The sequence below is a fragment of the Meriones unguiculatus genome, chromosome 10, assembly GCF_030254825.1.
Source record: "Meriones unguiculatus strain TT.TT164.6M chromosome 10, Bangor_MerUng_6.1, whole genome shotgun sequence".
Classification (NCBI taxonomy): Eukaryota; Metazoa; Chordata; class Mammalia; order Rodentia; family Muridae; genus Meriones; species Meriones unguiculatus.
In genome coordinates, this window is record NC_083358.1 from 23,043,378 (window position 1) to 23,169,935 (window position 126,558).

Genomic DNA, 126,558 nt, shown 5'->3' on the forward strand with positions numbered 1-126,558 from the left:
GTTCCACCCACTTCCTCCCAAAATCAACATGGCTTCAGAAATCTCGTGGGAAATTTTAAAATCTCCGTGGCTATGTTGGGTTTTAGAAATTCCTTACCTAAAGCAGTGTGCCAAAGTTGATTTTTGTGTTGTGTGGGTCTCTGCAACTTGGAGAACTGGCCGGAGTAGAGTCTTTGCTGTTGGCCGTCTGTGCAGGGACTGCGGCGGGAGGGGGGGAAGGGGGAAGAGCAGGGGGAGAGGACACGGCGGGGAGGGGGGGGCGTGCGGCTAAAGCGGCAGGACAGGGATCCAAGCCTGGGGAGAGCAGAAGCAGCCCGGGAAACATGATGCCATGTCTGGGTTCCTGGTCCTATAGCAAACAAGGTCTCTCTCTATTGCTGATCCAGGCCAGTGACCTGAGGCACTGTACTGGTCCCCACCTCACCACCGGCAGCACTCAGAAGAGCAGCTCCTGCAGCTCACCTGGGCAGCACAGTAGAGCTGTCTTTGGTGGTAGGGATGCTGGTGTGCTTCACTGAGGGCATAGGAGCAGGAGAGCTGTCCCTGCCCCTCACTGGCTGCAGCATTGGGTGAGCCAGCCTGAGCAGTGCTGGAGAGATCATCCTGGTAGTGTGGCAGTTGAGAGATGGTGGACTAACCAACTCAGCTCTCACCCAGGCCCAGATCCGCGGCTTTGAGCTGGCCCACCCCAACATCTACTCCATCTATGAGCTACTGAAACACATGAAGGGGCCTATCTTGCAGATGCAAAGCCACATGACCTCCATGATGCAGGGCAACAACCAGATATCAGAGAGGAGTCCCAGTGAGGATCCAGTGTTGCTAGAGTAGCAGAAGGCCTCAAAACAGACCAATGGCATATTGCAATGAACATTTGCAAGTGAAGTTGTGTGGACAAGAGGGTATACTGTGGGATACACTGTGACACACTACAGCTCCCAGAATGAGATTTTTTAAAAATTCTATCTTAATTTGTTTTCACTGGGGGTTAGGTTGCAAGGGCAGAGGGTGGACATGAAGGGATGGGGAGGTGTATAGGACTGGGGTACGTGATGTGAAATTCACAATGATTCAATTAAAAGGAGGAAAATAAAAAATAAAACCCAAAAATCTCTAAGGTGTGCATGGTTGGGAACAAGCTGCTCTCTGGCCAGAGCCAGTTCCTCCATTCTGTGTAAAACAGTGCCTTTCCAGAAAGACTCTATTTAACAAGGAGCACTTAGCCATATTGTGAGAATGGAGGACGACCTGCACCTCACTAGACACATGACCACAAAGATTGCCAGTGATTGGTCTTGGATGCAGGGGATTAAAAGTGGAAACCTTGTCAACCTGAGAAAACTTCTTGAGATCAAGTTGGTCAGAAGTAGGAGTGTGGTGGAGTCTCAGGGTCTTGGATGAAGCATTCAACAGCTAAATAACTTGCAAAATGAAAAAATTCTTCCTGGAGGAGTTCAGACTGAACACAATTTGACAACTTCAGATAATTATATAGAGTAGAATTGAATATTTATTATCCAGGCCAAAAAATGTATAGAGACAACAATCAGGTAATAAATTTAAGTCATGTACATAGACAATCAATGGTAATATGGGTGTCATGGGGACCAGGAGATTGAAAACTCCAGAATAACCAATCCATGAACAAACATGGTCTCAAGGAAACAGGGAATACCTTCTGATATCTGCATCCTACTGGTATGACACACCCTGAAGTCAAATATCTTCACAGATACACTGTGATCATGCAGGGGTGGGCCTCAGAGGGTCGGCAGGATCTTTGGGGGTACAAATCAAACTCAGCAGACACAAAAGAAACTCTTTCTGACACACACACACACACACAGAGAGAGAGAGAGAGAGAGCACCTCAGGCTCAAAAAGCTAGTAGACACTCAGACTACTTCTCATAAAAATTATACCACTTGCTACCTTGGGACAGAAACAGACTACATTCATAGATTGTCTTAAATATCACTCATAGGTGATATTTGATTTATAAACAATTGGCAGAGACATTTTTCATTTCACAGCTTTGGTGGCTGATATGGGGACCTCTCTGTGCTGTACTCTGAAAGCTTATGCATCACATGCCTGCGGTGAAACCTTGGATCCAATGATGTTAGTAAGACTTGGGTCTTTAGGAGTTGTCACAAGAGACCAGGGGATCTAAAAAAGCCAGTACAGAGAATTGGATCTAGGATCTTGCACACACTAGGTAAGTCCTTTACCACTGAGCTACATTCCCATAACCTTGGGGTTTATTTATTCTTTGGAATTTCATATATGAACGCAGTGTGTCCAGATCTTGAACACCATTACTTATCCCATCTGCACAGTTGAAGACACAAGGTTCAGTCTTTGACACAGAGAGCTAGCTCTCACCACAAAGCACATGTGCGGTATCTTAGCCTTGTTCTCCAAACTTTAAACATATTTCTATTGCTTATAAGCCACACATTATGACACAGACATGTTCACACATATACATAGCACATATATCATGAAATACAGTGTGTTTGTATAGAATGGGTAGCCCTTTTGCCCCTGAGCTCATGAAATCCTCCTGCTTTGGTCTTTCAATAAGCTGAGGCACAGACATCCATCTCGGGGCTGACCTAGCTGGCAGCTTACGCTCATTTTCAAGGCAGCTTGAACTGATGGAGGGAGCAGGTCCGCTGCTCATCAGATGTGTTAGAAGCCATTTCTAGAAGTGAGAAAGCTTGGGGCTTGGTAAGAGGTGGACATGGAAATTTGACACCCAACCAGCTCTGAAGTAGACAATTATCCCAAAGCTTATAAAAAGGGCACAGAGAGTTGCAGCTAAGGTTTTTCATATGTCAGAAAGTCCTCCACCACTGAGCTGTATTTCCGGAACCTTGGGTTTTTTTTCCTCTTGGTATATTCTTAAATGTGCACAATGTGTCATATGCAAGCCTACCTCATGACTCCCAAGATCTCCCCTAAGCCCTGGAAGTACATTTTCCTTCTCCTCCTACTTTCCTCCTCCTCCTTCTTCCTTTTTCTCCTCCTCCTCCTCTTCTTCCCCACTTCTTCCCACTCCTCCTCTGTCTTCTTTCTTCTTTTCTCTACTCTACTTTTTCAATAGCCCACTAAGTCAAATTATATTTGTGTGTTGGGGTGGTTGTACTTTTTTTCAAGACAGGGTTTCTCTGTGTATCCCTGGCTGTCCAGAAACACTCTCTCTCTCTCTCTCTCTCTCTCTCTCTCTCTCTCTCTCTCTCTCTCTCTCTCCCTGGAACTCGAAGATCTACCTGCTTCTGCCTCCGTACTGCAGGATTAAAGGTGTGCTCTGTCGCCACCTACCGGCCATTTTTGTACTATTCGTGTGGGGACAAACCACAACTAAATTATCCAGTTTTACTTGGAGCTTGCTCTATAGCTCAGGCAGGTCTTAACTTATGGTCTCTGGCCCCAGCTCTCTGAGTAGCTGGGACTGCAAGGCTATTTCATCTGATCTGACTTTATTTTATTTTTATGGTGTCCAGGGCTTTGTACATACAGGGGGAGCTCTACTACTGCTATACCCCTAGCCATACAACTTCCTTAAATGTTTAACACATGTATCTCATGATTTACAAACTCTGCTCTAGCTTATAAATGCAAAATGTAAATACATGTGATCACATCAAACCATGTGTGAGGATATACATACAGCTTTTTAAAACCCAAACCTGGGAGGATGGCCCATACTTATAATCCTCAGGAAGCCAAGGCAGTGAGCTCATGAGTTCAGGACCTTCCTGGGCTATAGAGAAACCATGTCTCCAAAAAGAAGAGATAATAAGTAAGGGCAATAGTTGTGCACAGGTTAAGTGGAGAAAATGTGTTGTGTGAACACTTGGAAAAAAAACATTATGTGAAGTAACACAAAATGTTCTATTTATCTTGGATTTGAGACAAGTGCCAACCAATATAGCAAGATAAAGTGATGTCATGTTTACTTTGAAACAGGGTTAAAGGTAGTGAATGACAGCAAAAGGACCTGAGGAAAACCCTTCAGGAAGCAGGGGGAATGTTCTAAATCTGATATGGTGGCAGTTGCATGCTTGAGAGTTTTCTTGCTAAGCCAGACACCTAAAGGAGATTGATTGCATTTGAACAATCCACAGATTCTGAGAGTTTAGTTCACAAGTGGAACCCTTGCCTAACATGCACAAGCCCTAAGATCAGCCCCTAGAACCATATAGACCATCCACACTCAAGATATTACTAATGAGTTAATTATTAGAGGCCTAAAACTTCTTCTGATTCCCTCTTGGCAGTTTAGTGTGTGTCTACAAAACTGATAAGCAGAGGCAAGAATTTCAGTAAATATATAGAATCAACAGATAGAGTGGAAACAACCTACATGGTCAGTCTCACTGACAGGAAAGTCTTCCCTGCCCCCAGGTCAAGTCAGCAGGAACTTAATGGTAAACTTGTAATGCCTTTGTTTAGAATGTGTATCCTACCAGGATAGGACACAAGATGTAATCCTTGAGACCTCTGGTCAGAGGACTGTTTCTCACCACACACCAAATCTGAGTGAATTTCTCAGCCTATAAAACTGTACATTTGTTTGTTGGTCTGAGCTTGTATTTTGATGCTAATAACTGCTCCTCAAGATCTGGTTACTGCCTGGATACACCTGTCCTTGTGTAAACCTACCTGGTTGGCTGATTAAATGGCCTGTATCTGGGCAGGCCAAAATTGGGTAGGCTTGGTTCCAAGGCTTTGGGTTCAAGAGAATCATGGGAAACAGACTGACAGGAAGAGAGGAGAAAGGAAGATGCCAAAATGGGTTAGCATGGAAAAGAAGCCATGTGGGCTGGGAGGAAGGACTCCATGAATGGCATGAAAAGGCCCCAATGAAGAATACGAGCAAGAACCTTGTGACTATGGATGGAAGGTAGCCCAGATAAAAATGGTTAAAGAGGATGGCATTAGATGGGGGTTGGGAGATGGATGGTAAGGTTACTGAGACAGCTTAGGTAAAATATCTGCCCAGCCCAAGGCATTTTAAGGCAATTATAAAATCTAACAGGTGTCTATGTTTTATTATTTGTGATAGTGGGTTAAATAATAGCACTGGATAATCAGAGGGAAAATATAAGTATTATAGCCTAACATCATTTTTAATTCACAACAACATTTGTTACTATTTGTAAGTTACTGGTGTTATTGGAGTTTTTGTTTGTTTGTTTCAGAGATGTGCTCTTGTTATCTTCCCTGGCTTCTGTAATCCTCCTGTCTCAGTCTCCAAATAGCTGAGGCCACAGATGCTTATGAATCCAATTTGTAGTTTATGATCTTTTATGGACAGCATTCTGAGTGCAAAAGAGCTTAGGGAAAATGGTAATTAAGAATATGAGAAAACATGAAAAGACAGAATTTTGATGCAGCCAATCCCCTTTAGTTAACAGTCCCTCAAGCTTCTGCTTCATTTAAAAAGGGTCTGAGACTTGGAGAAGAGGAGAGTGACTATGGGGTGAAGATAATAGATGGAAGGAAGGAGGAAGGAAGGAAGAAAGAAAGATGGAAGGAGCCTAGCCTCAGTGAAGGCTTAAAGAAGATGGGGGTACTTTGGGGCTTACACAACCACACAGATATGAGAGCATTTATTGACTCTAATGAAAGTTTGCCCCAAAGGATAAAGAGCAACACACAGAGGTTTTGTCATATATGTGTGAAAGGGCAGATACTGAGATTAGAAATGCTTATGTGATTGCTGGAACAAATAAAATTAAATAAACTGATTTCGTAACCTCTGAATGACCACACCTGCCCTCAACCCCACAGGCCTTTTCTGACATGGAACACTACAGTTCTGTGTGCCTCTCCTGAGCCCTGTTTAGCTCCTGGATCTTCTGGGGCAGTCTTGGTCCAGAACCGCAGCCTTCTGGCCTTCAGGTCTCGGCCCACAATAAGCTGGGTGTCCATCTGTAGGTACTGCTCACCATGGTCCATCACAGGCCAATAAAGTAGCCTCACTGTTGGGGTCCCTGTGGACATGCCACCCAGCAAAGGAGAATGAGATCACTCTTGTCCAAAGCCTGATCCCTTCCTTTGGTAAGGGCAGTGGATGGGCAGGCCAAGGACCGGCGGGGACAGAAGGACTGCTGTATTGACACAGAATGCCAGTGTCACCCACCAGTGTCTGCCGTATGAAGCAAGGGGATCTGGTTAGTTTTTGGCAAAATCTAAAGAACAGTACCACAATACTGTGACTCACCCACCTGGTCTCTGTGCGATGAGCAGTGACTGAAAGCTAGAAGGTATCTGCCTAAGTTTGCCCTGGATGAAGTTTTGATCAAGGATACATCCATGCTAGTGAGGTATGCCCACTTGGGAGCCCTGCATGGAGAGCCAACCATAAGTAGATTGAGAGAGGGGCGTGTTCTCACCCATGTTGTGCAAAGTTGGCCTAATACTTCATCATCCTCTTCCTCAGCAGCTCCTCCTCCTCAGTGAAGTCAACTGCAGACAGAAGGAGGACAAGGGTCCAAGTCCTAGCCACCTCATGCCGGTGCCAACTCCTACTCCCATAGCCTGATGCTGAACGCTAGGCCTGGTTTATACCCTCTTCCTTCACCACTCAGAATCCAGGATCCATCCAAACCTCTGCTTCAATTGTCTCAGGTTCAGTCCTATCCCAGTGTGCTTTCATTGCTTTTAGAACAAGCTAGACTGGGAAATGTTCATATTCTAACCCTGGTATATTTTTGAAGGGGTGGGGAGAACACAACACCTTCAGAAATGGTGAACACTCGATCCTTTCTCAGTTTCCCTGGCTGGACTGAAAGCTCAGTAATCCCTCAGGAACTCATCTGGAGCTTCATTCAGCTCAAGGGAAACAAGAAAGACTCACAATTCATGCCCCAAAGGTTGGAGACAAAGACAAAGAGAATTTTGTCACCATGGTCAGCCTTCACATGGGCTGGCTTGACATACTTGATGAAGCTGGGTTGATGCTGGAACTCACAGAGGTAGACAAGGCGCCTGGGGCCCTGGGAGTGAGAATACATAACGACATAATGATTTCTCCCATGGAGCTTCTCTGCCTAGCCTCTGATGACAAGAAACCTTGCCCTAACGTTAGCTGGCATCACAGCTGAGTGGTGAGCGCCCAGCTGGAGCGTTGGGTATGACCCTGGCATTCCCAGCTGAGTAGTGTTGACAAGACACCGAGTGGAGCTAACAGGTTTTTGCCTCTGGACCTGGATAAAATGTCACTCTTTTACACTAGACATTAGGATGTGCTGAGGTAAATGTCTTCAGGTGCCTGGAATCAGAGAGTTGACGGAGACATGGATCAGGCCTGGATACTAAAGAGCCCACCCACAGATCTGAGCTCCCTTCACCCTTGCTCTTGCTAAAGATTTGCTCCTGGTGAAAATGTGATCCTTGGAGTGCAGGAATCACAAACATGAAGTTCCCCATCATCTCTCTGAACTGTGCTTGGGGTCCTCAATGTCTCCCATGTACTCTTCCATGAGCAGGTCGCTACACTCAGGAGACAGCGCCTACAGCAGGAGGAATCAGGAAGAATGATGGTACAGATGTTCTTGGATGTAGGCAGCAGCCTCTGAGTAAGGAATGTGGCCAGGGAAGAGACAGAATATAGGGAGAATGGTGAGAGCTTTGGGGTGAGCACACACAAAAGCACACACATATAGAGCCTTTATTTGTGGGCATGGCATCTGAGAAGAATGTAGGGGAACCTTTTCTATCAGAACAGGAGCTAAGCTCTAGGTCACCACCTGTACTGTCGTGCTCTTCAGAACATCAGCAGGGTCTCTCTGATTATGTTCTTTATGATATGACCAAGGCCCATGAACTGGGAGGCAGAGGATAGTCTTAAGGATAGGATGAGTGGGACATAGATCAAAATATCTCCAAGTTCCCACCACCCACCATTTGAGTGTATGCTCCCAGGGGCTTAGAACGAGGTCTCACCATGGGGACTCCCCAGCCACACTCATCAGAGTTGATACCTACGATGCTGGGGATGGGATGAAAATCCACAGAGGCCAACAGTTCCTGAGGGTACCTAGGTAGGAATTTCCCATCCACCATGCCAGGGGTCATCTTGAAGACCTGTGGAGCATTAAGGGTCAGTGCTGAAGATCAGTCACATAAATGTTCTGATGCCCACTGAATGTCCACAGTGATCTCCATTTTTTTTTTATCTCATCTCAGGATGCTATGCTCACTCCAGAAGAAACTGGACATCAAAATTAGCCTCTCTTGTTCTTTTTGCACACTGTAGTGAAAGGACACCAAACCATGGAGATGAGTTAATTCATTTGAGTCGGAATTACTGGCAGTCCCACATCCTGTTAACTTGGTCCTCCAAGACAACACAATTCTCCCAGCCTGGTTAATAGCCAGAATCTCTTCTTTACTCTTGTCTCATAGGCAGCGTATCAGGGTTTCTGAGTCCAGAGCCACACATCCAGAGAGGTTGGCTACTGTCTGTAAATGGAACAGGCAGTGGTTCGCTCCTCCACCCAGCAAAGAGCGGAGTTCCTCTGACTCCAAATTGATGTCATTGCCCCTAGATACCACATCTTACCGTTTGTTGTGTATGAAAGGCGTTAGTGGAATTGTTCACATTTCCTGTTGCTCAGGGGTGACAGCTGGAAACCTGCATGTCTGTTTTGTTTGCGCTTGTGTGTGTGGCATTCGCCTGTGACAATGGGTATGGTGTGTCCTATTTTGTCTGCGAATGTCAGAGAACCACCTCAGGTGTCACTTGTCCCCTTACCCCTTCTTTGCGTCTTTCCGCAGAAGCTTAGCCAGCCTGTGACATTCCAGGGATAATTCCGCCTTGGTTTCCCGTATCTCCATAGCAACACTGGGCCTACCGACACAGATCACCACCTCCAGTTTTACGTGGGCTTGAGGAATTTGGACTGGGGACCTCACTCTTGCACAGCAAGTATTTTTACCAGCTGACCCTTTTTCTCAATTCATGCGTCCTGGTAGATTTTGTTTTATCAACTTGACAAAAGCTGGGGCCATCTGGAAAGAGGAACTTCAGATGAGAGTATGCCTCTCTCAGATTGGCCCATAGGCAAGTCTGAGCATTTTCTGATAAATGACTGATGCAGGAGAGCCCATTCCACTGTGATCTGTGCCACCCGTGGGCAGGTATCCTGGGCTGTATAAGAAAGCAAACTGAAGAAGCCATATGGATCGAGCCAGTAAACAATATTCGTCCTTGTCCTCTGATTCAGTTCTGGCCTCCAGGTAGCAGCCAGAATAAGTACTCTGACTTCCCATCAAGATGGACTATAAACTGTGAGATGAAATAAAACTTTCCCTCCCCAAGTAGCTTTTGACAATGGTCCTTATCCCAGCAATGAGAAACAACCTAGAAAACCTCGCATGTGTGGTTTTGCCAGTGACGGAAGCCACTGCTGTCATATAATATACTCAGCATACATAAAGCAGAGAGAGAGAGATGGATTCTAAATTTTATGACTCTCAGAAATTACTGAAAAGAATTTATTTTCCACCATCCTTGCTTTTACCACTTCACAGAATAGCAGAGTGCCAGAAGCAAGGACTGAGGTAGCAAAGGGGCTGGTGGTGTTGAGGGCAATCACTGTGTAGACCATTTAAGATGTGGTCAGGCAGCAGGGTCACTCCACTCTCCATGATAGTACCATGGAAGAATCCTTTGGACATGGGGGAACAACATGTGAAGACACGCTTGTACCTCCTGCTGACCTACCAAAAATAGTGACCCTGTTAACGTTGCCTTCAAAATTGCCGATGTTCTGCTGGACCCAGTGTAAGGCAGCCACTTGATCCAGGTATCCCCAGTTCCTCTGGCTGTGAGGTAGCAGAGAGAAGAATTCTAGGGATACCCATGTTCTTCTCAGTCCCCATTAGCCAGCCCAGTCCCAGGCTTACCTGAAAAAGCCAGGTATGCCCAAGTGATCCTGGATAGTGACCCATTACTATTTCCTCAGTAGCTGCCAGTGTGGATCCATCAAGCAGGGAAGCCATTCCAACTACTGGTCCACCACCACAGAGCCATACCATCACCTGTAAACAGCAACTAGGATGCCAGGAGGCCCACACACAGCTCAAGCACAGCTGGACTACCAACTGCTTTGCTCTGTACAGGTCAACCTACACACACTTCACCTCATGAATGTCATTTTGCAAGGTCAGTAAGATTTCTAGGCACTCAGAAGAGGGACAGGTCCCTCCTGTTCTTCTGTCCCTGCTGGCTAATCAGTATGTACTAACCTGAGACATCTCTGATACTCTGTGCACCACAGGACCTACCCTGTGCTCTTTGGTGGGGCTTTAGAAAGCACACAATGCCCACACTTTCATCTGTCAGTTCCACCAGCTCTTCCTCCTTCCTGGTGTCTTCCATCCCACAAGCTCAGCCCCTGACTCTGCAGAACTGGGGCAGCTCTAACCCTGGTCCCCTTTGCTCACTTAGCAGTCTCGCCATGCACATGTACAGGTACCCATGGAGACAGAGACAGAGACAGGCAGATCTTCCCCTGGACATTTCTGGACTTCTACTGCTCCCATTCCACTTGCAGTACATACCTCACAGTTAACCCCATTCACTGATGTCCTGAACATGAGCCTCATAGTATCTCCAGGCCCTGGGTGGTGGGAAGAAACTTTAGAAGACTCCAACACACACACATACTCACATTCACACAGACAGAGAGAGACTGAAACAGAGAGATAGACAGGCACATACATACAGATACACATATACACACAGACTCACACACAGAAACAAACACATACACACAGGCACACACACACACACACACACACACACACACAGGCACACACATACATCATCTGTGAAGGACTGACGTGAGAGCTGCTGAGACAAGCACAGCTGTGACCTGCACACAAAACACCCAACCTGATGTGGTAGGGATCAGAAAATGGGGAAATGACAGACAGCCACTTGCCAACCTAAAAATCCTGTGTGCTCTAAGTCTTGATACAGGGTGAAGATGATCGGTAAGCAGTTGGACAGTGTGGCTTTATTAATGCTTCTTTCCCTCGGACAAGGGCCTGCTTTGCATGCTGTGCTGTCCTTAAGCAGTCCTGGTCCTCTGTGCCTGAGAGTGCTGGGAGGTAGGTGTCCAGTGTGGCCTCCTCCTGCTGTGTTTGTCATCTCTACCAGCTCCCACCTCCCTGGCACCCCCATACACACACACACACACACACACACACACACACACACACAAGGCACCACATTCTGACACTGCAGAAGTTGGCAAACCTGATGAGTTGCCACGAGAAAAGTTAAAAGCCTCAAATTGGCCGAGTGAACCTTCCGTTGCTGTCCCACCAGCCCCCTTACCCCCACCACCTGACCCACATGAGTCAGCATCTTTGGTGCCACTTTTGTGGATGAGGTCAGGGCAGCAGCAGCACACACAGCAACAAAAGAGCACCTTCCAACCTCTTTCTGAGTCCAAATGCTTGCCCTGTCCCCTGTGAGTTGATGTCTACAAACAATGGCTTACCACACAGCTCACTGAAGGCACCAGCTGCTGATGTCTGACAGTAATTGCAACAGACAACACCTACCGAAATGGCCCTGCTCAGAGCCTGGCTTATAACCGCAATGCTTTATCTTCAAAACAAAGAGATCTCTATGAAATCCTGTGTAATCAGGTGAAGTGTCCTTCTGGCTGTAAGCTGAAAAAGCCATACTCCAGAATAGGAGCCATTGGTGGAAATCAAATTAGGTGCTTTTTGTCTTTCGTTTTGTTTTTGAAGCGGAATATTGTATGTAGTCCAGACTGGCCTGCTTGCTCAGCTTCTCAGGTTCTGGTCTATAGGTGTGTCAAAACACTCAGCTAACCCATCCTTTCTAAGTACACCTGGGCATTGTCTACAGGGCTCTGCCGCTTTGATATTCCCGTGGACAATGCAGGCCGGGATGACACAGGGGAAGGTAGAATGCAACTCCATCCCTGTTACCATTGTCATATTCTAAGGCAGGAATCCAAACAAAGCATGTTCCAAACAGTAGCCAGGAGTGAGTCAGGCAGATCTTCCTGCATGGAGAACTGTGCTGACCTCCCAGAGTCTGGTGATCCACAGCAAGGGTCACGGGTGAGGCGAGTTCAGTGAATCTGACTGGGGAGGCTCAGGAAGAGGTCAGCAAAGTTGACACTGTCAAATTAGAGAGGCCGGAGAGGAGTTGTGGGGCGGGGACCATCAAGTGCTGGGCACACAGCCCGGGCATGAAGCCATGCTGGTTCGGCTTCTGATAAGGGCCTGAAAGCTGATGATAGGCTCAGAGCACACAAGCCATTTGCTCGAGAGTCCAACCTATCCTTGCCCCCCTGTTAGGTGCATGTTGAAGGGAACCCAGGGACCACTAAGGTCAGCTGAGGCATGTGGGGTACCAGAAACTTCTATATACCCTAAGAACTTTGTACAAGGCCCTGTTGAAGGATGCCAGGCTACTGTTCTATCCTAGAGGCTGACACACTCAGATATTTGGCAGCACAAATGTATTATATTATTGTTGTTGTTGTTGTTATCCAAACGTCCAGTAGCAGCTACAGCTACAAAAGCTCTGAGGGAAAACACCCATTTGCTCTTTTATCCCTTTACTTGCAGCTCCAGCACAACTCAGATCTCTTCATTCTGGGCTGGCTCCTCAAGATGGGTGACCTCCTCTGCTATCATTGATCCTTTGCTTGGTAGATAGCTGTTCTGTGGACTTTGGTAGGGGCATTTGGAGTCAGTTATCTCCTTCCACAGTGTGAGTTGAACTATGGCCACCAGCTTGCAGACAGACACTGTTACCTGCTGAGTCATTTCACAGGCTCTGGTAAGGTAATTTGGAGACACACATCTCCAGCAAGTTCTGACATCTCTGAGTCACTGCTTCTCTGGAGTCTCAGCCTCCCACTCTGCAGAAGTTATAAGTTTTGACTAAGGTTCCCTATGTCTCCCTTAAGAATCTCTCCCAGCATGAGGAGAAGGAGAGATGGGAGTCCATGGACCACATCATTTAATCAGTTAGGGGGGAGTTAGTCCAGTGGTGTGATAGATCCCCCCAGGCCCGAGTCTGTTTCCTGTGTCATTGACAGGAAAGAGAATATTGGGACCTTGCTCAGGCAAGAATTTGGATCCCACGTGGAGTAGGTGGGGCAGGACAAGGTTATTGAACTTGAACTGACTAGGCAGAGGTTACAAGAGCCTGAAGGCAGCAGATAGGGCCAAGCCCCCTCCATCATTCATGCTTTACCTTTAGCCTCTGTGGAAGGCACAGCAGGGTTCCTGGGGTCCTTCTAGGATACTCTTTAAACCTGGAGTTCACAGTCCTTTCAGTAACAAGCCCAGAGCAGGGTTTGGGGGTGGGGGAACAGGAAGCTGCAGAAAGTCGTGTCTGGAAATATCAGGAGGGCTTCTCTGAGTATATGGATGCTGAGGGTGTCACAGGAGGAGGATGGGTTGCAACTCTGAGAAACGTGACTTGGATAAGAGAGAGTGACATGAGCCTGCCCGGCACCCTGAAAACCACTCCCTGCTTTCAGGATTTACAGTTTCCTGAGTCTACATTCAGGGTCCCACATTCCTTACAGTCATGATTTTACATCCACACATCTGTCATAACATAGCTGTTTCGTTGAAACACACCGCAAACCTGGCATCTCTGAAGAACCTCTCCCCACTTCCATTCCATCTGCATACTGCCTTACTCTCATGGCCAGCTCCTACAGAGACCAGGTTCACAGCCCTTCACTTACTCAACAAAAGTTTTGTGAGGACACTCTGGCTCAAGCTCGGAATTTTGCATTGGAATTACATTGAATCCGTATATCGCTTTTGGTAAGACGGTCATTTTCACATTATTAATTTTCTTCTTGATTTCTTGAACGACACTTACCACTCAACAGCATGTTGTTTAATCCTATGAGATCGTGCATATCCTGTTGTTTCTTTTACTTTTTTGAAGTTTTATTCCACTACGATCAAATAAACATAATTATTTCGGTTTTCTGTATGTGTCAAATTTTGCTTTGGGTCCTAACATTACAAAAACTACTCTATAGAAAATCCCAGGTGCTGCTGAGGAAAATGTATATTCTGACGTATTTGAATGAAATGTTCTGTAGATGTATGATGAACCCACTATTTTATTATCTCATTTAATTTAAATGTTTCTCTGTTTGTTTTTGTGTGGTACTTCTTAAGTACCCACCCCCTAACCATCCCGCCTTTATCCGGTAGCTATATTGGTGGCACGTTCTTACTGAAAACAAGTCCACGGTCAGTTATATGCACTTCACAAACATTTAATGGGGCCCTGATGGTTTGAACACTGAGGACAATCCAGGCTCTCAAGCCTGTGATAAAGCTGAAGACTGAGGCATGTAAGTAGAAGTTTCAGAATCACAGAAAACCCTAAAGGGATACATCAAGATGTACAGGATTGAGCACTCCCCCTCGCCCAGCCAGACTTTTTAGAGAAAGCTTTGTGAAGCTCAACCTCAGACAGACTTTAGTGCCATCTGAGAACTGACCATGGTTCTTTACATCCGGCTCCTAATAACCTAACAGGCATCCGCAGCCTGGCACAGCAGGGGTTCCTCCTTAGCTTTTCTGAGTGTTTCCACTGGACTGGAACAGCCCACCTCCACCAATCAGCAAGAAGTGCTACCCCTTCAGTGTGTCCCCTCCAGAGTGCTTTGTGGTCCCAGACTGGGTCTGGGAAGGTGTTCTCTCTCAGCACCTCCCCCATCATTAGTGTGTAAGCCACTCTAATAAGTCCTTATATAGACATAGAAATAGATAGACATAAATAGAATATTGATAAATAGATAAATATATGATAGATATTAGAGGTAGAGATTGGATTCATTCTGTAAGTTCTGTTCCTCCAGAGAATCCAAACCAATACAGTAGGAGAGGTTAAATTCACAGAATCATCTTCAAGAAGACACCACTACCTCACACCCACTGCTGGCAAAGACACACAGACCCTGGCATGCTCGTGCCTGGCTGAAAGAGTGTGGTTCCATGCTCCTCTACCTCCCTCAGAGTGTCCAGGCACAGCTCCACACCTGGCTGGGAAGGATAGAGTAGAGCCTGAAACAGAAAGTTCCAGATGAGAACACAGTGCGATGCAGGAGCAAATAAAAACTGATGTTGGTTTTTATTTGTTATAGCTCATTTTGGCAAAAGCAGCTCAGGATCCAATTCTTCCCTTTGGGGTATCCAGGTACCAGAGTGCACACACACCAGACAAAGGAACAAAAGCCTAGTGTGTGGGGGTCCCAGTCTGTAAGTGAATGCCCAAAGAAAGAAAGCCTTCTCCAAAACAGCTCTTCAACTGTTACAGCCTTTTAGCCTAGAGCTCTCCTAGTGACACAGCAACTCTCTGACAACACTCAGTGGAACTGCTTGTGCATGTTATTCAGGGTGAACAGAGCTATATGAACTTTGGAGAGTGAAAGAGGGACTCTCAGGGTGGGCACATATTGGCTGGGGCTCACATGGTGGAAGTCCTTTATATGCACGGAAAGGAATTCCAGGTGCTAGGCTGTATGAGGACCTCGGGAATTGCAGAGGTGGGGGGGATCGAGAATACCTGTGCCCAGGCCTGCAGGCACAGAACAGGGAGAGAGTAGTCCTTACTCCTGCTGGTCTCAAGACTGAGATTTTCCAGGTTTGGATACATCTCAACCTCGCTCTAGCTCCATGATGCTTTCCCTGGTGGCACAGTCCACTTGCCCCACAGATCAGATGCAAGATGGTGTTGTCATTTTGAAAGACAGGTTGCCATTTTCTTCAAAAGTCAAACACACATTTGTCCTGTGGCTCAGCAAATCTACTCTCAGGTTTTCAGCCCAAGGAAATGAAAGTATGATATTACAGAGATCCATGCTATAAAAGTTCATAACAGTTTGATTTTGAGTAGCTTGTACTGTAGGGATCAAGCTACACTCTGCCCTAGGCCAGTTCCTCCACACTGTAGGGAACAGTGCTTTTCCAAACTGTGATCTCCACAGAGACTTTGTTATACAAGGATCACTTTCCTGGGTTTTAAGGATGGAGGGAGGATGACCTTCACCTTGCTAACCAGCACCCTCTGTCCAGAAAGCACAAAGCACAGACTGGTAAATTACTTACTCCTAAAGGTAGTAACGGTGCTAACATAAATGCTTGCCAAAGTAAATCAAGACTGTAGGAGCACATGGGCCTATTGCAACAGTGTCAGCAAAGCCAGGCCCAAGAAATTACCAGGCACATCAGACTGAAGAAAGAGGGTGTAAATCGTGCCTACACTCCGCAATGAAGAAGGCACTTAACACTGCGATTACAATGGCCTCTGCCAACCTCTGGTGTCTGACCACTATGTATGTTATCAAATGATCAAGAGTTATCAAGACACCAACACACGGAGAGCTCACTGAAATCCTAGTAGCTCCAGTTTGACTTATTCCCAACAAAGGACGTGGCTTACTTAAACTGTCCATATAGTCATTGGTCTGCCTGTGGAGACCAATGGAGCTGGTCTCATCCATCCGTCCTACGGCATCCACCAGGGGCCCAGCCCAACCCTTCACTCTACAGTCCACTCTCTTACAGACCTTTAGCTGGTTTTTTTATCTCATTCCTACATGTTGACATCCCTATCAACCTCCTGCTTCTGCCTCACAGTGAAACTTCTTTGAAATTTTTTGATTGTAGTGGGAGTTTTGGTTTCCTTAAAAACATAGAAATGTCATGTGAATATGTTCTTGCTTTAATCCCAGGTATGGGGTATAAGGCTGTTCCAGATTGTCCATAGTAGCTAACTATGATTTGTCTCATGCTCTGGCAGCGGTGTGATTTCACCAGCTGCATCTAGATAAGTTCTGTATTTGTGTCACATTTGGAATTCTGGGGACTCTTCAGGGAGTATATAAATGCCAGAGCCCCAAGAGGCACAGAGGCTGCTGCTGTTGCTGTTTGCTGGATTGCTGGTTACTGCTTAAAGATAACCTGATGACAAAGATCAAACTTGCCCCAAAGAACTTGACGCCCTTAATCAGCCAGAAGTAGTCTAATGAGATCTATACCCCCTTTCCTCTGTAGCCTTTTTCTCTCCTACTTAGTGTTGGGGGGGGTTGGAAGGGTGGAGAAGGGAAGTAGTAAAAAGAACCTAATAAAGTAGTTGTAAGTGTGGCTATGCTTGATTACTTTACTAAGGCTTCATTAATCCTTTCATTAGCCATTTCACTATAAATGTATATAGTAAAACTGTCATCAGGGTTTAATATATGAGAGAATAAATTTTAAAAAGGCAAATATATATAGTGACACAGACAGACAGAAATGTAGATGCATTTTGACATAATATGATCTAAGCAGTAATAGTGCCATAAAAGACCCTGTTTCCTAATGAGAAGGAAGACCACGTGATAAATTGGTGCCACCATACCTTGTGGATTTTTTTGTTAGTCAATCAATTCTGACATCATCGAAAGTCACAGACATGTTCATCCATGTTTCCAACATGGCAATGCTGATGTATCGAGTATTGAGTGCACAAAGTGTGTGCTCTTTGTCTATGCAGTGAAACTTGCAGTCAAGGGAAAGACCCACTTGAATCTCAAACACACTGTCTTAGTGGCAGTCACGGATGACTTCTGTGCTAACTGAGAGATGGGGCTCTAATATTGCCAAATTGCATGCAGCTTCCAAACCACAGCACCAGAAAGCTGTCAGGTGGATGCCAGGGAGCAGGATTTGGAATAACAGTTAAGGAACTTTCTTGAGTAAAGAAAGCACTCTCTGCTTAAAGTGTGGCTGGTTGCACATCTCACATTTTCTCAAATTCAGTAAGCTAGGTAGGTAAATGGGTGAGTTTGCTTGCACACAAATAATTATAAAACTTCCCAAAGATGGGAAAAAGGTGTCCTGTGAACCCCTTTGATGAAGTGTCCTTGCTGCTGGCACAAATGGAAACCACAGAGTTACACCGACATGAGGAGTTCAAATGAGTTATGGCCCCAGTGGAGGGGTCTGGGACCAGCCCTTCTGGAGGTTAACCTTCTAGGCCCCCATGGTGTCCAGGATGGACTTGGCCCAACAGTCATTGTTGTCCTGTGGTTGGTTTCAATGCAGTGCGTAAAAAGATTCTGCAAACCTAAGAAAACTTGTCCTCTGGGACAAGATGATCAGAGGCAAGGATATTTGGGAGTCTCAGGATCCCTCAGACAAAAAGCCTGTATCTTAATGATAGGGAGCAAATGTTTTGGTGGAACACAGGCAGTTTAGGCACAATTTGGCCCCTTTGAAATGGGCTAATAGACATACCCAGACCTGCTTCACATAAAAGATTATGCCACCTACCACTTTGAGACAGAAACAGATGAATGGATTTGCTAATCATAATACATAGTCTATAAATATAATGGGTAGAGACACTCAGTTGTTTTCAAATTCAGTGACTAACATGGGAACCTGTAGGTGCTATGTTTTGAAATTATGTATGAACCACATTTCTATATTGAAAATTCCAGTGGGATATTAAGAGTTCAGCTCAGTGAAAATACAAGCTACAATTTTTGGGTCAGAGAGCTAGCCTGCATCACACGGATTTGGTAGAATACAAAGGCAGACTGAGCATAATTTGGCATATTTATAAAGAACACAAAATACAAACAATGCTGTATTAGTGGGGCTTGAAAACCTTAAGAACAGTAGTATGGTGAGAATAAAAATTAATCAAGTAGAAGATCAAAGAGTAGGGGTTGCTCAAGGGGTCAGGAGTTTTCACAGGGAATGTATAAAAGTCAGGAATACAACTAGTCACAAATGCTTCTTTTTATATGATATGAAAGAGCTAGTCTTCCCAAACCAAACTACAGCAAAGTAAAACTGTGTGAGACATGATGGAATTTTGGGGTCAAAGAAGCACTGAGGGAGCCAGGGACAGAAATCTCTTCTGGTAGAGATGCCTGAACCTCTTATCTTTCTCATCTGATTCCAAGATATTTGTCACAGCCAAGCATCTTCACAGATGTGACATACTCATGCAAGTGTGGACTCAGGGTCTGCAGAAACCTAGGAACAAGAACAAACATCAGAAGATAGACCACTGAGAAACCCACCCAGACCTGTTGACCACTGCCCTAACTACTTGTTCAGCTTGATGAGCCTTGGAACATAACCAGTTCTGCTTCCCACAAAAATGGACCAATCACCATTTGGAAAGAAATAGATGAGATTTCATATTCAAGGCCAATACATACAGATATTCTTTGAGTAGTTGACATCTTCAGTTGTCGGTGCCAGAGAACTCTGATAGCTATTGTCTAAAAGCTTATACACCTCAAATTACTTTTCTGAAACCTAATCTTTAATGTGATGGTATTTAGAGTTGATATCCTTAGAAAATCCAGAGTGCCATTGTTTGTGCATTTATTTAGAGCTGTGGGACATGATGCCTTTGGTGGTGGAAGGACCCTTTCATGAGGATTGTGAAGACCATCTTGCAAATGATATACCTACATTATGATCCATAGAAGTAGCAAAATTACAGTTATTAAGTAACAACAAAAATAATTTTATGGTTTGGAGCCACCACAATATGATGAGCTGTATTATAGGATTGCAGGATTGGGATGATTGAGAACCACTGATCTAGAGAGTACATTAGGTGTGGTTATTAGGCAAATATTCAACTCTTGACTCACAGAAAATCTGATGGCATCTTGACCTTATATTTCTTGGCCTACAAAACATTATGTGTATATATAATAAGTTAGGTAACCTAGAAACAACATATATCTGTTACTTATAACTTTTTATTTTAGAGATGAAGATTATGCTATATTGTTCACCCTAGACTTCAGGCTGTGGGCCTTCATGGTTCATCCCACAGCAGGCTGGATGTCCAGCTGGACCTCTTGGGCTAATGCAATCCTCCTATCTCACCCTATAGATATCTAAGGCCAAAATATCTGTCAGAGAACCCAACTTGAAGTTTAGAATCTATTTGGAACAGCAGCCTAAATTTGGAACTCTAGATAACTAGCTTTTTTATTGGCCACTTGCAAATATTAGAAAACATGAACTTGCTAAGAGAGGACATGAAATTTTGCATGGCCCATTGAATGGAGTCAACAGTCCCTAAAATGGCTGATTCATTAGAAGAGGGTCTAAGCTTAAAGAAAAAGAGAGAAGGAAATAAGAACCCCTGGTCAGGTGAAGAGTGAAAGGACATGGGGCATTTTGAGGCTCACACCTCCATAATGTTATGAGAGCATTCATAACAATATGGCCTAGCAGTTTGAGTAAACTGTTGCATGCATGTTGGTTTCTGGGAAAGTGTAGAGGTTTGGAACTCAGGCTTCTTGGTGGTATTTAGGAACCTTAGACTGACCTTACCTTTACTCAAGTCCACACACCTTTACTAACAACTAGACATTACAGCTCTACGCGCTTTTCCTGAGCCCCTTTTAGCTCTTGGATCTTCTGGGGCAGAGTCTTGGTCCAGAACTTCAGCCTTCTGGCCTTCAGGGCTCGTCCCACCGCAGGCTGGATGTCCAGCTGCAGGTACTGTTCTTCATGGTCCATCGCGGGCCAATAAGTTAGATCCTCACTGTTGGGGTTCCTGTGAACATGCCACATAGCAGGGAAGGGTGAGGTCACTCAGGTACAAAGCCTGATCCTCTGATTTGGGTCAGGGCAGTGGCTGAAGCAGACTAGAGGGTTAAGAAGACTGATTTGGGTCAGAACAGATGTCCTGATATAAAGATGTAGATGTCACTCATTAGTGCCTGCTCCATGTAGGGAAAAGTTACCTGGCCTGTTTTGTGTCTCCCTGTCAGAAGCAAGCTCTAAAGATCTATAAACTATGGTCTAACCCTCAGGGCACTATGAGATGAACAGTAACCGACATATATAAAATGTTTATCTACGTTTGCCCCGTATGTAGGAAAGACTATCCTGTAATGAAGGACACATGCATGGTAACGAGGCCACCGCAAACAAAAGAAGACCTGGATGGGGACTCAGCCTTAAGGGTATTGAGGGAGGGGCATCCTCTCACCCGTTCCGTGCAAAGTTGGCCCAGTACTTCATCATCTTCCTGCTTAGCAGCTTCTCCTCCTCCGTTAGTTCAACTGTAGTCAGGAGGAAAGTAAGGTCTTAGTGACCTGCTTCAGCTTTCCATCCAAGTTGACACCCACCATCTCAACTGTAGCCTGACCCTGAGCTCTAAGTCTGAGTCCCTCTTCCCATCACCATCCAGGATCCACGATCCAGCCATGCCTCTAATTCAATTCTCCAAGGTTCATTTCTGCTGCAGTGTGCCCTCATTCCTTCTCGTATAGGTTAGACTGGGAGGGGTCCAGATTCTAACTCCAGGATAGCATTGTGATCTACGTGTGTACTTGATCCTGTCTTCTCCCAGAGGACTGGGACTGGGACTCTTGGCTGGACTGAGAACTTACACTTCTTTCAGGGACTCTTCTAAGGGGGTTTAAAGTTTGTGGACAGTAAAGAAGACTCACATTTGATGTCCCATAAAAGGGATCCAATCACATAAAGAATCTCATCGCCATGGTCAGCCTTCACATGAGGCGGCCTGATATCCTTGAAGAAGCTGGACTGATGTTGGAACTCATAAAAATAGACAGGAGCATGGGAACCTGGTAATAAGGACACACTGTGACATAGTGACTCTTTACCTGGAACCGTCCTGCCTCATCTTTTATGTAAAGAAACCTTGGCATAAAATTATCTGGAATTATGTCATTTGAGTTACGAGCTCCAGGCTAGAACACCGTCGTTGGGAAAATCCTTAGCTAACAGTGAGCCCAGCCTTCCCAAGGTGTTTAGGCAATTCAGTGAGTAGCAGTAACAGGTTTCCTCACACATGCATAGTTAAAATCCCACTGTCTTACACTAGACATAAGAATTCACTGAGGTAAGGGTCCTTAGGTGCCTGGTATTGAAGACTTGATCAAGACATGAATCAGGCCTAGACAGAACAGAGCTCACCTGGAACCCACAATTCAGTGCCTCCCCCTTGCCCTGGTTAAAAATGTACTCACGTTGAAAGTGTGCTACTTGGAGTGCAGGAATCACGAATATCAAATCCCCCATCATCTCATGGAACTGTATTTGGAGAGTCTGAGGGTCCTCAGCATCTCCCATGTACTCTTCCATCAACAGATCACTACACTCAGGAGGCAGCATCTATACCAAAAACATCAGAAAGATCAACATTAGACAGACCATTGGGTAGGGGAACAAGTCTTGGGATAGAGAGATGGAGCCCTGGATGAGATAGATCTGTAGAAGAATAGATACAAGCTCTGACATGTGCCTACCCAGAAACATACACATTCAACAACCTTTGTTTCAGGGGTTATCTGGGAAGGGCAAGTGGACAACCCTCTTTATTGGGGAAGAACCAATAAAATCTCACCATCTGTGCTGTTGTGCTCTTCAGAACAGCCTGCATGGTCTCTCTGCTCATTTCCTTCTTGGTGGGATCAGAGTGTAACTGGGATATGGAGGGCCATCATAAGTGTAGGATAGACTGGACCTGACTCTACAAAACTCCTAGTTCCTGCCATCCACCACATGAGCCGCCAGTCTTCCCAGAGATTGGAACTGAGCCTCACCATGGGAATGAGCCAACCATACTCATCACTGTTGATTCCAATGATGCTGGGAACAGGGTGAAAATTCGCAGAGGCCAACAACTCCAAGGGGTGCCTGGGTAAGAACACTCCATCCACCACAGCAGGGGTGCTCCAGAAGGCCTGTGAGGTATTAAAGGACAACACTGAAATTCACTCCCATAGATATTCTGGTGACTACTGAGCTATCCACACCATTTTTCTAATTTTCTAATTTTATCTCAAGATGCTTATCCTCCTCCCACCCCAACCCTAGATGATAGGCTACACCTAGATTAGCCTATCTTGCTGTTAATTTTACACCCAGAACTAAAAAGACACAAAGGTGTAAAGGTGGAGTAATTTGTTTAGAATAGTGTAATCTGGCTGTCCCACACTCTCTTCTTTCCCATCCACTGAGCCACATAATTCTTCCCACATTGTTAATAGCCAGAATCTCCTCTTCACTCTTGTCTCGTAAGCAGCGCATCAAGGCCTTTGACTCCACAGGCTCACAGCCAGACATGTTGGCCACCATCTGTAAAGGAACCAGGCAGGAGCTCTCATCCTTCAAGGCAGAGAGAAGTTTTTCCCAATCCCAACTAGATGCCATATCACATCCTTTTGTGTGCTGTATGTGGACTGGAGTAAGTATGAAATTGTTACTACATTTCTGTTGTTCCAAGATGATAGAAAGAGCATTCTACCCACACAATACCATATGTATATTTGTGTGTTCATGTGTGAGTGTGGACATGAACCTACCACAATCTGTCCACCTTCCACACCTTGCTTGAGACAATGTCTCTTGGTTTGCAACAGCCTACACCAGGATGCTTGACCTGGCACACTCTGGGAATTCTCCTGGTCTCTGCTTTTCATCAAGGCATAGGACCACAGGGATTATAAATACATATAAAACTTTTCATGAGTTCGGAGTATTTGAACTCAGGTCAGCACTTTCACATAGTGAGCAGTTTTACCCATTGATCCATCTCTCCAACCCATGCGTATTTGTTTTTGCCAATAATGGAAGCCACTGAGTACATCCTTGCTGGCCATATCATACTCAATATGAATAAAGCAGACAGGAGTGGATTCCAACCTCTCAGCTTCTCAGAAACTAATGGGAAGAAGCTATGTCCTATGGTTCTTGTTTTATTTCCACTGAAAAGAATTCCAGAGTTCTAGTGTGTGAAGGCTGTGCTGCCAGGCTCAGGGTTGGTTTGGTTGAGGGCACTCACTTTGTAAACCACCTCAGAGGTGTTAGAGATAAGGTCAGGCAGCAGGGCCACCCCACTCTCCATGATGGCTCCATGGAAGAGTCCTTGGGACATGGGGGACACAACATGTGAAGACACACTTGTGCCACCTGCTGACTCGCCAAATATAGTGACCCTGTCAGGGTTGCCTCCAAAGTGGGCGATGTTCTGCTGGACCCAGCGAAGGGCGGCCACTTGGTCCAGGTAGCCCCAGTTGCCTCTGGCGTGCTGGTCTCCAGTGCTGAGAAAAGGTAGGAACAGGATTCACAGAGCTGTCCTATTTCTGCCCAGCCCTCATTGCCCTGTCCATTCCCTGGCTCACCTGAAGAAGCCCAGGACACCCAGGCGGTACTGGATAGTGACCACCACCACATCCTCTATGGCTGCCAGCGTGGATCCATCATACGTGGAAGCCATGCCCCAAAGTAGCCCACCACCATGGATCCACACCATCACCTGGAGAAATAAAGAGAGATGCAGAAGACTCCTTGCCATCCCAAGCTCAATAGACTGCCCATTAGCTAACCAACTCTGTCTGAGAAGGTACACATATACACAGAATCCAGAACCTGGGTCACAAAAGGACTATTCTACTCCAATCAGCATTTTTCCAGCCCCTCTCTCCTCATGGAGGAATCTTATCATGGATTTGTAGCTCTAGATCCAAAGTAATGTCACCATTATTCTCAGAATCTTCAAAGAGGGAACAAAAAGAGGTGTCTTCATGAATGAATGTCACTCCTGGTTAATATCCAAAAGGATCATCAAATCTCATTGGTGAAAGAGATATTCCGAAACTAGAAATTTGAGTGCCCTTGATGTTCCGCCCTTGAGTGCCTGAATGGGTCTGCAGGGTTCAAGTTGGCAGAATGAGTCTTGAATGAATCCAAGAGCCACAGCCTATGACAGCTCAGAACACAAATTCTCTATGCTCTCTATGCACCAAAGATTCAGCTACCCACTCTGTCTGAAAAGCCCTTCCTGGACCTAGAGGGTAACTCTCTCATCTGCACACACAGCACATTGATGAGGCTCAGTTTATTTTTTCCTTTCCAGTCTGCCTGAGAAAGAAATCCTCTCCCCTCCACCTGGTTGACCATGGCTTTAACTCACAGGTAGGTTGGAGCCCTCATGGGCGTGGGCTGGTGTATAGATGCTGAGGTACAGACAGTCCTCAGACATAGGGACAGAAGCAGTGTGCATCTTAATCTTCAGCTTTTCTGAATTCAGTTTGCCAACGTCTTGTAGACACCTGGTGGCAATGACAGAGACATGCCCTGGGTGAAAACCATCCCTTGCTCTGGATTTTCTCTTGGCCACTTCAGTTGTTGCTCCTCATAGGGCCCTGCTAAGATGGGATCCTCCTCCAAAGCCCCTGTCTAACAAGTTATAGGCCACAGGGTTTGTGGAAACTGTGATAGAGCTGAACTTCCAGGGATGTTTCCAGTCGGGAGGGACATACATGTTAGTATTTCTGAGTCTGGGATGGAGAGACTTCTAGGGGTCTCCATGGAAATGAGTGGGTATCTGTGTTGACATTCACCACTCCCTCTGTACTCTTAAAGGCCTGGGGTGATGGTTAGTTTTGATCACTGACTCCACACCTTGTAGAATTACCTGGGGCAGGGGTCTCAATGAGGGGTTGTCTAGCTCAGGTTGACCTGTAGGCATTGACTGTGATGGATTTTCTTGATGATGTGAATTACGGTGAGAGGACCTGTTCATTGCAAGAGGCACCACTCAATGAAAATGAGCTTCACCACCGAGAGTGAAGAAAGTGAGCTGAGCATGCGCAGGAATGCATGCATTCTTTACCCTTCATTTCTGATTACAAAGATGGTGTGACCAGCTCCCTTAAAGTTTGGGATTGGCAAGTCCCCATTACTTCTGCCCTCCTTGGGGACCTGAAGTGTATTCTTCTGGACAGAGAGACTCCTGGTGGAAATGCACCCAACCTTGACACCAAACCCTTGGCCTAATCTGAATTTGACAACAGTTTTGTCTTTGCTTCTCTCTGCAGTGCTGGAGCTAATTACCTGTGGTGACAAGCTCTGACCAACTCTAGACCTTAGTACAAATTCACTGAAGATTCCCAAATACATAGAGAAAACTGCTATGGAGCTCAGATGGAGGAAATATTACAGTGTGGCACAGAGCTCAGACCTAAACTCCTTTGGGCCCCAGAACTTACATGGCAGGATGGGAGGTCCCATCTCTCACACCACTCCATGGTTGAGCAGCCTCAGGAGGTGCAAAACGAAGTGGTCCTACAGGTGGTTTGGCAAAGGGGATTCCCAGGAAGGTGTGGACACCAACCTCAGTGTCTTTCACATGGACAAGGCTTCCTCTCACCTGGCCCGTGTGTGTGTTCCTGATGGGGCTGGCTGAGTCCTGGCCTGTGGGTGGAGAGATACCATCAGGATTGGTTCTGTCCAAGCAGGGGTCACTACCCTGTTACCAGAGTGGGTGGTCTCTCAGTGGGATGTAGGAGTGGGAGTTTCCCTGTCTCTCACAGCCAGGGACCTTCCCAGGGTCTTTTTGAAGGTGCCAGTACAAGCCTCTGAGTGTTTACCAATGAGGTGACAAACACAGAGCACAGTAGCACAAAAGTGTTACATTGTCACTATCCTCCAAGGTCAGTAGCGAATACAGCCACATGAGCCCTCAGGAGGGAACTATTCCTCCTACACTCTTCCTCCGGACCTGCATGCCCCGGACTCTTCAGAGCCTCTTCGGTGGGGGTACTGGAAGGCATGTGTTTTCCACACTTCCATCTGCCATCTCCACCCTGTCATCTCATCCCTCCCTGCTGCCTTCCTCCCACAAGCTCAGCCTCTGACTCAGCAAAACTGCACAGCTCTGACCCTGCTCCCCATTTCCCACTAAGAGAGTCTCACCCTGCACGTGGCAGAAGAGAAGCAGGAATCCACAGACCACAGCATTCAGCCATTCAGGAAGTCGATCGAGTGGCATGGCCAGCTTCTAGACGTGAGCCTGTGCTTTTACAACAACAGAGTTTCAACAACAGGAACAAAACAGGTGAGCCTTGCCCAGGCAGGAATTTGACCTAGTGGGATATGGGCAGGAGTTTTACTGGGTGGAGCAAAGTTCTTACTGCACTAACTAGTCCAAAATGACAGAAACTAATGGCCAGCAGGCAGAGCAAAACCACCTCTGCAGTTTCTGTTCTTTCTTTGGCCCTCTAGAAAGATTTATTTAATCACTTCACAGACTGATCCTAGTCCTCTTCCTCCTCTCCTCCCAGATCCACCCTCAGGCCCCCTTCCCCCCCTCCATTACTCCCTCTCCTTCCTCTTCCTGGAGAAGGGGTATCAAACCACCCTGGCACCTCAACTCGAAACAAGAATAAGCACATCTTCTTCCACTGGCGCCTGATAAGACAGCCCAGCTAGGGGGAAAGGATCTAGTGACAGGCAACAGAGAGAGAGAAAACTCCTACTTCCACTGTTAGGGGACCCATATGTAGAACACACTGCACATCTGCTACATACATGTAAGGGGGCTAGACCCAGTCCAGGCATGTTCTTTGGGTGATTCAGTCTCTGGGAGCCCCCATGGGCCAGGCTAGTTGTCTCTGTAGGTCTTCTTGTGGTGTCCTTGACCCCTCCGGCTCTGTCTATCCTTCTGCCCTTGCTGCTTTTAATGATAAATTGTCATATGGAAATGTGAGCAAAATAAACCCTTTCCTCCTCAGCGCAGCAAGAGTGACCTTAACTAAGACACATGGAGTGGCTTCTAAAGCCCCTCCGGGATACCAAGAGCCCTGTCCTCAAACATGAAGTCACCGTGGCCCCTGTCTTTATACTCGTCAGCATCAACGCAGTGCAGACAGTAGAGTGAAGCAGAATGCTGTAACAGGAGAAGCCACCCCCCCCCGCCCCGTGAATACACACTCAAGATGCCACCGACGGAGAGGAGTGCAAGGGCAGGAGCTCTGAGTGCGACCTTTAACCTCAAGACTCCTCTGCTCTGTCAAGGCTCAGAGTAGTGAGTCCACCTTCAGGGTCCCTTGTTCCTTATGGTGATCTTAGGATCTACATATACCCCCTACCCCAGTTAGGTCATGTCAGTTTCACTGAAACACTGCAATTCTGCACTTAAGTCCTCATATCCTATGTTATACCACCTCTGTACTGTGCCAAATCCTTCTGAGAAAACTTCAGTCATCTGTCTACTTTTAAAATATTGTTTAATTTTTCACATTTATCATTGCATGTGTGTGCATATGAACCTGCGTGTGCTTGCACGTGTACATATGGGCACTCATGGCACATATGCGGAAGTAAAGGGAAAACTTGAAGGAGTCAGTTCTCCATTTCTACCATGTGGGTCCTGGAGATTAAACTCGGGTTGTTTTTCAGGCTCAGCGAGAAGCTTCCTTACCCACTGGGCAATCTTCCCAGGCCACACTTGATGATCAAGAATGGTCTGGGCTTTCAGAGCCTGTGATAAAGCTGGACACACATCTATAAATAAGAGTTTCAAAATCGCAGAGAACCCTGGAAGGGTACGTTAAAGAACGCAGGATCAGGAGTTCCCAGGGGCTCAGCCTACCCTCTTGGAAAATGTGGTGTAGGGACTGGTATCGGTCTGTACTGCCATCTCAGAATTGGTCGATAGACTTGGGCACCCACAGCCTCACACTGCAAAACTTCCTTCATGGTGCATTTCTGTTTCCCCTAGCATAGCACAAACATGGCTTCTTGCCTCTTCTAATCGTAAAGGTTTGCTTTCATTTCACTGTAGCCCCTCCACCCTTGCCCAGTCCATGATCCCATTTCTGGCAGATGTTATCTCTATTATAAATTCCCTAACCAGGGATCTAATCTTGGAGTCAATAGACCAGCTTCACAGTATTTCTTAGATATTCTGGTACTTCTTAACCTAAGACTTTTTTTTTTTTTTTTTTGCAGTTCAGCTGTAGTAAAGTTCATGCTCTCTGCCATTTACTATACCATCATTAAACGGCTTTTGTGCTAGTGATAGCAAAGTCCATAAAATTTCTAGTAATATCTGGCCTTTAAGTTTTACACCTCTGTTATTTAGATAAACAGAGTTTAAGAACGGGAAAGATTAAAGAAATGCTCAATATCCTTAGTCTTCAGGGAAATGCAAATCAAAACGACCCTGAGATTCCACCTTACACCTATCAGAATGGCTAAAATAAAAAACTCAAGTGACAACACATGCTGGAGAGGATGTGAAGAAAAAGGAACCCTATTCCATTGCTGGTGGGAATGTAAACTTGTACAACCACTTTGGAAATCAATATGGTGCTTTCTCAGACAATTTGAAATAATGCTATCTCAGGATCCAGCTATACCACTCCTAGGCATATATCTAAAAGATGCACGAATATACAACAAGGACATTTGCTCAACCATGTTCATAGCAGTTTTATTTGTAATAGCCAGAAGCTGGAAACAACCCAGACATCCCTCAGTTGAGGAATGGATACAGAAATTGTGGTACATTTACACAATGGAATACTACTCAGCAATTAAAAACAAAGAAATCATGAAATATGCAAGCAAATGGTGGGATCTAGAAAAAAATCATCCTGAGTGAGGTATCCCAGAAGCAGAAAGACTCACATGGTATATACTCACTAATAAGTGGATATTAGACATATAACATAGGATAATCATTCTAAAATCTGTACACCTAAAGAAGCTATCAAGAAGGAGGACCCTGGGTAAGATGCTCAATCTTCATTCAGAAAGGCAAACGAGATGGACATTGGAAGAGGGAGAAAACAGGGAACAAGACAGGAGCCCATAACAGAAGGCCTCTGAAAGACTCTACCCAGCAGGGTATCAAAACATATGCTAAGACTCACAACCAAACTTTGGGCAGAGTGCAGAGAATCTTATGAAAGAAGGGGGAGATAGAAAGACCTAGAAGAAACAGGAGCCCCACAAAGAAATCAACAGAACCAAAAAATCTGGGCACAGGGTCTTTTCTGAGACTGATACTCTAACCAAGGACTATTCATGGAGATAACCTAGAACCTCTGCTCAGATGAAGCCCATGGCAGCTCAGTGTCCAAAACAATAGTAGGAACAGAGGCCATCTCTGACATGAATTCATGGGCTGGCTCTTTGATCACCTCCACCTGAAGGGGGAGCAGTCTTAACAGTCCAAAGAGGAAGACTAAGAGGCCAGTCCTAATGAGACCTGATAGACTAGGGTCAGATGGAAGGGGAGGAGGACAACCCCGCCATCACTGGACTGGGGGAGGGTCATAGGAGAAGAAGAGGGAGGAGTGGGGATAGGAGGGGCTGGGGGCGAAGGCTACAGCTGGGATACAAAGTGAATAAACTGTAATTAGTAAAAATAAAATTAAAATTTAAAAAAGAACAGGAAAGAAAGCTGGAGAGAGACTCCTCTTTTGGCTCTAGAGCTCACTACAGTGTAAAAGCAAAGACATCAACAGCATGTTGTGTTTAAAAACTTATCCAGGTCAAAAATTATACAGCTCTGCAGAGCTGCTTTATGTCTTTCAACAACAAAATAAATGGATGCGATGTTGCATTTTAACCATTCTCCTGTTCCCTTCCAAAGCCTGTGGCCTGATCATAGTAATAGCAGCAAACCAGCATGGAGGGAGAAGGTGTGGCTCCATCTCCTTTTTAAGGTGTGATTCACCAATGGATGAATTAGCTGGAACCAGATCCTCATGACCATACTACCTCAACAAAGTCACGGGATTATAATCAGTCCTTCAACATACAAGCCTTTGTTTTTCTATCTACCAGTTACACTCATACTTTTTTATTGTCTGATCAAATCTACTGAATGGAAACTATCATGCTGAATAAATAGACCAAATTCCAGGTTTTAAGTTGGATGTGGGTTCATGGACATTTATTATCCACACTTAAAAGTGACTTATTATTGCTCTGTAGATGCGGCTGGGCTTGAATTTAGAAATCTGTCTGTCTCTGTCACCTGAGTGCTGGGATTAAAGGCATGTACCACCACAACTGGAGTGGAGGTGTCTCTGACTCTTTAGTCTGTTCTTGAGACCATGTTCTTCCCACTGAGTTCCCTCACCCAGCCTTGATATGAGGAGTTGTACCTAGTCTTATGTGTTACACTATATGTAGTGGATATCCCTAAGAGGTCTGCTCTTTTCTGAAGAGAAATGGAGGAGGGGTGGATCTTGGGAAGAGAGGAGGGGCACTGGGAGGAGTTTGAATGGGGACTGGGAGGAGTGGAAGGAGGGAAAATTGCAGTCAGGATGTATTGAAAACAAACAAAAATAATAATATTTACAAGAATAACTACTTTTAAAAAAGACTTATTTTCACCAGAAAGTACTCTATTTGCAAAACAAGAAAGAGACAACTTGTTGTCTTTTAAACCTAGCTTTTGTGGTGAAAAAAAAATGAGAAAAAAGAATGAACATGTATGTATATGTAAAATTTTCAAGTTATGACAAAGTGTACTATTATTAAGCTTATTCACTAATAAATATCTTGAAATAGAAACTTGAAAATAATAAAGAAGTAGAATTATAAAGAAAATACTGCAAGTCTTCTACATAGATTGGTAATAATTTTTAAATTGAAATAAAATAAATACGTTGTTGAGTAAAGTTTTTCTGTATATATATGACATGTAAGGAGATTTCAAGCATTAGAGCTCTTTCTGAGAGGAATCAACTCCAGATGACTTATGCTAAGCGGAGGTGTGTGTGTGTGTGTGTCAGTAAAAATAAGTGCAAAACCATATAAAGCATCATCTTTGAGACTTCAACATTGAGAAGTATCTTATAAGAAATTAGGCAGGAGGATGGTAGAGAAGAACAACATCCAGGAAGACTGCCTGCCCAACTGGAATTCATTGGTTCATTTCTGTTGCTGTTCCACCTCCGCCCGGCAGTTGCAAATTAATTAAGACTATCATCAGCTAAAAACACAGCAGCTAAGGACAGGTGGAAGAAGACCTTAAATGCCTCAGGATTCTCAGATGGAAAGAGGAAGGAAGGATAGACAAATAGGCAATGTCTTTCTTCTGGGAGTGTCTTTATTGGCAGAGACTCAATTCTCTTAAAGTAAAGTGGATACTAGCAGGAAAACAGAATAAATAGTAAGAGCAAGCATATAACTAATGAAAAGCAAGTATAGGAGTAATGAAAGTCTCCTTATGATAGACAACATTTTCTCTGTCCCAGTATGTAAATAAAATTTCTACTTAAGGGAATTAATATACATGAATGTCATTAATGAAACGTCTGTATTAGTCCTGTGCAAATAATGAGGGCTTTAGGGTTTATTTAAGTTGTATGTTTCCAGTTTATGCAGCAATAATTCATTACTAAGAATATACACTAAAAATAAACTTGTTTTCATTGAAACTGAGCCTACTACTTATGAGCTTAAAACAGTCTATGAGTATTATGAGAAAAGCTTTAAAAACTGGCACCAGAAGCATTGGATGAGAAGAAACAGGATAAGAACCTACTACAGAGGGTCCTCTGAAAGGATTCACCCAACAGGGATCTAAGCAGATGCTGAGACTAAAAAACAAACTTTGGGCAGAGCGCAGGGAGTCATGTAGAGGAACAGAGGGGTGGGAATAGAGGGACATGGAGGGGACAGGAGACCTACAAGGAGATCAACAAAACTAAATTATCTGAGGCCGGGGGGGGGGGTCTTGCAAAGACTAATGCATCAACCAAGGACCATGCAAGGAGAGGACCTAGACCCTCTGCTCACTTGTGGATGATTGTCAGCTCAGTCTCCATGTGGATCTCTGAGTGAGGGGAGCAGGGGCTGCCTCTATCATGAACTCAGTTGACTGCTCTTTGATCACTCTCTCATGATGATGCAGCCTTGCCAGGCCATGGAGGAAGAGGATCCAGGCAGTCCTGACTTAACAAGCTATGGGCAAATGGCAATAATGGAGAACTCCCCCTTTCAGTGGACTAGAGAAAGGGGATGGGGAGAAGAGAGAGGGAGGATGGGACTGGGGGAATTTGAGAGAAGGGGCTTCAGTCGGGATATATAACAACTGTGAAAAAAATAAAAATTATTTTTAAAAGATGGAATGAAAAAGGCTCTTGAATATATTTCTGTGGTGAGAGGCAGAAAGTAGGGGATGAAGGAGAGAGAGAAAAAAAATTCTCAAATTTCATAGAAAAACATACAATGAGATACCACAACACACACCCACTCATACTAAAGACCCATAAGGCCAAATGTTGGTAAAGACATGGAGTCATTGGCACACTCATACAAGGGTGGAGAAGATGTAAAATTGTATAGTCATTTAGAAGACAGTTTAGCATTTCCTTCAAAAGTTAAACATATACTCGTCCTAGGTCTGTAGTCTTATGGGATGAAAGCACCAATCACAAAACCCATATTTGAAAAAGTTCTTAGGAGCTTAATTAAAAGTAGTCAAAAATGGGTCACTCAGATGTACATCAACTAGAGAGCAGATAAAATGTGTTGTTGCATTCAAGTACCCACAAGGGTTGTTAAATGAAAATCGCAGTGCCAAGCAGGCCATACTTCCCTATGAATTATTGCTCAGAGATCCCAACAACAGCATATGCTACTGTCATTACTCTTGATTTCTGTCCTAGTTTGGTTTCTAGTGCTGTGATAAAACACCTCAACCAAAAGCAAACTGGGAAAGAAAAGGTTCGTTCGAGTTACATTTCCCGAATCAGAGTCCATTGTTGAGGGAAGTCAGGACAGGAACTCCAACAGGAACAGAGGTAAGAACCATGGAGGAAAGCTGCTTGCTGGCTTGCTCATCCTGGTTTCTTCGGCCTTGTTTCTTATACAATCCAGGACCATCTGCCCCAGGATGGCACCTCCCCCACAGTGAGCTGGACCTGCCCAAATCAGTCATTAATCAAGAAAATGCTCCAAGATTTGCCTACAGGCCAATCTGATGAAGGCAATTCCTCAGTTGAGTCTCTCTTCCCTGGTACATCTAGGCTTGTGATAAATTGGCAAAAATTAAACAGCACAATTGCTCACTAGAATTAGAGAAAAAAACCTGATAGTGGGTAAAGTGTCAACTGGATGGGAAGACACAACAGACTTTGGTTACGGGGCATGGAGATATCAAGCTACAACTAAACTGAAAACTTCCTCTCTGCTGGCTAGCTTTCATGGTCTGAGAAGGAACTATGCAGTCCCACAGGGGGTGGGAGGTTAATCATCAGTGGTATTCCCCAGCAGCAAACCCCGTGGGCTACAATATCAACTCGCCCAGGCAAGTTGTACCCACTGGTGCGATACTGCCACAGAGGTTATAAGGGTAACCAGCTGTTTGGGGATTGGATTTGAGACCTGATAATTCATGTCTGGTACTGTAAACTTTGTCAAAAGACCAAGGTGTGGGAAGTCACGGATGCAAGGAGGAACCTAGTGCTGTTGTCTTGCTAAATGAACATGTTGTCAGCTGCTCGCTAAACATTTCTGTGTGTGCTCGTGGATTAGAGCTGCTCTCAACCTTGGCCAAAGAAGCTTCTCTGTGCAGTAGTCAGCAGTTAATGCATCTTGCTGGGAATAAGTGACTCCTGAGTACGCAGTCCTAAATGGGACAGTTATGTCAACACTCTATCCCAAAGCTAAGGGAACATTGTGGAAGAAGTTGCAGAAAGAATGTAAGAGCTACAGAATGAGAAAGAGTTCTATGAAATCTGTCTTCTGAACATGGCATGGCCATGGTACTCATGAACTCACTGCAGGTGTGGTTATATTCGAAAGCTCAAACCAATAAGATCAATCAATATTCCAAAGGCAGCACTAATTGGATTCAGTTCATTACAAAAATAGGGGCTGGAAGTACAAGAAGGTGGGGGATGTGTTAAGGTTCCTAGAGTAGTGGGAAGGGAGAATTGAGGAGTAAATATGATCAAAATATGTTGTTTACTTGTATGAAATTCTCAAAGAATAAGCAAGAGGGTTTTTTTTTAATGTGTTGTGTGTATATGCAGAAAGGCACTCTTAACCGAAGGACAGCACCAGTTGAATCTCAGAGACGTTGTACTTAGTGACAGGGCCAGTCACAAATGATTCTTTCCCATAAGACAGCTAGGGCTCTGATGCTTCCAGATTATATGCAGTTTCCAAAATATTCCATCAGAAAGCAGTCAAGTGGTTGCCAGGGAGCAGAGACCAGGCAATGATTATCATAAAGGAGCAAGAAGAAATTTTTTCCACAAGAAAACATTCTCAAACTTGAAGTGAGGGTGCTTACATATATCATGGTTTTATGCATATTTACCAAGATAGTCATACTAATCATTTGATAACAAAGCTTTTCAAAAATAACGCAGCTACTGAAAGTCTAAAAATCCTTTTGGTGCAGTTCCCTCTGCATCTGCAGAAATGAAAACATCACAGAGGCGTGGTGCAGCAGGAGCTCAATAATGGCTTTGGGTTTTTGTGAAAGTATCAGGGGCCAGGCCTCCTGTATTCCCAAGTTCTTCTAAGCACTTTAGCTAATTATGAGAACTTTTTGCAATGGGTAGTAATTAATGCAAAGAATTATCACTCCCATGCTAGCCTATGGGTGATCTTCAATGCAGTGGATGAACCAAGAGGGACTGTGATAACTTGGAAGAGATGGAAGGTAAATTGTTCAGAGGCAAGGGCAGTCTTAGAGTCTGACACAAAGGATCAGTAGCTTGGTGAGAGAGAGAAAATGTTTTATGAGAATACAGAGGTAGATTGAGCACAGTTTGGCCCATTTTTGTAATGGTATACAGAAGAGATAGTTTTATTGGAGCACAAAAAAAAAAAAAACTAGGGAAAGCATACAGCTAAGAAAATAAATTAATGAGCTAGAGGACCAAGCAGAATGTGGGTTCTAGAAAAAGCAGGGAACTGTAAAAGGCAAAGAGGCCCTCAATACAGGCCCTCAGGGAGACAATTTCTTCTGCTGAACATGCCCAGGCCTTCTAATGCCTTATCTACACAACCCACAGTCAAATATCGCCACAGATATGTGTTGTGACCATGCAAGTGACGTCTCACCAAGTCTGTAACAGCCCTTGGAAAAAACACAAACGTTGATGTCAGCAGACAGCAAGGAACTAAAATGGTTCTTGTCACACACACCACCACCACCACCACCACCACCACCACACTGTCTCAGGCTAAAAGCACAAAAGGACATGACCAGATATGCTCCTCACTTAAAAAAAAAAAAAAAAAGTGCCATTCACAATTTGAGGACAGAAATAGATAAGTGAGTGGATTTTTACAACATCAGTCATTGGTAGCAATCTATGGAGACAATAAATATCAAACTTGTTGGTTGTTGGTAACCTTGTTGGCTGATATGGGGATCATTCTGGAAGTTTTAAGACTCATATTTGTATATTACATATTTGTATGTCCTACGTCATGTTTTATGAGAATACAGAGGTAGATTGAGCACAGTTTGGCCCATTTTTGTAATGGTATACAGAAGAAATAGTTTTATTGGAGCACAAAAAAAAAAAAAAAAACATGTCCTACTAAGATTTGGATTCATTAGGCAGTGGCCAGGCTATTAGGAGCATTATCTATTTTACCCAAGGAAAATACATAGGACAATCTTCAAACCAGATTTGCCTCATCACACACCAAATCTGCTGGCATCTTAACACTGAACTTAATGATCACTAACACTGGGAACAATTTTTTGTTGTTTATAAGCTATACCACTTGTGAAAGATTCTTAAATACATAATGATATACATACTCATCTGTGCAGTTATTATATATTCATATATACTGTCCATATTTAGAACAAGTTACCCTTGCATTTCTGAATTCATTAGATCCTCCACCCCAGTCTCACTAGTGGTGGGGGTCACACATCTGCTGCAGTACTCAACTTATAATGGTTTTTTTCTCATGGCATATTGAATATACTAAGACACCAGAGATGTTACTATTCTGGTTATAAGCGACTCATAGATAATGGACTGGGGACCACTGAGAGATGGACATGGCGTTTTAATACCCACTCACTTCTGGTGTGGTCAATATTGTCCCGAGCTCCTGATCCAGATTTAGGATTTGGGAAAGAGTAAAAAGAGGATTGGGAGAAGATGAGGCAATGAAGGGAGGAAGAGATGCAATCCCACCAGGGCACAGAGGAAGATTGGCTGGTATCCACTGGGGCTCACACAAGCACAGTCATAAAGAAATTTATTACATATGTGAAACAACACAGGACCCAGGCTCATACCCATGGTATAAGTGACATGCATGAGTGTTAGTGGGATAAATACATAAAGAGGGATGCATGGATACATGAAATATGGGGTCATCCTTCTTTTCTGAGTGTAGGGGCACCTTAACTTGACTCCAATTCCATGCAGGACACTCCATTATTGGATATAACAAGCTACAGCTCCGTGTGCTTGTTCTCAACGTCCTTCAGCTCCTGGATCTTCAGGGGCAGGGTCTTCATCCAGAACTGCATCCTGTTGGCCTTCAGAGCATTGCCCACAGCAGGCTGGATGTCCAGCTGCAGGTACTGTTCATCCTGGTTGAACACAGGCCAGTGGGGCAAGTCCACACTGTTGGGGTTCCTATGGACACACCCTCACAGAGGGGTGGGGTGAGGATCACTATCAGTTATACTGTCTCCAGACCTGATCCCCGAGTTTGGGTCAATATGGTGGTTGAAACAGGCCAGAAGTGTAAGGACGCAGAAGGATGGTCTCATGACAGAGGCACATTAAAAACTCCCTAGTGTCACTCCATAATGAGGAAGGCCATCTGGGCTGTTTTCTCTTTTCTCTTTGTAGTGGGCTCATATACACAAAACTAGAGCAGTTTGGCCACACACACCCCATATCACTGGAAGATGACTATTGACTGACACTCAAATGGGACCACTGTCTGAGTGGAACCTGCCCCTGAGCCTTAACCTACCTTGTGATAAAGGATCTTATATGCTTAGGAGGCTACCACAAATAGGAGGAGGCCCTGGGGTATTCTGGGAAGATGTCTTCTTACCCGTGACGTGCAAAGTTGGCCCAGTACTTCATTATCCTCCTGCTCAGCAGCTCCTCCTCCTCAGTGAATTCAACTGTAGCCATGAGGAAGACAAAGGGCGTCCAGGATCCAGCCACCCCATGTGGCTGCCACATTGACAATCGCAGCTATACCCTAACTCCAGCACACAGGTTCCGCAGCTGCTGATCCAGTATCTTCCATTTCCACCCTTCCTTTACTTGCCCCGGCCTCTACTTGAATGCACCCCATCCCCGGCTTATTCTTAGTCCAGAGGCCCTTTCTTTTCTCTGGAACAGTTATTGAAGGAAACATCATGGCTTTAATTGGGCCTCTCTGACACCCTGACACCATCCACCATCAGGGTGGGGACAGAGACAGAAAGCCCAGTCTACCCTGGAAAATATTCAGATTCTAATCCTAGTACATCATTTTGAGTGGTGAGATGGCTGTGAGAAGCTCTCCAAGAGCTTCAGTTTCCTCAGTTGCACAGTGAACTCAGACAACCCTCAAGCACTCATCTGGGCCCCCATCCTGCTCATGGAAGAAAAAAGAAGAAGACTCACATTTGCTGCCCCAGAAAGAGGATCCAAAGACAAAGAAAATCTCATCACCATGGTCAGCCTTCACATGGGGTGGCCTGACATCTTTGAGGATGTTGGGCGGATGCTGGAACTCATAGAGGTAGACAGGGGCATGGGAACCTGGGGATGGGAACACAGAGTGACATAGTAGTTTCTTACTTGGACCTGGTCCTGCCTCATCTTGTGTGTAAAATATGTTGGCCTAAAGTTGTCTGGAATCGCATGGCTGAGGATTTGAGGGAGTGTGGATTCCAAGGCTGAAGCATGAGCCTTGGAAAAGGCCTTGGTTAAATCATGACCCTGGCCTTCCCACCTACCTGAGTAGTTTGGGGAAGTTCTAGAACATTGTTACCTCATTTTCCTCATCTGTGCCTGGAAAAGGTGTCACACTCTCTCACTACACAAGATTGAGGGTAACCCCATTTACTGAGTTAAGAGCCCTCAGATGCCTGGCATGAGAGAAGACATAAAGACATAGATGGGGCTTGTATATCAGAGGGTTGTCCTTAGACATCTCCTTGAAATAGTACCTCTTTTTTTTGTAAGTACTAGAGATTAAACGCATGACATCATGCATATGAAGCAAGTGTTCTACCACTAGCTAGAGTCCCAACCCAGAGGCATCTTTGTAGACATAATCACTCTGAGCACGTGCTACTTGCAAGGCAGGGATCACAAACATGAAGTCCTCCATCATCTCCTGGAACTGTACTCGGACAGTCTCGGAGTCTTCAGTATCTCCCAAGTACTCCTCTACCAGTAAGTCAGCAATAGCAGGAGGCAGCATCTAGTTCAGAGGGATCCAGAAAAGCTGTGTTAGGAAAACTTTAGCACTGGGAAGTGGTATACTCGGGTGAAGAGAGGGGGGTCTGAGATGGGAGAAGGTAAAGGGGCAAAGGACAAGCCTTAGGGTAACTCTATTATGAAACAGAAACATACCCCAGTCTTTGCTCAAGTGGCTCCCGGAAATGGCAAATAACTCCCTACAACCTTAAGAGTCTTACCATTTGTGTTTGTGTTCTCTGTAGAACAGCCTGTATGGTCTCTCTGTCCATTTTTCCCCCAGTATCAAGGTTGTTCAAGTACTGAGAAGTGGATGGAAAGTTTTAAGTTGGAAATAAGCTATAACTAGGGCTGTGGAGCTCTGAGCACCCTCTCCCACACTGTGCCCTCCTCAGGTAATATAGGAGTTGTATCTGGGACTCACCTTTGGGACGTCCCAGCTATACTCATCATTGTTGAAACCAATGATGCTAGGGACAGGTCGAAGATCAGCAGAGGCCAACAGCTCCTCAGGATGCCTGGGTAAGAACTCCCCATCCACCACACCAGGCATAAACATAAAAACCTGAAAGGGCATTCAAGGTGAGGGATCAAATTCATGTCCCAGACATTTTCTGATGGCAAATAAGTTAATTTTGCTCTTTGTTAATTCATCTCATGATGCCCATACATATCTCTGGTTTTGCTGAACTTGTATCCATTTCGCATGGACAGCTACAAGGCATCAAGCCTTATACATGAGATAATTGTCTCTGAATGGCAAGGACTTTCTGTTCCACTCCCTACTGGACCCCTTTCCTAGACACTAACACCATGCATTCAAACCTTGGTGATATCCAGAATCTCCTCTTCACTCTTGCCTCTCAGGCAGCCCACTAGGGCCTCTGAGTCCATCTGCTCACATCCTGACAGGTTGGCCACCACCTGTATAGAGCACAAACAGGAGCCTGTTCATCCTTCCAGGCAGGGAGGGAAGGTTTTCTAATCCTCCTAGCTAGCATGGAGACCCCCTAAATCACATGGGGTAAACAGTGTGGAATGCATCAGGACTACAATTGCTCTGCTTTCCCGGTGACATGAGATAGAGGGGAGCTGATGCACTTGCTCCTGTGGTTCTGAACACAATGGGAGCTACTAGGCACAGCTTTCTTCTTCTTCTTTTTATTTTTATTTTTTTTTTAGACAGAGAAAATACTCAGTTTATGCGAGGTGGAGGAGTATGGATCCTGACCCTTGAAACCTTCAGAGGGAAGGGGTGTTGAGATGCCACCATGATTTCTATTGTCTTCCCAGAGCAGAAAGCAAAAGCTCTGAGAGTCAGGGCTGGGGTAGGGTGTTAGGGTTGGGAGAATTGAGGGCACTCACTGTGTTGATGACCTCAGCAGAGTGGGAGGTGAAGCCAGGAAATGTGGCCACCCCACTCTCCATGATGGCACCATGGAAGAGTCCTTGGGACATGGGGGACACAACATGTGAAGACACACTTATGCCACCTGCTGACTCGCCAAAAATGGTGACCCTGTCAGGGTTGCCTCCAAAGTGGGCGATGTTCTGCTGGACCCAGCGTAGGGCAGCCACTTGATCCAGGTAACCCCAGTTGCCTCTGGCATGCTGGTCTCCCGTGCTGAGAAATGGCAGGGACAGAAATCACAGGGCTGTCCCATCTCTACTCAGCCACCAATTCTCTGCCCAGCCTTGGGCTCACCTGAAGTAACCCAGGACACCCAGACGGTACTGGATAGTAACCACCACCACATCCTCAAGGGCTGCCAACTTCGATCCATCATACAAGGAAGCCATACCAATAATCAGTCCACCACCATGGATCCATACCATCACCTGGTAAAATAAAATAATCGATGAGGACATTCCTCTTACACAGACCAAGTATCACCTGGGCTGTCCTCTAGAATGTTCATTGCTTTGGCTCTGAAGCTTCCCACATAGGCAGATACAAGCTGTCATGGTCTAATGAAGATCCAAGTTCCACCAGAAAGAAAAGTTTCTCAATCCTTATTATTCTGCTTCATGTACCAAAGCCTGTTTCCAATACTCTGGGAGCCCCTCTGAGGTAAGAGGGGCTTACCTCTGAGGTAAGACATGTGTCCTTCATAGTACCACATGAAAATGGAGTAAGTGCCCTCTATTCCTAGTGGCCAAACAAATGACTGCATTTTTAGGACTCAGAAGACTCCAAAGCTCCTCTGTGGGAATTTTGAGTGGGGTTTCTGGACGCAAGTCCTGAACTCATTAGGTTACAGACTGGCCTCTCAGCACCTCCCGAGGTTTCTGTCCCCATGGCCATGAGTTAGCTACCCACAGCAGACAAGAAGGCATTCTTTGAACATAACATCAGAGTCTATTTTGAAGCAAAGCCCATACTGATCTTAACCCATCTAGATTTCTTCAGAGGAAATGTCCATCCAGCCCAAGTTGGTCGTGACCTGACACTCACAGGCAGATTGGAGCCCTCAGAGGCATGAGCAGGTGAGTAGATGCTGAGGTAGAGGCAGTCTTCAGACATAGAAAGAAGAGGCGGGGAGCTTTTGAACAGGGACTCAGCTAATTCTCCCATTACAGTAGCATTCTGTGGACACCTGTTGACAATGATAAACAATTAACTATTCCAAGGACTGAGCAGAAGTCAAAGCCAGAAACCGAGTAGACCTGCTTCTAGAAAACCACCTGCTCATCATGATGCACTGGGAATATGAGATCATTTTCTAAAGTCCATCCTGGGGCTGGAGAGATGGCTTGGTGAAGCTGCTCCTCCACAGGACCCAAGTTAGATTCCCCACAACCACTTAACAGCTCAGAACCCTCTGTAACTCTATTCTCAGGGGATCTAAGGAGCACTTTATGCACATTTAGCACAGACATACACGCAGGCAAAAACCTATATACCAAAAATAATAAACAAAGAAACATATGCATACATACATACATACATACATACATAAATCCCCTCTTAGACAGATAAAGGCCACAGGCTCTGGGGAAGCTGTGATGGAGCCAGACCTCCAAGCAGAGGTTTGGAAGCTCTTAGATCCCACTTATTGGGAGGTCAGAAGTTGAAGGCCCTAGGAGTCTCCATGGCAGCCTTTAACCATGAGTTTGGACATTTTTACCATTTCTCCTGTCCCTATTAAGGCCTGAAACAGGAAAGCTGCCTCTATAGAGATGTTGCATAGATGAGGATAAGTTAGTTTCCCACCAGACAGTAGGATCTCCTTCTCGTAAAGTCAGAATGTTCAGGGTTCCTCATCTTTCCAACAGGCCTCCTAATTGTCAGCACATATACTTGTTCCTTGACATATGACATCTGGCCGTGTGGCTTGGGACATTGACAGTGGAGGGTTCAGTCCTTTGGGTACCACTGCTTCACTATTTAGATGTCTTCAGTCTCTGCTATTAAACTCAGGGGCTCTTCAGTTTGAGTGATGGAGTTTAATCTCCCAGAGACACTTCCCCTGGTGGCAGAGACAATGACATAACCTGGATCTCATGACAACTGTATGTACCTCTGCTCCTATCTGCAGTAATCAAGGCTAGCTTGCTAGAGGTACCAAGCACTGAACCCAGAGACTGGCACAGGTTTTTCCATTCTGAATCTCAGCAGGCCCTCTGGAAAATGTATGTGGGGATCCTCCTACTCCACAAAGAAGGGAAACAGGATGTGGGGGTGAGAAGTGGGAGCCACTGCAGCCTGGGCCAGAGCTCAGAACACTAGACCACTCCAGGGCCTGAAGTCCTCTGGGTCTCAGGAGAACTTACATGGCTGGATGAGAAGTCCCATCCCTCACACCACTCCATGGTTCAGGAGGCTCAGGTGGTGCAAACCGCAGAGGTCCTACAGGTGGCTTGGCAAAGGGAATTCCCAGGAAAGTGTGGACTCCCACGTTGATGCCCTCCAAGTGGACAAGGCTACCTTGCACCTGTCCAGAGTATGTGTTCCTGATAGGGCTAGATGAGTCCTGGCCTGTAAGTGAAGAGGTGACATCTGGGTTAGTCAGCTCAAGCAGCCATTTTTGTCGCTCCATCTTTTCCACTCAGCCTCATCAAATGACCCTGGAATGAAAACAAAGGTTTTACACATTTCCCACCTGTCATGCTGTCTTCACTGAGGCACTTTCCAGGTCTAGTCCATTGACCAGATTCACTTAGGAACCATGGGATTGGGGGCCACCATTCAGCCCTATAAGCTTCCAGCATCTATGGCCACCAATGTCACAGTCTCCTTTCCACCAACCCCATGTGAGCCAGTATGGGGTCTAAGGGAGTCACACTGAAAACTGTCTCATCCTCCAGGATCTCAAACTGGAGAGCACAATAAATTACCAGAGGAAAGCATCGCCGATGCTAGGAATGACCTGAGAGGAGCTTTTGCAAGATGTCATCCACCAGAGCATCAAGCTCCAATGATGCTTTGTATTATGGGATGGAAAGATGATACAGTCACCCAGTGGTCCCATTAAACCTAAGCTGTCCAGCTCCTGACATTTAGTGGGATAGATGATGGGCTCATGCTTTAGCTATTGTGTGGTCCGTAAGCAGCTCTGGTCCTGTGTGCCTGAGAGTGCAGAACCATGAGTGAATCCAGCAGATCTCCCTGCCTAGAAGGTACTGGTGACCTCAGAAACAGCATGCAAAAGACCAAGAGTGAGGCCAGTGCCAGCTACTTTATGGGAAGGCCTGGCTGGAAGCCACCAGAGATCACACTAGGAGGATTTGGGGTAAGGGGCTGCGCACACAGACAAACACACACACACACACACACACACACACACCCTGATCACAATGCCTTCCTCACTCAGCTCTGATAAGGACCTGAAAATCATTGACACACCCAAAGCACAAGCTGTTTGCCCTGAAAGCCAAGGCCCAGGTGAGGTTTGTGGGGAAGGGTTCCTCAGTTCAGGGGCAGGCTGTAGGGCTGGGAACTTCTGCGTGCCTTAGTGGCAGCCAGTACCTTATGCAGGGTCCTTTTGAAGAGTACTATGGCAGTACCACATCAGTACCCTTTAGCAGCTATTATCCAAGTCAGTAGCAGCTGTGGTGTCAGCCACACAGAGCAAAAATGTCCCCTCTGTTTTCCTAACCTTTAGATCCAACACAACTGAGAGTCCCTCACACTGGGATGGCTCCCCGGTATTGGGAGTCCTCTGGCATCACTGACCCCTTGTTTTGGTAAAGGGGCTAGTCTGTGGGCTTTAGCATGAAGAGTTTAAGTTAGCCAGAATATAACTCCATTTTGAAATAAAGATTTTTGACTGGGCACTGAATTCAGGTACCAGGAAATATCACAGAATGTACACCTGGCAGAAAACAAAGTTAACTCTCCTAGCAACAGCCTCCAGGAAATATAATAGAATAAATGCTTCATAGAAAATAGAGACAAACTCCCTGGCAATAATCAATGGGAATCGGCTGAGAATCGGGTGGGAAAATTCTCCCCCATGTTTCAGACATGGTTTAGAAAAATAGCTATTGTGATCATATGCCTTAGCCATTGTGATTGTGTGCCTCAGAAAAAGTCACTCCGCCCTGCTAAACCTCACCCAATTCTGTAACGCCAAGGCTTGTGCCCCCCTGCCTGCTGCCATGGAAACCCCCTGATCACAGACTTTCCCTTTAAAAATCCTGTTCACTGAGAGCTCAGAGTCCCACTTCTCTACTGCTGCGCCAGTGAGACTTGGGTCCCGAGTTCGATCGCTCTCGTAATAAAGCTCTCTTGCAATTGCATTGAGTCGTCTCCTGGTGGTCCTTGAGGGTCCCGTGAATCTGGCATAACAAGCTGAGCACTGGAGATGCACATTTCCCAATCTGCCACCACTACCAGCTCCATCCTCCTTGGTACTTTCACTCCTGCAGTCTTGGGTAGCAGCAATTCATCAAGTGTTGGCAGCTTAGGCTTGGGTCCCCCATTCCTCCCTTAGTGGTCTCACCATGCGCAGAGGAGAAGCAGAAGCCCACAGATCACAGTATTCAGTCGTACAGGAAGTCTGTCTGTTAGCATGTTTGCTTTCCAGTCCTGAGTCTGTGCTGCTGTGGGACTGATCTGGAGTTTCGACACAAGGCAGAATATATTAACCTTGCCCCGGCAGGAACTTGAAATCAACACAGTGGGCACAAATGGCACAGTGGGAACAAAGGTAAGACAGGCCAAGGACTGCTATTTGCTGAGAACCAGTGAGCAACAAGTGAGGCAAAGCTGCTTCCCATGCCTGTTCTGCTTTTAGTCTCCTTGGAAGGCACAGCAGGGATTATGAAGCCCTCTCTCCAAACCTGGAGTCCCCATTTTCAGAGTCATTGCAGTCACAGATCTAATGAAGGTACTGGCACTAAGAGGTGGGGGCAGAAAGTTATCACTGGAGAAGCCAGAGAGCTTTGCTGAGTCAGAATGACACAGCTGGAGGGCGGAACTGGAAGAAATGTGATCCAGGTAAACCGGTAAACAGGAACTGCATGAGCATGCCCACCTGAAAACACCCTCCTGCTTTCAGGACTTACTTCCTGAGGCCATGCTCAGGGTCCATCAGCCCCTACAATGGTCTTAGGGTATGTGTGTACCCATCCCTGCTATGCCCTGACTGTTCACTGAAACACTGCAACTCTGCCACCATGGCATTTTCACTTTGCCTCTATACTGTAGCTACCCTGATGACCAGCTTCTAGAGATCCAGTTCACAGTTACTTACCTACATGTGCTGGGGCCTGCTGGCTCTAAAACTGAGGACAGGCTGGGCTCTCGGAGCAGGCTCATGAGCAGGAGTTTCAGAAACAGGCAGCGCCTTGGCAGGCTACATCTGAGAGTACAGAATCGGGGACTCTCACCTAGCCCATTCTGATTCCCTGAAGATAGCATCATGAGGCTCAACCTCAGACAGCCCTTAGTGCCACCTGAGAACTGGCCTTGGCTCTGATTCTCCAGCCCCTAGGGGTCTAAGGAATTCAAAGAACACAGAAAGGCTTGTTCCATGGCAACTTTCTGATCATTTCCCCTGGTATGATATAGCTCCCTCCCCTCCTGCACACTCTGTGGTCTCAGCTCCTGTGTAGGCAAATGCTCTCTCTCTCTCTCCTCAGTTCCCTGGCTGAAGGAACAGCTGAGTCATGGAGGCTGAGAGCTCCTTGGCATCTCCAAGCTCAGAGTCATAGAACCAGTTTCCTTAGTTAACTGGACAGCATGGTAGTCTTCCTAACCCTGGGCTGCTGCACCAAGCTGGAGGAGGGTCCCCAGGCACTCTGCTACTTGCTGCACAGCCGTTCAGAGGCTCTTCTCTGATGATGGCGAAGACCACAGAAAATGTGGAATGCAGAGTCCTGCTAGTGCTTTTGTGGATATGAGGAAATTGTGAGTGTATGTGAGTATATGGGTGTGTCAGTTCGTGTGTGAGTGTGTATGTATGTATAGTATGTGTGTGTGCTGTGTGTGTATGAGTGTGTATGTGCATGGCTGTGTGCGTTGTGAGTGTGTGGTATGTGTGTACATGTTCCTGCATTTGTGTAGCTCAGAGAAGCATCTGAAATGAGACGCCACTCCACACCCATTCAATATAATCACATTTAGGCTCCATAACCAGGAGTGTTGGCAAAAACATGGAGCAACTGATACAATTACACATGGCTAGAGGGGAAGTAAAATGATTACATGGTGATTGGGGAAGGCAATTTCGAGTTTTCTCTGAAAGTTAAACACATTTGTTTTATGACTCAACAATTCCACTCTCAGGATTTCAGCCTGAATAAACAAGTGATGTGATCACACATGGGTCTACTTTGTGTTTTATTTTGTTTTGTTTTATTTTGAGACAGGGTCTCTCTAACAGAGCCCTGGTTGTCTAAAAATTCACTATGTAGACAGAACTGGCCCAAACTCACAGATCCACCTGCCTCTGTCTCCTGGGTGCTGGGATTAAAGGTGTGTGCCACCATGCCCAACTCCAAGTCTTGTTTGAAAATGTACATGACAGCTTGATTAAAATGGCCCAAACCAGAAGTCGCTCAGATGTGCACCAACAGGTAAGGGGGTGACGAGGTGGCGCGTTCACTCACAGTCGAAGGAAAATGCCATTTGAATCCCAAAAGACATCATGCTCTTTGACAGAACCTTTCACACATGACTCTGTTCTGTGACGGGGCAGACAGGTTCTGATGTTTCTGTATGATCTCCACTTCCGAACTTCTTTTTTTTAAGTTGGAAAATAAATATTCTCACACTTGAAGTAGGTGTGGTTCCGTGCCTCATATTTTTATTCCAATTTACTAAGCTATGGAGGTACATGAGTGAACTTGAGTGCATACATATCATTTGATGATAAACATCTACAAAAGTAAGACAATTACTGACACCTAAAAAGTGCCTGCTAACACTCTTGATGAAGTGCCCTGTTTGTCTGCTGAACGCGGTCAGCTTCCTGTGCTCAGAGGCTGGCTAGGGCCTAAGCCCATGCGGAACTTTATCTTTGTCTGCCCTCTGGTGTCCAAGGTGAGCAATGCACGAGTCCTCACTTCATGGTGTCTTCTACTTGGTCTTCAATGCGGTGGATAAAAAAAGGACTTGGAGAACCTGAGAAAATTGGAACTCCAGAAAGACAGTTTCTCAGAGGCAAGAAGCTACCACCATCTCTGGTCTATAAGAAGAAGAGTCTATCTGCTTGATGACAGAGATGTTTTAGGAAAATACATGCAGACAACACCATTGGCACCTTTATAGAAAGGCAACAAAGAGGATTTCTGTTCTGTTTAGAGGACAAATAAAAAACTTAGAGATGACAATAAGGCAAGAATGGAAATAACAGACATGGAGAACCAAGGGGAAAAAAAAGGCTGTCACTGGAGTCAGGAGTGTCCTGGGAATTATAAAAGGAAGAAGAATCCTCGATACATGGATAGATGCTCAGGGAGACAGGGAAGAGCAATCCTCGTGATGGGTATGTCTGGGCCTTCTGACACCCCAACTTCCCTTCAGACACGCACAGTCAAACATCTTCACAGTGTAGTATGATCACACTAGCATGAGCCTCGCAGTGTCTACAGACCTCTAGAATAAGAACAGAAACATCAGTGGGCAATCAGAAATCAAAATGGTTCTTCTGGCCACACACACACTGTCCCAGGCTAGAAGAGATAATGGACTGGTTAGCATTTTGGTTTTGTTTTGTTTTGGTTTTTTTTTTGTTGTTTTGTTGTTGTTGTTTTGTTTTGTTTTTTGCCACTCACTACTTTCGGACAGGGATAGATGGATGGGTAGATGGACATTTACAATGTCCATCATAAGTGACCTTTAATCTACATAAGCTGTTGGAGACATTTCAGTTGCTGGCTAAAATAGAGACTTTTAAGCACTATGTTCTGAAGGTTTCTATGGTTTGTATTTGTATGTTGAAGACCATGTGTATGTTGGGCCTGTCAAGTGGTATCTGCATAATGAGCACTACTGTGTATCTCTCCTACCCAGAAAGACAAAAGGGGAAATCTTTTTTTCTCATGATTTTTTAATTAAATTTTTATTTTGTTAGATTAATTACACTTTATTCTCTTTGTATCCCAGCTGTAGCCCCATCCCTCATTCCCTTCCAATCCCACCCTCCCTCCCTCATTCCTCCCTGCCCCCCTCCAAGTCCACTGATAGGAGAGGACCTCCTCCCCTTCCATCTGACCCTAGCTTATCAGTTCTCATCAGGACTGACTGCAGTGTCCTCCTCTGTGGCCTGGCAAGGCTGCTCCTCCCTCAGGGCGGGGGTGGTCAAAGAGCCAACCACTAAGTTCATGTCAGAGACAGTCCCTGTTCCCCTTACTAGGATACCCACTTGGATACTGAGCTGCCATGGGGTTCTGAGCAGGGGTTCTAGGTTATATCCATGAATGGTCCTTGGTTGGAATATCAGTCTCAGAAAAGGCCCCTGTGCCCTGATATTTGGGTTCTGTTGCTCTCCTTGTGGAGCTCCTGTCCTCTCCATCTTACTAACTCCAAAAGGGGAAATCTTTAAACCAGATAGTTAACCCACACCACAGAGCAAATCTGCTGGCATCTAAATCTTGGTTTCTAACTGCACAGCTCATGACACATACACATATGCATATGTAACATGCTTATATGTTTGGTTTGACAGACAGATAGCTAGATAGTGTCCGTATATGAAATGGAACAGGTTATCTTCAAATTCCTGAGCTCATGAAATCCTCCAGCCTCAGTCTCCCTAGTAGTTGGGACATACATATCTATCACAGCACTAGGCCTACACCTTTCAGTGATTTTGTTATGGCAGATTAGACTTACTAGGAGACCAAAGCTGTTACTACTTGGGTTTTTTATAAGCCATTTACAGACTGAGAAAACTTGGGAACTTGCTAAGAGACGTACATAAGACTGTGATACCTACTCACCTCTATCTCCTCCAAAACTTCAGATTCATATCTGGTACTTGGAGAAGAAGAGGAAAGGGATAGAGAGAAGATGAGGTAAGGAAGGGAGGAAGGAACAGGTCACTAGAAATTAGTGAAGGAAAATTAGCATCCATTGGGCTCGTACATATACATTGTCATGAGGGAAATTATTGAGTGTATGAAGCAAGACAGAACACAGGCAGGCTTGGTACCAGATAACATACATGTTAGCTGAACAGACAGATGAAGAGTGGATGCATGTATATAAAGGTCCTCTGACCTCCACTTGCACACTGTTCCATGTGCCTTTTTCTCAAATAAAATACAATCAAAAATTTAATGAGCATGAGAATGTGGCCCAGGGCTCAGAGCACCCTTAAGTTCCGAGGCCTGAGAACTTCCATTGAGGGGTAGGAGATTCCATCCCTCACACCAGTCCAAGTTTAGGGGACTCGGGAGTGAAAACCACAGCAGTCCTGGAGGTGGCTTGGCAAAGGGCATTACCAGGAAGGTGTGGACACCCACATCAGTACCGCTCAAAGGAAAGAGGTTTCCCTGAACATGTCCCTACCCTGTGTGAGTGGTTGTAATGGGGCTGGCTGAGTCCTGGCCTGTGAGTGTACTCATGACCTCAAAGTTGAGTTTGTTCTATCGGCTGCTGCCATACTGTGTGTGTTGCCACCTTCTTGTTGCCTTTAGGTCACTCTTGTCAAGGAAAATATCTTGTCTGCAAACACTGTTTTCACCCACTGCCAGGCCCGAGCTTATCTAACCAGGCCCACCAAGGGGCCTTTGGACTTGCTGCCACCATTCAGTCTTAGGAGTTAGCAATGGACCACATGTGCTGGGGCTGAAGGAGCAAGTCTGTCTTCCATCATCTTGCCTCTCTTGAGCTACAAAAAGGACTGGGGGACTCACATGTGCATATTTCCCATTCTCTAGAATCTCAAGCTGGAGATGACATCACCCAGGCCAAGAGTGATGTGAGAGGAGCTATGAGAGATCTGCATCCATGGCCAGAACATAAAACCCATCCATGCCATGAGGAGTCTGTGGGATGAGAAGGCAACGCAGTCACAAAATGGTCCCAATAACCTAAGCTGTCTGTCCTGATATTTTAAGATGGACTTACTAGTTCTTTTCATCAGACTGAATACCCTACTGGATGCTATGTAGTCCTTGGGCAATCCCAATCTGAGCCTGAGAATGCAGAGAGATGTCCTCCAAGGCCCTCCTCACACTCCTGGGTTTGTCACCTCCATCGGAATTTACTTCTTTATGTTCTGTAGAGCTGGCAGATCTGGCCTGTTTCCAGTTTGGGGAGGAAGGAATCAGCCAGATGAATCTGTCACTTCCCTCTCCCACCTGATCCATACAAATAAGCATTTGATGCCTCTTGGTGTAGATAGGTCCAGAGCAGTAGCCACCCACAAGGACCAAGGAAGGCTATCAACATCTCTCTAAGCTCAGAGCTTTCCCCTTTCCCTAACGACATGCTGTCTATTCCTGATACCTAACCAGGTGGCATCTCTGTCCATGCAACTCACTGAAAAACTGACGCATGGCACTTGATAGAGCAACAGACAATCTTGCTGATATGATGCTGTTGGGAGACTTTCTTCATTAATGCTCCATCTTCAAGTGAGAATCCTCTTGTAATGATAGGAGGAAGCCGTGCCATGTTGTGAAGTGGCCTGTGTGTGTGTGTGTGTGTGTTATAGAAAAAGCCCAGCTCCAGAAAGGGGGCAAGTTTGTGGCCATTTGTGAAAAATAAGTATACGTGCTCAGTCCTGTAAATCTTGGACATTCACATAAGACTGGACCAACCTGATGGCTCCTGAGAAACCAAGCCTGGGTGTCTCAAAGAGGATGGGACTCAACTCTGCCCTCTAATGGCTGTAAGTGATTCTGAGCCCAAGAGTCAAAGTCAAAGATATTTCTAAACAGGAAGCAGGAATGGATTAGGCTGATGTTTCTGCCTGCCAAGACTCTGGTGGCCGGCCTCCCACAGCCAGGCTGACAGCTCAAAAAGGAGAAAGTCTGGTAGGAAGGAGCTATGGAGTAAAGTAAGTGTGAGTCCTCAGGGTAGATCGGATTCAAGTGACCTAGTGGGAGGTCACCAAGGTCCACAGTAGGATGCCCTGGGGTGAGAGACATCAAGGGCCGTACACACACACACACACAAACACATGCATGCACAGGCACACACATTGAGTAGTCATAGTGCCATCCTGGCTCAACTACTAATAGGACCTACAGGCTGCCTGTTACATCCCCTTCACCTTGGAAGCCAAGCCATGCTTTTGCCCCAGGTTCAGGGGGAATCCAAGGGGAACAAAACACAGGGGCTTTCTAGTGCAGGTGGTGGGTGTGGGGTCTAGGAGTTTCTGGATATCCCTGAGCAAAGAACACTGCTGGGAGCCCTTTTCATTGGCCAGTGATGGAGGGCACATTCAGAACCAAATGCCAGAGGGAAGGTATTATTATCATTATTATCCTATGGTGAGTAACAGGAACAACCACAACCACAACCACAGCCACTCATAGAGAATGAAAATGTCCCAACTCCCATCCACCCTCCCCAACCCAAAAGTTTCTAACCTTCAAGTTCAGCACTCCTCAGAGCTCCTTATGCTGGACTGGATCCTGTGTTGGGTGTCCTCAGAAATGTCTGACGGTCCTAATGCTTCAAGAGGCCATGGCCATCTAGTTGGAAGTTTATTGGGTGGGTACACTATTCCCACAGTCATTTGCCTCCTGCCAGCTCCTTTCCATTGGTGCCTCCTCACCCTCAGTATGGGCCTCTGACTCTACACAACGGTGCAATTCTTCCTGAGGTCCCTGTCCCCTGCAAAAGTTTCGTCCTGCGCTGGGAAGAGGAGAATCAAGAGCCCACATACCACGGCATTCAAGCAGCCAGAAAGTATGTACAGCCACATTATCTTGGTTTGCGTCTGCACTGCCCTTAAGCGTGCTATGTTTCATAGACAGGCAACAGCAAATCAAGGCCTCCTCCAGGAGCCGTTTGGCCTCGGGGCAGCTGTTAGGCTAGGTGCAAGGTGGCTAGGCACAGGGTCTGACTGGCCAGGTTGTTCCTCTGACCAGCAAGCAGGGGATATCTCCTCCAAGGGGACAATGGAGCCCTTTAAAACACAGGGAACCTTTTTCTTAAGCTTCTGGTCACTGTGTTAACTGCCCGACATGACATTCCTAATGTAGGATTTAGGCTGAAGAGTGCAGAGAGCCGTAACTGATACACGCTCAGAACCCTGACAGAGAAGAGAGGAATTTCATTTGGGTGAGGGGAACTGCCTGTGCACAAACAGGAAGTTGAAGGGAGGGGTGCCCTTCATACCCAAAACAAAGAATTTTTCTTTCAGTACTCAGTTTACGGGGTCCACTTTCAGGTATACACTATCTCATCTATTGTAGTTTCTGGTCTGAGAGGCTACGTTGGCCCTTCCCGACTCAAATTCCCGACTCAAACGTAAATATGACACTTTTTAAGGACACCCCTATCCTGTAGGCCTTTCTTCTCCAATGGAAGTCGAGTTTATGATCGCTTATCTACTTAACAAGCACGTAACCAGCGCTGCCGATCCCTGCTGGGGGAAGCCAGCACGTCATTCATAGACCTACGGTTCCACGCTAGCCGGAAAACGAGCTTGAGCATCCGAAAGCCCTTTCAGCCTAGCCTCCTGAAGATGGTATGGGTTCCATCTCAAGAGCCCTTTAGTGCCCTTGTCAAACGGTGTAGGCTTTCTGCGTTTCAGCTCCCAACAGGATCGCACGCCCACGAGCCTCGGAAGATTCTTCTGATGCCCTGGCGAAAGCTACCAGCATTTTCCCGACTCGCATTAGACAGCAGGACAGATACACCGCTTCTTGCTGAATCCCGGGAGCGCGGCATGTCCCTTGCGTGACCCCGTAGCCACACCACGCCCTCCCCTCGTTCCCAGGAAGTGTGCTGTAGGAGCGGAAGTACACACCACCAGGGGGTGGTGGGAACCGCGGTTCCGGGATGGTGGGCGGCGGCGGCGGCGGCGGCGGCGGCGGCGGCGGGGGCAGCGGGCTCCTAGAGAACGCGAACCCCCTCATCTATGAGCGCTCGGGGGAGCGGCCGGTGACAGCGGGCGAGGAAGATGAGCAGGTGCCCGACAGCATCGACGCCCGCGAGATCTTCGATATCCGCCGCTGCTGGGCGCTAGCGGGACGGTGGGGGCTTGGGGTACCGGAAAGAAGTGCCGTGCAGCACGCTGGTGGAGGGGTGTCCCGGTTAGGCATGGCTGCGGAGGTTTTGAGGGGGCCAAAACTTGAGAGTCCCTTTTCCTTCACTTGGCACATCTTATTCGCTCCATTAATGACCCGGAGCACCCACTGACACTAGAGGAACTGAACGTGGTAGAGCAAGTTCGGATTCAGGTGAGTCATCAACACCGTCGGACTGTGGGCCCCTGCTCAAGTAGTCCAAAAAATTCCATTGTCCATCAGAGGCTGGTGTTCTCCGTTCACAAGCACCTAAGAGGATCTTCGGGACGGGTTGGGGGGGTTGTTTTTCCACTTTATGGATGTTAGAGCCCCTAAAAGCTAGGTAACTTGCCCAAATCAATAAAGAGAGGGTCTTTGGGGCTAGGGGCGGCCGTGTGATCTCTATAATCTCCTCTGTCAACCCAGGTTAGCGACCCCGAGAGCACAGTAGCGGTGGCCTTCACACCCACCATCCCACACTGCAGCATGGCCACGCTCATTGGCCTTTCTATCAAAGTCAAGCTTCTGCGATCCCTTCCCCAGCGTTTCAAGGTCAGTTGGAGCCTAAGGTGGGAACAACTACTGAGAAAGGGGACATGAATGGAGACTGGAAGTACCCTGACTCGAAGAGTTGGAACTTCGAGGAAACGCCCAAGTTGGTGTGACAAGAATACTGGAATGACTCCAGAAAACAGTGAGGAGTGTGGCAGAAAGGGCAGCGGGGAGCTGTCGATGGTCTTGATCGAGGCGCTGGCAGGCCTTTAAATCAAAAGCATCTGACAAGGTCCTTGGGTTAGAAGTGGATTGACCGCAGGTGGGCTTGGGGTGGGACGGAAGGGCCAGAATCAAGAGGAGTGGTTGGGAGGAAGGGAAGGGTGATGTCAAAAAAAAAAAAAGGTGAATAAGTGCTCAGGCCCAGGTTGTGTGTCTCACAGATGGATGTGCACATTACACCCGGGACCCATGCCTCGGAGCACGCAGGTTAGTGTGGGCTGGTGGGGAACTTGGTGTATTAGGGCCCCAAACTGTGTGAGGCTTCCCTGTTGCTACAGCAGTGATAGGGCAAGATGAGGGCTAGGAGAATAAGTGAGTAAAATTGCCAGGTACAGCCTCGACCAAAATTGGCCTAACTAAAGTCTCCCGCTTTCCATGACCTTCCCTCCATATTCCCCAAGTACACAGGGACACTGTGTCAGGCTTCAGGAAATACCTGAGGCAGACCTGAGCAATCCCTGGAGGTAAGAGGTATTCCCAGCAAATAAGCTAGTATGGGCACAGGTGATGAGACTAGCCTAATCAAGGCTCAGAGTGCTGGGAAGGTGATAGAGACATTTATTGGTGGAAATCAATAAATCAGCTGAGGCTAGCGGCCTGGCCAGAGTTGCTCTAACCCTGTTCTTCCACCCCCTTTTCCTACATAGTGAACAAACAGCTGGCAGATAAGGAGCGAGTGGCAGCTGCCCTGGAGAATACCCACCTGCTAGAGGTTGTTAACCAGTGTCTGTCATCCCGCTCATGAGCCTGGAGGATAAGCCTGCACACATGTGTCATAGCCTCAGCTCCACCAAGGGCTTGTGGCTTTGTTTTCTTGAATCACTGACAATGAGAAACTTAACTTTTTTTTTTTTCTTTTTGTAATAAACCCTTAATTTATATTCATTTCCCAGAACGCTTTAGTATCTTTCTTTGTGGATTCCTTTGGGGTTGTGGAGTGGAGAGTAATAGTGGGTGGCTATGAGGGGTAGGTCCATGAGGTGCCCTCATCATTTCTGATTCCTCCCAGTGAGGCTGAAAACATGGCTCAGCAGTTAAAAGCACTTACTACTCTTAAGGAAGACCTGGGTTAGATTCCCATGTGGAATCTATAACTTCAGTTCCAGGAAATCCACTGTTCTTGTCTGGCTTCCACAGGCACCAGGAACACTCGTGGTACACATACATACAGGTAAAATACTCATAAAATAAGCAAGCTGAGCATGGTGGTGCACACTTTTAGTCCCAGCACTCAGGCAGATCTATGATTTTGAGGCCAGCCTGGTCTATATAGACAGTTCTGAGACAGCCAAGGCTGTCTATATTAGAGAGATCCTGTCTCAAAAGAATATGTTTTAGCTCTTTCAGTGTTTGAATTACCAAAAATAGCAAATGTGAAAAATAAAAAATTGAGAGAAATATGTCTAGATAGCCAAGCCACCAATGGATTCAACTCAGTAGATTTAGTTAGTTGACCTGGTGTGACATTGACCTTTGTGTGTTTATAGAACTAAATCTAGAGGTTCCTGCAGAAACATGACCCTTCACTTTAAGGAGCCATGTCTTAGGCAATAGAAGTCTGTTGTCTTCGTTTCTTTCTGTGACAGTGTTTATTTTAGGGCTTATTGTTTCAGAGGGCTGGAGTCCATGATGGCAGAGCAATGACATGGCAACAGGAACAGCTGAGAGCAGGCATCTTAATCCACAAATTGGAGGCAGAGAGAGGAGGACAGTGGGAATACTGTGAGTCTTTTGAAACCTCAAAAGCAACCCCCCAGTGACACACCTCCTCCGTCTAGGCTCCTCCTCCTCCCCAGTCCTACCAACTGGAATACAAGTATTCAAATCTATGAGCCTGTAGGGGGCATTCTCATTCAAACAACCACAACTGTATAACCACAGTTTTTTTTTATCTGGCCCAAAAATGAGCCATTCTGATCTGAGGATGGTAGTGCATACCTGTAATTCCAGCCCTTGGAAGGTGAAGGCAGAAGGGTCGGAAGTTCAAGGCCATCCTCTGCTACATAGTGAATTTAGGGTCTGCTTGATCTACTACATAAGACTATCTTAAAACAAAACTAATATCCAGATTTTTCAGGAAAAGCATTTAGAGTCTTCCCAAAATCTGTGTATTGGGTTTGGTTCTCTAGCTTCTAAGATTTTCTCTCCCCTTCCCACCTGTAATCAATTTTCTATAACTACATGCGTGAAATAACTTCTGAAGCAAATTTTGGGGCTGGATAAATAGCCTGCTGTAAAGAACATGTATTGCTCTTCTAGAAGACCTGAGTTTGGTTCAGAAGCACCTGTAACTCCAGCTCCAGAAGATCCAATGCCCTGTTCTTGCCTCTGTAGGCACTCAAGACACAATGTAGCATATACATACACATGCATATAAATGAAAAATAAATTGGGCTTTGTTTTATTTTGCTTTTTTAGAAGAGGGCAGGAGAAATGACTCAGCAGTTTAAAGCTTGTGTTTTGACCCTGGTCTCTTACTAGCACTACATGGTAGCTCACAGCCCTCCATAACTCCAGTTCCAGGGGATCTGATGCCCTCTTCTGACCTCTGCAGACACCAGGCACTCAGGTGATGTGTGAACATATATGCCAGCAAAATTCATAAAACTAAAAAAAATAAAACCTTTAAAAAGTAGGCTTATTTTGGCCTGCTGCCTTGGAAGCTGTAGTTCATTTTAGTTGGTACTGTTGCTTTTGGGCCTGTGGTGAAATAGCACGTTGGTGGCAGAGGGAAAAGAATTAAGGAGGGGCCAGGGTTCCAGTCTCTACTTCAAGTGCATTCTCCTGGAGACCTCTTACTATACCCAGTCTCTTAAAGTTTCCACTGTTTCCCTGTAGCTCCACCTTGCAGTATAATCCTTTGACACTTGGACCTTAGGAATCTTTTCAGATACAGGCTATAGCGCCCATCCTCCTACATCGTAATGCTGACCTTAAAAAACAAATCCAGGAGAGGTGTTATGGAGAAGTCCCACCGTCTGATGTGTTTCTCTGTCCACTGGAGATTAGTCCAAAGGCCCAAGTGAGCGCAGGTTTGAGGGGTTGGCACAGGGAGGTGGTTTGTGCGTGCTGATTTAGCCTGTTGCTGTGACTTGTTTGCCCAGTGGTGGTGCTGCTTAGTCCCAGGTCACGACAGGTCCCCTTTCTCTCCTGAAAGGATCATGGGGAACCCTTACCATCAGCCCTCCCGGGGTTTGTCTCACCACAACTTCTGAGTGAGAGAAGCTCAGATCTCTAAGATGATAGTCATGTCTGGGGCTTCTGCCTCCTGTTGGCCCCCTGCCCAGAGTGCACTTTGTTATCCAGAGAGACCGTCCGTCTTAGATCTTAGCCAGTTGGAAGCTCTTCCCCAGGACTCCACCTCAGGATTTCCTGCTTCTGTCTTTTTCTCTGATGGGAATGCCCTTCCCTGTTGGAGCCCAGACGTAACTGTGGGCAGTGTCCTCATGGATCATCATCAGGGAGCCTGAGCCTTTTAAGAGCTGTCAAATTGTTTGCTTGTTCGATTGTTTGTTTTGGCTTCTTGAGTCAGGGTCTCCCTATTTGTGTAGCCCAGGTTGGCTCTGAACTCAATGGATAGCCCAGGCTGCCTCAGATCCAGTCCTGAGTACTGGGATTATAGACCGGTGCCACCAAGTCCAGCTCAGCAAATCACCTTGGTCCATGTGTTGCTTTTCTTCCTTGTCTACACTTTGCAGGTGAGGAGTGATCTAGGAGACTATCCTAAAAGCTTCCAGCTACAGATAAAACTACTGTTCCCTTGCCTCCATCCCAGAGACCTAAGCCCATTCCAGACCCCAGCTCCTATCCTCAGAAATGGGGTGACCCACCAGGGTGACTAGGCCCAAAGATCCTTCCCAAACTGTAGGCCTCACCATAGCTGAACCTCAGCTTGGCAAGCTCATCTGAGGTGGCTATGATATCTGTATTCAGCCATGTTCAGGGTAAGAAGGTGCTTTTGAGTCATTCTGCTGGTCTTCCTGGTAGCCAGGCCACTGGGGTGAGAGACATCAAGCCGCTGGCATTTCAGTCCTTTTGACATTCTTGACTCATCTGTGCCTGGCTACTGGTGGTCTGCAGGACACCATCTGTGAATACTGGACCAGCTCCCAAAGAACTTTCTGAAACCTCAGCTGTGCTGTGAAGGCACAGTAGTGGTGGGAGAAGGATAACATTTAAGGTCTCCGAGACCTTCCACCACATATATCTAGCTCTGCTATTTCTGGACTGTGATCCCTCAAGCCTCCGTTACTATATCTACACAATGGGAATAACAAATCACAGCTAACTGAGATGGCCTCAGGGATTAGATGACACATATGAGCACACTCAGCTACACTTCTTTTCTCCCATCATCCTGCCCTTGACAGAAGGGTCTGGCACACAGGTACTTAGCACGGCTCAGTGAAATGAATGAATTGAGTCCCCTTACACTGCATCCCCCTGAAGCAAGAGGGATGCAGTGTAAGGGGGGTTGGGGATGCTGAAGCCCAGCTGTGTTTGTTACTTTTCTCACTGGTGTGACACAATACCTGACAAGAACCAACTGAGGGAAGGAGGGGTTTATTTTGGATTGAGGATATCCTTCATGGTAAGGAAGGCATGGCTTCGGGCAAGTGAGGCAGCTGGTCACATTGCATCCACAACTGGGAAGCAAAGTGAAATGAGTGCCTGTCCTCCACTCACTTTCTCCTTTTTATCGTCTTGGACCCGAATCCATGGAACGACACTACCCGCATTCAAGATGGCTCTTCCTTTCTGAAAACACCTGTAGATGCACCCAGAAGTTTTCATGGCAATTCTAAATACAGTCAAGTTGGCAAAGGAGATTAACCCTCAAACCAACCCAGTTCTCTTTTCAACACCTGAGGCAGAGGGGAGGACCCCAAAGAGATTAGATAATAGAGTTATCTGCATTGTTCATCTCCTGACCTTCCTCAGGACAGAACATTATCCTGAAGACATTGAAGCAGAAGCAAAAGACAGTCCACAGATTTACTCAGCCTGCCCCGTGCAACCAGGGACAGTGAGAATATAAACGTGCCTGCTAAGATAGCAATATATGCCACTGTTGAGCCAAAGGCCTTATCTCCACATTTCATGTTGCATCTCAGAGGTACGGACACATTATCCTTGGTCTACACAGAAGGAAACTGAGGCTCAGCTGGGACAAATTAACAAAAGTGACACTGCTAACAAAGTACAGAGCTGGTTCCAACCTCAGTTTGTTCCTTGTGGGACCAGGTGGCAGGAGGGTAGCAGAAACTGATGTTAAGGTCATGTCCTGATATTGGATCGTGGGGCTTCTGGCCATACCTAGGCTTGTGATGATCATCTCTGGCCTGTTGGCATGGCCACAGGAATACCTGGGGTCTGAGTGGCTCTGTGTGGATGTCGTTGCCTTGGCAAAGAAGATACACTGTTGAGGTCAAAAGCTCAGATTACCAGAGGGGAAGTCAGCCCTGTTTCTCTGTATGGCCCCTTCCAGGAAGGTCTCGGCTATCCTACACCTGTCCTCTGCCAGATGCTCTCCTGGACACCTCAGGGTTCTTTCCAGACATGCCGTATGTGTATGTCGTGGGGGTGTATGTGTCATAAACAGCCAACTAGGGTTCCTGCTGGGAAGTGGTGTGCTGACTCTAGATCCTGTCAGGAAAGGCTGAAGCCCCTGAGCCCCTCTTCCCACCAACCCTTATCCAAAGAACAGAAACCAGCATGGACTTCCCAGGCCTCCAGGATCTCCCCACCACCACCACCACCTTCATGGAAAGAACACATAAGCAGACACCTTGGCTCAGCTTCTGCTTACTTCAAGGGCCTTTAGGACAAGAGGGCCCTGCATCATAAACCTCCTAACCTGTCCCCTAGCCAGTTTCCTCAATTCAAGGCCTTCTTGGGTGTTGCCAAGGAGACTGACGCAGCAGCAGAAAGTCTGGCTCAAGTCTCCATGGCAACATGTTACAGTCTACTAAAGTCCATCTATGATGTCACCTGAGCCCCAAATGGGTGCCCTTCCACCCCTACTGCAGTCATCACAAGAGTCTAAGAGTGAGTCCCTGTCCCTGTACGTCATAGCCTGTACACAGACAGAGATAATCAGTCAGACAGACAGACCACATCACACACACACACACATACACAATTTGCCCAGTCTTCACCCTAGACATGAACAAGGAAGGAGCAGGTCATGATATCCAATTCAGGACTTGGTACCTTGAGTCTGGGAGAGAGGCAGACCCAGGACTAGGCACCCAGCACACCTCATCACCCCTCCTTCCCTCTGAGACTATCCCAGTTTTCACCCAATGTCTGAAAAGGGGGACTCCAAGGCAGTGGTGGCACTACATCTATTTTTGCCATTGATTAAAGGGTCTGGCACACAGGCACTCAGCATGGCTCAGTGCGGTGAACAAAGTGAGTCTTAAACAGACCCGAGGCCCTGAGACATGGTGCCTGAAAGCCACCCCTTGCCCACACCCTGCAATTTATGCCCCTCCTAGGTTCCATGTTTAGGAGCAAAAGGCCCATCTTTGAGCTAAGGAGCAAGAAGAACTTGAAGGCTATAGAGGGGCTGGCTCCCTCTGGAGTCCCCCACTGTCAGCCTGGATCTCACCGACTCTGGGCAACCTCATGCCCAGAAGCAAAATGGCTAGAGCCAGGATTAGATATTTTTAGCAGTTACTGGCAGCTGCTTGGCATGCTTCGAGTTAGGGTGGGGAAATGAGTTTGTGTTTTCCTTTTTTCTAGCTCTGTAGTTTCTCTCCAGGAGACAAGCACCTAGTAGGCTCAAACAGAAAATTCCATTGCCCCCCCCCCCATAACCTTCTAAGGAACCCCAGCGATTTGTGTATGACACAACCTTCAGCATGAAGGCCAGTCTAACGGGAGAGGCTCTTTAACACAAGGCACAAGGACTGGAATAGGAAGGACTTAGCGTTGAAGCTAGACTTGCCAGTTTAGGACCCTCTAAATTCTGGCTAGGGTCCATGCCTAGAGGAATGGGTCCCATGGACTCTGAGTGTGTCCAGTCAGTAACTTGTCTGTTGGCTTGGGTAACAGGCCAGGACTGAGCTCAAGAAGGATTCATTCTTAAAGGGACAGACCTAATTTTTCTCCAGAGGGAATTGTACTTTACTGGTCCAGTTACCCCACTACTGGCAGCCTCTGAATTATGCGCCACCACGCTGTACACCCGCCTCAATACACACTCCGCACCTCTATCCCCCACCCCCACTCCCCCACCCCCACCCCCGCCTCTTCCCAGCTACCTGCCCCGCCCCTGGCGGGTTTAAGGTCCTAGCAGGGAGGTGGGGGATTCCCGGGGGGGGGGGGGTGGATGCGTCAGCTTCACAGCAGCGTGGACCAGGGAAGATGGGGCGGGGGAGGGAGCGGGGGCGGGGGCGGGAGCGGGGGCGGGGGCGGGGGCGGGGGCGGGGGGGGGTAGGGGTGAGGGCGGCAGCCAGGCTAGTGGAGGTTTAAATAGAAGGCCCTAGAGCTGCGACCTAGCACCAGCTGAGGGGCTGAGAAGGCAGCAGAGGAGAAAAGGGCTTCTGTCCTGGCAACACACGAGGGTCCGATTATCTGTCTGAACAGGGTTCAGCGAGTGCCTTCTTTCTGATCCGCCGGTGGTCTGTGCTGGAGCGCTGACCAGGTTCTGATAGCATCTGTGTGAGAGTTGGTGAGTGTCCTGACAAAGCAGGGTGGACGACACCACCTGGGCTGGGGGATGGATGGGGACCCAGGTCCAGCTGGGTTATTGATTAAGGCGTAGAGACCTCGTGGCTGGCAGGTCCTTCATCCTGAGCATCTTTCTTGACTCCAGGATCCCCGCCTGCTCCCGCAATAGAGCTATCATCCCGATTCCTGGTTCCCCAGACGGCGTCCAACACGATGACTCTGAATGGCGGCAGTGGGGTGGGCGGGAGCCGCAGCGCGGGCCGGGAGCGCGACCGCCGTCGGGGCAGCACCCCTTGGGGCCCGGCACCCCCACTGCACCGCAGGAGCATGCCGGTGGACGAGCGGGACCTTCAGGCGGCGCTAGCCCCAGGCTCCCTGGCAGCAACTGCAGCAGGAACTCGGACGCAAGGGCAGAGGCTAGACTGGCCCGAAGGCTCCTCCGACTCCATCAGTTCTGGAGGCAGCGGCTCAGAGGAGAGCGTTTACAAAGTGCTGCTGCTCGGGGCGCCTGGTGTGGGCAAGAGCGCTCTGGCGCGCATCTTTGGGGGTATAGAAGACGGGCCTGAAGCAGAAGCCGCAGGTGAGAGAATTGGGCTGTTCAGAGAAAGATAGTTGGGAGACAGGGGGCCTGAACTAAAAGTGGCGAGTACTATGAGATTTCAAGACACTTTCATAATTATGGAGAAACTGGAGGAGAAAAAGTCACTTACCCCTACTCACTCCCCGCCCCAACCTCTCCCCTTCCCATGTGCCAATCCTTGATAGGGGAGAAGTGCCCAGAATAGAAGAGTCGAGTGCTGGATATGACTCCTCTGTAACTTGGGGCAGGACATTTCTTCCTGCCAGGGGTGGCAGGGACAAAATCAGAAAAAGTTTCTAGGAGAGGAAAGTGAAGTGGTCAAGGTCTCCAGGGGACTGCTGCAGGCACTGTGCTAACTCCAGCCAGTCTGATCATGCCCACCCTACACCCAGACAGCAGGAGGGCAGGGAGCCCTGGACACCCAGTACTTCACTAGTTTGGGGACATAGAGGCGGAGGTCAGGAATACCATGCCCTCCAGCCCTCAGCTCCCAGGCTTGTCGTGTTGTTTGAACATAGCAACCATCCGCTAGCAGAGGAGAGTCGTCAAGGACTCTGAGAGGTGGGAGGTGTGCTCAGAAGAAGTGGACACTGGGAAGTTTTGACAGCCAGCTGATAACTTGGCTATTGGCTCCCTCCCTAGGGCATACGTATGACCGTTCTATCACCGTGGATGGAGAAGAAGCATCACTCATGGTCTATGACATTTGGGAACAGGTAGGATCCAGGGTGGGTCACAGGGCATGAGGAGAAGCAAAGCTGAGGAAGGGTCTCGATGGGAATTACAGGGTTGTGTGTGTGTTTGTGTCCCCTCCAGGATGGGGGCTGCTGGCTGCCTGGCCACTGCATGGCCATGGGGGATGCATACGTCATTGTGTACTCAATAACGGACAAGGGCAGCTTTGAGAAAGCCTCAGAACTTCGGGTCCAGCTGCGGCGGGCACGGCAGACAGACAACGTGCCCATCATCCTCGTGGGCAACAAGAGTGACCTGGTGCGCTCTCGTGAGGTCTCCGTGGATGGTGAGTAGGCATTGGGTCAGGAAAGGGAGGGAGATCCTGGCTAGGCTGTGGGCCAGCTAGTCTTGGCTCAGCATGAGTCCCTGGGGATCATCAGTGGCTAAAAATGTTCAGGAAGAAAACTTGGTGTTGGAGGGTGGGGGAGATGCTGCTGGTCCGTCAGTTCCCAAAGGCCTACCTAAAACAAAGGGAAAGGAAAGAAAACAGATCTGCTAGGGGAATGGAGGCACACAAGCACCTTCTTCAGCTGTCCATGCCTGACAGGAGACATGAGTGGGACTGATGAAATGGAAGGACATATAGAGAATCAGGGGGTCAGAACCCGATTCCAGGCCCCACTGATCTCAGAGTAAGCCTGGTCCTTCCTCACCAGGCTTTAGCATCCTCCTTTGGGGCATGCAGCACTGAGTACTTCAAACTTGGTGACCTTGCCCCCACCCCAGTCTCCTGGGCCATTCGTTGTAATAGCAAATCAGAAAATACTTAACTGTCAAATAGTTTTCTCTTGCCTTGGTCCACTATTACAGATTACACTTTAAACAATGGGCTTTGAATAAATGAATGCTTTTTCGTGGCCCACCATAAATATTGGGGGCATAGTCAGCCCATCGAGTGACTCCAGCAATATTTGGGGCTCTCAGTACAGGATCTGGGACCCCTGTGTCTCTAGGAAGGATTTAGGGTTTCTTCTTCCATTACTAGGGAGTCCTTGAGTTGTAGCTGCCAGATATGATCAGGTTTGAGTTGGCATCCTCTGCTCCTTGTTCACTGTCACGTGTCTGCCCCCACCATATAGAGGGCCGAGCCTGCGCAGTGGTCTTCGACTGCAAGTTCATCGAGACGTCGGCAGCACTGCATCATAATGTCCAGGCACTGTTTGAGGGTGTCGTGCGCCAGATACGCCTGCGGAGGGACAGCAAGGAGGATAATGCCCGGCGGCAAGCTGGCACTCGGCGACGGGAGAGCCTTGGCAAGAAAGCCAAACGCTTTCTGGGCCGCATCGTAGCTCGAAACAGCCGCAAGATGGCCTTCCGTGCCAAGTCCAAGTCCTGCCATGACCTCTCTGTGCTCTAAGGCCCAGTGGGCCCCTTGCTGAGTGGGCCAGTGGATGGGTGGAGGGGCTGGCCCAGCTAACTGCTCTAGCTGCCTCAGAGCTGGCCCGCCCTCTGTGATTTTCAGAACGGTCAGCTTTGCATGCCCTGTCTCGTGGTCATGGACAGACAGACAGTGCTGACCAGGAAGGCAGCTAGCCGTGAGATGCATGTGCAGGCCCATATGCATACCAGGCAGCCTGAACCCAGCTTGCAGACAGGACTCTGCCTTTTTCCACATGCGGACATGTGCCCTGGAGTGAGGCTGCTCTGGGGGGCTGCTGTTTGTTTACATGCAGATTTTTGTAATAAACACTATTTCCTGACAGCCAGGACTGTTGAGTATGTTTCTTTCACAGTGGTTTCAAGAGCAGAAAGAGCTTCTGAAATGGAGAGATAAGGGCTCCCTGCCCCTATGGCTTAGTGTGGTCTTGATGGTCCTAATATAATCTTGATGGATATAACCAGCACAGTGGAAGGAACAGGTGGGAAGCCTATGATGGTTAGGAGAAGCATTCAAGAAGCAGGAGACAAAACCCCCTCCCAGCCCATTATCCTTCTGCACTGGGGCCTGGCATTGTCTAGCTGACTGAAAAATTCTATTGCTTCTCCATGCTTAAAGGGAAACTGAGGCTGCCCAAGGGCACACACTCTGCTTTGGATCTCACAGCCGGATGAGATTGTAGGCCCTGACTCTGCAGCATGTATTTCTGCCCTGTTCCTCCTAACAGGCGGAAATCAGCCAAAGTAGAGACATGGAAGGAAGACTTCAGAGATGGGCGTAAGGTGGCTGGTGTTTAAGAGTGGGTGTTGAGAGAGGCACACTCAGGCCCTGATGGCTTCTCCATTTCCTGGCTGAAGTTGTGCTACAGGGCTCAGTGTTCTCCCCTCTACGAGTGCCTGTGCTAACACACTGACTAGTTTGTCTTTGGCAAGGACAGCTCCCTAGAGCTCTCCCTGTCTGGAAAGCAGATTTCACACTCACATTCGTATAGGAATGTGTCCTTCTGTCTGCCATCACTGCCTCCCCATCCATTCAGGCCCTCCCAGGAGTGGAGCATATGACTCCCTATATTATATTTTTTCTAACAGAACCTGGAGCCTCACACATTCTTTTAGAAACATTCTCTACCACTTAGCTACTTCAGCCAACTCGTTTTAAGATAGGGTCTCTCTAAATTGCCCAAGTTGGCCTAGAACCTGGCAGTCCTCATGTCTTGGCCTCCTGAGTATCTGAGATTACCATCAGGCCAATTCTTCGAGACTCTTTTTCTCTCCCTCCTTCCCTCCCTCCCTTCCTCTGTGTGTGTTTCACTATATGTCACCGTGACTGTGTATGTATGTGCACAGGCTGGTGTGTATTTGGAGACTAAATGTGGATGTCAGGTGTCTTCCCCAATTTTCCACCATATTCTTTCAAACAGGGTCTCCCATTGAGCCTGTAGCTTAGCGATTGGATAGATCAACTGACCAGCAAGCCCCAAGGATCCCCCTGTCTCCAGTTTCTCAGCGCTAAGGTTAAAAGAATTTCACCTGGCTTTTACATGGATGCTGGGAACTGAACTCAGGTCCTTAATTCTTTACAAACTAAGTCATCTATCTCCTCGTCCCTCCATCACCCTTCTTGACACAGGTGGCCTCATAGGAGTTTACCTGTAGGAGTCTCCACTTACCTACAGTTTCTTTGGCATGTCTTATTTCAGTTACCCTTGGCTGGCTACAGTCTAAAAACATGAAGAGGAAAATGCTAGAAATCAGTAATTCATAACTTTTAAATTAGATAATGATCTAAATAATGTGATTAATTATTAAGTCATTCAGGATGTGAATCAGCCTTTGTCAGGGGTATCCATGCTGTATATGCTACCCACCTGTTAGTCACCTAGAAGACATCTCAGTTAGCAAGTACTCTAGTACACAGTGCTGGTCACCAGGCAACCCTTATAGGGTAGTGACACTGGCAATTTATATAAGCCAAAGAGAAGCTATAAGGTGCTTCATTTAAGAGAAAAAGCATGTGTTGGCAGAAACACCATATATAGGAGGTTTGGTATTATTCACGGTCCAGTCATCCACTGGGGAGTCTTGGAATGTGTCCCCCATGATTAAGGAGGACTTCTGAACATGCTTTTAGGAGCAAGCATTGCCACTTGGTGAATGCTAGGAAGTGGCTAAGTGGGTCTGTTCATTTCCAAAGCCTGGAGGTATCCTGCAACAAGCCTGGGGCAATGTTTCTTCATTCTCTTGGGATCCCTTGAGACCTGGTTAGAACCCTAGCTACAGCTCACTCGATATCAAAAAGAGGTTTGAAGGCAGCTCCTCAGTGGATGTCTTAAGGTGAACCTCTGAGGCTTCCCACATCCTCCCCAGGCAGTATTAACTGCTCAAAGTTTCTGTTGCTTGCACACACACAAACAAACACACACATGGGCGCACACGCGCGCGCGCGCGCACGCACACACACACACACACACACACACACACACACGTGGAAAGCTTGCTCTTGCAGGTGAAGGTCCCCAAACCGGAAGAGGAACCTAGGCAAAGGGCAATGTGCTTAGCCTCTCTGTACCTCTGTGTATGAATAGGGGACAGTTCCCTTTTCAGAATGAAGTGGATGAAATAACAATGGAATATGCGCAGAGATGGTCTGGGTGCCGGTTAGTAAGCACTCAGTATGTGTGAGAGCCCCTTCAGCATCCCCCCCCCATATAGTACTAACCCAGACTTGGTGCCTCAGTGATCCCAAAGCAGACACTCAACTTGTCCTGGCCCAGCTTCCATCCTGGAACACTAACCAGACACACCATGAGAATCCTCAAAGAAGACCCCAAAACATGGAAGGACAGTGAGAGGTGGGAAACCAGGATCTTCTTACCTTCTCCCCTCATCTGAGACTCCTTGAAAACAAAGCCTCTCTTGGATCTGCTTGGCATGCCTTGTAGGGGAAGTGAGGAGGCCCTGCTCAGCCTGGCAACTCCCTCAACATCACATGATCAGGCTCAATCTCCTCTTTTCTACTTACACACATGAGATGGGTCAATGCTTCACCCTTGTCAGTTTCAGGGGCCATTGTGAGGCTTGAAGAGCTTTGGGGGAACCTCTCAGGCTTCTGGTCCCATCCACTGGTCTCACTAATGTGTGGTCTAGAGTTCCTAACACCCACTTGGGGTCATCTGCCCTTCAGGTTTCACTCTCATTCCTTCTCTTGGCTCCACAAGCCACTTGGGAGTACTTGGGGCATGAAAAGGTCATATCCTGCCCAGAGGGACTCGCAGGCTAATAAATGGGAGACAAGCTGGTGCCGTCTGTGCATCAGCAGAGGCAGTTCATGGCGGGGAATGGGGAAACTACCAGAGGTAGTTGTAATCCAGCCTGTTAGTGTAAGGGCTTTCCTGGAGAAGGGATGATTTTGTGCTGGTTGCTAAAGCATAAGTAGGTACTTATTACCCCGATAAAGGGTGGGAAGAGCATTTCAGGCACAAGGAACGGTATTTGCAGAGATCTGGCTACAGAGGCCACCACTCAGATAAGTGGGGTCTAGTCTGAAGCCTCAAAAAAAAAAAAAAAGTTACATTCAAACCCAGAGGGCTAGGAAGTGCTCATTGGGCTGTGTCAAGGTGGGAGTGACAGAGCAAGAGCTGCCCACCTCCTAGGGCTGGCAGTCACGGATGCTGAGCAGTCCTGGATTTCCAAAGTCAATAAGTAACTTGGGGGTGGGGGGAAGATACAGAGCCAGGCCTGCTGCTATGGGCCCAGTGGCATTTTCCACTCCTGAGCAAGCGTGGCCGGACCGCCTACCTCCTTAAGTGTCCACCTTGTGTTGCTCCACCTAACCCAACTTGCCAGAGCTCCCTGAAGAAGGATCCCTCTCTCCTGGAAGCTGGACCAAGGGAGAGACTTTGGGCATCAGTAGGTGAAGGACTGGGAGCTCTTGGGTGGGCAGGGTTGAGGCTGGGAATAGGGACGCTGCCCTATCCTTCAGATATCTGAGTAAGAATACTCAGAGATCTATCTTACAGCGGTGTGTGTGTGTGTGTGTGTGTGTGTGTGTGTGTGTGTGTGTTACACATTCTTAGCTCCCTGCTGAGATCTGCAAAATGTAAGATGAGGACAGAGGTCCTGCCCCAGGGGCAGTCTGTGTGTGGAAGTGGCAGTGGGAAACAGGATAATCCCCAAGGCCGGAGCCACAGGTCCTCTCTTCCAGAAGGACTCCTCTCGTGGTCAAGTCCTTCATGACCTTGGCCAGGCCCCGCCATTCAAGCCTTGCCCGAAACATGGAACAACTGCAGGAAGTGGCTATTGTCTGTCCAACTGCTTGTTTCTGTGATTTGGTGGGCTGCTGAATAATTGCCCGCTGGGGAACAGGGCTGTAGCAGGAAGGGGAAAGGGGCTTGGAGGTGAAAACTTCTACGGAGCCGTTTATAAGAGCAAGATCCAAGAGGCAGGGTGGTTGGGCCTGGGATTTTTCACTTGGTCTGACGGAGGAGTTGAACATTTGCAACAGAGAACCACAGTCCGATACATGGATAAGCGGACAGTAGGCCATAGTGAGATCCCTCTGGCCACATAGATGGGGTAGAGCCCTTCTCCTGCCCTTCTGTGCTAGATTCTCATTTCCATGTCCCTCAGGCCCACCTTGACCATGATCTCTGCCTGGTTGTGGCTGTTTTGCCTCTCTGTTATTCAGGTGAGCTGGGCCATGTGTCTTCCTTTAAATCTCAACCTTGGGGGGTTAGCACCCGTGGCCCCACTCCCGCCTACACTCATCGAACTGTCCACAAGACTAGTGTGGGAACTGGGAATCCAGAGTCGGAGCTATGGGCCTGCTGTGGAAGCAGGAAGCCTTACACTAGAATGGATGGCTAAGACCTGGTATGCTGGGGAAAGGGACAACAATTCCCTCTTCCTCCAGTGCCCATGGAACAAGGTGAGAATTTCCCCCTCAGGCTTTCACCACCGAGTCCCAGCCAGCAGAGCTGCATGTGGAAGTCCCTGAAAACTATGCTGGAAATTTTCCTTTTTACATCGCCAAGGTGAGCCTGAGTGCAGGGTGGCTCCCCTTTACCCCCAATATCGTGTGTCTCCTACTTGTAGGGCCAGTTCTCTTTCCTGCCACGGCTTTTCTCTGAGCCCTGCTTTCTAGAGAGTGTGTGGATTAGTGTGAGGAACTAACAAGGGTCTAGTCCCAGAGCAGAGCTTTGAATTAAAGAACAGAAAGACAGTACTGGGTGTGGCAGAACATGCCTGCAGTCCTAGCACTGGAGAGGCTGTGAAAAGAGGGTGAAGACTTTGATGCCAGCCTAGGCCACATCGTGAGACCTTGTCTAAAAAGGACAAGACACATTGGTGGAGCTGTTCCAGGCTTGGACAGAGGGTACCAGGGAGCATGGGGAAGTATCAGGTACTAGAGGAAAAGTTCTGCCTCTAAGGCTTTACTTACCGGATTTGAGGTCCAACACAGGTTCCACCTCCTTCTGAGACTCAGTTTCCCCATATTTAAAATGGAGCCTGTTGATCAAGGTGGTATCCTCTAGGCCAGTGGTTCTCAACCTTCCTAACACTCCAATGCTTTAATACAGTTCCTCATGTTGTGGAAAACCTTAACCATAAAACTGTTTCATTGCCACTTCATAACTGTAACTTGCTACTGTTGTGAATCATAAGGTAAATATGTGATGTGCAGGATATCAATATGCAACCCCTGAGAACCACTGAGTCTAGCCCTGCCCCTAGTTCTTTTGCCTCTGTTCTCTCCCACCAGCTACCACTACCCCTTGGGAGGGATGAAGGCCAGATTGTCCTATCAGGGGACTCAGGCATGGCAGCTCAAGACCCCTTTTCTGTGGATCTAGATTCTGGCTTTCTGGTGGCAACGAGGGCCCTGGATCGGGAGGAAAAGGAAGAGTATCAACTGCAGGTATGACAGAGTAAGGCATATGGACAAGCAGGCAAGACAGAGCTGTGGACCAACTACCCTTTCCTTCCAGGTCACCCTGGAGTCTGGGGATGGACTTGTCTTGTGGGGTCCACAGCTTGTGACTGTGCATGTGAAAGATGAGAATGACGAGGTACCCCAATTCTCCCAAGCCATCTACAGAGCTCAACTGAGCCAGGGCACCAGGCCTGGTGAGTGACAAGGACAACCACTGTGTGATGAGGTCAGGTAGACTCTAATAGAAACATCAGACAGGAAAGAGACAGTTACCACGGACAAATCAGCAGGGCTCAAGCTTGTCCTCCAAGTTTGTCCCATTCTGTGCTCTCCAGCTCCATTAATGGTTCCATCTACTTTGGGTCTCAGTTTGCTCATTTGTGGAATGGGATGAAATTCAGGCTCACTGCCAGACCTCCATACGGTGATGAGCATAGATGGAAGCTCTGGGAAAAGAGTGGGAGGTACAGGAGACTCCCTGTCCCTACTGTTCCTTACAGTGTACCCCTATCCACAGGGGTCCCCTTCCTCTTCCTCGAGGCTTCTGATGGGGATGCACCGGGCACAGCTAACTCAGACCTTCGATTCCACATTCTGAGCCAATCCCCAACTCAGCCTTTACCAGACATGTTCCAGCTGGACCCTCGACTTGGGGCTCTGGCCCTTAGTCCTAAGGGTAAGCAAGGACCAGGTTTGATGGAGGGAGGGTCAGGGAATGCTGGAGAAGGGGTCTCTGAGCTGTAAGGGATGGGTGGGTTGGAGCTGAGATGAAAGAGAAAAGGGCATTCTAGGCAGAGGCCAAGGCCAGGTTATGTACAGCGAGTTTAGAAATGGGATAGACAAGAAATCAGCTAGGAATGGATGAAGAAGCTGTAGTTAAGACACTCTGGGAATGCTATCAAGACAGATCAACTTCTGGTGAGTTTGATTAGAGGTACAAGTTAGGGTTAGAAGGATAAGTGAGTAGGTGATACCTTAACCCAGCTAACCATCTTTTCACTCACCTAGCCCCCAAATGACGTGCGCAGCCCCTTTGCCCAGCATTTGCTCATCCATATACCCTCCTATCCTTATACCCACACTCCCACCCAGTCAACCATCCATTCCCTCAGCCTAACACCTACCTATCTGCCCTCCTCCTGACCCTGGTAATCCAATTACTTCACTGGTCCATCAGCCTTTTACTACGGAAGTGGAGCTGCACTCTGTCAGGTACTAGCTGAATGCTCACAGTGGTGACAGGAGAGACGATGCTGTAGTGAAGAGCACTGGCTGCTCTTGCAGAGGCCTCCGGTTCCATTCCTTAGCACCCATGTGCTGTTTCATAAGTGCTGTAACTGCAGTTCCTGGGAATTGGATGCCCTCTTCTGGCCGTTGCTGGTACTTGCACTTATGCAGGTACACACGTACACATAAATAAACAATAAAATAAATAGTTCTTTAAAAGACTATCTCATCTCTTAGTATTTTTCTTTCTTTCTATCTTTTTGAGTCTTTTTGCTTTTGGTGTAGGTGTTTTGTTTTGTTTTGTTTTGTTTTTTCAAGACAAGGTTTCTCAGTGTGTAGCCCTGGCTGTCCTGGAACAAGCTCTGTAGACCAGGCTGGCCTCAAACTCGTAGAAGCCACTGACTCCCAAGTGCTGGTATCAAAGCATGCACCACCACTGCCTGGCTTCTTCTTTGAGTCTTTTTGTTTTTCAAGTTTTTTTTTTTTTTCGGTCGGGGGGATGAGGGTGAGTCTCTTAAAAAACTATTTGTGTATGTATTTAGAGAGAGAAAAATAGACATATAGGTATATATGGGTATAGATATGTCTATGTGTCACACGCATGCCTGATGCCTATAGAGACCAAAAGAAGACATCAGGTCTCCCTGGAACTGTAGTTAGCACTTGTTAGCTGCCATGTGGTGCTGGGAATACAGCATGGGTCCTCTGGAAGAGCAGCCAGTGCTCTTGAACACTGAACCATCTCCCTGACCCCCAAGAGTCTTTCAAACACCTGTAATGTGCTTGGCTTTCTGTTTGGTACTGGCTGAGATGCTTTGGGCCTTGCTGCCTGGGTCCATACTCAGCTCACCTTCTATCCCTTCTAGGAAGCACCGGTCTAGACCATGCCCTTGAAGAACCTTACCAGCTCTTGGTACAGGTCAAGGACAAGGGTGACCAGCCCTTAGGCCACCAGGCTATCGCCACTGTGGAGGTCTCCATAGTAGAGAGCACGTGGGCACCCCTAGAGCCTGTTCACCTGGCCGAGAATCTCAGAGCTGCATACCCACACAGCATTGCCCAGGTGAGAAGTGGTTATCAGCGGCTGAAGTAACCCCATGGCTAGTGCAGCTGAGTCACACAGACACTTGGGAGGAGTGTCCAGGACTCAACTTGACCCCCTTTCCTTCCTTCATGTCCCCAATAAAATGAGCAGTCCATCCTGGGAAATAGGCTTGCAGTCCATTGCCTGCTGTCTTCTGGCAGGTGTGAGTTTGTGCTCTGACATCCCTAGCTTGTCTATGACTTCCTCAGGGAAAACAGCTGCCAACTTTCACTGCCGTGGGGATTGTCACCCAAGTCAGGAATGCCTCTGACCTTTTCTAGCAATGCCTTGGGGTCAGGCCCAGACTGAGAAAGCAGAAAATAAAATAACCTGTTCATTTAGGCACTTCAAGCAAGGTCCAGGCTTGGACCATGGTCAGGTTGTCACAAGCAGCAAGCCACATGCTCTTAGGATCCAGCCTTCTTTCCTGGGAAGCAGTTGGGGGAGAAAGACTGACACAGATCCTGCCTACCTCTTCCTCTCGGCCTGGAGAGCCTTCATGTTCTGTCCTCCTCGCAGGTGCACTGGAGTGGAGGAGATGCCCATTATCAACTGGAGAGCCAGCCTCCAGGCCCCTTCGACGTGGATCCAGAGGGGAGGATCCATGTAACCGAGGAGCTGGACCGGGAGGCCCAGGCTGAGGTGAGGTGAGAGGGAACCCCTGGGCAGACCGGAGCATGCTCTGTTACACCCCACAGATGTTGAGGCAGCCCAGAGGAGATGGGATTTCAATCCACTCCAGGCTGGAGGCACCTTTGGCCCTGCTCTGAAGCTGTCCACTGCCCACTACAGTACCTGCTCCGTGTCCGAGCTCAGAATTCCCGTGGAGAGGACTATGCAGAACCCCTGGAGTTGCAGGTGGTGGTGATGGATGAGAACGACAATGCACCTGTCTGCTCCCCACATGACCCAACAATCAGCATCCCTGAGCTCAGCCCCCCAGGTGGGTTACGGGCCTTGTCAGGAGTGGAAACCATCCCGTCTTGCTTCTTTGGGATAGATCTAGCTTCAGAGTTATATATCAAAGCCAAACATACCACATGTGTTTGTGTGCAGATACACATTCACACACACACACCCTGCATACCTCACTCACACAGACACATCACACATGAACACAGAAACACATACACACACACATACATACATACATACATACATACATAGCACACTCATGCACACACACACATACTTAGCGCACAAACACACACATACACAGACATAAGCTCAAGTGGTTGGAGCTGTTGTCTTACAGGAACTGAAGTGGCCAAGCTGTCAGCAGAGGATTTGGATGACCCCGGATCACCCAATTCCCACATTGTGTATCGGTTGTTGAGCCCTGAGCCTGAGGAGGGGGCTGAAGAAAGAGCCTTCGAGTTAGATTCTACCTCAGGCAGTGTGACACTGGGAACTGCCCCACTCCACGCTGGCCAGAACATCCTGCTGCAGGTGCTGGCTGCGGACTTGGCAGGAGCCGAGGGCGGTAAGTACGGCAGTACCCCCAGAAGTGTGTGACCTTGGCCCCTGCCCCTCTGCTCCTACTGGAACCTCACTGACAAACCCTCCCCTGCATCAGGCCTCAGCAGCACATGTGAGGTGGCAGTCGTGGTCACAGACGTCAACAACCACGCCCCTGAGTTCGTCACTTCCCAGGTAGGCCGAGGCAGAGGTGCAGAGATCCTTGGCAGGGTGCTGGTGGTATTTACCAAACATCTCCGTCTCTCCAGATTGGGCCTGTAAGTCTTCCGGAGGATGTGAAGCCTGGGGCTCTGGTGGCCACACTCACAGCCGCTGATGCTGACCTTGAACCTGCCTTCCGCCTTATGCACTTTGCCATTGAAGAAGGAGACCCAAAAGGGATCTTTGACCTGTCCTGGGAGCCAGACTCTGATCACGTCCAGCTCAGACTCCAAAAGGTTAGGACGTGGGCAGGTGGGGAAGGGTCACAAGTGTGCCACCCTGACCCACACAGTGACCCAGAACTCACTGCTTCCAGAACCTCAGCTACGAGGCAGCCCCCGATCACAAGGTAGTGGTGGTAGTGCGGAACATAGCGGAACTGGTGGGCCCCGGCCCAGGCCCTGCAGCCACAGCCACGGTGACTATACTGGTGGAGAGGGTGGTACCACCCCTCAGGTTGGACCAGGAGAGCTATGAGGCCAGCATCCCAGTCAGCGCTCCAGCTGGCTCCCTCCTGCTGACCATCCAGCCCTCGGACCCCGTGAGCAGAACCCTCAGGTGAGCCAAAAAGCTCTTCCCCTTACCTAGCCTGGACTTCCCATGCTCCCCAAGGATGACTTCAACACCCCAGAGAAACCCATTATCTTTATGGCCTAAAATATTCCTCAAACTATGACTAATGCCAAGGTTCTGACTCCTGGAGGGTCAGAGCTGAAAGGAGTAGGCAGGCAGGTGTGGTAGAGGTCCCCACAGGAGCTCTAACTATTCCTCCTTAAGGGAGCACCTCCACCCAGACTGAAACCATGCCTGGGGCTGAGTCCTCCAGACCTCTTGGCAGGAGGCTACGGACTAGGGAAGCTGAACCAGAGGCTGCCCCTCACACCCCTGACAGGTTCTGATAACCCTTCCCCTACCCACAGTTCTAACACCCTATCACCAGCAAATTCTGAAACTGGGCGCTGGACTCACCAGCACTGTTGTTGTCCACGAATCACAGAGAGGATACAGGATTTGAGTAGGCCACACCATCCTGGGAGTTCCTGGGCAGAAACTGGTTTACTGTTCCAACGCCTCCCTAAACACGCCTTCTTTTGGGCCTCAGGTTCTCCCTGGTCAATGACTCAGAGGGCTGGCTCTGCATCAAAGAGGTTTCAGGGGAGGTCCACACAGCCCAGTCCCTGCAGGGCGCCCAGCCTGGGGACACATACACAGTGCTGGTGGAGGCCCAGGACACAGGTATGATCAAGTAGCCGTGGAGTTCTTCTCCAGGGACGTCAGCTCCACTTGAAAACTTCATATGAAAACCACCCTTCAAGTGGACGTTCAAAATTCTCCAACCCTGTCCTGTGGGACTCTCTGGCTACCAACTCCAGGAAGAGACGAAGCAATGGACATTAGATTAGGAAGGTGGAAGGAGGGCCAGGAGCTATGTCTGAGGCAGGAGTGCTAAGATGGACCAAGAGGGACACTGAAGCCAGGGGTGGGGGTGGGGGAGCTGTGAATGGCGTTATTAATAGGATGTACAGCTGGCCCTGGGAGGGCAAGTCGGGAAGGGTGCAGCAGGAGGAATTCAGATGTACTTCTGCATAGCCAGGGTGTGTCTGAGCGGTAGCATCCTCAGTAAGATAGATTTGGCATCCAGAAAGATACAGGTGGGCCTGATATCTGTTCAAATAGTGAAAGGGTAAAGGACATGGTGAGGAAGAGACTGATGGGGGCAACGACAGGACAGGCAGAAGAAATTGGGGTGCAGGAGTATGATGGAAAGCAGAAGAGTAAGGATGATGGGGTGTGGGAGTATATGGGGACCAACCCGGGTTATCTAGAGTTTATCCCCATCTTCAACAATGCAGATGAGCCAGGACTGAGCACCTCTGCCACCGTTGTGGTCCATTTCCTGAAGGCCCCTCCTGGCCCAGCCTTGACTCTGGCCCCTGGACCCAGCCGGCACCTCTGTACCCCCCGCCAAGACTATGGTGTGCTTGTGAGTGGGGCCAGTGAGGACCCTGACCTGGCCAACAGGAAGGGTCCCTACAGCTTTGCTCTTGGTCCCAACCCCACCGTGCAGCGGGACTGGCGCCTCCAGCCCTTCAATGGTATGTGGCAGCGGGGAGGGAATGAGGCCGTGGAGGGTAGGCTGTGGGGTGGGGTGGAGTTGAAGGTAGGGAACAGCTTGGATGGAGCCTGTGCAGGCTAGCGACCCTCATCGTTTTCTCCACCCAACAGATTCCCATGCCTACCTCACCTTGGCCTTGCATTGGGTAGAGCCTGGTGAATACTTGGTACCCGTGGTTGTCCACCACGATGCCCAGATGTGGCAGCTCCAGGTCCGAGGTGAGACTAGGACTTGCGTGTGACCCAAGTTGGCATCTTTAGTTCCTGTGGGAGCCATCAGGATACAGGGGAAGGAGCCTGGGTATACATGACATCCTCTCACATAGATAGAACATGTCTGTGCACACTTGCCCATCTGTAGCTGGGCCAACATGCCTCTGTATATCTACCACATGCACAGACCAGCATGTAGCTTCACACAAACAAACCTACACAGGTGTGCACACACACACACACACACACACACACACAAAATGTACTAGCCACTTTTCCAGACGTGAGATTCGAAGCAGCTGGGAACCCTCCCTAACTCTCCTCTTCATTCCCCACCCCAGTGATTGTGTGTCGCTGCAATGTGGAGGGTCAATGCATGCGCAAGGTGGGCCGCATGAAGGGAATGCCCACGAAACTGTCAGCTGTGGGCATCCTTTTGGGCACCCTGGCAGCGATAGGTAATGGAGGTTTTATGTCTTTATTCCGATAAGTTTGCTCTTGGATGATTTCCTTCGCTGGTTCTAGTGCAAGGCTGTGAAGTGTCCGTGTGAACAGCTCACTAGCTCTTCTTCTATGAACTCCCCAATCTGACCCCAGAGAAAATGTATATGTGAGAGAGGAGAGATGGAGAATGGGGGACAACTGGGCCTTTGCCCAGCCCTTTAAAAGAAAAAAGCTTTTTATTTTAAAACAGCATATCACTTCGTTGCCCGTTGGTGGCCTGGAACTCACTGTAGCCTACACAGGCCTCAAATTTACCATTTTCCTGCCTCAGCCTCACAAGAAGAAGGCATAAGGGGCTTAGGAGGTTGGGCTATGCTTTGACCTTAGTGAGGTAAGAGCAGAGCAGGCCAACCACACAGATTCCATCAGACACTAGGAATCATACCAGCACAGCTTGGGGGGCACAGCCTAGAAATTTTCATATAAAACCAACACCCCTGGCAAGGTGTTTAGTGAGGTGCCCTTCTCCTCATCCCTTCTAAGGGCTTACCCATTCTTCTCCGGCCCCTCAGGCTTCATCCTCATTCTTGTCTTCACCCACCTGGCTCTGGCAAGAAAGAAGGACCTGGATCAGCCAGCAGACAGTGTGCCCCTGAAGGCAGCAGTGTGAGTGATCCAAGCAGCCCTAGCTAGGAGTTCGGACCCAGCTCCCTCTGAACTCACCAAGAGAGGTCCCAATACCCAAAATGCACTCGGTACCAAGAGAGCATAAAAGCCCTTCACCTTCTTGGAGTGGAGACACTGTCACCAGGCATGTCCCCAAAGCCGGAACAACTACTTTACAGGATGACCATGGGAACATTCCAAATGACAGCTCTCTGTCCAATAATAAAGGCTCAGAGAGCCAGACTGGACCCTCTAAAGGATGGCTGCACTGTGTCTGCATATCCACGTGTGCATGTGTGAGTGAGCACACCTGCTCCTTCATGCCTGCCTCCTCTCTTCTGCCATACAAAACAGTTCTGGAAATTTGGTATGGTCCTTGTGAAGAGGAAGGACACAAGGACATCATCTGGGCTGTTGGTGAGAGCTTGGGGTCAATGTAATGTAGGTCTCCAAGAGCCTACCAGCCACAAACCCTAGGGTAACTATAAACATAAAGTGAAGAAATGTCTCTCCAGGAGTCGTTCCTACATGTTCAGGGCATCTCTGTGCTATGGGAGCACAAGTTCTTGTGAACCTGTGTCCTCTTTGCACCTATGAGCACACTCAAGTCCGTGTGCATAAGCCGCCTACATTCAGCATGTGCAGAGGTCCCTCCGCCTCTGGAAGAGTGCTGAGAGCCCTCTTGAGGCAGGGACAGGAGAACTAAAGCTAGGAATGGTTCCTTCTGTCCCAGTACAAGCTCCACCCACTCTGTGACTCACCCAAATGGGCACACTTATGGAGAAGAAGGGAGTCACTCAGATAGACACCGTTGGGGGTGAGGCAGGAGGTTCCAATGGTTTACTCTAAGGCTGCCCTAGCCCCAGGTGAAGCCCTGCCTCTTGTCCAGGATTAAGAGATGTCCCTAGTGGCCTGACCAACACCTCCAGACTAATCTGTGACCCCCTGTTCCTAGACTGAACCCACATAGATTGATTCCACATGCCCCCTTCCCTCTGCTCCCTGGGGAGCTAGGGAGAGACTTGCTGTCCCAGGAACCAAGAGTTGATGGTGATAAATCATGGGGAAGAGAGAAAACAACATTGGTGGGGCCCAGCCCTATTTTTAGGAGATAATCTCTCTGTTGCCAGCAGTTGCTATGGGATAGGAGCCAAGCCCAGGCAAGAAAGACAGGGCAGGCATCCTGATTGGCCTGGAGGGGAGTCTGCAGATGAGCTTTGAGGCCACTCTCAGTCACCCTGGACTCAGGAACCAACACATCACACACCTACACTGGGGGTTCCACTGACCACCTCAACCCAAAGCCGGAGCACCTACTTCCCCACTCCACTACCCCAGCCTCATTCTCTGCTTAATTCACACCCGCTCAGAAGTCTTCACCATGCAGAAGACCCTCTTGGATATAACATCTCATCTTATCCATTAGCCTGCTTGGGCTGGACTTTTGGTCCCATATTTGGGTAAATAGTGTCAGAAAGGCTACGAAACATCTCGTAGAACCAGAGTACACGCTACGCCTTCTTTGTAGGTGGAATCTCCCGTAGAAGTGTCCTTCAGCGGGTCTCTGCTTCCTCGAGATCCCCTGGTAGTAACTTAGAGATCACTTAACCAGCTCCTTCTGGCCAAACTGGGAAGGAGGCCTGAAAAGAGGAAGCTTCGTGCAGCATGCAAGCTGGAGTCTTCATGTTCACTGCCTCCTTGTCATGGTGGGGTTTGAGCAGCTGGGTGGGTGAATAATGGATGGACACAGTATACAGATATATGGACAGGTGCAGGAGAAACTGTGTGGCTAGATGGATGGTAGGTTGGTGAGTAGATGGGAAACCAACAAAGGAAAAGGATGACTGACAGAAACCTAGAGCAAATGGAGGCATCTGTCTCAACCTGACAACTTCCCCTTGAATTTCCAGAATCAGGTAGAAGGTACCCACTAGTGTCAAGAAGTGAAGATTTCCTGAGCATCTGTATACACAAAACTTTCCTGTTGTGTGTAGTTCCATTCTAGAGAAGAAGGGAAAATCATACAATATCACAGCATGCTGGACTCACAGAAGGAACACACACACAGTGAAAGAGTCAGTGTGTGCCTGGAATAATTTAGTGCTATCATGAGCAGGCAGAGTCCATGCTACACTATAGTAAGACAAGGTGTGTGTGTGTGTGTGTGTGTGTGTGTGTGTGTGTGTGTGTTGTGGGGGGAACTATGTGATCAGTATGAATAGAAGAACACGCCACCATGCTTGCTTCATTCTCCAGACAGATCACTTCATCTGTCCCAGCCTCTGGTCACTGGTGTATAAAATGAGGTTCCAGGGAGAACCACATTCTGTAATTTGCAAAGTACATTTAGCACAGAGTGAGGCACACTCTGGGAGTAATAACGGCTTTCCCCAGATTATCACAAATGTCTGCACATTTGCAGTCCCTAGGAGCACTTGAGGCCCAGGTTTTGGAGAAGAGGTATGGAGAAAGGGCAAGATCCAGCACCCACTGGCTTTGTTGGGTCACTGATGTGGCCTCCCCTTGGCTTTGTGATGTGAGGGGTGTCATGAAGTACTGACTGGGCTGGGAGGGTCTACACAGCAGGGGGCTGTGTTCCTAGCTCTCCCAGGCCCCTTTCAGAGGCATAGGGCCTGATCAAAGGGACCCAGCAGTGAGGCCCGGGAGGCGAGCTTGAAAAGAATGTAAACATGGAGATATTTTTAAACTTTTTCCAGCCTCAGCGATAGAGCTCTTGAAGCTGGAGGCTCCAAGGTCAACCCGGACCTCACCCCCAAAGAATGAAACAATCTTGGGACCCTGGAGACCCATACGCATCTACACCTACCCCAGTGCTCTAGCCTGGGCCTCAGGGAAAATGGTTCTTCTCATGGTCTCACTTCAAAACCATCCTTCTCCTATGGGAGAAGCTGTTTCTAAGTTGTACCGTGAGGACCTCAGAGGGGTGACAGAACCCCAAAAGTACAGGAGCGGCAGAGAGCCCCCTTTAGGGCTAGTGTTGAGAGCCTGAGCTTGGGACCCTTTGGTGGCCCTGTCACTCTGTCAGGCACATGCGTGTGTGAGCCTGCAAGCATTTAAATGTGGTGTAGTCTTCTCTGTAAGAAGAGTAAGAATGTGTATGAGTATACAAGAAACCCATACTCCATCTCTTCTCTTTCCTTAGCATCCCTGGCTGCCTCTCCGGGGCCCTGTGAGTTGATGGGTAACTTAGAAAGACAGAAGGCAGGCTGGATGGTCAAGGGAAAGGGCCATCTTAGAACGAGGTGATGAAGACACGAGACCGGGGCAGAGCTGGGGATGGAGTGGGCCAGGAGGCTAGTCTGTGTGTTGAGTCAGGCTGAGAGAGATACAAAGGGTACTGCTGAGAGGACTTGGGCACTCAGATGTCTTAATTATGATCAGGTGTCACGGTGACTCAGAAAATGTGGGAAGCAAGCTTCCTGGATCTCCCCCATTTCCATGCCACAGCCACAGTGACCGTGGGTTCCACAACTACAGACTCTTCACTCAGAGTGACGTGCTCCTTACATCCTTGGAGGAGTGTCAGTGGAGACTCACTCAGAGGTAATAACATGATGTGTAGCTTTCCCCTGTGATCAGACACCAGGAACCCCTCCTTGTGGGATGCAGGGATCCTACACTGGCTGGAGTCAGCATTCTCAAGAGTGCTCGGAACCTAGACAAAACTTCCACTGTCAGGGAAGCCCTACCCTGCGCAGACGACCAAGCTGGCTGTCACTTAGACCTTAGGAAATGCTGTGCCACTTTGTTCTGAGAGAGACTGCATCTGGCTCTACGGCACACAGCTCCCCTGTGGATGCCGAGGCACACAGCTCCCCTGTGGAGGCCGAGGCACACAAGCAATGTGGCTTCCGCCTGATCCTCCTCTAGAGCAGCAGGTGCTGAGAGTGAAGCCGAGGCACTCTACCACGTGTGGAGACTTTGGGTACAGGCAGCTGGGTGTGGTTGACACTGATGGCGAGGGGACTGAAGACGTCAGTGAACAGCACAGCCTGGTAAGGGGCACACACAGGGGCATCGCCTCAGTCCCCTGTGTGTGCCCCTCACCAAGCTGAGCTATTCTTACCCACTTGGTGATGGCAGTAGGGACGGAGATAGTGACCAGTGGGAGAGAGTCATGAGCACAGGCCCCTTATCTGACACGTTCCCTGGAAACTTGGCAGGGGCAGCTGGTCTCTGGAGGCCCAGGCAGAGGGGGAGCAGGTAGTCACAGGATGGATGGGGGTTGGGCTCTCTGCAGGAACTGCCTCTCCTACAACAAGGCAAGGTCCTCTCAGAACTGATGGGGACCTTCTAACGGGATTTCTTTCCATCTTGTCATCTTCATCACATACCCACCCAACCAAGAGCACACCCTGATTATCCCCAACGTGGAGCCTTTGCTTCCCCAGAGGGCAGGAGGCTTGCTACCTCAGTGAGGGCTCGCCTATAGAGGACAGTACCTGCCTAGCTGCCATGAACCCACCTGCTTCCTAGCTGTGAGGCCTTCCTTGGGAAGGTCCCTTGGGTTTGGGGTGGGGTAAGCATTGTCTGTTTATTTGTGGAGACGGGACCTCATTTATTCCAGGCTGGACTCAAATTCCCAATGAAGCAAAGAATGGTGACCTTGAATTTCTAATCTGCCTCTATCTTCTAAAGGTTGGGATTGCAGGGATGCGTTACCACGCCCAGTTTACTCAGTGCTGGGGGTGAAACCCAGGACTGCCCATATGGTAGGCAAATGCTCAGACAGATACATCCCTTTGAGTCTCAGCTTCCTCATTTCTTTCCTTGGTTGCTATATGGATGACAGGATCAAACAGTTGGGAAGGAAAATGTGCAACTTATACAGGTGTGTGTGTGTGTGTGTGTGTGTGTGGACTGGGATGGAGATAGAAAGATGGGCCCCCCACCTTTGGAGACTCCCACCCATAAATTTTCCATTGGCACGTCGGCACCCTCACCCCCAAAATAGGCCCTGCAAGCCGAGTGCGACAGTGCCCAGACTGAGGGGCCTTTTTTTAGCTGCCCTTTGATTGTCAGCTCTTGAACAGCTGCTATTTACAGCCCCAACGCCTAGAGGAGTAGGGCCAAGTGGACTAAGGCTCACTCAATGGCCCTGGCTGGCTCCCTGACGGTATCCCCAGGGGGCCAGCCCTGCTGTTGATACCCTGCACTGTGCCAAGGTGTTTGGGGGCAGAGGGCTCAGTGTCCACCTCCAGAGAGATGCAGATATTGCAAAACCCAATCATGTTTATAGATTTCATCCCAAGGCCACTGCCAATTCTCCACCCAGAAAAGAACAGCTGTGGGACCTGCAGAAATAATACGGACAGAGCCTTGACTCAACACAAGGGTGGACACCTTATTGATGTTAAAGGATGTGGTGGGAGCAGCAACTACTATTATTGTCATCATTGATGTGGTCATTCTAGTTTTTGTTGCCATGGCAAATTTACCTGCTATTTATTTATTTACTTTGGGTTTTGGTTTTCTGTTTGTTTTTTCAAGACAGGGTTTTTCTGTGACGCTTTGGCTGTCCTGGACTCACTTAATAGACCAGCGTGGCCTCGAACTCACAAAGATCTGCCTCTCTGTGACTCCCTGAGTGCTAGGATTACAGATGTGCACCACTGCACCTCGCTTATAGTAACATTCTAATAATCGAGTTTTCTTCCAGCCTTTTGTCTCTGTTTTTGAGGTAGGATAGGCTTGCTTTCTCTAGGGTCGACCTCAGTCTCCCAGCAATGTGATTCTAGGATTCCAGCCATTTACCACCATGCCCAGCTTCCTTTCTGTCTTTTTTGTCTGAGCATCTTTTCCTGATGTGCTCAGGACATACTTCCTCCCCTATGAACATATACATATCTATTTTGGCGATAGGATCTCCATAGGATGCCCTTCGTGTCTACGGACTTGCCCCTTCTCTATAGACAGCTTTGGGGTCCATAACTCACTGGCTAAGAATCACTTGACCTTTCAGAGTTCATGGGGGTGTGCTCACCACCTCGGTCACTTCCTCAAATACCATCAGACACTGCCCCCTTAAGTATCCCAACACCTTAAATTCTGGAAATCAGGTCCTAGATGCCAAATTTCCAAATGGTCCTATAGTTGGATTACAAAAGTCTTTTTAATTATTTGAAAAAAAAAAAAAGGAACTACACAGAAGAAAGAATTTCTGGCTGTTCAAGTGCATAAGACATTGGACATCAAGGACAAATAACCCTGGGATCTTTGGCCATGGTGTACATGGTACATGTATAGGTATAAAGTGTTGGGATGACAGGTTGTAAGGATTCTGGGAAGGCGCTAGGGTAGGGAAATAAAGGGAGTGTGGTTGAGCCAGGCCTTCCCCCTTGCAGTTGGGGTCATTTCCCAGTAGGGCAGCAAGATCACTTAGGGCTAGGGCCACATGATCCCGCCTTGACCCAAGTGGTGACTCTGCACAAGGTGAGACTTCCTTATTACCCGAAGGATAAAAATAGGCCCCAGGTGATGGCCTGCAATCCATGCCCAGAACCACCAGGGTTATTCTGAGAGTGACAGGCACTGGGCCAGGCTAGGGCCTTGGTCAGGAGGCACTGTGCTGGAAGTGGCATCCTCGGCTTGTGGGCACACTGCCCTTTGGGGATTCTAAGTAGGAATGTGAGAATGGCACCATGTGCCATAAGTAGGTGGGGGCTCCGACCCTGACTCAGTTATGTGGCCTCGGCCAAGCCATATGGCATCTTAGAGTTCCAACTTCCTTCTCAAATTATAGGAACCCTGACCCCTGCTTTTAGAATGGCTGAGAGAATTGGTGAGGTCACTAGACAAGCAGATGTGTCAGTCCAGAGCCCAGTGCTCAGAGACAGAGAGGGCAAGGGTTTTGCCTGAGTAGCCCTGTAGCAGAGAGGGCCCTGCCCCTTCACTTCTGAAGGAGACCCAGGCACAAAGGACACCACTGAAAACGCTTGTGGGGATTTTCCAGGAACAACTCCATCCAACCGGAGAATTCTGTCCCCAACCCTGCTGCCGAAAACCCAGGCTAAGGAAACACTCCAGCCCATTCTAGTTCTGCCCAGCTTCTGCTTCTTGGCTCCTAAGCCCAGTTTAGCATGCCTCGTGCCATATTCTCTAGGTTTGTATAATGGGGCCTGAGAGGCCTGAGGCTTTTGCCTGACCCTGGAGGTCCTGGCACAGAAGAGCATTAAGCAGAGCACAGAACAGCACTGAGCACACACAGTTGGTCCACTCCTGGCCACTATCCCCTCAATGCCTTCCCTTTTTCCTTCATTCAACATGTTCTAGAATGTTCCTTAGATGCAAGCCTTGTGCTTCTGATGAGCATAGATAAACTGGCATGCCTGGACACTGACTTGAGGACAGCTGGTACTTGTTTCAAGTGTGCCCACAAGCTGAGGATAATTTGGGGTTTGAGCAAGGCAACTAGAGAGGGAAAAGTAGGTGAACTACCTAGGAAAAGGCTCAGAGAAGCTTGGGAACTAAGACTGTTTCCTCAAGGCTGGAACTTGGCTCTTAGGTGACGTGATTAATATTGAGGCTAAGGCAGACAGTCAGGCGGAGAGCAAACTTAACCTAATTATGTACTGACCTGGACTTGAACCTTGCTCTCTCCCTAGCCCAGACCTCTTCCTTCTACAGCTATCCCTTTAGGGTTAGAGCCTAGACAGAGATCCTTTAGGAGAGGGCCAAGCTGGCCAACTGGAATCTCCAACTACGGGTGTTAGAAGGAACTGCCAGGGGTGCAGCTCTGCTCTTTACAGGGTGACTTTTCACCCTCAAAATGCACCATCTACCCACATTGGTTCCTAGAGAGCTTCAGGACACCTTGATCCATTAGCGGCAAAGTTCTTGTTGGGTCCCAGCTGGACTGTGCCTCCACCTGCCTCTGCCACTCTCTTACAACTTAAGCTCTAGCCCCATCCAACTTTGGCCACCATCTCCACAGTGAGAAGGGGCCTTGTAGCAGATCCCTGAAGCTGGCGCCAAGGTTTATGAGCCAGTGCAGAAGTCTCCGAGAGCCATATGGGTGGAAAAAGTTACCCGGTTCTAAATCAGCCAGCTTTAGAATGATCTCATCCCCTTCCCAAGATAGTCTCGCTCCCCTCCCCCACCACTTGCCTGGCCAGTGGGGTAAATCACGAGGAGCTGGTGAAGGAGTGAGCATGAGAAATGGGAGAATTTCAACTTGGGGATCATACTGAATATTCTGTTGATCTCCCATCTTGCTACTTATTTATAATATTGTCTATTAAGTTCGTCAGCCACGTTCATTTCTCACAATCATGCTTAAAGCCTGCTGAAATGACTGCTGCAGGGTCTGTGCTTTGTGCTGGGTGAAGTCACATCACCCTGTCTCTCTCTTATAAACATCAATGCCATGACCATTTTTGTTCAACTCCCCTGGTGTGGTTGCCTGGCCCACCCTTCCTCCTTCTCTCCCTCTGAGATAAAGTTTCACAGGTGTTGGGTGGGAAATTGAGCTTCACTGGGCTCAATCTTTGGGCCCATCTCTGAGCCAGAGATGCCAAGCCCAGGGCATGATGAGGAGACTGAGTCAGAGAGCAGGGCAAGACCCTGGGATCAGGACAAAGGGGCTGGTTCCTCCTTCTTACTGGAGGCTGACATTCCCTGGCTTCCACTTGCTGCCCCCACCCACCTCAAAGGTACATGGGGGAACTCCATAGGATCCCAGTAAGGATCCCTGACCCACACTAGGGTTGTAGCTATATGGCTCCTGCCCTGTGTACAGACAGAGGTCCTGGCTTCAGGGCAGATCTCTCCTTTTCCTTGCCATTCACCCCTTACCAAATGCTACCCCAAGTTTTGCTTATGTCACTTCTGGGAACCGACACCTCACCCCTTCCTAAAGTGCTGTGGATCCTGTGAGCAGCTGGTAGGGCGCATTCCTATCAGAGGAATAAGTATTTGGTACAGCTGCTTGCTTGACTGTGAGGATGAAACCTGAGATGTCTGTCAAGCACCAGGATTTGAAACTCAGCTCTACCTTACTGTCTTTACGACCTCAGGTCCTGAATTTACCTATCCAGCTTGGGTTTTTCTGAATATAAAATGGGATGGCAACACTTCTTCAACAGGTTATGTGAGGATTGAATAAGATAGCACTCAGCTTGGGAGTAGTTTTTGTTATGTGTTTGAGAGAGGGTCTCAGAATAGCTTGTGCTGGCCTCAAACTCAGTATGTAGTTGAGGATGACGCCGAACCCCTGATGCTCCTGCTTTTCGGCCTCCTAATTGCTTGCCTTACAGATCTGTGTCGCCATACCCAGCTTTGGTTTTCGTTTGTTTGCTTTCGTTCCGTTCGTCTGTTTCTTAGAGTTTCAATACAAATCCCAGGCCAGCCTGAAACACACAAACTACAAACCTCTTGCCTCCGTCTCCCAATCTCTGGGGTTACAGGCTCAGATGGATGGGGATGGAGGCACAGCTAACTTGAAGAAGATAATAAGGGTAAAGTGCTCAGCACAGCATCTGGCCAGTACGTTCACAACTGTAACCAGGTCTGTTATTTTAAATTAAGATAAGTTGAGCCCCTGCTGTAGTCCCTCCCTGGCTGAAAACCGATCACAGTGGCTGAAGCAGTAGCAGGAGTAGGAGGGTGAGTGGAGTCTGCTCATGCTTAGCACATCAGGAAGGGACTGAGGTGACCAGGAGTGTGTGGTGGATATCCCTGAAGGCTTTTTCTTTGCTGGTAAAAAGAATTCCCAGGCTTGTGTGGGGCTGTGGTAGTGCTCCAATCTTAGCATTTGGGATAGAGAGAAAAGAGGATCGGAAGTTCGAGGTCACCTTCAGCTACACAGCAAGCTCAAGGGCCAGCCTGGCCTACACAAGATTCTGTGTCAAAGCAAACAACAAAGAAGACATCAAAATAAAAGGTCTGATGGATATAGCTCAGCAGTAGAACACTTGCCTAGCATGCACAGGCCGCTAACTTAAATCCCCAGTGCCACAAAAAAAAAAAAGAAAGGAAGGAAGGAAGGAAGGAAGGAAGGAAGGAAGGAAGGAAGGAAGGAAAAGAAGGAGGAGGAGGAAGAAAAAGACAAAGTTAAATTTCCAACATAATCATACAGTATAGTAGTATAATGAAGTGTAATTATCACTTATTGAGACTGTCACTTTACCTTCCCAGTCCCCACTGTATTCTATGCTATATTCTCTTGATTACAAGTAGGTCTCTAAGGTCCCTAAGATTTAAGGGAAGGGTTGAGCCTCTAATCCCAGCAACTGGAAGGCCTAAAAAGAGAAAAGAGAAGGGAGAGTCTAGAGTCAGCCTGAACTACACAGAAAACCCATCTCAAACAAAAAGAGGAAAGGGGGAATTAGACCCCACTGATGGGTGGGTGGAATGCGAAAGAATTTGCTGTATTACTCAAAGCACAATAAGAAGCAAGAGGTAGAAGATTCTAAGCTCCATCCCAAGAGTAGCCAGAACAGCCTAAATCTTGGGAAAATGTGACTTTATCTTGTGGGGAAAGGTCAAATCTTCCCCTCCTCTCTCCTTTTTTTTTCTTTTAAACTTTTTTGTCCTTAACATTTTGCTTATATATCTGTCATCTATCTATTACTTATCATCTATTTATCAATCATCTATCTATCAATCATCTATCTTCTATCTCTCTATTTTTGTGATGCTGGAAATTACACATGACCTCATATATGTTAGGCAATTGCCCTACCACTGAGCTACAACCCCAGCCTCCTCCACAACATTTTACATTTTACTTCATGTCAGAGGCTGGGCTGATCCATGGTTATCCAGGAAAAGCCAGACCAGAATCCTGGTGCTGCAAAGAAAGTAGACAAATGAGACAGGAGACACTTGGAGAGATGAAATAGGACCATCCAGTGCTAAAAATAGACAGGATTTGCTTGGGAGAAGGACCTAGAAAGTCAGGGAGACTTCCAAATAAGCTGTGACCTAGCAGAATCGGGCTGAGAGATCTGGGTAAACCAAGAGGAGCTAGAAAGTGCCAGGTGAGCTGGGCATGGTGGTGCTCCACTTTAATCCCAGCACTCAGGGAGGGAGAGGCAGGCAGATTGCTGTGAGTCTGAGGCCAGCCTACAAAAGGAGTCCAGGGCAGCCAAAGCTGCACAGAGAAACCCTGTCTCAGAAAAGAAACAAAAAACAAAAAGCCCTGCATACTGCTTTTGCTGGGTGCGGTGGTGCATGCCTGTGATCCCAACACTCAGGGAGGCAGAGGCGGACAGACCTCTGTGAGCTTGGGGACAGCTGAGTCCAGGACAAACTGAATCCAGGACAGCCAAAGCTACACAGAGAACTCTGTCTCAAAGAAAAAAAAAAGAAAGAAGAGAGAAGAAAGAAAGAAAGAAAGAAAGAAAGAAAGAGAGAGAGAGAGAGAAAGAGAAAGAAAGAAAGAAAGAAAGAAAGAAAGAAAGAAAGAAAGAAAGAAAGAAAGAAAGAAAGAAAAGGGAGGAAAGTGCCAGGTGTAACAACTAGTGGAAACAGCAATCCCAAAGCCTTGATAAACATTCTAGAAACACTGCACGAATGGGGAGAGAGGCAGAGAGCGAAGCCAGGCTAGGCGGAGGATCACGGCATGGAGCAGAAAAGCAATAGGTGAGATTTGACCAGTGTGATAGTTGCAGCTGACTGGAGGGGCACAAAAGTGATTTGGACTACTCTTAAATCTGGGACAAAAGGTACGCAGGAATTGCAGAGAGGCCGGCAGGCTGTAGGACTGGCTAGGAAGAGAAGAATAAGAATGGGGTTGGTTGGTGTTGGGTAATTCACAGAGGAAAATAAGTACGTTGAAGACAATTAGTCCAGGCGGCAGCCTCTTTATAGCACCTGCAACCTCCCACCTGCGCTGGCAAGCCTGGACCTCAACAGCCCTTTCCCCCACAAAGCAGGACTGGGTGTTCGTGGCTGGGGAGAGAGCCCTTCTCCTAGTCCACACTTACTCCCAGCCCCAAAGGTGTCCAGAATGCTGTGAGTTTCCTGAAGGTATACCAGGCTGCACTGCAGGGAGACGCTGATAAACAGGAGTGTAGGGAGTCAGGACCTCATCAGCTCAGACTGAGGAGGGGACAGCCTTCCTCAAGCCAGCTTCTGCAGACACCAGCACAGCTGGATGGCGACACCTACCGGCAGCCTCTGTGCCTTCGCCGCATCCACAACGCAGGGGCGCCGCATGCCCCCTACTGATTGCTAGAGGTTCCTATCCCAGTACCTTCATCAGTTACCGACCCAGCCACCAGGTAGGTAGGTAGCCACCAGTCCTCCCATTCTTCCACCTGACCCTCTTTGGGGGCATCAAAAATACTGGAAATTCCAGTGAGCTTTGGATCCTCACAAACCCAGAGACATACTGCCTTGGGGCTGACGGTCCCACCCTCCACCTCCCCCACCATCCTGCTTCATTTCAGCCAGCCCTCTTCTCACAGGGCCATCTAGACTCACGCAATGTCCCCAGACCCAAGTGAGTTTATGGTACGTCCCTTGTCTCTCCCGACGTAAAGCTTCTTGTGGTTAATTGGCCATTTCCACCCATCCATATCTAGGTTCTCTGAAACCAGGTCCTCATAGCCAAACTCCTCCCTTCTTTTTGCTGCCATGCCACAGCTTGCTGTTCTCTCCTATTCTCCTACCTCCTCTTTCACAGAGGTCTTCTCCTCTTGGTGTCTATCCAGCCATCTTTCCTAACTCATTTCACAGCTAACGTTCATGTCAGTGAGGTGGAACTGGGTGAGTATGTGGGAGGGAGCAGGAGAATGGAGTGGGAAAATGACTAACAAGGACTGACACTAACAGCCCTGGTAACACCACGGGGAAGCGGAGATTGAGGCAGGAGTCCTGGTTCTGTCCCAAAGTAATAAAGAGACACCACACTCGTTCTTAGGTCACTCTGAATGATCTCCCTCGGGCAGAGCTCCCTACAGCCTAGGCTGGCTTTGTACTTGACAGGCCTCTGTCACCTGACACCATACCCATATGACCTCGCACAATCCTCTTCTGTCCTGACAGGTCACCTGAGGGCCCCTCCTTGTCCACCCTGCCACACTTAGAAAGCTCTGTTTCCACCTCACTGGGGCTTTCCCACCTACCTCATCAATGCCTCAGAAGCTCAGTCTCCAGAACCCACTGGGTCAGAGCTCAGGCTTCAATGTTTGTGCTTCTTTCCCTAGACAGCCCTTCCCTGTCCCGTGTGGCCAGTATCATGAGCTTCTAAGCCCCTAACTAGCCTGAATGACTCGCTTCGGGGCACCCAAGAAGGCTTTTGTGCTGTGAACAGAACTGCAGCCCAAGGAAAACTTCCTGTTTTTCTACTTGTGGGAGCTGGGGTTAAACAAAGGCTTTCCGGAATCTGGGAAAGGCAGGCAGAGTTGTGGACAAAGACACAGAGCTCCACGGTGCTCCTCTGCAGACTTTCCAGCCTGCTTCTTCCCTTGGTGAGGAAAGTCAGAGGAGGAACCCTGACCTCCTCACTATGCCATGCTGCCCCATCCAGGCCACTGCTCAGACTAAGACATATATGGAGAAAGCAGAAAAGATCAGAGGCCAATGGCACCAAGATATACCAACAGACGGTCAATTAAAATTCGCCAGTCCCAGATGGAGCTAGAAAGCTGGAATCTGGCCACTGGCAATTCAGGAGGCCACCAAGGTTAGGGACTATTGAGAGGAATTTAGTAAGATCAAGTGAATAGAATAAAACTTCCAGAGAGAGGATCTAGAGTTCCAGGTCAGTTAGCAAGATCTTGTCTCTAAGAGAAACTGGGGAAGGGGGGAGTGAGGGGGTTGGGCATGACGGCTCTTAATCCCAGCATTCAGAATGCAACAGCCGGTGGATCTCTGAGTTGGAGGCTAACCTGGTTTACAAAGCAAGTTTCACTATGTGAAACATAGTGAGGCCCTGTCTCAAAAACAAGACTTTTTGCTTTTGGTGGGTTTTTTTAATCTTTATTTTTTCCCTTTCCTTGTAATTTTATAATTTTTTAAATTTCCTTATCTTTGTGTGTGTGTGTGTGTGTGTGTGTGTGTGTGTGTGTGTGTGTGTTTGTGTGTGTATGTGTGTGTTTGTGTGCGTGCACACTCCCTTGGGTGTTTATGTGGGTGTAGATGCAGGCATATGTGCAAAGGCCAGGAGACAATCTCAAAGGCCATTCCTCAGAAGTCACACACCTTGTTTGTTTTCTGAGACAGGTTGTCTGTCTCTTGGTTGACCTGGAGCTAATTCCACTCACTAGACCAGGTGTCAGGTGATCCCCAGGGATCTTCCAGGCTGTATCCCAACACTGGGATTACAAGTGCTCACCCTCATCCCTGGGTCTTACTGGGGTCCTGGGAAATCTAGCCCAGGTCCTCACACCTGTGCATACTGAGCTCTCTCCAGCCCATGTCTACTCTTAGGTTCCAAAAGAACAGGGCATTGGAATGTGTACACTGAGAATATGTGGGCTAATTCCTGATAGCCAAAGCAGTGTCGGCGTTAACAGAACTTGTTTTATTATCAGCAGTGATGGAGGGGAAGTGCCTTCTATGACTTCTTCCGTCACCACTGACCTCTCCTCTGCAGCTGCTCTAAACTTGCACCAAAACTTCAAAAAGTACATACATTTGTATCCCTTTCTAAGAGACCAATACTGAGACAATACTTTGACTTGATTTAATACCCAGTTCTAACATGATGGCACGTAGTTTTCCAAGCACAGCCTGTCCTACTATGCTGAAGGAGAGGGAGAAGGAGAGAGAAGGAGGAAGAGGAGGGGAAAAAAGATAATGATGCTTTTCCTTTTTCTCCCCAACACTTGCCAAGCACCATGGTACATGTTCTTGGGGGCAGAGGCAAGTGGGTCTCTATGAGTTCAAGGCCAGCCTGGCCAACATAGCAAGTTACAGGCCAGCCAAAGCTACTCAGTAAGACTTTGTCTCAAACAAACAAAAAATCTTAGGCTGGAGAAATGGTTCAATGATTAAGAGTACTGGCTGCTCTTCCAGAGGACCTAGGTTCAGTTTTCAGCGCCTCTATGATGGCTCACAACCACCTGTCACTCCGGGCCCAGGGTACCCAATGCCTTCTTCTGACTTCCACTTATACCAGGCATATAACATACATGGTACATATACATACATGCAAGCTAAACACCCGTACACATAAAAAATAAGGTAAAAAAAAAATTAGTACTCCCTTTTCTAACTTTTCCTTCACCAAATCCTCTTCAAGAAATGATCAAAAGTGATGGATATGCTAATTACCTTGACTTGATTATTATGCAATGTATATACAAGTTGTACTTTATAAATGAGGTACATCAAAATTTACCTCATATGTAAGTGCCATTATATGTCTGTCAAAAACATCTTTTCTGAGCCAGGCACAATGACAAACACCTGTAATCCCAGCACTAGGATAGACAGAGGCAGGTGGATCTCTGTGAGTTCGAGGGCAGCCTGGTCAACAAAGCAAGCCCAGGACAGCCAAGGCTACACAGAGAAACCCTGTCTCGAAAAAAAACAAAAATCAAAAACAGCAAAATGTTTTTTCTATCTTAATTACCCAGCCCTTGCTAAAATACTAATGGCTAAAGATTTGTATATGCATTTAAAATTTTAGATTTTACGTATGAGTGATTTCCTGGATGCATATATGTACATGTGTGTGCTAGAGGTCAGAAAGGGGCATAGGATCCCCTTGAACTGTAGTTATGGGTGATAATGAACCACCTTGTGGGTGCTAGGAACTGAACCCGGGTTCAGAGCCCCAGTGCTTGCTAGGCAGGTGGACTCAAGGCCCTTCCTGCAAAGCCTCTCCAGCCCATCCCTGCATTTTTTATAAAGACCCACTAACAGTATCATTTTAGGCGCATTGAGACCCAGTGCAATCTTGGAGTGGGGTTTTCCGTTCCATGGAGACAGCAGCCCAGATTTTTTTCCCCCAGAACTGGCTTTATACTACTAACACAAAAGCTGTTTTTACAAGTAGGTTCTCAGTAAACTATGAAATGCTAGCAGGCATTGGCCTAGAGTGCCTCCGTCTTTTTTCTTCTCAGTTTTCCACCCACATGGATAACATAAATGAGTACTCCAGAGGCAGGAGAGATGGCTCAGTATTAAGTGTGCTCCTGAAGAAGACCTGAGTTTGGTTCCTAACATATTGGGCAGCTCACAACTTTCTGTAACTCCAACAAGAGACCCAATGCCCTCTTCTTGCCTCCCTGAGCACGTGCACTCACATGACATACCCACATGGAGACACATGTGCACACTTGGTTAAACATAAAATATTAAAAACAAATAAAAATAACCAAGTACTCCCTGTGTGCTTGGCAGCTACTTACAAGTTTTAATACTCCTCTTTTTGCCATGCTTCTCTTTGGAGCAAACTGTTAAGTAGCCCAAACTCTTCCTTGATCAGATAAAAATGCTGAAACAAAAGTTGGCCTTACATCATAAGGGCTAGAAAAAAGTAAACGTTCAAACAAAAGGAAACCAAATTTCATTTTGCCTCATTTATTTAAAAGTTCTACTTAAGTATCCTCAAAGGTTAGAAAATCAGTGTCAGAGAAGAACACCTGTACACAGCTTAAAATACATACAAATGCCAGTGATTATTAAAGAACGTGGTTAATGATTGTTCCAAGAAAATGCTTAGTGAGAGATACTTTACAGGAGGCTAGTTAGACACCAAGAACCAAAGGAAGAAGGGACAGGACCTCAGATGGCTCAGGAAACAGTTACACAGTAGCCTAAACATGCCTCCCTCAACAGGCTGCACACACACACACACACACACACACACACACACACACACGATAGTTTACATCACAAACTGCAACACTGGCCTTGATCCTCGAATCCAAAGTTAGTGGGATGCGTCTACACACAGGCACAGCACTTCAAAGACGTGAAACCACGATGGCTCCATTCCATAATATTCTGGTTTAGAGATTACGGCATCCCACTAGCTGTCCCACAAAGAACAAAAACTGATGGTCAAAGGGGAGAACGAGCCTCCTTTTGAATTCATTTTGTTGCTGTTCTACATAATTATACCCCTTATCTGAGGATCACGATGTCTACATTTTACCTATGTTTAGAAGTTACCAACTTGATTGTGTCTCAACTGAGTTTTATCCAGTGTGCCTAAAAGCTTTTTAGCTTTTAAGCCAAATGTACATCTGGGGAAAATGTCCACATATTATAACACCTTAAAGTTTACATTATAATAAATTAACTTTAATGTTACAAATAACATCTCAGAAAACTGAATCTTATTAACATACAATCAAAACTAGCCTTTTCTATAGGTTTACTAACTTCGGAGATCAATAGCACTGTACTATTTACACATAAAGCAAATATCTAAGTTACATCATTTCCATCTGTTTCTTACCCCAAATCAAAAGTGTCTGTTTAAGCACCAAGACATACTTCCTTCAAAAGTTACATCTGCAATATTAAATGGTCAATCTCATTATTTAAACTTTAAAAGTCTTAAAGTTGAAATCTCTATATGAAAGGAGTGATGAGAGCTTTGGAAGAAGTGACAAGGTCCATGAATCTCCTTTATAACTTCAGTGTCCCAAAGCAAAAGCTCATTTGCTTCAAGGGGCCCACTGCCAAGACCCATGGCCTGCAAGACAGACACATTGGTGTGTAACCAGAAGGCAACACTCCTTGGAGCCGGCACAGAAAAGCTGAGTTCACAGAGGCAGAGAAGGTAGAGCATAAGCCAGCCTTTGTTCTTTCTCTCTGTTTCAGCTGGAAAGCAGGGACATCTATCAGACAGTGAGAAAACACAGACTCCCTCGGAGATACAGATGGGAGGTCTGTGTTCTATCAACTCCAGGATAAGCCAACTGAATCAGAACCTTTTATGACCCATTCTAGCCTCCAAAATAAGAGCAGACACTGAAAGCCAGCTAAGACTCCAAGACTCCTGGGTTTAGCTGGCACAAAAAGCAAAGGACAAAAAAAAAAAAAAAAAAACATATCAAATAGTATCTTCCATTCAAACAGCTAAACCATCAGTCTAGCACAGCAGTGATCACGTTTGGGTTTACGCTTTGTTTCTGAGGCAAGGAAGGTCTCACTGTGCAGCCTAGGCTGGCCGCAGTGCCTAGCGAGGCGCGCTAGTTTTTGGAGACAGGGTCTCCCGTACCCACCTTGAACTTCTGCTCTTCCCTCCACCACTCAAGTGCTGGGATTAAGGCATAGGCCACCACACCCATTTATTTATTCTAAGATGGCAGAGGTAGGGCTATTATTTAGGAGACATGCAAGCATGAGGGTTAAAAGAAAGAGGCACTCAGAAGGTAAGCCACACCTGAGGGCATAAGTGGGCTTCTCAGAAAGGAGCCACAGAAAGTAAACAGACCCATGCGGGTACAGGTGCCTCGTGGCAGAAATGCCTACATTTTATTTTTCAGTAAAAAAAATCTTAGGAGAGCAGATTCAGAACAAAAGAATCCAAAATAGTTTTGTTTTTGTTTTTGTTTTTTTTTAACATGAAACCGTATCACTAAATAGATACACTAAAAAATGTTCAAAAACATTCCTGATTTTTTTTTTCCTGATTTTGGTTTTTCAAGACAGGGTTGCCTAGCTGCCCTGGACTGTAGACCAGGCTGGCCTCAAACTCACAGACCAGCCTGCCTCTACCTCCCAGGTGCTGGCATTAAAGGTGTGCCCCCTGCTGGCCTGCTGATTTTTCCCCCATTTGTTTATCTCGTGTGAGTGGACTTGCCATGGTGCACATGTAAAAAGGTCAGAGGACAAACTTTCAACTGCTTTCATCACATGGGTCCCAGGGATGGAACTCAGGACTCCAAGGTTGGCAGCCTTAATTCACTGAGATGTTTTTGCCAGCCTGGCCCCAACTCTTGCCAGAATGTCTACCTGAAAAACCCAGGGGGCCAAGCCTGCATATTGTGTGGACGCATGTTTAGTTAAGCGACAAGGGGTCAGCTGAGGCGCTTCGCCCACAGTGCCCTGATGAGATACAGGAAATTAAAACTGCCAAAAAAAATTTGAGTTTCCACTTCGGGACACATTTCCTGCTGTTCAATGCCACAGCCACCCAAGAGAGGAGGAAATGTATCCCCTAAAAAGGATTCATGTGGGTTAATTTTCAAACAAACACCAAAGACTGCACGCAGCCCATGAGGGACTGTGAGCAGATGCATCTTAATTTTCACCCAACTCTCCTACTAAATATGGTCCAAGCCCTGAGGCAAAGCAATGGCAGTTCATAACAGGCAGGGGCAGGTGTCCCATCTGATAAGTCTCCCCCCTCCCTCCTGCTGTGCAGAGAGAAAGCCTTGGGCTCCTGGGTGTTCTCCTAGGACCTTGTTTTCACATTTCTAGATCCGGGCAGAAATCTTAAGTCCACAAACCACTGAAGAAGCCCATCCCCCCTAAATGTCCACAACTACCACCTGACCACGCCATCTCCTTCCTTCCAACCTTGGGAAGAGAGAACACGGTAAAAAGATCTTTCAGTAACCGCAGGCTGAGTCTGGACAGCATAGCAGAAGTAAGACTGTGTCAGGTAGAATCAAGAGTGTTTGCAGCTAGGCTATAATCAGAAAAATGAATAACCCTGTGGCTAAGCCGGGGGTCAGGGGAACAGTTTACTAAGCAAAAAGGCCAGAAGTTAGGGATTAGACAGAAATTACCTCCCAGTATAGCTCAAAGGCTCAGAGGTAGGACTCAACAGACGGGAACAATAGCTGCACAATTAAATTCAGCAAGCCTAGAGGCCTTAGCCCCTCTCATCCTCAGCTGAGAAAACTTTTGAGTGGTCCCAAACGAGCTTGTGGCAGTCCTGCTTGCAAGTTGGAGGATTCGGTTTTAAAATAAATTTAACCAGCAAATGCAAACGGCACAGACTATCACAGTCATTACAGAAAAATCACACACACACACACACACACACACACACACACACACACACGAAGGTTAGAATATGACATAGAAAACTGCCCTGAAGATTGCTTTGTAAAGCTAGGCTTCATAATTAACAAAACAAAAACTACAGCCTAGAAGTCGTGCATAACAGAGGTCAGAATGATCACATCTGTAAATTTTGCAACTGGATCCCAGAAGATTCTGAAGTTCATTATTCTTAGAATCATGATTAAATTTATCCTTTAAAAGCACAGGATGACACAGTTCAACGGTGTCTTTATGAAGGACATGGGCTACATGAGCCTAAGCTAATTTTAGTCTTTATTCTCTGTCTGCTGCATAGAACAGTTGACCACGCACAAGGACAAAAATCACTGCTGTTTTGGCTTTTTTTTTTTCCACCAAGGCTGGCTTTCCCTCTCTTCTTCTGTTAGTGAATTACTCAGTAACCTATATCTGCCTATTCTTTAATAAACGTTTGAACTGCTCACTCAGGAGTAACCGAAAATGTTTTAAAGGGCATTCATGCTAGCCTTAGCAACAGGGCTCATTCTTAACCCTCCTTAGAATATGTATCAATTGAATCCGAGTTAAAAAACACCACCATGACAGTGATGTCATCCCGGTACATCCTGGCCACATCTTCCGGCAATGTCAGCATGGCGGCCAGCCGCTCTGGCTCCATTTCCCCATACTCATTGCTCCCGATGGCATGTCTGATGAGATGCGTGGCTGCATTTTGGTCAGCCGCATGGAGTCCACTGGCTTTCCTCTGCAGCAGCAGGCTCTGCATGAGCCCCAGGTTGGCTGGTCTTTGGTCCAGGTCTGGCTTATGGAGACCAACCTTGGACAGGTGCCCCACCACCAGCCTGACCACCTCCTCGTTGCCCAGCATGTCCCACAGGCCATCTGAGGCCAGCACAAGGAACTTATCTTGGGGCCTCAGCCTGTGGTAGGTAACCTCAGGCTTGGCAGTCAGATACGGTGGGGTGTGGTAGTGGGGAGGCGTGAACTGGTAGATGTTGAGGGCCTCAGTATCAAAGCCCCTCTCTAGGACGTTACGCTGCAACTCTTTACTCCATTTTAGCTGGACATCCCCGAAGGCCCTGCAGGGTATGAGGACACCCAGCAGCCTATCATCTATGATGAGAGTCCTGTTCTCAGACTCAGGGTGCTCTCTCTTAAGTCGGGACAGCTCAGCCTCATTCCAGGCATTGTGGTCACAGGTGAGAGGTAAACACGACCACGCACCATTGTCTTCCTGGACACCCAGGATAGCCCGGCAGTCACCAGCATTTGCTACGTGCAGGTGAACTCCATTGACGTGGGCCATGCAAGCTGTTGCCCCAGAAAAAGCAACCTGGAGAGATAAGTTCTTTGTCACCTCATCTTCCAGGGGAGCCTGGATTTCTAGGGAGATGTCAGAATCCAGTCTCTGGAAGGAGTACATCAATGCCTCTTCGATGCTCAGCCCCATTTCCATGTGCAGGTCAAGAAGCTCCTGCCAATAGACGCGGAGGTGGTCCAGATGTACCGAGGTGACATCCTTATAAAGACTATCTCCAGGGTGCTTGAGCCACTGTAGGATGGGCAGCAGGGGCTTCATGTTTTCCATTGCTTCCTCCATCTGCTCCAAGGTCTGGTGGGACATCAGGGACACTGCCATGTAGTAGAAAAGCCTCTCACTCACCGCTTGCGCACAGGCATGGCCGCCATGTCCATCAAAAATACCAAACATCAGCCCGTTCGTCTGCATGCAGGAAGCCACACCTTGCCGGTCCTCCACTGGGGAATTAGCAGCCAACTGGTTGCTCTCAAACCTCAGCACTGAACTTGGAGCTCCACTGTTGAACTCAAGAACCTTGTGGGATGACTCACCAGCTCGGAGCAGATCACTGACCTGTTCAGGGCTGAGCTGTAAGTGGAAATCCTCTTCCTCGGTTGAGGTGTGTCTGTAGGCTTTCCTCAGGGCAAAACCACCACATGGAGAACCGCTCCTTATGGTTGGCGATGCCAGAGAAGAGAGCCTCCATCTCAGTTGACTCCTATTCGTGGCATCCTTGGAGTGGAAGCGTCTACCCTCTCGTAATACAGCAATACGATTCCTCGCAGAACTGAAGAGCCAACAGGACACGGCCCTTGACATCCTGAAAACTGGCAAGCGGAGGTGGGTTGTTTTTCAGCCTGAAAATTAAGAGTTCATAAAAGCTTCGAAGTTCAAATTATTGAAAATACTGACTGTTAAAACATCTCCTTTGCTAATATTCTGATTGTACAGCACCAATAAGGGCTTCCTGCCTTCCTCCCACCTAATCTGTGCCTCCCTTTTCCTCCCCTTTCCAAACCCCCTTCTAGGGCCAGCGGCTACTATCTAGCTCCCGTCTTCAATCTCCCTTGCAATATGTAAGTTTTCCCCCAAGAGATCCATCCACCCCGCAAATTCCAGACATGTAGCTGCTTTCCGGCAGCTCTCCTGAGTCCAGCCCTGTACCGGGTACACAGAGTCACAGCGACAGGCGCTATTAAACAGACAAACTGCTTTGCGAGTCTGCCTCCACGGCACTTATTACTAGTAGAATGCGAGTACTACAGGTCTCACACGGTTGGGTTGTTTATTGGTTTTGATTTGCGCAGATTTGGAATTGAACACAAGGCCTCTTCGACCTGGTTTTACCCTGAGCTACATCCCCAGCCCTCTTTTCATACTTTCGAGAATTGGCCTTGAACTTTAGATCCTCCTGTCTCAGATTCCAGAGTAACTAGAATCACAGCCACCGGGTGCTGTTCTCACAAAGTTTTGATGTGCTTTGTTGCTGTTGTCATTGTTTTGGTGTCTGAGACACCAAAAACCTCACTTTTTCACCTTGCCTGGCATGGAATTCACTGTATATATAGAACAGGCTGTCCTCAGACTCAGAGATCTGTCTGCTCCATCCTCCTCAGTACTCAGATTAAAATTTCAGACCAAAATTTCATACAGTTTTGTAAAGAGTTAATAAAATATGACACTTCTAGGCTGGGCATGGTGTTATCATGACTTTATTTTTTTCAAGACAGGGTTTCTCTGTGTAGCCTTGGCTGTCCTAGACTCACTTTGTAGACCATGCTGGCCTGCCTCTGCTAGGATTACAGGCGTGCACCACACCAGTCCGTTCTATCATGACTTTAATTCCAGAATTTGGCATAGGCAAGCTGATCTCTTCTGAGTTCAAGGCCAGACTGATCTATATTGCAGAGTTGTTTTGTGCATCATTCCGGGCCGGTCAGGACTGGGAGTGGGTGGTGCAAGCCTTTAATCCCATCACTTCAGAGGCAATGGTAGGCAGAGTTTGAGGCCGGCTACACAGAGGAACCCTATCTCGAAAAAACAAGAGGGAGTCACCATTTTTGTCACTGCGGTACGTTCATCTAGTCATTTTGTACAGATTTTTATATCATTGGACCAACTACACTGAATATGACCTCTATTAAAAAGACAACGTTTCCAGTGACTGTACAATTTATGGATTTTGCCACGGCACACACAATTACTGGGACTCGGAGTTTGTTTCCACTAACCTGGTACTTACCAAACACCAAACCGTATGGCCTTTGCAGCCACTTTTTCCTTATTTCCAAAACCGGTAGGTCAAAGGCTATAAACGCACTGTCAAACTGATTTTCCAAAGGCAGGACCCACCCTGCTGAACTTGGGGCGGATGAGGTCAGTCAGGACAGACGGCCTCGGACGCCCCTTGACCCTGCAGTAAGGACAGGCAGCCCAGCGCAATGAAAACCGTTCGCCTCCGATGGGTCAGAACTTAGCGCCCCTAAAGAAATCAAGTCCCCTGCTTTCTTAGCTGGGTGTCAAGGTTCTAGTTAAGAACTCCCAGCTCCCATTTAGTGACTCGGAGCCTGGGCTTTCCAAGCTGGAAGACAGGAATCCTGTTGCGGCGTCCAGCTCACGCGCGCTCTAGTACGCAGAAACCCGGTCCCGGGGAGCGGCTAAGCAGCCGACTCCTCCACCAGCGCGCGGGCCCACGTGGCGCGTGCGCGCGAGTGGGGTGACCATGACCGGAGACCGGCTCATCCCGCCCTCTCACCTCATCTCTCCGCCCCATCACCTGAGGCGCCCGCAGGCCAGGCTGAGGAAGATGTCCGCACCCCCATCTGTCCCCTTCCTTACCTCGCACCCTCGTCCTCTCCTCGCCAGCTAGCTCTGCCGACACTCGGCGGGTCGCCGCAGCTCCAGATCCTGAGCACTCCTCCGCGGTTGCTGCAACCGGGTTTACTTCCCTGGAGAGGCCTCTAGTCGGGGAACCAGCCCTAAAAGAAAGCTCCCTCCCGCCATTCCTGATTGGCTTATCTACGGAGGCGGGCCCTTGACGGACATTGATATTACCCAGTGGATGAAGAGGACAAGAGGAAGGCCGGGAGGAGGGGCCGGGAGGGGCCGCCCTGCCCTCTACCCCCTAGGTTTACGGTAGCTTTTGAACAGCCACTGCGCCACTAGGTCTTCACGTGGGACTGTACCCCTAGTTTGCCTTATTGCCACACCCTGCAAGCCCAAGATCAAGGGACCTCTGTAGTTCCTACTTTTCATTCTTACATAGAGTTCTCCCTGGTTTGTTCTGTTCCCTCCAGGCCTTTCTTCTAAGCGCCACACCCATATCTTATCAGCAGTTTTGGACACCTGCCTTGAAGGCCTAATGGACAGACGGCTCTAGTTCTATTTGCCCTGACTTTATTTTCCAGCCAAACCTGCTCTTCTTCCTAAACCAGTAGTGGCCCCACTGGCCCAAGGAAACCCAAGTCCAAACCGTAGGGTCAATTTGATGCCTCTCTTACTCATCACACACTTTAATCCTGTTATCCCACCTCCTAAATACCTTCCCACTCAACCATTTGCCAATCCTAGATTCCAAGCCTCTCCATCTCCCTACTGCCAAATTATGCTCAGTCCCAACCATCCTTCCTCTACAGACAGATAGAATGAGCCTTCTAAAACTCAAATTTCTGGTGGCACAAGCCTTTAATCCCAGCACTTGGGAGACAGAGGCAGGTGGATCTCTGTGAGTTGGAGGCCAGCCTGGTCTACAAAGCTAGTCCAGGACAACCAAGGCTGTTACACAGAGGAACCTTGTCTTGAAAAACCAAAACCTCTAATTTAGTAAATGAGCATGAGAGAACAAAGACGAATGCTTTGTCCTGGAGAGATGGCTCAGTGGTTAAGAGCACTGGTTGCTCCTCCAGAGGACCCAGGTTCAATTCTCAGCACCCACATGGCAGCTCACATCTGTGGCTCCTTCTAAGGGATCTGACATAGACATGCATATAGACAAAAACACCAATGCATATAAAATAAAAATAAACCATTAAAAAAAAGAGAGACGCTGTGTGACAAACAAAAAATACTAAAATACTAAAAGTAAAAAGAACAAGAGGCATGCTTTATTTGCTGCGATTTTAGTTTGTCTTACAAATAGTTCATTTGAATGTATAGAAGATTATTCTGGCTGGGTAGTGGTGGCACATGCCTTTAATCCCAGCACCAGGGAGGCAGAGGTGGTTGTATCTCTGTGATTTTGAGGCCAGCCTGGTCAAAGAGAGTTCCAGGGAGGCCAAGGGCACACAGAGAAACCCTGTTTTGAAAAATAAACAGAAAGGAAAGAAAAGAGAGAGAGAGAAGAAAGAAAGAAAGAGAGAGAGAGAGGGAGGGAGGGAAAGAAAATTGCTCCTGCAGTTTGAAATTAACATAATCACATTTCTCCCTTCCCCTTCCCTTTCTTCCCTCCAAACTCTCCTATTTTCCCCTCTCAGGGCTGATCGTTTGGCCCTGGACAACCAGTTGGTGTACTCTTCCATGGGGAAAACCTCCTCTCGAACTTCCAGCTTCCCTCAATTGACAGAGGCAGCAAGTTTTAGCTGTTTATTCCACAGTATGCTTGGTCTTGAGCTGACTTTTAAAGATACATAGATGCTCCTTAGGACTTTGCTGAGAAAAATTACATCATTCTGCTAAGTCTTCTGAAACCATCGTTTCTTTTCTTTTCTCTTTTTTCTTTTTATAAAATATTTGTTTCGGGTGTGGGAGAGTAGCAATCAAGGCCAGAAGAGGGTATTGGACCTGTTGGCTAGATTTCTTTCTTTTTTTTTTGGGGGGGGGGGGTGGTAAGACAGAGTTTCTCTGTGTAGCCTTGGCTGTCCTGGACTAACTTTGCAGACCAGGCTGGCCACGAACTCACAGCGATCCACCTGCCTCTGCCTCCCTGAGTGCTGGGATTACATTCTTAGATCGCATTCTTTTTAATGGAGTAATATTCCATTGTGCAAATGTACCACACTTACTTTATCCATTCGTTGTTTCCAATTTCTGGCTGTTAGCAAGAAGAGCAGCAATGAAGATGGCTGAGCAGGTGTTTGTGTGGTAGGATGAAGCCTCCATTAGGCATATGCTCCAGAGTAGTATACAGCTGGAACTTGAGGGAGATGGATCCCCATCTTCCTGAAGAGCTGCCACACTGATTTCCATAGTGGCTGTACAAGACTGCACTCCCACTGGCACCAGATGAGCATTCGCCTTACGCCACAGCCTCACCAGCATGAGCTACTGTTTGTTTCATTGATCCTAGCCATTCCGACAGATGTAAAAGGAAATCTCAGAGTAGTTTTGATTTGCATTTCCCTGAGGACTAAGAATGTTGAACATTGTCTTTAAGTCTGTTTGAGGCTCTTCTCTTGAGAATTCACTGTTTAGATCTGTACACCAAATTTTAAATTGGGTTATTTGTTTTCTTGATGCCCTGGGATGTTTTGTTTTGTTTTGTTTGTTTCGTGTTGTGTTTTGTTGTTGTTGTTGTTATTATATTTTGGATAGTAATCCTCTATTGGATATGGAGTTGGTAAAATAATAATAATAATATTTTCCCATTCTGTAGGCTGCCTCTCCTATCTGATTGATGGTGAACTTTGCCTTTCAGAGTCTTTTTACATTTTTTTAGAGATTTATTTATTATGTATACAATGTATGCATAATGTATACAATGTTGTGTTTTGCATGTACACCTGTACACCAGAAGAGGGCATCAGATTTCATTATAGATGGTTGTGAGCCACCATGTGGTTGCTGGGAATTGAACTCAAGACCTCTGGAAGAGCAGCCAGTGATCTTAACCTCTGAGCCATCTCTCCAGCCCCCATCTTTTTACATTTTATGTTGATCTTAGTGTCTGTACTATCGGTGTTCATGTCAGAAATTCTTTTCCTGTACCAATAATTCAAGACTATTTTCCACTTTCTCTTCTTTCAGGGTCAGTGTATCTGGTTTTATGTTGAGGGCTTTGATTCACTTGGAGTTTTGTTCAGGTAAATATGGTAAATATGGATCTATTTGCATTCTACATGCAGCCATTCAGTTTGACCAGCTCCATTTGTTGACGATGCTATCTTTTTTCCAGTGAGTATTTCAGAATTCTTTATCAGAATCAGGTGCTCATAGTGTTGTAATCAGTTTAAACTTTTTTTGCATAATCCTAGCCGCTTCATTATGACAGTTTTAGTCCTTTGCATAACTGTAGTTACTTTCGCCTTTAGCATAACAGAAACCATTTTGTCTTTAAGTCTCCATTTTGATCATAAGATAAAATAAAGTTCAAGTTCTCAGGCCCTACCTGCCTGAGACAAGAATAGCCTTTACTTACAATTCAATAATTCAGTACTTGCTGCGTAGAATAAAACAATAGATGATAAATCCAATGTTCTGTTTGAGTTAAAGATAAATATATGTTCTGCTAGAATTAAACCACAATGCCCTGCTATGTTCCTGTCTCCCAGAAAGCTGGAAAGCCCCCAAGAGCTCACCTACCCTAAAGTCCATCCAATCCACTTAAAATGTTCTTTCTATCTAGACAGAAGATTGAAACAAAAACAAAAATTAATTCTTCTTACTTGGATAAACACACTAACTAGAAAAATGATTTTTTTTTTTTTTGAGACTGGTTTTCTTTATGTAGTCCTGGCTGTCTTGGATGAAATTTGTAAACCACGATGGCCTTGAACTCACAGCAATCCACTTGCCTCTGCCTAAGGAGTTCTGGGGATAAAGGCATGTGCCAGCATGCCCAGCTTAAAAACTCACTTTGAAAATTACTCAGGGCCACATAAAAATATATCCTTTTTATCCCTAATCTTTCGAGAACTTTTATCATGAAAGGGTGTTGGATTTTGTCAGAGGTATTTTCTGCATCTAATGAGATGATCATGTTGTTGTTTTTTTCTCTCAGTTACTTTATATGGTGGATTACATTTATCAATTAACATAAAATTGAACCATCCCTGAATCTCTGCGATAAAGCCTACTTGATGTGTTCTTGGATTCTGTTTGCAGATATTTTTATTGAGAATTTTTGCATCTGTGGTCATGGGAAAATTTTGTCTGTAATTTTTTTTCTTTGTTGGGTCTTTATGTGGTTTTGGTAACTATGGCTTCATAAAATGAATTAGGCAGTATTTTTCTGTTTCTTTTTTAAAATTTATTTAATTTTACTTTATGTGCATTGGTTGGCATGAGGGTATCATATCCCTTGGAACTGAAGTTACAGACAGTTGTAAACTACTATATGGGTGCTGGGAATTGAACCCAGGTCCTCTAGAAGAGCAGACAATATTCTTAACCACTGAGCCATCTCTCTTTTTGTTTCTATTTTGTGGAATACTTTGAAGAATGTTGACATCTCTTTTGAAATTCTGGTAGAATTTTTGCACTAAAATCATCTGGCCCTGGCCTTCTTTTGTTTGGGATATTTTTGGTTACTGCTTCTGTTTCATTAGGGGTTACTGATCTGTTTAAAATGCTTCTCTAATCTTGATTTAACTTTGGTAAGTTGTATGTATTGAGAAAATTATCCATCTCTTTTAGAGTTTCCAGTTTGGTGGAGTACATCTTTCTTTCTTTCTTTTTTATTGTTGTTTTGTTTTGTTTTTCAAGACAGGTAGCCTTTGTCCTGTACTCGCTTTGTAGATCAGGCTGACCTCAAACTCTCAAAGGTCTACCTGCCTCTGCCTCACCAAGTCCTGGGTTTACAGGCATGGGCCACTGAGCCTGGCCAGAGTACAGAATTTCAAGGTATGTGTTTATGATTTTCTGGATTTCCTCAACATCTGTTGTTATGTCCCCCTTTCAGTTCTAATTTTTTGTTTTTGTTTTTGTTTTTGTTTTTTGAGACAGGGTTTCTCTTTGTAGCCTTGGCTATCCTGGAACTCTGTAGACCAAGCTGGCCTCAAACTCAAAGATCCGACTTCCTCTGCCTCAGAAATGCTAGGATTACAGGTGTGTGCCACCATCTGTGGCCATTTCTAATTTTGTTAATTTGGGTATTCTTTCAGCCTTTATTTAATTTGGATAAGGGTTTGTCCATCTTACTGATTTTTTTTTAAAGAGCCAATTCTTTGTTGCACTGATTCATTGTATTGTTTTTTGTTTGTTTGGTTTGGTATTTTGAGACAGGGTTTCTCTGTGTAGCATTGGGTATCCTGGAACTATGTACACCAGTCTGGCCTTAAACTCATAGCAATCCACCTGCCTCTGCCTTCCAAGTGCTGGGATCAAAGGGATGTGCCACCACTCCCAGCTTGTTTGTTTCTGTTTTATTGATTTCACTCCTGAGTTTGATTACATCTTACTATCTACTTTTACTATCTGTTCTGGGTGTGATTTCTTCTTTTTGTTCAGAAAGTTTCCAGTGTGCTCTTAAGTTACTAGTGTGAGAGCACTCCAAGTTCTTTATGAAGACACTTAGTGGACTAGAGGGATGGCTCAGTGGTTAAGAGCACTGGCTGCTCTTTCAGAGGTCCTGAGTTCAATTCCCGGATGGTGGCTCACGACCATCTATGATGAGATCTGGCACCCTCTTCTGGTATATATGTAATAAAAAAAATAAATCTTAAAAGAAAGAAAAAAGACATTTAGTGCTATGGACTTGCCTCTTAGGTATGCCTTCATGTGTCTCACAAGTTTCACTATGTTGTGTATTGATTTTCATTCAATTCTAGAAACTCTTTTAGTTTCTTTCTTTAATTTCTTCTTGACCCATTTTTAATTCCGTAGTGAGTTGTTCAGTTTCGATGAGTTTGTAACCTTTCTGTTGTTTTTGATATCCAGCTTTAATCCATGGTGTTCTGATAGGGGTGCAGGGTGTTATTTCTTTTCTTTTATATGCTGAGATTTGCTTTGTGTCCAAATATGTGATCAGTTTTGGAGAAAGTTCTATGAGGTACTGCAAAGAAGGTGTGTTCTTCTGTGTTTGGGTGAAATGTTCTGTATATCTCTGTTTGGTCCATTTGGTTTATAATGTCAGTTAGCTCCATCATTTCTCTACTTAGTTTTTGCCCAGATGACCCGGATGACCTGTCTATTGGTGAGATTGGGGTACAGAAGTCTCCCACTGTCAGTGTGTAAGGGTCAATATATGATTTCAGCTGCAGTAGTGTTTTGCTGGAACCCGCCAGCAAAGTTGAACACTACATGAGTGGGAGTGAGGATTGAAATAAATAACACAAATCACAAGGGATCAACTCGAGAGGGCTGTCAGTAAGGCTGCAGCCTAGAGTTTATTCAGCAATTTGTTTTTATAGGCAAAGTATAACAAGTTGCATCAATACAAGAAAGAAATCCATAGAACTGCCAAACTTGTTTCTTTTTTTTTTTCTAAGATTTATTTATGTATATGAGTACTCTAGCTGCATGTACAACTACATGCCAGAAGAGGGCACCAGATCATACTATAGATGGTTGTGAGCCACCATGTGGTTGCTGGAAATTGAACTCAGGACCTCTAGTAAGAGCAGACAATGCTCTTAACCACTGAGCCACCTCTCCAGCCACCAAACTTGTTTTCTTATACCACTTCCCTGTAGCAGATATGGTTCAAGGTTACACAAACAAGTTTAAGGAACTTGGCAAAACAGCCTGCTTATCTCTGTTTCAATGTGAAGGCTAGGGTGGAAACATGTTTTCCGGTGAATACTCAATAACAAAGCAGCTTAACAAATGAGCAGCTTTCCACAGTGGTTTTTGTTTGTTTGTTTTGTTTGGGTTTTTTTTTTTTTCTTTTGAGACAGGGTTTTTCTGTGTAGCTTTGGCTCTCTTAGATTCGCTCTGTAGACCAGGCTGGCCTTGAACTCACAAAGATCCACCTCTGCTTCCCGAAATTGTAGTATTGGCCTGGAGAGATGGCTCAGAGATTAAGAGCACTGGCTGCTCTTCCAGACATCATGAGTTCAGTTCCCATTTATAATGAGATCTGGTGCCCTCTTCTGGTGTGCAGGTCTACATGCAGACAGGACATTGTATATATAATAAATAAATCTAAAACAAACAAACAAACAAACAGAAAAAGAATTGTAATATCCTTCTGTTGGATTGTTCCTTTAATGTGTATGTAGTGTTCTTCTCTATCCTTTCTGACCTGTTTTGGTTTGGAGTCTATTTTGTCAGGTGGTAGTAAAAAAGGCCACACTAGCTTGCTTCTTAGGCCCGTTTGTTTGGAATATCTTTTTTCCATTCTTTTACTCTGAAGTGATGTCTACCCTTGATAATAAGGTGTATTTCTTGTATGCAGAAGAATAGATCCTGTTTCCACATTTGTTCTGTTAGTCTATGTCTTTTTATTTATTTATTTATTTATTTGTTTGTTTGTTTATTTTGAGACAGGGTTTTTCTGTGAAACACCCCTGGCTGTCATGGATGTGATTGGTAAACCAGGCTGGCCTCGAACTCAGAGATCCACCTGCCTCTGCCTCCCAGTGCTAGGAGATACAGCAGCCTGTGCCTTTTTATTGGGGAATTGAGACCTCTGTAGTTGAGAGACATCAACACAGTAAGTGAAAAGCCAATCCAAATACTTTGCCCCAAAACAAAATAAAACAACATGACCCAGAACAGTCAGTGGAGCAGGGACATAGATCTCCTGGAAAATTCCAGTGAAGTACCCTGCTTCCTCAGCCATGCAGTCGAGATTTTCTATGTTAGGAAAACTATATCTGAGGACACTCCTGTAACCAAAAGGACCTGCGATAGTGGCAGTTTGTTTCTGCCAAAATTGCAGCCTTGGGTCTCAGACCTGAGACCCTGTAAAAGCCTTAGGTGTTGTTATTTTTTGTGAATTAGCAGAAGAATTTAGCTTTGCAGTGGCATCCTTGCTACCCAGCACACTTAACTTTGTCTTTCTGTTTTGCTAGCTCATCCAAAACTGTTTCTACACTGGAGGATTTCAGTGTTTTTTTAGGTTTCTTTATTTCTAGAAACATTTGGCACATATCTAATTCTGCAGTTTTATAATTACTTTTAGCTATTCTTAGAATTTAATTTTTTTTTTAATTTAGGGGCTGAAGGTTTTTTACAGATCAGCAGTTAAGAGCACTGGCTGCTCCTCCAGAGGACACCAGTTCAAGTCCCAGCACCTAGAAGGCAGCTACCAACTGTTTGTAATGCCAGTTCCAGGAGATTCAACCCCTTCTTCCAGCCTCTGTGGGCACTAGGCATGCACATACATGCAGGCAAAATACACACACACATGAAATAATAAACATCTTTATTTATTTTATTGTCTGAGTTTGGGTATTTAGCCTGCATGCATACATATGACACCATGTCTTGGTGTCATGGATGTTAGAGACAGGTGTGAGTTGTAATGTAGGTGCTGAGAATTGAACCTGGGTCCTCTAGAGGAGCAGCCAGTGCTCCTAACTGCTGAGCCACCTCTCTGGACTGTTAGGGTAAGCTTTTTGTGTACTATGTGAGGGTTGTCTCTGCATAGTCACTTGCTGGTTACTGTAAGGGAAGAGAGCTGAGTACTGGCCAGATTCTGGTATTGTTACATTTATAGGGCATTACGGGCATCATGTTTTGTAAGCATTCACCCTCCTCACCTGCTGATTGGCTTAGTAAAGAGCTGAGAGCCAATATCTAGGCAGGAAAGGGAAGGTGGGATTTGCTGGCTGAGAGAGAGTCTCTATTAGACAAATCAGAGCCGGAGGAGGATTCACCAGCAGGGCATGGAGGTGGATGGACCTGAAAACCAGCAAGACGTAGAGCTGGCCACGTGGCAGGATATGGCAAGATAGCCAGGATAGTTTAGAGTAGCTGAGAGTCTGCCCAACTAAGTCCTAAGCTTTTGTAAATAAGCCTTGGTGTCTTGATTTAACCTCTGGCAGGTCCATAGAAGTCTCCCCATACCAGTCCAATAATAAATATTTTAAAATAAAGTAAAAATTGTATTTATTGATTTCTTTGGTGTATATGTGTGCCTGCATGTGTCATGGCATGAATATAGGGGCCAGAGAACGCTTTTCAGGAGTCTATTCTTGCCTAATACTGTGCTAAGACAGTTGTGCTGTCAGGTACGCTTCTGGCTGGTTTTCTGTCTCCCATCATTCTTTAGGAGATCTCTGCACTGCATCTGACCACGTCTAGGTTTGTTTGTTTGTTTGTTTTGTTTTTGTAAGTCCTGGGGATCAAATGTAGGAAAGTATTCAGGCTTCTGAGACAAGCACTTTTACCCTGAGCCATCTGTTGTTCCCTCAGTTGGAAGACTGGGCAGTTAAGAGCAAGGTGTGTCACAAAGATCTCCTCCACCTGATGTCAAACCTGAAGCCTGAAAGGTGAGCATGGTGGGACCAGGGAAGGAGCAAGAAGTGGGTTTGTAAATTGCAAGGAGTATTTCGAAAGGGGGCAGAACTGGAACGAAGACTGATGTCAACATGAGGCATCACAGGGCATTCTTCTGCATCCGACCTACCAGAGAGGCTGGACGGAGCAATGGGAATCCCACTGCAGCTGACTTCTTAGTGTGATTTTGATAGAGGATGGGGGATCGATAGTGGCAGTTTTTTATTCATACTTTAGGACCACTTGTGTATTCCATAACACAGAAAGGAACCTACACGAGCATGGGGTAAATAAGTGTAATGTACGCCCACTGTCAGTGGCTTGCTTGTTCGGAGTTAACTCTCCAGCCCAGATGGCCCCAGAGAAATATGGGTTGTTAGTTAGAAACTGACTACAGAGTCTCTCAAGAAGTGCCCAAGCCCACATGTCTGGAGAGGGAGGGGAGGGTATAAGGGATGGTAACGAGAGATGCCAACATCACGGGTCTCAGACACATGGCTGGCCACCTGACCAGAGGGTAAGGCCGAGGCCTGAATGACTGCCCGTGTATCCGTCTCCTGCCTACAAAACACATGCTGGCTGATGGTGAGAGGAGATGTAGGCTCTCAGGGTGCTAACCCACTGCTTTGTCTGATCACGGACTCTGTGAAGAAAGGCAGTTTGAAGATTCAGCTCTTGTCACTGCTCACCGGCATTCGTGTTGCCAGGCAGCATGAGCTCCAGTATTCTGGTTACCATGCATCCTCCCTCATTTTTTTTTTTTTTATTTTATGCATATGGGTGTTTTGCCTATATGTATGTCTGTGCACCACTTACCAGCCTGGTGCCCTCAGAGGCCAGGAGAGGACATTGGATCCCTACAACCGGAGGTGCAGATAGTTGTGAACCACCGTGTGGGTGCAGGGAATTGAACCCCAGTCCTCTGGAAGAATAACTAGAGGTCCTAACTGTTGAGTCCCTGCCCCTCATCTTTATATCTCTCCAACAGCTGATTGGTTATCCCCACTTCACCCGTTAGAGATGGTGGCTGGGAAAACTCACTTGCCATATACTTCTTCACGAGCCTAGAGGATTCGTGTACTGTGTAAATTTACTTAGGGGAGTAGGTCAGGGCTTGTGGTAATAGCACACCTTTCCTTCAGTTTCCCATTCTGCTTTTTTGGGGTGCCATTTTATTTGGTAGGAAAATCCCCTTCCTCCTCTTTTCCCTTCTCTCTCCTCTCCTTCCTCCCTCCCTTTCTTCCTTTCTTCCGATGAGATCTCTGTTAGGTTTCTGAAACAGTGTAAAGAGACTTAGTCTGACCTCAGCAGAGAAGACCATTTTCTTCAACCCCTCTGGAGGGGAAGGGTCTACAAGGAGGGAACGGAATACCTGGAGTCTATATAGAGGCTTAGGGAGGAGGAAGTGAAATGCAGTTTCAGAGAGCCCCTCCTGAGTCTGTAGTCTCTCCTTCCTGGTATTGTCTCCTCAACTGAGACAGATTGTCTTCAGGGACAGGCAGTTTCAGCAAAATACTTTCTTTCTGGGGCTCGCTGACAATGGTTTGCACACAGCCAGCTGTAGCCTTCCAGGAATACCATTTTCACAATCAAGGCATTCTATCGACTTCACTATGTAGCCCAGGATGTCCTTGAACTTGCCCGGTAGCCCAAGCTAACTTCGAGTCCATGGTTCTTCTGCCTCAGCCTTCTTTCTGCGTGTGGAGATTACACAGATGGAGACTACCATACCCAGTGGGAGGCTTTTTCCCCCCTAGGGCACCAACTGTAATGGTCTACATGAGAACAGCCCCCATAGGCTTGTGTATCTGAATGTTTGGTTGCCAGTTAATGGAACCATTTGGCAAGGATTAGGAAGCGTGGCCCCACTGGGCTGGATGCGACCTTGTTGGAGATGTGTCACTGCTGGTGCCTAGTCCAGTCGCTCCTTCCGCCCCACCCCCACCCACTGCCTGTAGATCAGGAGGTAAAGCCCTGGGCTACTGCTCCGGCACCACGCCTGTCTGCTTGCCAGCCATCGTGCTCATGGACTAAGTCTCTGAAAATGTAAGCCCTAAATTAAGTGCTTTCTTTTATGAGAGTTGCTCTGGTCATGGTGTCTCTTCACAGCAACTAAGACCCCAACCAAGCTGCTTTTTTGGTCTTCTGGGGTTAAGCCAGGATATAGGTTAGGGTGAGGGACTAAGGGAACCGAAGGCTCAGCCCTTTTCATATGCCCCCGAAGGGATCCAGCTCCCTCTCTTGGACTCTGCCAGTTCCTACACTCACATGCACATACCTGCCCATCTTAACACACACATACACACAATTTGAATTTTTTTTTGAAAAACTTTTATATCTATGAGTGTTTGCCTGCGTGTATGTATGTACACGATATGTGTGCCTGGTGCCCTCAGAGGTGAGAGAGGGCACCAGATTTCACCAGAACTGGAGTTACAGATGGTTGTAAGCCGCCATGAACCTGCTGAGAATTGAACAATAATCCCCTCCAACAGCAGCAAATGCTCTTAGCTGCCAAGATATCTCTCCAGCCCAACTGAAAAAAAAAAAATACTAATAATCTAAAAATTTAAAAACTAATTACATGGAAGTGACATAGATGGATGGGCCTTGTAATTATCATTTGCACTCCAAGTTGAAAATGACTCACATTCTTTCTTGCAAATAAGTTTGGAAACCAGTGAAAGAAGGTCTTGGAAATTTGGCGTGGGAAGAGGCCAAAAAGGAAGCAGGAGAGGCACTTCAGAGTTCAGTTGAAATGTACTCCACAATGACAAAATATATCAGGGCACAGGGCCCTCTATGAGACTGTTTCTCCAACCAAGGCCCATGTATGGATATAACTTAGAACACGTGCTCAGACGTAGCCCATGGCAGCTCAGTAACCAAGTGGGTTCCATAGTAAGAGGAACAGGAACTATTTCTGACAGGAACTCAACGATTGGCTCCTTTACCTCCCCATCCTGAGGGAGGAGCAGCTTTGCTAGGCCGCAGAGGAGGACATTGCAGCCAGTCCTGAAGATACCTGATAAGCTAGGGTCAGATGGAAGGGGAGGAGGACCTCCCCTAGCAGTGGACTTGAAAAGGGGCAGGGAGGAGATGAGGGAGGGAGGGTGGGATTGGGAGGGAATGAGTGAGGGGGCTACGGCTGGGATACAAAGTAAATAACCTGTGATTAATATAAAAAATAAAAATTAATAATAATAATAAAAGAAATGTGCTCTGGCTGCACTTTCCTTTGCATCATCAATCCGTCATATGCTGCCAGCAGGGGGCGCCTCAAGCTCGCTCATCCAAAGGTTCCAGCTCAGGGAAACCGCAGAATCTTCTAGGTCACCAAGCAAATGGCCCGGAATCCTACTTTGAGTTACCTAATAAAACAGTAACTCTCCAGGAAACTGAGAGTGCCAGAGCCCCTCCCCGCCTCTCCAATGGAAGCCGTGTCTGGAACAAGGCAGTGGGCAGTTCCAGGCGAAGCAAGGGGCAAGCAGGCAGCCTGAGGTGCGCCTGAGGATAGACAGATGGATGGTGTCAATGTCTGGGCCTGCCCTGGCTGGAGTGACCCCGCCTCGGCCTGAGCAGCTGCACCCTGCATCTATCAGTAGGTAGAGTGTAGGTTTGGCACTGGCCAGGACAGAACGTGAAGTAGAAAGGGCCGATTGTGACAGAGAAGAAAGGACATGTTGATAATAACAGCAATGGTCTGTGCTTTCCCCCTCCCTCCCTCATTGTGCTAGCCTACTTATCTGGAAAGTTGGGGCAGGGAGTTAACAATGCTTGGTTTTGGGGAATGAAACTGTAGGGCCTTTCACATTCTTTATGTTTTCATTTCGTTGACTTCCCTGCCTTGCAGTGTGCGTGTGTGTGTGTGTGTGTGTGTGTGTGTGTGTGTGTGTGTTTCTCTTCTCCTTTCTTCCTTGCTTGCAGCTATTTATTTCGTGGGGGAGGGGGTTTGGTGTGCTATTATCACAGCTACCTCAATTGCTTGTAGCAATGGGAGGACAATTGGCAGGAGTTCACTCCTTCCACCGTACAGGTGGAACTCAGGTCAACAGGCTTAGGGGTTGAGAGCCTTTCTTTACTAGCTGAGCCCTCTGACAGCCAGGTGCAGCTGTTTTCCTCTGGGAAATCGGGGAAGGCTTTCTCTGGTAAGACTTTGGCAGAGCTCTGAAGTCAAGGAGGAGAAACATTTCCTGGGGCTGGAGTGGGGGCAAAGGTCCTGGACTTGGAAGGACTTGGATCCTATGTCAGACCTGTCTGATCTGTCTCTAAGCTAGGACTAGATAGGACAACAGAGCACAACTTCGAGCTTCCCCTGAGTTGGCCTCCTCATGAGACAGGATCCCATAAAATGCTCTGAGATAAAAGGGCCCCAGCCCACTCCTTGGAAGGAATGGCATTTGGCTGGGCTTTCTGTTTATCATTCCCAATTGCATAGTGGCCCTGGCCAGGTTCTATGGAATCCTCTAGCAAAAGGATTCCATCACACTTTGCAGCAAATCCAAATGTTTCATAGTGAAACAACTTTGTGGTGGAAAGCTCTCACATCTGATAGAGCTCATGTACTTTGTGCTTGATAAGGTATCTGTTGTAATTTTTGTTGCTGTTAATGCATCTCCTTGTCCAGGCTGACCTTGGCCTGGCTACGTCATCCAGACTGGCCTCCAGCTCATGATCCTCCTGCCTCCACCCTCTAAGTATATAGGTGATATAGATATATCCTATATATGCATGGGATGATGATTGTTTATGATTGTCAGTTTGATTGGATTAACAAAAGCCTAGGAGATTGGTGAAATGCACCCATGCGTGCGTTTGTAACTGTTTTTCCAGCATCAACTACAGCATAGCAGCCAGATGAATGAATTAATTCCTTAATGGTTTTGTGATAAGCTGACATTATTGAGAAGTGGTGACAGGTAAACACGTGACAGTAGTTGGAAGGAGATCACTGGGACTCCTCTTGGGGGCTGCATCTTGCCCTTGCTCCTTCCTATGTGCCATTTTCCTCTGCTTCCTTAGGCAAAGGTTATAACTCAAATAGGACACTCACCTCCTGGACACTAACAATGTCCAGGTGTGGGTGCTTTTCTAGGCCTGGTCCCCACTGTGGGAGATGCATGGCTGGTGTGTTGTAAGCATACTGTTGGAAAGCAAACATTCTGTCATCAATCAAAGGCAAGCTGCCACCTCATCAAGCCTTCGCAGAAGACTGAGCACTCCTGGTAGGTACTTTTCTCCCCTGTGGGGGCCTAGGGTGGCTCTGTTAACCTTGAGGCTCATGAATGGACTGACAGACCCTTAACCACACTTTACACTTGTTTCTCCCAGAGTTAGAAAGCTCTGGCATAGGAGAGTCTGTGTGGTGTGATAGCTGACAGGATGGGGCCTCGGGTCAGGTGGACATGAGGGCATTGCCTTTGACTGGAGATGTGGCTTGGGCAAGGGACCTCTGCTAAATTCGGAGGCCCTGTTTCTCCATTCTCCTGAATACTGTTGGGCAGACACCTCACCTCCAGCTGTGGGGTGATTGCAGAATGAGGGCGGGGGATGTTTGTGGGGTGTGGGGGTGGAGCTGGCCTCCTTTCCTTGGCTCCAGAGTTATTTCTGTCTGAAGAACTAGGACCTGTGACTGTAATCAGGGCACCCCCATCTCCTGGCTGTGCCGAAGACTGGGTCAAAATTAATCTTTTTTTTTTTTCTCACATCAACCTCTGGTTTCACAGAACCCCCTCCAGGACTTTCCCCTTCCTGTCGCTCTACCTGGAATGTCCTCCATAGTCCAGGCCTTTGGGGGGAACAGTATAGCCATTGACTCAGTCCTCTGTACAAGCCCTTCCAGTCAGTGTCACTGGCCAGATGTCCACCTTACCCACTGTACCTACCTTGGCCAGCAGAGGAAGCAAGAGCTAAGAGCTCCAGAAAGGCAAGCACACAACCAACAACAAAAAATATGTCCAAAGCCTGTTGACTAGTAACATGCTGGATCTTTCCCCACACAGCCAGGCTCTGCAGAGACCCCCAGCAGTTCCTTACTGGCTAGAGTGAACCAGAGACCACACAGCAGCTTTGTATGTGGCCACCAGGGGGCAAGGAGCATTGGCATGTCTCTCTTCACAGACTCGGCCACTAGATACGTATGTGTGTGTACGTGTATGTGCGTGCTTTGCTAGCTACCCAAACTGCCTTAGTACTAGGAAATAGGACACTAACATAGGAAGTTATAGCAAGTAATGAAAGGTTACTAAATTCCTTTTAAGGACACTAAGGGATGGCCAGGTCTCAGCCTTGGCTTTGAGATAGTTCAACATGTTCCCAGCTAAAGCAAGTATTTATTATTATTTTTACTTTATGTGCATTGTTGCTTTGCCTGCATGAGTGTCTGTATGAGGGTGTCAGATCCCTTGGAACTGGAGTTACAGTGAACTGCCATGTGGGTGCTGGGAATTGATCTTAGAGCCTCTGGAAGAGCAGCCAGTGCTCTTAACCACTGAGCCATCTCTCCAGCCCTAAAGCCAGTATCTTAACCAATCTAACCCTCACTGTCTCAGCTGCAAAATGAGAATAGCACTTCCCTCTCCAGGTGTCCTGTTACATGCCGTTCATCTTGGGAGCAAGGCAGTAGGTCAAAGTAGTAGTTCCAGGCTGGCCTGGGCCACACAGTGAGATCCTGTTTCAAAAAGCAAACTGAGCATCATGGCACCCACCTGTAATCCAAGCCCTTGTGGGATGGAGGCAGGAGGATAAGGAATTCATAGATAATCTTGTCTGCATAGCAAATTCAAAGCCAGCTTCTGATAAACAAGACCCTGTCTAAACAACAAGAAAAAAAAAAAAAAAGACACCAAAATGGTTAGAATCTGATTAAATGATTGGCTCTGGGGACCCCTGGTATGCCACTGGTGTAACACAAAGAACAGACGCCAAAGGAAGGTACTCTGAAACAGTGTGTCCAAAAATAAAATAAAATAATTTGTGAGCTTATTCAGCAGTAAGTCTCAGAGGCTGAAAACATTCTAGGCCTAGGTTAGCAGACCGAGGCAGTAAGCCTCAGAGAGAACAATTGAATCTGGTGAATGAAAGTACCTTTCTACACAGGACAGCCAGGGCTACACAGAGAAACCCTGTCTGGAAAAAAAAAAAAAAAAAACAGAAGAGAGGGAGGAAGAGGAGGAGGTGTGCTTCTCTTTCAGATGACTGATGTTTGATTCCCAGAGCCCACAGATGGCTCACAACTGCTTATAACTCCAGCTCTAGAAAGTCTGATGCCCTCTTCTGGCCTCAGTTATCCACACACAGAAGAGAGAAAGAAGAAGGCAGAAGAGGAGGAAAAGGGTTAAATGACAAGTCTGTGGGTCTGTAAGTATTTGTTGTACTATATTTTCAACTTTACTATAAGTCCAAAATTATATTTTAAAGGTTTTTAAAAAAATATTTTCAAAGTTTTGCCAAGGAGCCCTGGGCCTGATTGTGGGGCTCCAAGTGCTGTCCATTCCTCTCTCTGTTTCCACAACTGTGTGGTCGATTTTCCCAAGTATCAGCATAAAGCGGGGAAGAGCCCACATTGCCTGGCTTGGCGTGGTCCCGTCTTAGCAGCTGCAGATGCTGAGGGCCCATCTCTGGGCTGCTTCCCTCACACAGTAACTTAGCAAAACTGGGGAGCTAGGTAGAGCTCTTGCTTGTGAACAGACACCTCACTTTTTTTTTCCATCTTTGCTCCAGGCTCCCTATGGTTTAGCATATTTGCTAGCACTTCTCCATATCTCCCCAGCATGACCTCTGACCTCAGGGGTACCAGGCTCCAGATAGGCGCCGTGAAGACTGAAAAGCCTAAAAGACTGTATGTCGATACCATGACCTGGACCACCACGAGTTACTGGAACTGTCAATTAGTTCTAGCCTAAACTGGCTAGGTTGGAGCTGAGGTCTCCAGTTCCCGCTCCCACTCGGGGGCAAAGGACCTATGTTAATAACTCTGCTCCCCAGAACCAGAGCAAAAAGGGTGAGAAGCTCCCCTCTAGGTCCTTTCACTCATCCCCTAGCAACCACAAGCTTCTGGATTTGGTGCTGGGGTCAAACCTCCAAAGGCTCGGCCACCCCCAGAATGTTTTGTAAGCTTACCTGCTCCTACCCAAAATAATACCATTAGAGCTCCGCTCTCCGGGGAGAAATCATTTCCAGGCATTAGCTTCTCCGAAAGTACAGACCTTACTGCTCTGTGGGGTCAGGGTTCACAAACTCGGATATGGGAAAAACAGAACAACGTCTTTGTTTTCAGTAAATGAATTAGATTTAGCTCCAAGCCGACGCTGCAGGAAGCTGGTGGGAAATTCAGCGCCGGCATTCTCTTCGGAGATGGGCAAAGGTCTGGAGGTCCTGGCAGCGGCTCTTCCAGTTACCAAGAACCTGCTGGCTTGCCCAGCACTATAGCTCCTTTCAGTTTTGGGGGTGCCCATGGGGATGACTCACAGCTGAGATCCAAAACTGTTTGCCCCCTAGCTCAGCCCCACATCTGTTCCTCTCTCCAGCAAATCTATATTCTCTCCTCCCACAAGTCCTACTTTTCAAGTCCCTTCCCCAGCTCCCCCCCCTTTTTTTTACAAGTGGGGAAACTGGGCCAGGCACCCATCTTTGATCTCAGCACTCTGGAGGCAGAGCTAAGCTGAGGCCAGCCTGGTCTCATAGCAAGTTCCAAACCAGCCAAAGCTACACAGTAAGATCCTGCCTAAAATAAAATAAAGAGTGAGGAAACTGAGGCCTGGAGGACAAGTCACACTGCAGCGTATAGCAGACTGAAAGGCTGATGATGAAATCTCTCCTGTGAAAGTATTACTGTGTGTTCTTCAGTAGACTTAAATTCATCCAAAGCCCACGTCTTCACTGTGAATCAGGAAACTCAAATAGAAGGATTTGGGTCCCTATGGTAGGCAAGGAGAAAGTTGTTTGGGGACATGGGTCTTTCTGACACAGGAGACGCCCCTGAGAGAGTGAAGAACATTAGACTAGACGTCCTAAATCCTAGCTCTCCCACCAGCGCACTCCAGCAGGTGCTGTTCCCTCTGTGGCCTCCACTGTTATGTCTGTCTAATGGTGTCGGCTTCTATGCTCATGGCCTTTTCTGGCTGAAGAAGTTATATACCCCACAAACTCTACTCCTGAGCATTCAGTATTAATGGTAGCAAGGTCTCACTCTCCTGCTTCACCAGGGGCCTTGGTAAGTCAAGAGGCAGGATAGGGTGCCCTTCAGGGAACCTGAAGAGCGGGAGACCTCCCAGTCCTCCTCCATGAGAGCCTGAGCGACCTCAGGGGCTCACTGGCCCTAGGTGGTCCTTACAATGGCTGCCACAAGAGCACAGTTACAAGGAAGAAAGTAGTCAGCTCCTCACCGTCCCATCGCCCTCAAGATGAAAACACGAGTACAGCTGGAGTGATTTAGGCTGGAATCACTGCTACACCCAGGCTTGAGTCCATCCCACAGGCTGAGAAGGGGAACTGTAGAGTCAGTGATGGCACCTGATCAGACTGCCCTGAAGTTTCTTGATGACTATATGCCCAGTGATGCCCAGTGCTTCAAGTACCTTGGGAAAGGCTCTCTTCCTTTAAGCCAGCAGTCCTGCTAGTCTTGGACTTCTGGGGCCTCCGCTGGCCCTCAGCCAGAAGGGAAAACCTCCACGTGACATTGGTAGTCCCCAAAGCTTGGGACCCTCCGAGTCCCCCCAGACCTCCTCTTAGTGAATCCATGCTGTGGGCAGGAGCTGCTTTGCTCCCTGTCAGGCTGATCAAGTTTTCTCAACACAGGCAAGATCTTTCTTGGGGACACTGTCCCCCACCCTCAGCAGCCGCCACAGGCTTCTGTAGTCAGCCCCTTGGCAAGTCTTGGTCTTTCTACCTGGGAACAAAATTTCTGCCAGGTGCTGAGGCAGGGCCATCAGGGCTGGAGCCAAATAGGGGGGTGGACATGGTTCCTAGATGAGGAAGGCGTCACAAGGAAGGCAACTCGACACTAAGTGACAATGGCTGATCTTGTGAAGGGGACACAACTCCAGAGCAGGTCTGATTCCTTCCTGCCTGGAGAGTTGTCCCAGAAACTGTGCCAGCAGACGACCCTGTAATGAGTGACGTGGTTAGGACTGCACTATCTAGTGCAATCCCCGCTCACCACATGTGGCTCTTGAGCAGTTGCAACTCAGCTCCTTCAAATAGAAAAAGGGCTGAAGGGTAAAACACACCCTATTTCAAAGGGTAGTACAGAAAATACTGTGAACTATCTCAATCATAGCTTATGTTGATGGTACCTAGAAGTGGGAATGGTTGGAATATAAATAAAGCATATTTTATTTGAAGCTAAAATAAAGCATATTTTTATTCTTGTTGCAGTGGTGAGACTTGAACCAGTGCCTTAGATAGCTGGGCAATTGCTCTACTACTGAGCTATACCTCCAACTCTAAAATTTATTATTATTAGATTTATTTATTATGTATACAATGTTTTGTCTGCATGTACACCTGCTCGCCAGAAGAGGGCACCAGATATCATTATAGATGGTGTGAGCCACCATGTGGTTGCTGGTAGCAGGACCTTTGGAAGAGCAGCCAGTGCTCCTAACCCCTGAGCCATCTCTTCAGCCCCTAAAATTTATTATTAAAATGACTTGTTTGACATGTGCTTAGCATGTTTGAGTTACTAGTTTTATCTCCTGTATGAAAACAAAACAAAAGACTATTTCTGTTTACATTTTCTATACAGTTGTACAAAAAAACTGAAGCTACAGATATGGTTCCCGTTACATCATTTCCATTTTACAGGAGAGGAAACAAGCTTTGGAGAGCTTGAATGATATGTTCTACAGTGCCTGCTCTAGGGTTTGTGTCCCAAAGAGACGAATGCCTTCTCCTAAGCCCTGCTGTGGCTTGGGGACAAATTTCAGAATGTTTCATGCTGAAAGACTCTCCGTCCTCTCCTCCCTGGCTTGTGACAGTCAATAGTACACTCTTTGAGAGCAGCTTAGCACTGGTGCTGAGGCCTATGGGTGCTAGATGTCCCCCAAGATGTCCAAGTTTGGCTGATATTGTTGTCTGCCTTTCCTCCCTGTCCCCAGCCAACACCAGCTACAGCCAATGGGCCTCTGCTACTTCAACCCCTTTCGGCCAACAACACTTGTCAGTTTGCTTGTTACCTCATGCGACAGGAGCACCTTAGAGAGTGAGTGTCCACAGTCAGCTGAGTCTGTAGGGGATATTCCCAGGTTTCTGTAGCTGCAGCAGCCGTAGTAAAAACCAGGACACTGGGAGCAAGTTCTTTTTTTTTAATTTAATTTTTTTATTATTATTAGTTACATTTTATTAACTCTGTATCCCAGCTGTATCATCTCCTCCCTGCCCCTTTCCACATCCACTAATTGGGGAGGACCTCCTCTCCTTTTGTCTGGCCCTGTTTTATCAGGTATCTTCAGGACTGGCTGCAAAGTCCTCCTCTGTGGCCTAGCAGGACTGCTCCTCCCTTGGGGGGGGGATGAACAAGTCAAAGAGCCTGCCATTGTGTTCCTGTCAGAAATAGTCCCTTACTATGGGAAACCAATTGGTTACTGGGCTACCCCGGGCTACATCCATGCAGAGGTTCTAGGTTATATCCATACATGGTCCTTGGTGGAGTGTCAGTCTCAGAAAAGACCCCTGTGCCCAGATATATTTGGTCCTTGTGGAGCTCCTATCCTTTCCACGTCATACTAACTCCCCTTCTTTCATTTGATTCCCTGCACTGAGCAAGTTCTTGTAACAAGAGCTTGGGGCGCTGTTAGCTTCATGACCACTTTGCCTCCCCATCTCTCAGAGAAAAGACCTGCTCTGGTGTCTTGGATTTGACTCCTCTCTGAGGTATTTGGGAGGGGAACCTGTAGCTCTAGCCTGGACGCAGATTCAATTGTGGGTCTCTGAAGCCCACCCTGATCATCCAGAGATTTCTCGGGTCTTGTGAGCAAGCAGGACCTATCTCATCTTGTATCCTTGGCATGCACTGAGGATCTTGTTCTGGATGAAGATTCAGGACCCTGTCCTAGGTCCCTGGAAGGCAGGTTTGCATACCCCTGAGGGCATTTGGGATCCCTCTGGGCCATCCCATTTGGATGGAAAGGGTCAGATTTTAGGCTGTGATTATAACATAAGGAGGCCACACTGGGTTTTAAAATAGTTTTAAATTTAAAAAATGAATTAAGAGAAATGACTCGTGGAGTGAGGATTCTTGGCAGCCTTGGGATAATTATAAAACCAGCTCTAATTTTCCAAGTCCCTCACAGTGCCAAGCCCGAGGTGCCACCATCCCCAGGGAAGGAGGCTGGACGAGGTCTCTGGCACACCCAACAGAATGTATCCACCTCCGGGAGGACACCAGCGTGCCCCCTTCCCTCCTTAGATCTAGATGCAGGATAGTGGTCAGACGGATCCATGACAATGCCTGCTCTGCTGCTTGTCTTCATAACCTCCCCTGTAAAATGGGGGTGACGGCTGTTCTCAGACAGTAGGGAGGTCCTTTGTTGCTCTTACAGTTCACCCCGCTGGCTTTACTTCCCCCTCTGCCAAAGCTCCCCACCCCTAACTGGAGAAAAGATGCCTCCAGATACCTTCCCTGACCCTTTCTTTGTTCCTGAAACTGGGAGAAAGAAATGAGCCTGAAGTCAGGGCACAGCTGAGCCTGGCCCTGTGTGGGGGCAGCTGAGGAGCCTCCTGTCTTTTCTCCCATCCTTCCAGGGGCAGAGATGCCCTGAGCTTGGGAATGGGAGGTGGGTGCAACAGGTGAGCAGCGCTCTTCCTTTTTTCTCTCCCTTTCTCCTTTCTTACCTTTCTTCTTCCTCTCAATCTTCCCCTCCTCCTCCTCTTTCTCTCTCTCTCTCTCTTTTTATAATATTGTGGATTGAACCTAGAATCTCATGCATGCTAGGCAAGTGCTATATCTAAGCCACACCTCCCGCCTTCTATTGAGTTTTTAATTTTATTTTCATTTATTCTTTGGAAATTTCATACACGTTTAGTTTATCTTGATCTTATCCACCTCTCCCCAACTCTCCTGGGACCTACCGTTCCATCTTGTTCCAGACTTCATGTCATCATCATGAATGGCCCACTCAGTCCAATGAAGGTTGACCATGAGAGAATGGATGTGGCGGCATACCCTGGATCATGAACAACCTACCAGTAACCACGCCCCCAAAGAAAAACATTACTTTCCCTCTCTCATCAGCCACCAACTGCCTAAGGCTCCTAAAAGAGGGATGGTACTCTGGAGGCCCTCTCTCCTCCTCCCTTTGCTTTCCGCTTTGAGACAGAGTCTCACCGAGTTGCCAGTCTGCCTCTGAGTGTGCAGTCCAGCAGATCTTGGACTCCTTATTCTGCCTCAGCCTCCAAAGCTGTCAGGACTTCAGGCCCACGCCAGCCTGGCAACCTCCCTTCTAACCTTTCCGAATGCAAAGCTAGAAGCCCAAGGCCCAGAGGTAGTCAGATAGAATTGTTGACCTGGAAGTGCCTTTCTGGTATAATAAAAATGACAAGAGCTAGGGAAGTGGTGAACAGGTGACCTGCCATCAGCCTCTGCCAGCCCTGCTCTCAGCCAGCCTCTTTGTCCCCCATGTGCCCCTCAGCTGTCCCTCCCCAACTATGGCCAAACTTGCACTTTCACTGCACTGGCCATTAACCTGTGTCCCCATCTTCACCCCAACCCAGCCCTTTACGCCTCCTTGGTCCTTTCACTGTCTCCTACCCAGTTGCCTCATTGGGGTCTCAGTGTTTACTGAGACTCTAAACCCAAATTCAAGCAGCCACAGCAGCTCCCTGGACTAGAACTGGCACTGGGAGGAAAAGAAAGAAGTACTTCTGGGGTAAATTTAAGGGGACACTCATTTTCAGGGTTTTGTAAATACAAAGTTTAGAACTAGATTTTTATGCCACCTTAAATTTTCCTTCTAGGGCTGGTTAATATGGGCATCAACTCCTCCCAGGGTTCTGTCCTACCTTCTCCTTGGAGACACTCTCTGGCCTCTTCTTTTTCACCAGTCCTCTGCTTTTCTCTGTCTCCTAGCCCTTGCTTTCTCTCCTCACACTGCAGGAATCTATCCCATCTGCACATCCGGCACTGCCAATAGCTCCTCAGTAGTCTGGGCTCTCCCTGCAAACCCTTGACCTGTGGGTCAGCCCTGCAGTCATGTTAGGCTGCTCACATTGGGGAGTAGAGTCTTAGTGAACACTGTGACCCCAGTGAGGGAACCAGGCCAGCAGCAGACTGTGAAAAGGGCAAGGTATAATGGACTGGGAGAAATGGGAGAGCAGCTCACACCTGCTTTCTCCTCCACCTCAAACTCCTTCCTGACTCGGAACACTGGCTAGTATTGCATTTCACCGAAAGAGAGAGCCTCTCCTTCCTTCTGTTCCCACAGCTTCTGCCCAGTGCCATCCCGCTTTGACCCACTATCAGCGGCTCCCCAGAGCCCAGAACATTACCGGACAGAGCATAGGTACTCAGGTGGAATTTGTTCCATGAATAAATGAATTTATTTGATAGTACATGAATGGGTTGTTATGTAGGTGGCTTTGGTGGCAGGGTAGGAAC

General features: G+C 47.2%; 6 protein-coding genes, 1 long non-coding RNA gene and 1 pseudogene across 17 annotated transcripts; 3 read left to right on the top strand and 5 right to left on the bottom strand.

Moving 5' to 3' along the window:
* Positions 1 to 5,821: 5,821 nt before the first annotated feature.
* LOC110559750 (pyrethroid hydrolase Ces2a-like) lies at positions 5,822 to 10,055 on the bottom strand (annotated as a pseudogene).
* An 8,580-nt stretch (positions 10,056 to 18,635) lies between these two features.
* On the bottom strand, positions 18,636 to 26,977 carry LOC110559756 (pyrethroid hydrolase Ces2e-like). Of its 5 annotated transcripts, none has more exons than XM_060392125.1 (13): positions 26,808 to 26,977; positions 26,102 to 26,306; positions 25,528 to 25,627; positions 24,233 to 24,366; positions 23,893 to 24,151; positions 23,088 to 23,186; positions 22,652 to 22,792; positions 22,453 to 22,530; positions 22,076 to 22,220; positions 21,533 to 21,670; positions 21,070 to 21,142; positions 20,426 to 20,631; positions 18,636 to 19,079 (listed from the first exon to the last, which is right to left on the bottom strand). In XM_060392125.1, exons 1-12 carry the CDS (start codon positions 26,881 to 26,883, stop codon positions 20,445 to 20,447), a joined length of 1,635 nt encoding a protein of 544 aa, XP_060248108.1. In that variant the 5' UTR covers positions 26,884 to 26,977; the 3' UTR covers positions 18,636 to 19,079; positions 20,426 to 20,444. The 5 variants fall into 5 exon arrangements, with proteins under 5 accessions (XP_060248108.1, XP_021511036.1, XP_021511037.1 ...); XM_021655361.2 differs by lacking the exon at positions 25,528 to 25,627 and adding an exon at positions 25,024 to 25,162 and having other exon boundaries at positions 26,808 to 26,975; XM_021655362.2 differs by lacking the exon at positions 25,528 to 25,627 and adding an exon at positions 25,024 to 25,162 and having other exon boundaries at positions 20,406 to 20,631; positions 26,808 to 26,975.
* A 10,106-nt stretch (positions 26,978 to 37,083) lies between these two features.
* On the bottom strand, positions 37,084 to 53,571 carry LOC110559745 (acylcarnitine hydrolase-like). Of its 4 annotated transcripts, none has more exons than XM_021655351.2 (12): positions 52,535 to 53,571; positions 43,055 to 43,261; positions 41,736 to 41,877; positions 40,986 to 41,119; positions 40,646 to 40,904; positions 40,106 to 40,204; positions 39,705 to 39,845; positions 39,502 to 39,582; positions 39,140 to 39,284; positions 38,480 to 38,617; positions 37,917 to 37,989; positions 37,084 to 37,486 (listed from the first exon to the last, which is right to left on the bottom strand). In XM_021655351.2, exons 1-12 carry the CDS (start codon positions 52,606 to 52,608, stop codon positions 37,300 to 37,302), a joined length of 1,680 nt encoding a protein of 559 aa, XP_021511026.1. In that variant the 5' UTR covers positions 52,609 to 53,571; the 3' UTR covers positions 37,084 to 37,299. The 4 variants fall into 4 exon arrangements, with proteins under 4 accessions (XP_021511026.1, XP_060248117.1, XP_021511025.1 ...); XM_060392134.1 differs by having other exon boundaries at positions 43,055 to 43,259; positions 52,271 to 53,569; XM_021655350.2 differs by lacking the exon at positions 52,535 to 53,571 and adding an exon at positions 45,232 to 45,609 and having other exon boundaries at positions 43,055 to 43,270.
* An 80-nt stretch (positions 53,572 to 53,651) lies between these two features.
* Ciao2b (cytosolic iron-sulfur assembly component 2B) lies at positions 53,652 to 55,586 on the top strand. Its single transcript, XM_021655345.2, has 5 exons — positions 53,652 to 53,853; positions 54,012 to 54,091; positions 54,344 to 54,469; positions 54,853 to 54,898; positions 55,339 to 55,586. Exons 1-5 carry the CDS (start codon positions 53,691 to 53,693, stop codon positions 55,434 to 55,436), a joined length of 513 nt encoding a protein of 170 aa, XP_021511020.1. The 5' UTR covers positions 53,652 to 53,690; the 3' UTR covers positions 55,437 to 55,586.
* A 6,584-nt stretch (positions 55,587 to 62,170) lies between these two features.
* Rrad (RRAD, Ras related glycolysis inhibitor and calcium channel regulator) lies at positions 62,171 to 65,407 on the top strand. The gene is made up of 5 exons (XM_021655352.2): positions 62,171 to 62,369; positions 62,514 to 62,948; positions 63,591 to 63,664; positions 63,765 to 63,969; positions 64,763 to 65,407. Exons 2-5 carry the CDS (start codon positions 62,582 to 62,584, stop codon positions 65,038 to 65,040), a joined length of 924 nt encoding a protein of 307 aa, XP_021511027.1. The 5' UTR covers positions 62,171 to 62,369; positions 62,514 to 62,581; the 3' UTR covers positions 65,041 to 65,407.
* LOC132656823 (uncharacterized) lies at positions 64,812 to 68,087 on the bottom strand. Its single transcript, XR_009594573.1, has 4 exons — positions 67,936 to 68,087; positions 67,780 to 67,850; positions 66,731 to 66,781; positions 64,812 to 64,869 (listed from the first exon to the last, which is right to left on the bottom strand). It is a non-coding gene; the product is annotated as an uncharacterized LOC132656823 (long non-coding RNA).
* A 726-nt stretch (positions 68,088 to 68,813) lies between these two features.
* On the top strand, positions 68,814 to 78,678 carry Cdh16 (cadherin 16). 2 transcript variants are annotated; one of them, XM_021655355.2, is made up of 18 exons: positions 68,814 to 68,969; positions 69,690 to 69,747; positions 70,007 to 70,093; positions 70,822 to 70,977; positions 71,048 to 71,186; positions 71,510 to 71,668; positions 73,086 to 73,282; positions 73,823 to 73,945; positions 74,096 to 74,246; positions 74,559 to 74,786; positions 74,880 to 74,956; positions 75,031 to 75,219; positions 75,300 to 75,541; positions 76,086 to 76,219; positions 76,837 to 77,079; positions 77,210 to 77,317; positions 77,653 to 77,769; positions 78,328 to 78,678. In XM_021655355.2, the coding sequence occupies exons 2-18, from the start codon at positions 69,703 to 69,705 to the stop codon at positions 78,423 to 78,425; spliced, it is 2,493 nt and encodes an 830-aa protein (XP_021511030.1). In that variant the 5' UTR covers positions 68,814 to 68,969; positions 69,690 to 69,702; the 3' UTR covers positions 78,426 to 78,678. The 2 variants fall into 2 exon arrangements, with proteins under 2 accessions (XP_021511030.1, XP_021511031.1); XM_021655356.2 differs by having other exon boundaries at positions 68,828 to 68,973.
* Positions 78,679 to 94,902: 16,224 nt separating this feature from the next.
* On the bottom strand, positions 94,903 to 102,637 carry Pdp2 (pyruvate dehydrogenase phosphatase catalytic subunit 2). 3 transcript variants are annotated; one of them, XM_060392128.1, is made up of 2 exons: positions 102,483 to 102,637; positions 94,903 to 100,471 (listed from the first exon to the last, which is right to left on the bottom strand). In XM_060392128.1, the coding sequence occupies exon 2, from the start codon at positions 100,461 to 100,463 to the stop codon at positions 98,871 to 98,873; it is 1,593 nt and encodes a 530-aa protein (XP_060248111.1). In that variant the 5' UTR covers positions 100,464 to 100,471; positions 102,483 to 102,637; the 3' UTR covers positions 94,903 to 98,870. The 3 variants fall into 3 exon arrangements, with proteins under 3 accessions (XP_060248111.1, XP_021511033.1, XP_021511034.1); XM_021655358.2 differs by having other exon boundaries at positions 94,903 to 100,501; positions 102,483 to 102,613; XM_021655359.2 differs by lacking the exon at positions 102,483 to 102,637 and adding an exon at positions 101,887 to 102,344 and having other exon boundaries at positions 94,903 to 100,501.
* Positions 102,638 to 126,558: the final 23,921 nt, after the last annotated feature.

Bases quoted from the DNA above. Each gene is read 5' to 3' on its own strand.
- LOC110559756 (XM_021655361.2), bottom strand. From the start codon at position 26,883: ATGCCACTCGATCGACTTCCTGAATGGCTGAATGCTGTGGTCTGTGGA. The intron at 23,187-23,892 runs GTGAGTGCCCTC...GTTCCTTTACAG, and splicing joins CCTCTGAGGTGGTTTACAAA to ATGGTGGCCAACATGTCTGG. The intron at 22,793-23,087 runs GTGGGAAGAATT...AATACCTCACAG, and splicing joins AGATTCTGGCTATTAACAAT to GCCTTCTGGAGCACCCCTGC.
- LOC110559745 (XM_021655351.2), bottom strand. From the start codon at position 52,608: ATGTGGCTGTACATACTTTCTGGCTGCTTGAATGCCGTGGTATGTGGG. The intron at 41,878-43,054 runs GTAAGTTCTCCT...CATTGTCAACAG, and splicing joins GGGACTTCTCATCCAGCCAT to GTGTCCACAGAATGCTACTG. The intron at 37,990-38,479 runs GTGAGTCTTCTT...TCATGGCTACAG, and splicing joins CTCTTTCTGGGGCAGCAAAT to TTGAATTCACTGAGGAGGAG.
- Ciao2b (XM_021655345.2), top strand. From the start codon at position 53,691: ATGGTGGGCGGCGGCGGCGGCGGCGGCGGCGGCGGCGGCGGGGGCAGC. The intron at 53,854-54,011 runs ATATCCGCCGCT...TTCACTTGGCAC, and splicing joins CGACGCCCGCGAGATCTTCG to ATCTTATTCGCTCCATTAAT. The intron at 54,092-54,343 runs GTGAGTCATCAA...CTGTCAACCCAG, and splicing joins TAGAGCAAGTTCGGATTCAG to GTTAGCGACCCCGAGAGCAC.
- Rrad (XM_021655352.2), top strand. From the start codon at position 62,582: ATGACTCTGAATGGCGGCAGTGGGGTGGGCGGGAGCCGCAGCGCGGGC. The intron at 63,665-63,764 runs GTAGGATCCAGG...TGTCCCCTCCAG, and splicing joins TCTATGACATTTGGGAACAG to GATGGGGGCTGCTGGCTGCC. The intron at 63,970-64,762 runs GTGAGTAGGCAT...CCCACCATATAG, and splicing joins TCGTGAGGTCTCCGTGGATG to AGGGCCGAGCCTGCGCAGTG.
- Cdh16 (XM_021655355.2), top strand. From the start codon at position 69,703: ATGATCTCTGCCTGGTTGTGGCTGTTTTGCCTCTCTGTTATTCAG. The intron at 73,946-74,095 runs GTGAGGTGAGAG...TGCCCACTACAG, and splicing joins ACCGGGAGGCCCAGGCTGAG to TACCTGCTCCGTGTCCGAGC. The intron at 75,220-75,299 runs GTTAGGACGTGG...CACTGCTTCCAG, and splicing joins TCCAGCTCAGACTCCAAAAG to AACCTCAGCTACGAGGCAGC.
- Pdp2 (XM_060392128.1), bottom strand. From the start codon at position 100,463: ATGTCAAGGGCCGTGTCCTGTTGGCTCTTCAGTTCTGCGAGGAATCGT.